Consider the following 113,150-nt stretch of genomic DNA (forward strand, 5'->3'; position numbering starts at 1 on the left):
ACAGTAACCACTCACGACGTGCCCCTGACTGCCGGAGGAAGCGCTTGGGTGTTGGAATATGCCGGCGCAAAGCTAGGCTTATTCAGAAAGCAAATTTTGAAGCGATTTCTCAGAAAAGAAGTGCTTTCATTCGTGCATAGCCAGTGCTTATTGCGAAACGATGTTCCCGCCTTCTTTTACGTGAAAGTTTGTTTTCGTTGCGAAATTATTTAAAACGAAACAAGCGCGTCAAATGTGTGTACAATAACGGTGCGTTAAACAAAGGGTGGTTTTAAATACAAATAATATGTGTGTGTGTAGGTTGCTTATTCCCAGAATCCCGGATCGCTTCTCCCGCCTCTTCACTCCAGCTGACAGCCACACTCGAGGAAACGAAGGTGTCGCTATGGTCTGGCGCCTCGCCACTCGTGATGGGAAAATCAACAGCGGCGTTCGCCCTGTCAACGAAGCAGTCGGCCCCACATTTCCTTTGGTTGGACAACACGACGTAGGAAAAGAGGTGAGTGGCACCCAAGCAAACGAGCCTAAACCAATTTCGTTTGTTGTTTAAAAGAGGCTCGCATCGTCTTGTGATGCAAGTTTGTCGCCAAGTGACGTGTTACAAGAGCTACTATTGGCAAGTTCTGTTTTACACTTAGCGGCAAAAAACTTGGTTCCTTACCATGCCTGTTTGCATTTGTTGTTTTGTTGTGAGCCTTCATTATGTCTGTGTAAATCACTTATTGTGTAGGTTTTGCAAACTCTTGCTGCAATTCCGTTTTCTCATCATGATATCACGCTCTGCTTTTCAGGCAACACTTTTTGTGGCTGCTCACGCTGAACAGGAGCGACAACATAGCAATTCACAAGTCTGATGCCTCCACCGTCCCCACTTTTTGATCTATTCATAATGATAAGGAATAAATATAGAAACATTCTGCCGATTTCTGCAGTTTATTTTGCATCATATGACACTATGCACATCACTGTCACACATTTTAGTTGGCTATACTTATACAAGCATGTAAATAAGGAATACCTCAACGGCTTAATTGGAGATCACAGACCAATTTTTCGTGCTTTCTAGATTACTCTGCTGGAATAGGTGTGTTGTTTGACGAGTTTCACTAATCTAATGCTAAAATTGAACTATTATTTTTTTATTGCAGTAGCTGGGCACAACGGCAAGCATTATTGGAGTTGCTTAAAATGAACACTCCACTATTTTCAACAGTAGTCGCGCAAAAGTAGAGAATGGGTCAACTGGGTAACTTAAAATAGTTGTGGAGTCGCTTGACTCTTCGGTTTGTGTCATTTGACCCCCGTAGGAGTGTTACCGGCAAGAGTCGTCTAACTCCCTCATAAGTGGTAATGTGATCCTTCGGATAAGAGTCCTTCCATTCTTCCTAGAGGGTCAGGGTACTCTCCTAGAGCGCGCCGACTCTGACCCACCAAGAGAGTCACCGTGACTCTTTAAAGAGAATCGTATACGTGGCAAGTCAGAACTCTTGGAAAAGAGTCACCTATGCTCTTTTTTTTTCTTAGAGTGTTCTTCATTTCACTAGTGTTTTTTTTTCTGCAATATTAGGCTAGAACACAGCGCATTTAGGTGATGACACGAACTGTTTCTTAAGCCCAGCTTTAAGTCCCTTATACTTATTCGCAAATCGCATAGACGCAAAATTTAAACAAGAAACGTAAACTGCTACCTCAAGAGAACGATATGTAAATCTACCATACCTGCACGGGTCATTTCGGTTAGAAACAGCACTGATGCCGCTATGCCCGCTAGCGAGCAAAGAGGAGGTCTTACACTTGAAACACCAAACAGTGTGAGAAGATACGCTTAAAGAATCGTCGAAGTCGTGCTTGAGCCTTGATCAGTACCTCGAGCACCCCTACCCGGGCTTATTTCTTCAAATCTGTGCGCGGGTGCCGCTGAATTTTTTCAAGCTTGAGCCATATGCCCCCAGTGACAAATGTTATCATGAAGGCCGAGCTTAGCTTGATAGGTTCCTATATAGGAGTAGACAAAAAACGAAAAAGAAAAAACGAACTGAGTACAACAAAGAAGTTTCGTTTCACATTGATATAGTAGGTTTTTTAGCCCACGGAATGATGAGGACACAAGGACAAATGAAACACACACACGCGCGCTGACAGGGAAGAAACTCGGAAAGGGCAAAATATTAGAGCCCGATATGTTTTAGAAAAATTGCAGCGGACAGCTTATCATGACTGCCGCCGAGCAGACATTGGGATGGGAGCTGCTTCAAGAAAGAAGAAGAGAATTATGACCTATGTTTTTCCACAACATTTATCATTCTACAACAGGCATATACCGCGGTAGGTAAATTTTACGACCTCATTATGCATGTCGAAGCGAAGCGCGAGGAAAACAGGATACAGTAAGGAACACACAGGACAGGCGCTAACTGGGAACTACAATTTATTGGGAAGAAAATCCGCATCTTATTGTTGGCAATGACAACACCGATCTGACATCACGTAAACGTCCTTGAAAAACGGGGACATTCAGTGAGGACGCTCACGTTCATCGGTTTCCTCGCGCTTCGCTTCGACACGAATCTATACCAACTCGCCCAGTACTCTACGTTCCTTCAGCTCATTATGCATCTAGCCGTTCCGACCGTGCGCACAAGGGGCGCGCGTAAAAGTGCCGAATTGAACTACTCAGCCATTAATATTCCCCCCAAATGATCCGTGAATGGAATCGTCTACAATATGCCGTTGTGCGTATTGCTGACAACATCAGCTTCGCTGCGGCGCATTGAATGTGTATGTTCGCTTGTTTTGCATTGAAAACTAGTACAACCCATTTACTTGAATGCCATGATCAAAGATTTCCTGTATCCTGCTTCCATTTTTGTTATTATATGTCTGTATCTCCCACTGTAATACCACTCAGGAGCTGCTAGTAATATGAACAAAGTAAATTAATATTTTACGAAATGGTAAACAAGTGAACGGAAGTTCCAACTCCCCACTCGCATTTGGAAGTTGTTTTCCGCAGTTTACGTAGACGCTGTAACTTTGCTGAAATGGAATGCATTATCAAGTTACTTGAGAAACTGGACGGCAAAAAAAGTGAACATAGCAGCATTTGATCTATAGTTTGATATGCTGACACCTGAACGCAGAAGGAATTCAGGAAAGCGAGAGGAATGGACAGAGGAGATGAGCGAATCCTATACAGGCTCGTCAAAGAAAGTTAGTGGTTAAGTCAAACCGATCACCAATGTTCGCACGTTTGGCAGATTGAAGAAAACTTGTTTTTTTTTTTTTCAAGACTTAAGGAAGCTTCTGTAGAGCAAGAAAACTTACTTCAGTTCCTCCCAGTGTGAAATCTGCAGAAACAGCGTAGCTTCGCTTCTGCTTTGTTCCCTTGTGGTTTTCTGTGATGTTTTGTGATTTTGGGTGTGCGTCTGATGATTACGTTGATTGCATAGCAGAGATGCATGGGAAAGGACGTGAGGAAGCCCCTGCTACACCTACCCTTGCTACAGTGACTTTATATAGACGTCAGACTCTGGAGTTTCCAAGACGTGTGGCGCCACCTGTCGGATAAGTATTGAGTAGTGCATAGACCGGCTCCCTCGCACAGTTTGCTATGGGACCAGGTGCAACTAGCGAGTGCGAAACAACGATTGAGCTTAATATCGCGTGTGTTTGCGCATTTAACACACAGAACGAAAGCTGTGAATTGCTCTCCGCTAGTCGGACGCGCCACCGTACCGTCGTGAAGTGCTTGCTGGATCACTCGCCAGAACGACGGCGAAAACAGCAGCAGACGAGACCCCTCCGCACGCTACGAAGAAACGCCGCAAAAGACGCACTGTTGCGTTGTGAATTGCCACGGACGTAAAAGACTGAATAACAACGTTCAGTTTTACCGATTTCCATAGTTGTCGTACGAAGAAGAAAGGCGAGAGCGCTGGATATGGGATGTTGCGAGCGTGTTCGGTAAGCGAAGTACCCGTGTTCTCCACAGCCGGTCGCATGAGAAAGTGTGATAATGTTGCTCTCCTGTTGTTTTGCGTAGCCCTGATGGAGAACCGTGGTAACCTTGACTATGAAGCTCAGCGGAGGCTCTGACCGCGGTGCATGTCGTGTAACACGAAGTGAGCAGCTAGAGGCAGTCTGAAGACGCGTGATACGCACACCGCAACGAGTTGGTCGTCACAACACATCATCGAGGACGTACGTTTTGAAGGCTCAGAGTTCTGGTTCTAACTAGCTAACACGTGCGCCATACAAGTAAATCGCTGAATGTTGGTCGTGACCATCTTCAGGTTTGTTTCGCCCGTGTCCTCCGCGGTTGCCGTAGCTATCTCGGAGGATGCGTAATAAAACAGTACAATGCACAGGAAGCGATAGATGAATTAACGGAGAATGCAACTGCAAAGGCGAAAATCGCCGGGCCCATTCGTCCCTGATCAACGCTCCGTACCACTGATCGTAAAATGCATAGCTAAGTAAATTGATCGTGTATGTACTTTATCGCTGTGGCATTACGTATATACCCGATTTTAACGCATTTAGGCGCTAGAGAACGGATGTCGGAGGGCTTGCCTCGAATTCGATGTCGTGTGATGCTCGCTCGTACTTGCGAGTTTCAGCGCGCGGGAGTAACTAAAACTTATTTTGCATTGTACTCGCAGTTCGCTTTGATCAGTTTCCTTTGTTTCTGAAGCGTGGATTGGCGGAAGAAGCTTTCCAGGTCCTTGATTTTCAGGAAACGGCGCCTCGACACCAACGAAAGAGGAGGGATGTATTGTGGCCTATGCACATCGCTTGCGGACGGCTCTCTTTGCACTACCCAGTTAGTGCCAGGGCTGCGATGAGGGCGCTGGTGGCGGTGTTTTTCGCAGCGCCGCCTGGGCAGAGTCTGACGTCTATACGCCCTATGCACGCTAAAGCCGCCCTTCCCCGTTTCACTATGCAGCTACCGCTGCGTACGCGACCGAGGCAGTTACGCCACCTATTGGTGTATCTGCGAACCGGAGCGTGACCACCTTGAACCTGCCGTCCGGCCCAGCCCTAGCACAACTCTGCTGTTAGGACGAGTGCGATTACCAACTTCTAAGCATCGATAATACAACATGACCAGGATTGGGGGACATGTGCGCGTAGTGCCATCTCTGGTCGATGACAGTGGTGGCCTGACGTAACTAAATGGGCAATAGGCGAAAAAAAATCATATCTTACGAATGAAGCTAGTTATCAAAAATGACTCTCGGTTCTATGCAGCAGAGACTTATTTGAATATTTTGGTAAAATTACAGTGTCGCACTACAAACCGGGTGGCTTCCCAGAGTGTTTAATATTTAACAATGGGGCCCCATGTGTTTCTAATGGGCGGTGTTCCATTGTCGTGGGAAGCCACACGCTTTGCAGTGCGATACTGCAATTTCGCCAGAATGTTCCAGTAGGCCTCTGCTGTATGGAAGCCGGAGTGGCTTTTGACAACTAGCTTTTTTCAAGAGATATGACTTTTTTTTTTCGCCTATTTCCCATTCAGTTATGGCAGGACGCCGTTGCTACCGCCGAGAGATGGCACTACGTAGAGATGTTCCCTAGAGTTATTGTATATGCTACCTTTAGGTAGCAGAGTTGCGCTATAGTGCCGAGAATATAGTTGCGCATAGGTCCGGCTAGCAACCACAGCTATGCGGTGAAATCGCGCTTCGTTTTTGCAGGCGACATGCCTACCGTGTAGCCGATGAACATGTCAGGCGTGTCGAAGACCGGCGATAAACATTGGCTGCCGATGACAAGTGTTAATTCAGTTCGCTGCCGCGGCGGCGTCGAGAAATACAAAAATTAGCCCGAGCGTCAGCTTCTCCGCAATGCATGGTTGCTAGCGGCGTTTGGAAGACAGATGCGCAACTCTGCTATTTAAAGGTAGCAGATACAGTAACTCTAATGTCCCCAAATCCTGGGAATGCTCTTTCGATTTACGTGTTATAGCACACGCGCCGACGGACTGCCCCGCACTCACCTTGTGATGCTGTTCGTCGACGGTCACTCTAAAATTGGCGAGGAGTTTGGACAGCATCAGCTTCATCTCGACGAGAGCGAACTTTTTCCCCAGGCATTCTCGGGGTCCTTTGCCAAATGGCTGGAAGCTGACCGGGTGGATGTGTGACTTGTTTTCTGGGCTGAATCTGCAAGTTTTGAGAAAAAGTATAGAATGTGTGTAGTTGTTAAGTCTGAATCAAAAGCGGTAAGATATTCTATATTCATCGAGGATTGAAAAAAGCGAGCCCAATCAGCGAATTGTCGGCTCCTGTTTACCACCCTCCCTACCTTTTAAACCTTCGATAAGCGATTATCCCCGAATAAGTGAATAATAGAAGTTGCTCCTATCTGTCCTCATTCACATCGAAAATTATAAGTGTATCTGATGTTGTTAGGACGCCAACAGTCAGTAAACCTCCTTGCTTTTCAGTTATGCTTCCCATAATAATGTTGCATTTTCCAGCACCCAAATACACATGGACGGAGTAGAGAAGGACACCAAGAAAACTGGTGTTAATCCTCGGTGTCCTTTCCTGCTCCAAGGACACCAAAAGCGCCAGCATTCTTTGGTGTCCTTCTGTACTCCGTCCATGTGTATCTCTGCCCTAGAAGATTTATTATAACGCAGTTCACAGCTAACAAGCCCAGATGCCTACGCTTCCCTTAACAGGGTATCTAAGCCTTTGTTCCCATTTTCGCAAATACTTAGGTTGTAGAAAATGTGGTAGTGCTTCTCCTCACCTTTCTGGATCAAATTTTTCCGGTTCGTGCCAGACTTCCGGATCGTGATGGAGATAAGGGACTGGCACCATGACGCTGAGACCTTCAGGAATGGTGGTGCCCTTGAACTCAAAGTCTCTTGCGGCACGCCGTGTGACAAATCTGCGCAGATTTTGCTCCAAGTTGTCATGTACTTCGACGGTTACATAATCTGCTCTGGCCTTCTGCGCATAATGGAACTTGGTCATAAGGCAAACGCGCCATTCGCACTAGCTTAGACTTGGTCACTGTTGGGAAGCTTCAATAACTTCTCAAACGCCAAGCCAAAGCTAGCCTTAATGGCGGAATGCAATACAGTGAAACTTCACTTGAAAGGGGTCATGAAGCACCCCTTGGGCTGATTGAAAAAACACATCCTGCGGAAAGCTGACACGGCTATGAACTGCTCTGCCAAATATTACAGTCGTGCGCGCCGCGTAATGGCCACAAGCGGAGCGCGAAGTTGCCGTTTCCCCAGGCACCCTCTTTTCAAACAGAGGCCGGTTCTCACTCTCGTCGGTGGGCGGGGCGTCTGTCCGCTGTACGTCGCAAGAGACATAGCATGCTTATTGGCCGATAGCCGCTGTAAATCGAGAGCGGCGTTCGGATCAGATGCGCTTCTTGCCGCGGGGTGCCGCCACTTGCCGGCGCCGCACTCCTCAGTACACGGTAGCCGCACTCGCGCAAGCGAATCACAGCGGGAGAGCGATCGCGTTTCATGACGCGCGCTGGCGTAACTTCTTTCCCCCATGCCATCCCTCCCTGTCTAGCTTCCAGTGCGCTCGCCGGCACGAGAAAAGAGAGAAAGCGCTGGGAGCGTGCGCCAAACCCCCGTAACTCCGTTGATTCTTGACGGATTCGAGAAATTTTTGCGGCAATCGATTCGGGAGGCAGTACGCTCCGATAATGACGCCATTAGATCATTACTTGGAAAAGTGGTTCATGACCCCTTGAACGCTAAGAGGCTTTTGGGCTTTTGGGCTAGTTGGAACACTTTTGGGCTAGTTGGTTTGTTACGTTCATTGAAGCCATAGCACGTCCCGTCCTCTTTCTGTGATCTTTGTCTTATCAGCGCTATGGCTTCAATAAACATCAATTGAACGAACTTAAAGGGAGCCCAGGAAAAAGCTCGTTAACTTGAAAGTCCGCTGAACTGAAATAGCTATGTTGCAGCTCGTTATGAGAATGATTATCAGGAGCTAAAGAAAACGTCAGTTGTTTAAATAAAATTTGCACCCTTTTATTTGCAATGCTGCTTATTTGAATGTGAATTCACGCTAACTTAGCATGTTTTCAAGAATGTAGTAATCCTTTGCTGCACTTGTGCACTTAGCACTGCCGCGGTCGTGAATTGAGTCACTGTGTCCAAACTCTCATGAACCTTCTCCGGCACAACACTCTGCTGTGCAGCGAAGGACTTCACTTTTTCGAAGTACATTCTTCAGCTGAAATTCCTGGTGCTTCCTCTACAGGGGTTACTTCTTCTTCCTCCTCCTCTTCTAACTGAGGCAGGACGCACGCTTTAATATCATCTGTAGACAGAGGGGCGCATGTCTGAACGCGAGAGTCACAAGTGACATAATCCTCAAAACGCAAAGCGCTGTGTGTGCCCAGTCTTTCAGACACTTTCTGATTAATATGACGTGAGAGGCATTGGATCGTGTCACAATATATGTTCGTTGAACTGAAATGCGCTCTGCACTAATTTCGTTAAACTGAAATGCGTAAGCATTCGGTCCAATGGCACTTCGGCGGGGGAATCAAGAAGAATGAGTACAACTGAATAGTTCGTTTAACTGACGTTCGTTCAAGTGGTATTTTACTGTATACATAAAATACCTAGCATAGTTCGCTAAGGGAATCGCTAAGGACGTTTACACGACACAAAACTAGGCTTGCATGAGTTGTCTGTGTATACCAGTTTACTGATATCTGCTTTCTCAAAACAAAAGCTTGAGCCTACCTGAATGGCGACTTGAATTTGAAGTCAGAATAGTTTATTTAATGACAACACCCTGAGCAGTTGCAACCTTGAAGACAACTCTGTTATCGAAATGTTGGCGCTAGCGATCCCCTGTTTTCAAAAATTTTTCAACCTTGAACAGCTCATTTGTGTTATTAACCCATATTCAAGATAATCATAATAAGTACTAAACTATACGAATTAGTTAGAAAGTATCGAATTTAAGGGAATGCATTGATTCAGCAAGAACTACATGCTTTGACCATCTAGACATACTCTCCGGTAAATACTCACCCAGTGTTGTACGGAACGGCGTTCCAAGGAACGACGTTCCAGGAACTAGTTCCTTTTTGGAGGAACGGAGGAACGCCACCGTTCCATTGAGGATCGGTGGAACTGTAACGGTAACTCGTTACGTTCACGAAGGAGCGTCAGAGGGAACGGCGTTCCATCGACAAACGTTCCACTGCATTGAAGAGGCGCATGCACGCAGCACATCATGCAGAGCAGGGCGGTTGGGCGAGCGCGTGAGGTGCGAGAAACCACTGTTCGCCTGTGACATGACTATGTTGTATAATGGTTTTCAAGTCAAGGCGCCCGACGGGGGAGGGGGGGGGGGGGGGGGCAGGGAAGCGTGCGGCGCCTTGACGGACCACGTGCGGAGAAAATAGCCGATTTTTTTTTTTCGTTTTGTCTCAGCCAGTCTGACAGCAACCAATTGGCCGTGCTAGAGTCTAGACACACCGCGGAGAGATTTTACTTCAAATTCAAACTTCATCGTGAGGCCGCCGCAATGAAAGGGCACGCTTTTTCTTGCCGTTTTACCTTAATGGATAAGCGGTCCACTTGCATATTTTAGACGACTTGTTGTTTTTGCGGACTAGATTGTGCTACGACGCGCCTTTTCCTAAAGTTCGTCACGTGAAGTTCCGGTCTGACGTAACAGAGCAGCGGCATTTCCCGCGCGCCCGGCGCGCAGTTTCGATATAGCCTGGATCGGCGCTTTCAATTTCGATGATTAACACCTCAAATTACGTATGCTTCTTGTATTTCTAAAAACTGGGGATGCAACTTTATTATATTAACAACTGTCCCGAAATTTATAATTAAAGAGCTAATTAACAAGGTATTGCTCATTGCTTATTTGAATGCAACTTTAAGTGCGGCAATGTATTTCCGCTTCGAAGTAAAGTTCACGTGCGAAAACGACAGCAGCCTTACTGTCGTAGCGTTTTTATTAAAAACCTGCATTGTTAAAAAAAAAAAAAGCATGATCGTCTGTCCGACACCGGCACTGAGATGCACCTCTGGCTGAATTCAAACAGGGACGTTATTAGGTTGCGAATATGCACCCTGGACATTATTTTCTGCTAATACTGGAACATTGAATCACTAATCGTTGAACGCCTACGTGTTGCCCCTTTCGATGCGATTTCATGCCCAAGAATTTTAAATATACTAGTGCATGTGAGGAAATTTCTTTGAACACATGAAGCGTAGTATCTTGACTCTCCACTTGAAGAACGATGTGAAAAGTGCCACATGTGTTGCACTTGTAATAGGCGAGCACCAGAGTTGCCGTTAGACATGTCCTAAGTATGTACGGTGATCTCTAAAAAAATCGTCTTGGAGTGTTTCTTTAGAATTTTTTTATTTCCATATAACCTGCTGCCGGCGATGTTCAAAATCGTATATATGTAGTTCAATGCAGGCACGTAGCCAGGATATTTTTCCGGGAGGGGCCCAAGGCCTAATTGTTCGAAAGAAAGTCTTTCCATGGCAAAAAGAAAAAAAAAAAGTTGCCTGGGAGTATAGAAAGCTGGACGAATTTCGGGGCGGGCTCGCCCCCCCCCCCTCCCTTGCCTACGTGCCTGGTTCAATGCGAGCTTTTAATTGCTCACTCATTTCACCTTATTATTATCCGGTACTATGTCTTAATTTAAAAAAAAAATCAAATGTAACGTAAAAGTAACGACACGTTCCAATGTTCGAAATGTAACTGGAACGCGTTCCTTTCGCATTAAGGGAACTTGCAACGGGAACTCGTTTCTAATATGGGAAGGAACGGGGAACGAGCTTTCGTTCCTGTTTTTGAGGAACGTGTACAACACTGTACTCACCCGGCCACTCCAGTGTAGAAGCGCATAGACTCGTTCAAAACCATGTCCATGTAGGGCATCTCCATCACGTTCTTATACGTAAACTTGCCCTTTAAAATTGAGAGCACATGTTGTCACGTGAGCAGACAGCAATTTTGTGTATTTATTAGCAGTAGCCTCGCACTATTTTCTAAGGATGACGTTGTACCTATCAAGAGAGACTGCCAATTTCTTTTGCTAATGCTTCGTCGTTAAGAGAAGCCAAAACCAGCAACCACGCGACGTCTAAATAGTTTCACTTTAACATGGAAATTAAGCTCCTCAATTGAAAGTGGCCAGTCTCAGTGCCCTGAAAGTTGACAAAAATGTCTGTCGATAGCCTGAATCTCTCTCGCGGAGAGCAACTCTGTTCAACTTGAAAATAAACGTTGCAGAGAAAACTCATCAGTGAGAGTAGACAACCGGAACAATTACTTCCTGTGTTCTGATGAAAGACTTGAAGCACTTAGCTTGTTCTGTATTCTTGTGTCCCATATTTGTAGCCTTTAGTTCAAGTGCAGTTGGCGTGATATAAAAGAAAAAAATGGCCGCGTATCTGCATGCTTCGCTGCAAATGTCGTCGAAAGACGATAGTCTTCTGCTGGCCGTACTACATTAGTCCTCTTCCATGTTGAGCCGCGCATCTGGCTCATAGCGTTGCATTTGCAGCGCAGCCCAAAAAACACTAGCATTTTCAGCCAAGCCGAAGAAACACTAGGTTCTTTAGAATTACGTATCTATGTATTTTCTACTAAAGGAACACCCCACCTAATACTTACGTATTGATATTGTGCCTCAGATATGCGTAACATTAGCTTTTTAATCGACAGTGTTCACAAGTATGAACGGCGCTACCAGTTCAAGATGGCTGGGCATTGAGAATGTGGTTAAACTTTGGCCGGGTGGGTTAATCGGGTGACAGACAGACAAACAGAAAGACAGAGAGACAGACCAATATTTCTGCGTTTAAGTTCCCCAAGAAAGACTATCGTCTTTAAAATATTGAAGCAGTGGTACGAAGACTGAGGAAGCTCCTCCTCACCCTCATTTCCCTTTCCCACCCTTTGCTAATTTATAGAATACAAAATTGTGCTTTACTTTACTCTCTCACAGCCCCTTTCCAGCCTCGTCACCATCACATCTCCTTCCCACCCCTTGCTACATTATATACTATACGTGGCTATGCTTGCTGGCTCTTTTTTCTGCCTCATTTTGTGTATGTTTCTTTGTATTTTTGCTTACCTTCAATTTCTGTAACAATTGTATAATGCTAATAACTATCGCTTGTATGCCCCGTTGTTCCTAATCTTATATGCACGTTGTTTTTTGCCCTATTATCCCTCTTATGCCATGAACTACAACCATGTAACGCGTTCAGTTTGTTTTGCTGTCTGCCAGGCTCTGCCACTCAAGCCACCAATTGGCTTTGGCAGGCCTAGCCACATGTACTGCTTTATTTAAAGAAATAAAAGGCATTATTATTTTTTCTTTTTCTTCTTTTTCTTGTTCTTTAATATTATTATTATTATTATTATTATTATTATTATTATTATTATTAGTAGTAGTAGTAGTAGTAGTAGTAGTAGTAGTAGTAGTAGTAGTAGTAGTAGTATCTTCTTTGTGTTTTCCCTTTCTTTCTATCTATTCCTCTCATTCTCTCTCTCTTTGCACGCGTTCTTACGTCTTCTATCTTTTTCTCTATTCCTTCTCTTTCTTTCTCTCTATTTCTTCCTTTCTCTTTCTGTATATCTTTTTCTTTCACTCTCTCTCTGTACTCGTTCTGTCGCCCGTCAAAGTAATTGCATTCCCCGTAGAAAAAATCGGTGCACGTGTTCTAGGAGCGAAGCAGAGAATGAAGAGGAGGATGAAGAGAGTGCGTGCCGTTTCATGAGGATGATAGTTTTCGGGTTCAGCAGAAACACTGAGCCCGGCTCAAAGTGGCCCTGCAACATTTTTCCAAGTAACCATCGAATGGCTTCACTAAAGCAGCTTATCGCCTCACGAATAGACCGCCGCAAAAATGTTTAGAATACGTCAAGTACGAGCGGAGATTTGAGATTTGTCGCACGCCGTAATTGCTTTCTCTCTTCTCTCGTCCCGACGAGCGCGCTGGAAGCTAAGCAGGGAGGGATGGCACGGGGGAAAGAAGTCACGTCCCACGTGCGTCCTGACTCTGAGCATTTTTTTTTTTTTTTAGAGCGCAGCTCTTAAGGCGCGTTCACATTGAGACATTCGGCGGCCAGAGCGCGCGGAATCCGCTTCGGCGGCAGCGAGATCCGCCGGAAAAGCCCATTCCGCGTCGATCGATCCTGGACCGATTTTTGCGGCAGCTGCCGCCGGATTCCTTCACTGCGAACCAATCGGAACGCGAGTCGAACATTCGAAAAATGGCGGCGCGCTTGTGATATCGCAGTCGTCGAAGCCCGCAGCAACAGCGAAGTCTTTCCTAATGATCCTGTAGCTCTGGACAACTGCCAAGTGTTGTCGCGATTAGCATCTTTGCAATACATCATCGCGATCTCGCAAAACAGGTAGCATTACCTCGGCTCGACCAAACTTCTCGCGTCTTGCAAATCAGGACGAACCAACTACAAGTGCTTGCGTCGTTTCTTTTGTTCGGCGAATGCATGTTTATCCTCGTCAGACATCGCCAGAAAGTTGCTTTGCAGCAGGCCCAGCAGTTCCACGACCCTGCCCCTGTTTATGCGCTTCGGCATAACGAAACGCGTACACAACGCAGAGCGCGTCGATGCCAGCGTTCCTTCGTGCGAAGGGACGATGACAACTAGACGCCCTAGTTTCGGCGGTGCGGTTGCTAAGCGGTGTGAACAATGTTGACTTTCGGCGGCGCGCGAATTCCGGTCGCTGTGGCCGGCGGATTCCCCAGTGTGAATGAGCCATTAGGCGCCGGGTCCTGCGTTGAGCGGCGTCGCCGCTGGCGTCGTCGTCGGCGTAACCGATAGAGCGAACGAGTACGAAAGAGAGCGAGCGCAGAATCTGTCGATATCACGAGCCACTGGACTCTAACCTCGCTTTCTTCCTCCTTCACGCGCACTGGCCCCTCGGTCGGTTCTCGTGCGCATGCAGCGCTGGCACGTGCACCGCGACTGGCTTCGCTTGTCGTACGGGGCTGTCGGCGTTTCGCTTGGTAACCGACACCTGCGATGCACAGAGTGGTGTGCGTAGCACTCGAGCGCTGGCAGTTCCATTGCTGCAAGTGCGGATAGCCAAAACTTCAAACACAGTTAGCGTTGCTCCAACACGAAGCTGCGCTCAGAATTCACGTTAAGGAGTATCGTAATCGTCTGTGAAGTTTATCGCTGCTTACTTTCAGTGTGATCGCGAGCGGGCACGTGGCGGCCTCCCGCGGTGGCTGCGGTAACCAGGAGCGTAGCCAGAAATTTTTTTCGGGGGGGGGGGGGTCAACCATACATTATGTATGTTCGTGCGTGCATTTGTATGTGTGCGTGTAAATATGCGCAAGCAAAATTGAAAAATTTCGGGGGGGGGGGGGGGGGTTGAACCCCCCTGTTGTAACTTCGTCTTCACCAACCTAGCAGATGAACGTTTATCATCATAGTGAGTGCTCCTCACGAGCTGCCGCTCGCTCGAGGGCACGAAGCCATCTTTTTTTCTTCATGTTCCATTAAAGTGTTCGTTCGGACGTGCCGTCTATTCTTCTAAACGACAGTCTGGTAGCCGGCGGACCTTGAGGTCCACCACATGGTGCCGAAACCCAGCGGGATCTTCCGAACGACGCCTCATCGATTCAAGGTGTCGCGTTGCGACCCCTGAGCCTTTGGCGAAGAGTTCCTGGCTGCCTACTGACCCATGGAACGGCTACTCCGACGACGCAAGTGCCTGCGCTCGCAACTGGATGGCATCGTCCAAGAAGCGGAAGGCCTCCTACGAGAACCAGAGCTGTCATCATCACAGGTCAGCGTTTCAATTGACCGAATCAACGCGATCTACGCACAGATAACGAAGATTGATGAAAGCCTAATAGACGAGACGCCTGACGAGCTGATCGAGGCAGAGATCACAGACGCGAGCAAATATGGCGACAAGATTGTCACATTGACGGCAAAGCTTCGCTTTGCGATTCTGGACAACCAGGCGTCTCAAGCCTCGCGCCCGACGACGAGCCAAGCTTCCGTCAGTTTCAGGTCGAGACTGCCGCAACTAGAACTGCAGAAATTCGACGGCAACCGACAAAAATGGCATCGATTTTCGATGCAGTTCTCGACGGCAGTGCACAACAACGACGACCTCAGCGCTGCCGAGAAATTCAACTACTTGAGCACGCTTGTCACTGGAACTGCCGCTGCAGCCATTTCCGGACTCCAGGCAACGGGGGAGTGCTATGAAGACGCGATAGATATCCTCAAGAAACGCTTCGGGGACGAGAGGATTATCGTTCAGGAACATCTTCGAAGCCTCTTAGATCTCAGGCCAGTCTTCTCGTCTTCTAGCACCACCGAACTTCGAGACCTCTACGACGAAGTGCAAGTACATGTCAGGAGTCTCAAAGCGCTTGGAACAAGCCCCAATACATACTGCTCCATGCTACGGGAGATTCTCTTGCGAGTCATACCATCCGACTTGGTGCTCAAGTATCATGAACTTCACAAGCCGACGACAACCGCGGTATCAACGATGCAAGCGCAAAGGGACCCACAGGACAGGACGACAGAAATCGAGAAAGAGCTGCAAGATCTTCTGGAGTTCCTCGAACATCAGCTTCTTTGCAGAGAAACTCTGGCGGCGTGTGCGTCCCCAAGACCTGAAATCCCTCAACCAACTGGAGAGATGCCGCGACGAGTAAGGCATCGTACTATGTCGTCAGCAGCGTCTCTGCAATGTGTGCTGGGGAAGCCTGATACATGTCTATTTTGTAAGTCGACGAAGCATCGTGCCGAAGTCTGCGACGACGAAACGAATTTGGCGGTCAAGAAGCAGATTCTCGCCAAGGCCGGGCGATGCTTTCGTTGTCTCAAGCAAGGTCACCTGGCACGAGACTGCAGGGGGAGACAAAAATGCGACAGATGCTCTCGACGACATGTAACATCCATGTGTGACCCGGACTTCCGGAAGAAGGCAAACGACGCTTCTGCGACAGCAGTCAACCTCCTCTCGGAACAAGCGAGCCCTGTTATATTATTACAGTCCTTGACAGCCAAGATAGCAGGCACGATGTCTTCAAGGTACTACAGGGTACTCTTCGATGGAGGGAGTCAGCGGAGCTTCATCACCATCGAAGAATCTCGCCAACTTGGCTGCCAGCTGTTACAAGAAGAAACGGTGACAGTCGGAGTTTTTGGAGGTCCCAAGACGCAAAAAACAATGAGAAGAGTCCGTGTGAGCATTTTCGAAAAAGCCACAAAGGAACAGATTATAATCGACGCTTTAGAAGTAGAGGACATCTGTAGCGAGCACATCCCAATTCCAGGCGAACAAGTTATAAAGAAAATGGAAGAGAGTGGAATGGATACACGAGCACTTTCTCTAGAGGGAGACAACGGAAATTCCGTTGCGCTATTAATAGGCTCCGACTACTACTGGAATTTTGTGACTGGCGACGTGAAAACCGTGTGCAACAAATGGAAGAACCTAAAAGCTGTGCAGACTAAACTAGGATGGACTGTGCAAGGGCCAATTCCTTTCTCAAGCAACAGCGCTGACTGTTCCACAGTCCTTGTACTGCGGACATGCGTAGAAGAGGACTGTGCTTCTGACGCTGTCACAGATATTTGGGATCCGCAAAGATTACTCGGTGGAGATGATGAAGAAACTGCGTCGGGCAACGAAATGAGGCTACAAAAGTTCACTATAAATCAGACGAAAGAGGACGGCCGCTATAATCGTCGAGGCCTTACAAGTTTGATGCGAAGGTTTGACAACGACCGCTGTCACTTGGAAAATAAGAACAAGATCATTCGTATGTACCTGGATGAAGGACCAGCTGACAGATTTCACGCCTACAGGACACCTCGAGCACTGAACAAGAAAGACCTTCGTCGGGAACCGGGTGGCCAAAATCCACAAGCCAACGGAGCCTTCGTGCGGCGCTTCCACCGAGGCGAAGAAAATCCGACAGACTTACAGGCAAGACAAATATCAGCAGAGAATCTAAAGCAGAGAAGACTGTGGTGGCATGAACCAAAATGGATGTGGGATTCTTCAAGGTGGCCAGAAGACGTTGGTCAAGACGTACGAGAAAAACATCCAGAATGCGCCGCCACGACGTTTTCTCATGCTGTCAGCACGAAAACACCATTGAAACGAATAATTCAGATGGAGTGGTTCAGTTCTCGTATGGACGCTCTACGAAGCACCTCGTGCTTAATGAGATGCAAGAGAAAGCTGACAAGAGAGCCGACTTCATCACATGGACTTTTGACTGAACTTCAAGAGACTGAATGCTACCAGATACATCTCCGACTAAGGACATCTCGTCGACAACCTGACGTGCCTTCAAGAAAGCCCATTCATATGATGACCCAGGTTAAGTTCATCTCTCAAGGGCAGACAAGTGTGTGTAAAAGGTCTGCTCCTGTTCTATTCGTCTGCCGGGCGAAGCCATAGTCAACCGCCCTGTTCAAATGCTCTACCCACTGGAAGTCGAGTGACGCCATCTGTTGGGCGCGGGAAGATGTTGTAACTTCGTCTTCACCAACCTAGCAGATGAACGTTTATCATCATAGTGAGTGCTCCTCACGAGCTGCCGCTCGCTCGAGGGCACGAAGCCATCTTTTTTTCTTCATGTTCCATTAAAGTGTTCGTTCGGACGTGCCGTCTATTCTTCTAAACGACAGTCTGGTAGCCGGCGGACCTTGAGGTCCACCACACCCCCAACCCCCCCCCCCCCCTTCGCTACGCCCCTGGCGGTAACTATGCAGCTAACGATGCTCAAATGAGGCAATGGCCGTGAAATTTGGTATATGGCGCTGTCATTTGGGTACATGGCATCATTTGTCAAGAGAAGAGGGAACAATTTCTAGCTGACTTTGAGAATTAAGTGTAAATTCAAGGTCGCGTGCTGCGCTATAATGTTTGGACCGTGTGTTCTCAGGACACTCGAGTACCGATCAGCAGCGTTTTCTGATATGTTGAAAAAGTGTTGGAGAGCCCCTATAAACAGCTCCGTGTTAAAACTGAAATAATATGGACGAAAAAAAGAACTTTCTGCCTGTGGCAAGTTTCGTTTTCCGAAATTTATTTTTCGACGGCGGTAGTCGGCTGTTCCCCCGGGGAAATGACTGCCGCCGAGGTTGAAATCATAGAGCATCACACGCGCAATTCAGGAGGTTGTGAATTCGGTCCTCACCGGCGGGGAGTTCTTTTTTTTTTGTCGACTTTAATTCATTGACATGTCTGTATCTCTTGACTACAGCACATAAATTAGAAAGCACAAATAACGCCCCCTGTGCTTCCCTGAGCTACATTATCTGTTGGGTTTATTTAATTCGAGCAGGTTTGTAGATTTTCGAAAGAGCCGCTCTCGAAACAAACTGACGCAGTACGCAGCGTAGCACAACGAACACGTGGACATTTATTAACATTTTACAGATCAGCGAGCTCGCCAGCCGAATCTTAGAAATGACTGCAGTCACATAACGAAATAACCGAGTAGAATGCCAATATAAACGACACAAAGAACACAACACACACAATGTACCGCGTATGCGGCGTCTCCGACGTTCGACTAACTACGGGAGCCGGTGAAAACGAGCCGCGGTATCGTCTCTACGGACCTCCCTCGATAGCCGAATGTCCACGGCTGCGCCAACCATCAAAAATGTAGGAGCTCCACTCCCCATAGTCCCGTGTAACCTCTCTGTGTGCTGTTGGATGGATGGATGGATGCTATGAGCGTCCCCTTTATAACGGGGCGGTGACATGTCTGCCACCATGCTCGAAGAAAAAAGAAAAAACTTCCTTGTTTCATGCTGGCCTAATACCTTGTCTACATTGATTAAATCTATCTTATTATACCAAAAAAATTATAAATTCACGGTCTATCTCTCTGCCTCTTAAGGCAGAATTACCTTATTTTTTTCCCCGTTATTTATTTTTGTACTTTATCTCTACTCTTCTGCCACCAATACTCTAACCGTCTCTTACTTATTTCTATCGCGGACGTGTTCAGCTTTCCATTGTTGTCCCTAAAACCCAAGGCTTCCTGTAGACTCGTGCCCACAAGTATACCTGGGTGAATATCGCCACATTCAATCAGTACATGTTCCATCGTTTCCTTAGTTCCCCCGTAGCATGTACAGTGTTCGTCTTCGTTACTGAATCTCGCTTTATAACTTCGCGTTCTAAGGCAGCCCGACCTTGCTTCAAACAGTAAAGCGCTTCCCTTTGAATTATCATAAAACCTTTCCCTCCTTATTTCGTTTTTTCCCTTTCGGTAGTTACTCAGAGCCGGCTTCTTTTCCATCGCTGTCATCCAATAAGTCCTCTCCACCTCCCTGACCTTCCGCTTAATGCTTCCTGTTGCCGTATCGCCCGCACTGCTAGCCGTATATTTACTGGTGAGCCTCCTAGTTCTCTTTCTCCACTGCGTGTCAACGCTTTTTCTATACAAATACCTGAAAACCTTCTCTGCCCATCTACTCTTCTTCATTTTCCTCAGCCTCTCTTCGAATCTCATTTTGCTCTGAGCTTCCCTCACTTCAAAGCCTGTCCATCCCATATCACCCTTTACAGCCTCATTTGTCGTCTTCCCGTGAGCGCCCAACGCGAGGCGGCCCACCGTCCTTTGATTTACATCCATTCCTGATTGTACCTCTGACTTCATGCAAACCACTGAGTTCCCAAATGTAAGCCCCGGGACCATCACACCCTTCCACAGCCCTCGAAGCACCTCGTACCTATTGTATCCCCATAAAGCTCTGTGCTTCATAATTGCAGCATTCCTCTTTCCCTTTGCTACCGCTGCTTTCTCTTGTACCTCCATATATCTATCCCCCTCCTTTACCCATACTCCGAGGTACTTGTATTCGCTTACCCTCGGTATTTTTTGGCCCTGTATGAAGACCGCATGGTCTTCGTGATCATTGAATACCATCAATCCACATTTTGTTGCACTAAATCCTAGTCCTAGAGCCTCACATTCCCTTCCGCATATATCTGCCAGTCGCTGTATATCATCTTGACTGTCCGCAAATAAGACAATATCATCAGCATAAAATAGACCTGGAAGCTTCTGCTCAACCATCGTGCCGACCTGTTTGTGTGACAAATTAAATCCAATGTTGCTACCTTCTAGCGCTTTTTCCATCCTCACATATTCACAGACAGGGATGTCCTTTGTCCCCGCTGTTATTCATGCTGCAGCATGAATAACAGCGGGGACAAAGGACATCCCTGTCTCAGCCCCTTGCTAATTTCAACGCTGTCCTTGCTACTTATTCCTTCCCATTCTATACAAACTGTATTTTCTCGGTATATTTCCCTCAAAAGCTGTATACATTCGTCCCCTATGCCCACTTTCAATATATCCCACAAAATTTCCTGCTTAACGTTGTCATAGGCTCCGGTGATATCTAGATAAGCTATGTATAAGGGCCTGTTTTCTATTTTCGATATTTCTATACACTGGGTAAAAACAAACAGATTATCGTCTAACCGCCTGTCGATTCGAAATCCATTCTGAAGTTCTCCCAAAATATCATTTTGTTCTACCCACGCTTCTATTTTTAATTTTACTGCCTGCATCGCCAACCTGTATAGCACCGATGTAATGGTTAGCGGTCTATACGAGCGAAATTTATCCTTTTCTCCCCTGCCTTTATAGATTAAGTTCATTCTACTTTTTCGCCAACTGTCTGGTATTTCCCGCTCCTGTAAGCACTTTTCTACGGCTTTCAGCAGTGCTTCTTTAGTGTTATGTCCGAGTTCGTTAATGAGGCTGACGGGAACCCCATCTAAGCCCGGAGTAGTGCGCTTAGGAATTTTTCCTTCGGCCTTCTTCCAATTGAAATTCTCTAGTACTACATCTTCGTCAGTTGCACTCCTTTGCGTACTATTACCTACCGGGGGAATCCCCTGGGTGACCTTTTTAAACGAATCGGCTGTTATCTTTCGGATGTAACCTAGCGCTTCATGCCCTTCCAATTGATTTCCTCCTTCATCTACCAAACGTTGTTGCTTTGTGACAGACTTCCTACCTAGCGCTTTTAGGTGGCTCCAAAATATCCTAGGCGCGGCCTTCTTCTTTTCGCGAATCTCTCTCATCCAGCGTTCACTTTCACCTTTAATTTTTGCCTCGACTAATTTCTGCACGATGGATTTTTGCTCTAAATATATTTCCCATATTTGGTTGACTTCGTCCTGTGGCCGCTTCTCCTTTTTTGCCGTTCTGTGCTCCCGTGATGCCTCACGTCGCTTCTCGATCGCCTCCTGGATTTCTTTGTTCCACCAACTTTTTGGCTTTCTCTTTCCTTTCCAACAAATAGTTTTCTTCTCTTTCTCCATTTCTTTCGTGATTACATGTAGCAGCTCACTATACTTCCAGTCTTTGCCTGGCAGTTCGTCTACTTTTTCTTCGACTCTTGCGGCTACATTCGTTATTTGTTTGTCATTTAGATACAAGCTGCCAAATTTTGATTCTATGTTCTTATTTTCAGTTTTATATCCCATTTGTAATATTATGCGTTTATGATCACTACCCAAGCTGTTAATGCCTTCCTCGTCTATTCTCATCTCTCTAAGTTTGTCATATATTCCTTCTGTCATGAGACAATAATCAATGCTCGATTGCCTGTTTCCGACTTCCCACGTGATCTGCCCCTCACACTTCGGCCCCACATTAACTATCTCAAGACTATGTTGCTCGCAGAGATCTACCAATAACTTGCCATTGGTGTCTGAATATCCGTCAAGGTCACGAATGTGAGCGTTCATGTCCCCTAGAAGGATTATTTCGGCATCATGACCAAATTCTTTAATATCGGTGCTGATGCATTTCACTATCTCCAGATTCTTTTCTCTGCAGTTATTCCCCGTCCACAAGTAAGCTACACCTAGCCACGTTTTCTTTCCACCTACTGTGCCGGAAACCCAAAGGTGCTCTGAACACGTCGGCTTCACTCTATCCCATTTTGTGCTGCTATGAATTAGCATTCCAACACCCCCACCTCTCCTTTCTGATGTGATCCTGTTACATCCTTCCCAAATATAATTGTCAATATGTGGTGGCTCTTCCAAGTCTCTAAGGTGTGTTTCTGTAACCGCATAAACACCTATCTGTTCCTTGTTTAACTGTCCCTCAATCTCTAACCATTTTTCCTTTTTTCTGCCACCCTGCATGTTAATGTAACTAATTGCAACACGCGCCTTCTCCCTTCTTTTACCTTTTCTCTGGTTTTTCGCTATACTGCCTGTCAAAGAGTCCCCCTGGTTGTTTTCCTCATTACAAGCTACCCTGGGCACCGAAGGGCCCGCGTGCCCCCCAAAAAAGCTACTGCGCGTCCCGCAAGTCGCCAACCCACCTCATGACCAAGCCTCCTATCGAAGTGTATTCCGTCTCTTTGAAAACCACCCCACCTGTGCACCTCTCTGTTTATTTCCACTACCTCGATGCCTTTCTCTCGACTCATCTGCCATATCTCTTTGTTTGCGTCGACAACCGCTCTTTTGCAGGTTGACGTCACGCACCGGTACCTCCGGTATTGTGCATACCACTATCTGCACCTGAGGGGAAATGGCGCGCATATCATCTACCCCTTTCGCTAATGTGGTCGCTAGTTCGGCTGATTCTTCATTCAAGACGTCGTTTAGACCTCCCGCGATTATCACGAGGTTACGTCCATTAGCCTTAGTTGCGAGTTTTGCGCTAGCTTGTCTCATCACTGATCCCAGCCCATGTCCCGGGAACTTCCCTATTAAAACCCGTTTGTCGCCTCTCACCCTTTGCTTGACTGCTTCTGCGCATCTAACTAAATTCGAGTCCCCGGCGATTATCACGTGTTCCGACTTTTCTGCTAGACTCTCCCGCACCTGGCCACTGCCCCGGTTACTAGCGCGTGCCACTGCTGCTGTATTGTCCCCTCCCCTTCCCAAAACTACTTCGCGGAAGCTGGGTCCTGTGACCCTTGCACCTGTCTTTTCCAAACCTGTTTCCCCCTTCGCGTCTACCACTGTGGGGGTCGATGCCCCTCTGTTCCCGCTGTCTCTTGCTTCCTTGTTCGCCATGACTACCTTTGCTAACCCCTCCTCGGCTGACTTAAGCCTTTCCCCCATAGCCATCGTTTTTTCCCGCTCTGTCGCCAACGCATTTTCCAGCTCGGCGATTCTTACCATGAGCTCATTCTGGGCAGCCATCATTATTTCCATTTTCGCCTCTAACTCGCATTGCTTACACTTGGCGTCAGCTCCCTCTGTCTTCTCATCCGTACAAACCTCTATTTTCCATCCCATTCCGCACCCTGAACACTTTACGGTCTTTTTGACCATGGCTAGATCGTTCACACGGCGGATTAAATACGCTTAAAGCCAAATGATATCACTAAACTCCGCAAGTATGCTGCACTGCAAATCACATGTGTACCTTTCAGCCACGTGGTGTCCGAACAAACAAATAATAATAATAATAATAAAAAACAGGCAACTGTCACACAGGAAACAGTACAAAGTTGTAAGCCCTATTAACCTTCAATCTAGTGGCTTATGTACTCATATAACTAAAAAAAACAAGCTCGAATCATGCAAAAAAAAAGAAACTTATCTGACGCTGTCATTCCGGAGCCCACGAAAAACACGTCCGTTCTCTAGCAGTCCGCGCCCGCGAGTTGGCGCTGTGCTCCCGTGTTTCCAAGGGAGCACAGCGCCAACTCACGCTCGGTGGTGAGAAGGCTAACTATGCTAACTACGACGTGCGGGCGCCACGAGGCGAAAACGACTTTACAGGGAGTGTTAGTACCCTTACGAGTTACTTGAACGAAAGTCACGTGTCTCACATCTCTCTGAAGAACGTCGGATATCTCAGCCTGTAGCCTGTCTTGAACCTCGGGGTGCAAGGCGACGAGGTGCAGAGTGAGGCCCATAGTGTTCGGCGTCGCTTCCAGCCTACGAACAGTAAAAGTAGGGCGTGCTGTAGAAAACAATTTGATCAGAACTATAGTCTGATAACAAGGGCGGTAACGAAGCTGTTCTGTACAGCCATTGGCCAACAGCAGATATACTGCAGTATTTAAAGGAACACTAAAGTGAAACAATGAATTGATTTAGATTGATAAATTGTACTCTGAGAACTCGAATGTCGTTAATTTCGCCACCATAGGTTTTTTAAAGGAGGAGAAAACCAAGGTCAAAGTTGCATTTTTAAATTTCGCGCTGAAATCGCCGCACGTGACGTCACTGATTTCAATGTGCATTTTTCGTATGTTGGCGACATTGGGTCAACTAAATTTTCTGAAACTTGGTATACTCAGTCGCGGCCCCCGTTCCCCCTTCATCCCCCCCCCCCCGCCCCAAAGAACGATGTACTTAAATTTTACCGATTGAGAACTACGTAGAACCTAGTAGATGCCGTCAAAATCTATGACGTCGTGACGCTTGGTGCAGTAACTTCAAGGTGGCGTCGTCACCCACGTTTTCTTTTCTTTTTCTGTGTGTGTGCGTTTTCTCGCTCAAGGGTCTTCTCGCGGCGAAAGTGGTGTTTTTGGTATCGTGAAAGAGTAATATACTAATATAGGAAAATTCGTTTTTTTTTGTTAGTGTCCCTTTAATCGCGGTTATAATATTCTTGTTACTTCACTTCATTCCTCTTGCAGTCAGAGACCCAATATGTAATATCAGCTGCGATTGCGGCTGCAACACAAGCAGCTTTGAAAATATGACAACAGAAATAGAACATATGACGATAAGCTTAGGGATTCGTTCGCCCGTCAGTCTGACCCTTTTTTTAGGCGCGAAGCTCCTTAGGCCCATATCCCGCCGTCGCCGTTGAAGCTTCCTTCTCTTAGCATCGCTCTAGGTTGCAGTGGCCGGTGATTTAAGAGGAAATGTTTAGGCCTTGAGCGGTTTGATTCTAGCGCACCAGAAATTCGAGGTTAAAAGAAATAGGCTCTGTGCACAACTGGTTATAATGGTCGTCTTCACTTTCACCACCTTTATCGTAGATTGTCAAATGACAACCATCATTCTAGCGCACTACGGGCGCTTTGTCGAAGTATAGTAGGAGACTCTTTCCCCACCCGGCGCCTGCGCAAAAACACAATAAGCGCGCGCGGCGTTCCGTCGCCGCTGTCGAAGGTCCCCGCCGCACTCAATCGCTCAGTCGTTCCCGCCACCGAGCGCAGCAGACGCTCTCCCCACCCGCTCCCCACCCTACCGCCTTCATGAAAGCCAGCAGCTAGATCAGGTGCATAGTCGTTATGCGTCCCATTTCTAAGGAGCTTCGCTCATCGGTTGTATTCGTTCACGAAACAACTGCTAGTTTTTACAAGCGTGCTTGCACGCTGTGAATGTTGTAAATGCTGAAGATAAGTTGAATGCGAATCACGCTAACGGTGTATTTTTGGGATGAAATCTCTTTTTTTATTACGTTGTGGATGCGAATACAGTAGAATAAATGCACGAAATAAGTTTGTTGAGAATTTCCTTTAACGCATGAAAATATTACTCACCCCGCAATTAGAAAGAGTGCCGAGTTCGCGATCACTTCTTCCCTCGTCAGGGCCAGCTTTGTTTTTCCATCGAATCCTGTTTCAGAGATGACATATAAAAAGTCGTACCGACGAATTGCAATTCTTGATATGTTGAGATTGAGGGCATTTGATACCTTGCTTCGTGCTATGAGTCCAGCGGGTACGGATCAGGTGGTTATTTAACAAATTTACTTGATTGTAAGACAAATTGACACCATAGGTGTCGCTCTGAACCAGGTAACTCTGAATGACGCTGCATGTAACTATAACACACGTATTGTATGTGTGCGTGGCTTGATGGCGTCTTGGCGTCTTCAGTAGGTTTCCTTGTAATGCCAATAATTAGAGACAGGTGGGTTCCTTGCTCACCATTGTAATCAGCTTCGATGTTCCCCTCTCTTTCAGTCCACCAAAATAACAGGTAGTAGAAAATGTGAACCAACAAGACTTATAATAGAAGCTGAACAGATTGCCGAGCTCGGAGATATGTGTATCTGCAAGCCCTCGTTGGCACTGTCAGACAAAGAATTGGAATATGTGCGCATGTCGTGAGGCACTGTATCTTTTCGCTTTGTTCACCATGATCTCGTGGCTGCGACTCGTGAGGCGAGTGCATGACTGTACAGTGGTTTCCGAAAATAAACAATCGTTGGAAGCTAGCGCCCTGTGCGTTTGTGTGTGCCTACATTTGTCCTGCTGTTTTTATTATTTGCGCTACAAGGAATCTACTGAATAGCGAAGCTTTTGAAGCTTCCCTTTCCGCACATGGCCAATTTGAGGATGAAGACTCTGCAGGCCTGGCGAAGGCAACATGATGACGTAGCGATGACGTAGCGGGCCAATGGACGGGCTCAGCACTCTCGGTTTGACACTGAATGATGTCACAATGAAGACCTTCTGCCCCTCGATGTGGCGCCATTTGCTGCAGTAATCATCGACTGGGCGCTGGCATGATCAGTTAGGCAAGGTAAATAGCATAGCGCTGATAAGGTATCGCACTTTAAATGGCTAAGCACCACCATCTGCTGTGAGATTAAAACATCGAGAGCTTGATTATTTACAGGAGTTAATTCATCATTGTAAAACTACTTCCCTATATGCAAGACATTGCGACTTCTCAAGAACAAGTTTTCCGGAAAGACGAAGAGTAAAATCTTACCATTTGCGTCGTTCTTGAAAAGCTGCCCGGTGCTTTCTTTGTTCAGGAGAAGCTGCAGAACATCAGCTTTCTCACGCTGCAAGAAAAATTTCCCAGAAATAAAACATTACGAAAACGCGCTCCCAAGGCAGATGCCGTGCGCCATTACAGTTCTCTAATAGCTTCGTGTATTAGTGTCAACGCCAAATTGTTCGTTTGCAATTCTCTGCGAATTAATTCCGAGCACCATAAAGCATGGAGTGAACTTTGTTATAGATCGAACATCTAAAAGACCAATAGCTTCTTATAACACGACCTTTTATTTTTCTCCCAGAAGCTGCACCAGGACTTAATGACATTCGTCACCTGCAGAGCTTTACGGAGTATCCGTGGGCAGCAAGGGCCTTGCCGCATAGACAAACGGTGCATTTTCTAGAACTGGTCAAACCTATCTTATTTTATTCCTCGTTGCATGAACTCCTACCTTCGTCACTGCTTACTGCTTTAAGTACGAAGTCCCCTTCTTAACCTTTATAACTGCGGCAGTGAATTAACAGGAGTGATCTCAGCCGTACCGATTCAACAGTAGTGGTAGAGACCGGGCTCTGAATTTAAGTATTAGCCGTAATTACAAAGTCAGGAGTTACTCCTCGACAGCAGGAAGCAATAACTCGATGGGTCAATTTCGTAGTAAAGAAATACCCTCCACTGGCGTAAACGCATGATCACATTGCTTTTCTGTTCTAGACGAATGTGCTGGAGCCTGTGCTTAGGTAACACAATACTTTCGATCCCAACACAAAAGCGAACATATATCAAGAACCAATCGGAGGTAAACGGAATATTTTATAAAAATGCGTACGCCGTGCCCATTCGGGTGGAGCATGATCTCTAATGAAGTGAAACACTGGGCACGAAATAATTAGAAGGCTAACGTTTAGGCTCCCGAGCTGCAGCCTTTTAAGTTCATCTCCCAATGCCGGCCACCTACCTTCAAGTGACCTTGAAACAAAAGCCAGAGTTGTTATCCGGGCATTCCTACGTGTTATCCGGGCATTCATACCATTGAGAGGACAAACCCAACGAATTTGATTGGGCACTGATGACAACGGTCCACATAACCGTAACCGTATGAGGTTACAAACATTGTCCAAAGGACAAGTATGCATACGCGAAGACACAGGTATAATCTCTCCTACTGCACTCTATCTCCAAAAAAAAAAAAAGAAACGAGATCATCCGAGCAACCAGTGAAAAGTTAAGAAAATGCGGTCTCTGGCCCCCAACCCTTTGTACAGAATCACATTATATACGCTATAGTCGTATACAGCTTAAGAAGTTCGGAGAGGCCCACCCAGATGACCGAAGTGTGGCAGCCGATCGCCTCCGTGACCAGCAAATATTCCCGCTCATGCACTCAGCAATGTTCTCCGAGGGGGAAGTCACCGGCCGTCTGGCTCATGACGTCAGTCTGCAGTGCGCGCCCATTGGTGCAGGCTTGTGTGCATCCGCCTTTGAGGGGGAAATGCCGCGGACTTCTAAAGCTGTGTCCGACTATAGTTGCTACCTAAACGCGTTATATAAAATATTGCTTCCGAGTCGTTCTTACTGTTTGTTCGTAATATCACTGAAGCTGTAACATTCTAGAGTGCGGGAAGTTTGATTTGTCATTTCCAGTATCAACGTTCCAAAGGCCGACAAGGGGCTCCATACAGTTGAGTGTCATTTTCCAGCGCAGGATTGTCTGTGCTCTTTTCAACGCCAGAGGTCCGCGAGGTTGGCGGCGCGGGTTTGAGATTTATTAAAGACGATAGTCTTTCTTAGGGAACTTAAACGCAGAAATTTTGGTCTGTCTTTCTGTCTGTCTGTCTTTCTGTTTGTCGGCACGTCCCTCGATTCAGCCACTCGGCCAAAGTTGAACCACTTGCCCAAGGGCCAGCCATCGTGAACTGCTGACTAGGTTCATACTTGTGTACATTGTTGATCAAAAAGCAAACATTACGCATATCTGAGGCGCCACATCACTAGGTAAGTATTAGGTGATGTGTTCATTTAATAGAAAATACATAGATACGTAATTCTAGAGACCCTAGTTTCTTAAGCTGCGCTGAAAATGCGACTGCGCCGAAACTTGGCTTCCTCCGTGCCCTCTGCACGAGCTCATTGTTGTGTTTCGGTTTCGGTTCAGTATTGCACTGTACGAATGCCATGGGGCGCCGCTCTGGCATTCCTGCTTTACCCAGGCGACGTGAATATAAAAGAGTGTGTGGAGAGTACTCGTTGAGCGCGGAGGTTTATTCTGCTTCGGCGCGTCGCGCCAAACCGCGTGTTCGGGCTGGCTGGCGTCCCCGCCGGTCGCGTAGGTCACCGGCGGTCTTCGCCTGCTGCTGCGCCGGGACTACCAGCCCGCAACACAGCATTCACGTTCCCCGACGTATTGCCAGATGGCGTTCATATCTCACGCAGCGCCTCTTCTATCGTGTTTAGACGACATTTGCAGCGAAGCACGCAGATACGCGGCCAATTTTTTATTTTTTTATTTATACGAGTACCCTAAGGGCCCAAGAGGGCATTACATGGGGGGGGGGGGGTGATACAAGTGTGAGTACAAAAGGTGTGTGAACATATACAAGTGAAAAAGAACATAGAAACCGCAAAATAATTTAAATGACATATCTATATAGCGCGACGCTGCGTGACCAAGCTGGCAGCGTCGGACGCGTATTGCAGTACAATAAACTGAGAAAAATAATCCAGCTTTCACCTTCGAGTCGTCTTAGGCGGATGCATAAGGGACCGTGCGACCTTTTTCAATTAGCCACCTGCAGCGGAAATTATTAAAGGCGCGAGTCGTCAAGCGCGAAAATTGACCGACGGACATGACGGCGACGGCAACGGCGACGGCAAAAGCCAGCCGATATTGTCCATATAATTGCTATCGCAATAAAAAAAAAACACACACAGGCACCGAGAAGCGCAGTAGCGCGACCACCGCGAACCAGCAGCAGAAATGCGTTTGTCTAATGATGATGATAGTACTTGCAGCGCCATCTCGCCTCGCTCTATTGCAGTTCAGTACGCCGCCGCTACCCTTATTTTTGTACTACAGCCAAAGGTACACTTTCTGTTCTCTAAAGTGGTATAGACCTCCTCACAGGAGCAGCCTCGAACCAGTGAGCTGCAGGGGTAGAGGGTATGCTCTCAGTGTTGCCATCGTGCTTTGGGCTGTCCCATTTCTCTGTGTTGCTTCGGTACGCGTTTGTGTGAGTGTGATATGCGCCTGTCTCCGATACGATGTCACTATCATGGCAGAAAATTTACTGCATTCGCATAGCAAGTCATCTGGCCATCCCTGTCGTGTACGGGTGAACGAACAAGCAGCGGAAGAGAAATATTTTAGGTGCAATCGTGTGTCCGCAGCATAGTACGCCACGCGATGAGTGAAAGTATGGCATTTTCACGCTGCATCGTTTTCCTTTGTCGCCTGAATTGCGGTAGCAGTAGGTGGCTTTAGTAAATCGGAAGAACTTCCGCGTGTCGCCATCGTCACGCCTCTAATCCCGGTATTTCGTTGGCGGCAAGAAAACCGACGAGAGCATTCCCATGCAGCATCCTGGATACGAAAGAATGGTATGCAAGCCACTGATGACTCACCTAGTAACTCGTAAGAATGTTGCGGATTCGTACTTTATATCGTCCATAACACAGCGGCCTACACGGCTGTAAACTCCGCCTTGTCCGGTTACGCATGTGCAGCCTGCTCGCGCCGTACTTCACCGGAGGGCCTCGCGGAAACTTATGCTTTGTGTTTTGACAATGCTTGATCTATGGGGAGGGGTGGATGACACGGCATCGTCGCTTGGTCAAAGGTAGTCGATAGTGCAGAAAGCTTCAGCGGTTCTATAACTTAATGCCTTATCAAGTGCGCGTGCAACGGGCCTTCGCCTACAAGTGTTACAGAATGGAATATCCTGCCCAACCTTTGTTAGCTGCGGATCAGTTTAAGGGACCGACCTGTCGTCGTCTGATGTCTCGCGTTGGCATCACGCAGATCCCACGTTCGATACGCATCAGCCGAGCTGGCTGTACGTTTTGAACGCCAGCGCTTGCTTGCCCGTGAACGCCAGCGTCGCCGAAGTGCTAATTCATCTGAGTCAGCGAAGCGATCGCGAAACGCCAGCGCCGGGAGTTGTCCTACGGACGCTGGTCTACTGAAGAGGCAAGCGCAGGCGAAGCGCCAGCGAATGCGAGGTAACCCTCAGCTTCGGAAGGCTCAGACGAAAGCCGAGCGCGAACAAAAACAGACGAAACCGCAGCTTCGACTCATACAAACACAAGCCAAGCGTCGACAGAGGCAGGCGAATCCTCCACAGTTTGTAGCTCTCACAATGTGCAATTGGTACGATTTATTTAACAGCGGGGCTATTTAAGCTCGGAGAAGCTCCGTTAGTTGTGTACAAAAACTATCATTATCATGGACGCAATAAGTCGACCGGCACGCGCTGGCTTCGACATCTTCATCTTCTGCTTTGCTCCCGGAACACGTGCGCCGATTTGACCGGCGTGAGATGCAATAACTCTGATGGGCGAGAGAACGAGTACAGAGAGAGAGAGAGAGAGAGAGAAGAGAGAGAGAAGGAAATATAAAGGAAGATAAAGAAAGGAATGGTAGAGGCCCGTGTACTTAGATATAGGTGCACGTTAAAGAACACCAGATGGTCGAAATTTCCGGAGCCCTCCACAATGGCGTCTCTCATAACCATATCGTGGTTTTGGGACGTAAAACCCCAGGTAGTGGTATTATTAAGCTAAAGAAATAAACAGAGGGAAAGGAAGGGAGGAAAGACAGAGAAAGAAATAGACATGGAGTGAAAGAGTGAAACAGACACAAAATAGAGACAGAAAGAACAGTGTGACCAAGACAGAAAGAGAAAGAATCAAAGAAAAAGAGAGAGCGAAATAGAGAGAGAGAGAGAGAGATAGTAAGAAAGAGGAAGCAAGAGATAGAGAAAGAAGGACAGAGCGAGGAAGAGAAAGAATTAGAAATAGAGAAAGAAAGATAAAAAGAACAGAGAGAAATAGAGGAAGATAGAAAGAGAAAAATAAAGAGAAACAAGGAAGGTCACCCAGGTTGTCTGTTCCTTCAGGCTTGGCCCCACTAGTGCGAAGCTGCTTTAATTGCTTTGAGGAGCGGTGTTGAAATGGAAGCGGTGTCGTCTCGTCATTCAAGAGTTCGCGTTCCGTCTTCTGAAGAAATATACAAATCGCGCTCACCAGTGCCTTCGAGCGTCTCTCGGACAGAACCGGCTGGATGAGCTTCGTGGTGAGCGTAAAGTAAGGGATCACCAGCCATGACGTCACCCAGGTGAGAAGGAACCAGATGCGATGCAGCTCCGGGAAGCAATCTGGAAAACAACCAGAACAATCCTTAGTGCCAGAGAGTATATGACAGGTCGCTATCATAGGTTTCTTGCCCGTTAACGAAGTCTCGTCCGTAGTTCCAATCACGTCAGTAAGGGTGCATTGGTGGGCTTGTGGGATTGTTGGCAGTGAATCCATGCCCCCCCCCCCCCTTCCGAATTTGTGATAGAGGGGGGTGTTTCACCGAAAATAAATAATGAAAATACGTGTTTTTCTAAAATAGTCAAGGCCTTCGGCAAGGCCGTACGTGGAAAGCGGGCGCGGAAAATGAACAAGCCGCTGTTGAGCCTTTCTGCTATAGCTGCAGCTGCAGTGCAAGACCATGAAGAAGTAGGTTACCCATCACACATTGGGGACGAGTGCCGTTAAACGTGTGCATACACATCTGGTGATTCCATTTCCCTACCACGCGTCTCTCTACACGAGAGCAGGGATGAGAGAGAATAAATTCAGTCTGTTTTCCTGTTATGCAAAGCATTCGATAAGCAACTAAACCATGGTCTTAGAGAGGATTTATCGAGGGCTCGTTTCTTTTGTTCGACACAACCTAATGAAAGTGTAATATCTTCATGACTCAAGAGTCTACTCGCCAACGCACATGTTTATTGCAACTTGCAATACAACGGAATGACCAGCAAGGCACACATGTGGCGGTCTTATAAGCTAACAGAGAAACTAAACCGTGACGTCGGTGAGCCAGACACTTACATTAGCGTCTTATCTTAGGTACGACAATCAAAGCATACAGGGACGTCAGAGCATCACTAATACGCGTTCTATCCTAGGTGGAATGACACGACAGAAACCAGCAGACAATGAAGCTAAGGAAGTTATAGGGGACATTACTTGTGTGTTTTAATTGTAGTATAGTAATTATGGCATAAATGGAAAGGAATTAAAGTGGACGAAAAATCAACTTGCCGCAGGTAGGGACCGAACTTACAACCTTCGGAACCGCGGTCTTGAAAAAGTCACAGTTTCGCCTCAATAACGAAGTAATCAATGCAATAGCAACGAATTGGAATGTTATTCGATGTAAGGCTAACAGCTAACTCCTTTAGGAGCCGGTATAGCAACCCTTTCAGCCCTGGATGTTTTATTTTGACTGACGGTATTTTTGTGTGTGTTTTCCTAATAGTTGCGACCTTGGAAGACGACAAACGAAAAATTGAGCCGGTGGTGCAGTTATTTATGGATTTACGTACATGGTGTCAAATTAGGTAATCAGAGTCCCGTGGATCTGAAATTAGAAAAATGGCTTCGTTATTCCTGCTAATCATTAGAGAACGCAAAATCTGAACCAATGTCTCATTCATCATCAGCCTGTCTACGCCCACTGCAGGGCAAAGGCTTCTCTCATGTTCCGCCAATGTCTTATTCGGCAGTGTGCAAGTTCTTGAAACAACTTCGGGTTGCCCACCTCGGCGTCAGCTTTGGTCAGGCGTCTTTTTCCTTATGGCTCCCAGCTCCGCAAAAATGCCGCAATGGTGGTGTCGATCGCAGTGGGGATCATTGAAGAATACTCCCCCAAGAGTTAACAGTTTTGGTTTCGTTGCCGAGTTGATAGGGGAAATATGTGATGGTGTCAAATGACACCGCCAGGGCTGAAAGAGTTAACTCTACAAAATAGTGGCACAAGGGAATACGATCGCTCCAGGGTGCGAAGCGATTTTCGTGCTGTCTGTCACCTCAACGCGAAAAAAGCGGGGAAAGCGCAGCACGTACAAGGGTATGAACCTTCTACTGATCTGAGTCGTCATAGCGCGCGTGGCCGCACCCTTTTGATCAAAGATCACAGATCCCAGAGGGCACAGGACGGGAAAGGCGCTCTTTCCTCTGCAATTTCTTCTGAACCGCTTCGGATCTCCCGTATGCAAGATGCTGAACAAACCAGCCCAATAGTTCACTATTTTGAAGCATATTCTCTCCATGCTCCTTCATCCAACGGAGCCGGACGTTTAGCAAAGCGAAAGACATACAAAACGAGTGAAAGCATGACTGTACACGTATATAATAAATCACAATATGTGAGTGAACTAGAAAAGGTTAATTAGGGAAAGGTACGTTGAAGCGTAGTCAATGTTACTTCACTGATCATTATACACGTAGGAAATTAATTAGTTATTGTTAATTAGCGAACGTTGGACGTCGATATAAGTGCACGGTGACATAGCCGCACGGCTGATGGTCTTCGCCTACGAACCATCTTAGTCTACTGCATAGGCGACCCGGAGAGTTTTTTTTCTTTTTTTTTTTTGGACAGCAACATTCCATATAACTGACTTTAAGGCCCCTATTCACAAACCAAACTTATCATTATCTCATGTTTTCCTTAGGTTTCTGTACTCTCTAAGTGCGATACAAGGGCGCGAAAATGGTAACAGGGTAAAACATAACAAGACTGATTTGTGAATACTGGCCTACTGTGAGATGAAAGACGGTCAATGACCAAGTCTGATGAAGTTATCTGACGTTTCGGAACCGCATATGGGTTCCGAAACGTCAGATAACTTCAGCAGACTTAGTCAGTGACCCTGTTTTCATCTCATCCAATGCCTGACCAGACGAACGTTCGTCGAACTCTTGACTATACTGGCCTACTTTGTTTATCCAGCGCACTAAAAGCACAAAACCTATAAGAAAAACGTGAGGTAAGGATGGGGTTGGTTTGTGAATACAGGCCTTAGTCTACTACAGCCGATCGCTTACTCACTCGAAAAGAAGCTGATTCCTTGCAGGGGCAGCCGTCGCAGCAGCGCCCCAGCGCCGTCACCCATCTGGTCCAGGGGTCCTCCGGGAACACTTCCTTGCACATTGAGGTCGACGCCGTAGCCAGCCTTGAACATAGTGTCCATGGTGGTCCTCCTGAAGCACTTCGACACCTCAACGGCCTCGCTCGCCTCCGCCTTCCGGTGGAGTAGCTCGATCATGGTGTCGCTACACTCATCCATGATGACAAAGATCTGTGTGGCGTGTGTAGTGCGCAGCCGTAGAGTAAAAGTTAAAGTTAAGCAAAATTCTGAAGCTATGAGCTGGAGGGGTATATCAAAGGGAATTTCGATAAGAGAGAAATAAAACGTGGGCAGCTTGCACTTGAGGTGCAAGGCTGGACTAACAGCTGAGCTTGTGGCTGACCTAGCTTCTGCAGGCTTTTACAAGATCGACCAAGTCGTTGCTAGGCATGGCTAGGCACTGCAAGGCTCGGCTATGTGGAGCGTAGAATTATATTGCTTCGCGAAGTGTCATCATGGCTACTTGAAGTGAATGATTACTTAGTATGTTCTTAATCACCTTGGTCTTAATTGCATTCGCTTAATTAGTAATGCCTCAATTATCATGAATATAGCTAGCAATGTTTTTATCAGTAAGGACTTAATTAGCAAGATACAGACGGGAAGGTCTCAGTTAGCATTGTCTTAATTAGCAAGACCTTAATTAGTATGATCTTAATTAGATATGTATAAAGAAGATGAATGGGACGAGAAAGAGCACGCCGTTCGAGCAACGCGCTAGAAGGTATGCGCGCTTACCTCTCTTCCTCCTCGCACGGCGAGGAGGAGCCCTCGGCCAGGAGGAGAGACGAGCCGATAAACGGAGCTTAGCGAAGGAAAGAGCGAAGCGAATGGGGGCCGCTTTTAGATCATCAAACCGTTTCGAAAAATTCTCGCGGCTACATGTTCGTTGTAGACTGGTGCACAACTGCTACACCACAAGTAAATTTCGACCTCTGGGTGGTACAGGGGCCCTTTAACATGAGGAGAACCAATATCGATCTTAGTAACGAAGAAAACACTTTCTAGTAGCAGTAGAACGACAAACACTTGGCGTTTAATGCCTACCTGCGACAACTTCTTGGTGGTGAACGCCGGACTGAGTACGGCCCGCATTTCGCGCCATCGGTTCACCGGTGCACTGACGATGAGCGTCTGTCGGATGTTGGGCACAGACTGGACCTCGATGATATTCTGGATAGGAACGGCAGTAAGCGACCAAAGAGTTTCTCCTAAGCGTATGGAATTTTAGATGCGAAGCATCTTATGGCGGAGATGAATCCGGTGGTGGTGTGCGGCGTGACCACCCTTACTGCGCATGCGCAAACCCTCTCCACACACCTCCTCTCCACTCCCCCTCTCCCCTCCCCCTCTGAAACGCGGGCTCGACATGCCGAAACACTGCTTCGCATCGCCTCATGGACCCCTTTAGCGGGGAATGGTGTAATTTTTTTTCAGAATCAGTAGGTTAAAAAAATTCGAATGCCTGATATGTCTTGATGACAAAACGCACTGCCTAGTATCCTGACCGGCAGTGTCCTGACCGGCAGTGTGTGTCTGTGTGTGCGCGCGCGTCTGTGTGTGTGTCTGTCTGAGTGAGTGAGTGAGTGAGTGAGTGAGTGAGTGAGTGAGTGAGTGAGTGAGTGAGTGAGTGAGTGAGTGAGTGAGTGAGTGAGTGAGTGAGTGAGTGAGTGAGTGAGTGAGTGAGTGAGTGAGTGAGTGAGTGAGTGAATGAGTGAGTGAGTGAGTGAGTGAGTGAGTGAGTGAGTGAGTGAGTGAGTGAGTGAGTGAGTGAGTGAGTGAGTGAGTGGGAGTGTGTGTGTGTGTGTGTGTGTGTGTGTGCGCGCGCGCGTACGAGCGTGCGTGCGTGCTTGCGTGTTTCAAGTTAGATTACCTTTTCTATTGTTGACGCAGAAACACGAAAAATACGTGGAACCCTAGCCATATGTAGTTTCGTTGTAATATGCACTAGGATGCTGAATGCTACAAAATGAATTGGCTAGACGAGTCTATTTCCCGCTTATGGAATCTGCTTCATCGTCTTTTCAATTCTTCAAATTCGTCTATAATGTACCAAAGCGCTACACTCACCCCTCGCTCGGCGAAATTATGGAAATCTTCGATTTCTACTCTCTTCAGCAGCTCGCGGTCATTCACGAGGAGAAAAGGAATGGCGCCGTTGTAGAACCTGCAAGTCGGCAGAGATGACACGGACGGTTGCTAGTATAGCTAAGTACTGTGTTGATTTGCACGAAGAAACGAACAGTAAAGAAAATAAAACTTGGGGTTAAATAATGTTTCATCTTAGAGGAATGAATAAGCCCCTTTAATTTCTAAGTTGCCTGAATGGTCTGCGAAAATATTTCATACGAATAATTGCAAGCATTTCGCGCTGCATATTGAACTACAGTGACAAATATAGTGAAATATGGTTGACATGTTGTCAACTTGTAAGAGCTCACATTTAGGGACAAGAAGAGCGGAGTGGCTCAGGGAACAAACACGTGTTACTAACATCTCAATAGAAATGAAGAAGAAGAAATGGGCATGGGGAGGGCATGTACAGCGAGAAGGCAAAATAACCACTGGTCACTGAGAGTCGCAAGCTCAACAAGCGGCGAAAGGCGGGCTAGTTGGTACGTGCCTGAAAGAAGTGACAGACTGGGCGGTGCATCATTGAGCCACTTCGAGAACATGCTAATTCATTAAACACTGGTGCTTGCAGCAATCTCGTCGCCCATTGTGTGTTGATACATCTGCAGATTGTATCACGTCAGCCTCCTAAAACGCTATCGTGATAGGCCCGCTCGAGATATCATGAGGCCTTTGTTACCACCCAAAGGGGCGAGCAATGTGTAAGCATGCCGTCTTTGAAACTACTAGGCAAGAAATTCCGCTACCTGACGTCACTTACCTGATTGAAATGTTACTGAATCTTTGTACATGCTTGATTTATCTTTATTTTTCGTATGTCTATGCACCCGGTTTCTTCCGATAAACAATCAGTTGGCAGTCAGTTCCCGTCCTCGTGTTTTCTGTTTTTTGACGCGTGTTTGCGCTGTTAATCCCTTCTGTGAGTCATTAAGAGCAACAGATTAGGTGGAGGTAGAGAGTTAGGTGGGCAGATGAGATGAGATTAGAAACTTGACAGAGCGCTGACTTGGGCATGCTGGTAATTCATTTCATTATGTTAGCATACAGTAAAAACAAGACGGAGGACATAACACACGGGCACAGCAAGAACACAGAGAATAGAAGATATTAGGAAGTTCAAGAAGATAACGCGGCCGCAGCAAGCATAGCAATGGTTTAAATGGAGAAATATGGGAGATGGCTTTGCTCTGCAATGGACGTAGTTAACGCTGATGATGATCATAAGAGCTCGAAGTGTATGTGAGCTTATAGAGTTATTCGAGCACATTTGAACGTATGGTCACGTGTCAACATACCCGACAATGTTTCCGTACTTCTTTATCCATTCAGCAAACATCGTCGCACAACCCTGTGAAATAAAATGCAGACAAACGAAGTGTGAATATTGCGCGATTTGCTAAATGTGCGTAGTGATAGGCGCTAGTGATAACACTTTACCTGGCATTCCCGCACATGAGTCTATAGCATTGCACAAGAAATACTGTGAAAGGCGCAAAAAAAAAATGCTTGAGCTATGTCGTAAAAGTGATTGCATATCGTTTTCGTTAACCCAGGAAGTTCAGTTTCCTTGCGTAGTTCCCAAGTAGTGCTTTCTTTAAGTGATTCATAAAAATTAGAGCCACTTTTCGGCCAAATAGACAAAACTTTATCATAAGTATGTTTTCCATTGCTCAGCCGGCTTCTCTAATGACATGTCCTACATCCTTTCTTTCTTTCCTTCCTCCTCCTCCCGCATCGTGATTGGCTGAAATATTCTCTTACGAAAGTTTTTAACGTAGGATGGTTTTGTGAATACTGGTCCAGATTGGTTTCCTGAAGACCGGCGAGTTGAATACCAAGATAAATCAAGCAGCCGATAACATCGCTATGTCCATGACTCCCATCCAATTAAATCTTATGCATCAATTCTGCAAAATAGTGTTTTTTTTTTCAAAATCCTACTTTCCTTCATTTATGGTTATAAAGCATTTACGCTATAAACCTGGTTTTTTATGCATAGTAGAGACACGATTTGACGCTCTCCCGGCATGCCTGCGTGTATCTCTGTGTGTGTGCGTGTGTATGTATGTATCTATGTATGTCTCACTGGCTTACTGAATCTATCTATCTATCTATCTATCTATCTATCTATCTATCTATCTATCTATCTATCTATCTATCTATCTATCTATCTATCTATCTATCTATCTATCTATCTATCTATCTATCTATCTATCTATCTATCTATCTATCTATCTATCTATCTATCTATCACTGCGTGTGTGTGCGCGCAAGATATCTATTTACAGGGAATCCAATTCCATCATTTATGACTTTCCTATGCATGTGCGCATGTGTTTGCACGAATTCATTTAGCCATCCTTCACCTATAAGCCGCGACTGGGGACAAAGCGAGTTGTGAATGTGCTTTCTCAGCCCGGTTGTTCACCGGCCGCTCCGGTTAACGGCGTAGGCTGCAGTAGCTTTCACATACGTGTAGCTGAAGGTTTTCCTTGACGCAAAGCCAGGGCCTTTTAAAGCGGCCGTGCTACAGCTACTGAAGAGGTCGACGCCATGTAAGGAGGTCAGGATGTTTTTTTTTTTATTGTTGTTTTCATTGCATGCCTAATTCAAGGTACTGAGTCATATGCACAACAGGCGCTTCTCTTTGTCGGTACTTTATTTTTATTCCCGCTAGAGCTTAACTTCAGTGTTTCACAACGAATAATAATTGTTGGGTTTTCACGTCCCAGAAGTATGATCATTACGAGGGACGCCGTAGTGGAGGGCTCCGGCAATTTTAACTCCCTGCACTCTAAGAAAAAATCGAGTATTTTGAGAGTATTTCTGCCAATTTAAAACACGTTCACACCGAGCGCGGATCCGGAAAGCGGACAGGCGGATCCGGAAAGCGGACACTGATTATCCGCAAAAGCGGAAAACCCGCGGCCGCTTGCCCGGATCGCTCCCGGACCGATTTTCTCCGTGCCGAAAAGTTGGCCGCTTTGGCCGCAGCCAACCAGGGACCGAGAAGCGCGCGCGAAGTATTGCGTAGTGCCGTAAGATGGTAACACGTCCGTCGTGGATTGGTGAATTGCTCCATCCCCGCGGCGGACCGGGCAGACGGTAACGTGGTCGGTCTGAACAGCCGCGCGGCCTCGCTGCCTCTCCGCCTTGAAAATCCGCTTGCCCGCCTGCGTGCTCCGCGTTCGGTGTGAAAGTGCCTTAAGCGTCATCCACCTCGCGTGCTTTCCTCGCGTTATCACCGCGGTCCCGGCACTTCCCGGTCACGAACGGCGCGCGCGTTATCAGCGCGACATATCATTCTTGATAGGAAAGTGTCCAGAGCCGGCTTTTCAAGAAAGGAAACGCGAGCAAACCGGATGACGATTACTGTTGTGTGGCAGAAATACTCCCGATATGCTCGATTTTTTCTTAGCGTGTGGGGTTCATTTACGTGCACCTAAATCTAAGTGGACGGGCCTTGTGCATTTCGCCTCTATCGAAATACGGCCGACGCGGCCTCGATTCGACCCCGCGACCTTCGGGTCAGCATTCGAGCGCCATAATCACGAGACCGCCGCGGCAGCTATCAACGTACAATGAAGTACAAGTCGGGCCCCTAAAGGGCTATGCACTTACAACGAGACACTACAACGCTTAAACGCACCAGTGAAAAATGCGTGAAATGGTTATCCACCGTGTGAACATACTCTTTGCTCACCCGTCGCTTTATCTCCATCAGATTTCCAAATATCAGGCTTGGTTCTGGCCCAGGTACACCCAGGTCCTTGAAGTAAGAAAACTTCCTTCTGCGCCATCTACGAATAGAAAGGAATGCAATTTTAAAAGCGGCATTATTAAGGCAAGCGCTTTATATGCCTCGTGCGAAAAGCCAGCGTGTGGTACAAAAAGTCACATGACCGTGAGTCGGTGAGTGAGTGAATAAACGTTTATTAGGTCCATCAAAACGCGATGGAACGCACACCCGGCTAATCCCACGACGGGACCGACGGTTTCAGCCGTTCCTCTCGGACAGATATATATATATATATATATATATATATATATATATATATATATATATATATATATATATATATATATATATATATATATATGCACTCTCGAACCCGCAGATATCGAACTGGTTAAAAAACTCGAATTAGTTACATATATCGCATAATTCGACATAAATCTTTTGAACAGTTTACTGTATTTTCGGTGCAAATTTCGGTGCGCAGATTGGCTTCCCGGCACTGCTTCACACTAGGCATGGAATCGACATATCTGCACAGCGCAAAATCAGGGCTGGGCAGTATCACGATAGAAGTTCAGAGATACTTCTGAGTATCTGTATTTCTGGATCGAGATACATTTGAAACGTGTATTTGTATCTCAGTAGCGAAATACATTTACGATGTATTTCCGATGTAAACACATTTACGATGTGGTGTCCTGACTTCTTTCTTGTGTCCTTGTTTGCACGCCCTGTCTTTTTAGAATGAATACTTACCAACTAGCTCAGCTCTCTGTTATTCTGTACGATGTTTCGTTTGTATCGCGATACTATGCAGAACACGAGTATCTCGTTACATTTTTTGTCGGAATTAATTTAGGCGTGTTTCCAAGGGGGGAATGACGGTCTCTTTTTTGTTTTTGTGCCAAGACAAGCAAAGGCGCGCCGCCGGTCGCCGACAAAGGGCGGCGATGGTTTCCCCTCATCACAGAATGGCCCATGTGGTAAAGCGCGCGACGCCACAGACAGCAGAATCGCGGAGGCACTGTTGTCGGCCTCTGCCGACGAAAGTCGCTGTCTCTCAAGGCCATGGAGTGCAGCACGCCTAATATTTTTCGGGTGGCAAGCCATTACTTCGTGACCCCCCACGCGGATACCGCCTTGGAAGGCTTTGCAGTGCTTCGCGTGCGTTCAGTTCTCAAAGCGGCGGCACTTCGAAAAGCAGTTCCCGTTGTCGCGGCGGAAGTGACTAGAAGATGGCTAATTTTATGGGACTTTCAGCCACCTCTCCAGCATGTCGGGCTGCGTTCCTAATTGATCACAAGCGTGAAACGGGTCTTTTGTGGCACCAGCTCCCTCACCGTCGGAGCCGACTTCGCCTTTTGCGACTTGCTGAAATGGGTGCTGGTAACGTCGGTGGTGGTGACAGCTTTATTGAAGAGTGACCCTTTCGGCTCAGGTGACCAGTGCTTGCTGTAGTTTCTGATGGGTCGCTCTGAGCAGTTATGCCTGTTTCCACGTCTGTTTAGAGTGCTGGATGGAGCGACTTGGGAGGGCTTACACCCTCTCAACCCCAAACAGCGTGATTTTAGGAAGCCAATGTTTGAATTGTGCAGTGTTTACGTATTGGGTTCCATTGCGCGTAGGCAGTGTTGTATGCGTCACCTAAAAAAAGTAACTAAATACGTTACTCGTTACGCTAAAGAAAAAGGAACGCGTTATACCGCCCTGCTTTACCAATAAACAAAGTTAACGCGTTACCGTTACCGTTACCGCTAAAAAAGTAACGGACGTTACTTCCGCCGTTACTCCATAGTCAGAAATCGTAAACAATGCGTCTACGCCTCAAGAACCTACAGTAACTACTTTACAAAACTCATATATCACATTAAAGTTGCCGCCCAAACAAAAATTTAGCCCCAATTACTGATTAAACGAGTATAATATGCACAAATGTGCCGTATCATCGTAGTACTATAGTGGTCTAAAGTTGCCTCTATGGCATATATGTATAGGCGTGCGTGGTGGCCAAAAGGCGAAACGCATCGCAGGTTCGAATACCCAGTTCCACTCAAACCGAAGATTCTTTATTACTTCTTTATTTGTATATACGTCGACTATTCGCTCACGGACAACGCTGATTTTTCGCTGACAACCAACGACGCCGACGCCGACACGTTAAGTTCTGCGAAAGAGCACTTTAACGTTATCGCATTAATACAGCGCACAGATTTATACGCACGTGTACACAACGCATAGGGCGGTAGCAACCAAGACGACAGACACCCAAGCGGCCATGATTTTTTGCTGCAGCGGCCGACTCGTCAGGAAACTGTGACCGCCGAGAACGCCAACTTAACTGCATGCGACCACGCAGTCGAGTATGAAGTGAGAGCAATTCACCCTGGTTTGCATTGGAACCACTTCATCCGAATTGTGGAGTAAAACAGCTGCGCTTTAGCCAGACGTACGCGTAAACATGCGAAGGAATGAAGGAACCAAAGAAAAAAAAATGAAAGAATACGCGACTGTTTAATGTGTGTCATTCCCGTGTATGGGACGAGTGATAAGATATGAATGACACACAACGATGAGTGAAGGAAGAGAATTTTGAGGGTTCGTTTCTTAATAAAAAAAAGATAACGAAGCCAAGGAAAGTATAGTGGACGGTAATTGTACTGTTTTTTTAAGTGCATTGTAGTAATTGAGATAAAGATGTGGAGAAAGTAAAGTGGACGAAAACAGAACTTGCCGCCGGCAGGGATTGAACCTGCAACGTTCGGATTATGCGCCCGACGCTGTTGCCAATTTAGCTACGGCAGCGCCAGCTGGCAAAGAAAAGATTGTTCTACACTCACCGCCAGGGCTACGAGCGGCGCTGACTAACACTCCCAAGTTTGCATGCACATGAATACCCGATAAAGTGGACGAGGAGACGACCACCGCCGTAGCTGAATTGGTAAGACCATCAGGCGCGTAATCCGAAGGTTGCGTTACCTGCCAGCGGCAAGTTGTCTTTTCGTCCACTTTACTTTGTTTACATTTTTATCTCAATTACCACAATACACTTAAAAGTGGAATGAGTGGCCGCGATCATTGATAAGCTTATAGATACACTAAGGAAAATAGTTATACGGGTATCGGAGTGAAAAAAAAAACACGGCAATCGAAACCTTGTTTCAGGTTTTGATTGCCGTGTTTTCAATCAAAGCCACAAGTTCGTTCTAAGCCGCAAGCACGAAGATGATGAGGCAGATCCGTGTACTGCCCATCATTCCCATGGTGGCTGGACAATCGCAGTGCCAGAGTTCCTTCTAGTTAATATCGGAAAGCTCCATGGAGGGGGGGAGGGGGGCTCTGACCCCTCCCCTCTTCGGGATAGGCCACTGGAGAATGAAAGGCAGGGACAGTAGCGCCGTGTCCGTGTCGTTCTTTTGTCCTCTCTTTTGTTAGCAAGTACGCTAAAATAATAAAAAGGTACAGGGAGGTTAGCCAGTGCTCAGATCGGCTGGCCACTCTGTGCTGGAAAAAGCGGTAAAGGGTATAAAAGTTGACAGCGAAAGAGAAAATAAACTTTGAAGGACTCCTAGGCCACCTAGAGGTCCAAATTTAGTTGTGGTGTTGCAGATGCGCACGAGTCTGCAACGAATACGTAGCCGCGATGATTTTTCCAGCTGCAGGCATTGTAGCGCGCCCGGGCAGCGTTGGAAAGGCTATGCGTCGCCGCACGCAATGTCCGGGTGGCCTGAGCCCGGGACGGCAATCTTGCAGGTGCTTCTCTGAATAAAGTGTATTTTTCCGTACGTCCGTCGAACTGGCGCCGTAAAGGGGGATTTCAAACTCTCCCCCTCCCCCCACCGAAATTTTTCCATTTTGCATGCGTATATACGCACGCACGAGCATACATTAAGTAATAATTATTTAATATTTGGGGTTTAACGTCCCAAAACCACGATATGATTATGAGAGACGCCGTAGTGGAGGGCTCCGGAAATTTCGACCACCTGGGGTTCTTTAATGTGCACCTAAATCTAAGTACACGGGCCTCAACATTTTCGCCTCCATCGAATATGCAGCCGCCGCGGCCGGGATTCGATCCCGCGACCTTCGGGTCAGCAGTCGAGTACCATAACCACTAGACCACCGTGGCGGGGCTCACATGAAGTATGAACCCCCTCGAAAAAACTTCTGGCCACGCTACTGCGTGTGAGGATCTAAAAAACATGCACAAGCAAAAATTTGACCATCACAACTCGTATTAAGGCGAGAGCCTCATATGCCGCATCGGTCGGGATACCTTGAAGATACTCCGTCGGCGTTTGCCATTCAAAAGTGGTTTACAGACGTTATTCTGGAGATGAAAGTACAATCGAAAGTCGTCTTGCATTCGTTTTGTAATACCCGCCGCGGTGGTCTAGTAGTTATGGTGCTTGACTGCTGACCCGAAGGTCGCGGAATCGAATCCCGGCCGCGGCGGCTGCATTTTCGGTGGAGGCGAAAATGTTTGAGGCCCGTGTACTTGGACTTAGGTGCACGTTAAAGAACGCCAGGTGGTAGAAATTCCAGGAGCCCTCCACAACGGCGTCACTCATAATCATATCGTGGTTTTGGGACGTTAAACCCCAATAATTGTTATATTCGTTTTGTAATGGACTACCAGCAGGACGGAACTTACACGTTCAATTATACGTCCGAATTACGCAAGTGCGGAAAAACCCTACTGCGACCAACACGCTTTGCATACTGGTTTTACTGCCATCGTCCCCAATGCTATCGCGGTGTCAGGTTCAGGTTGCTTAAGGCGCGACATATCGGCACGATATTGCCATTACCTTGACACGTGCCTGCGGAAAACCAGACAAAGGATCGCGCACGCGCGCTTCCTGCTTATCTAAAAGAAATTGAACGACAGGCGAATTCTCCTCCGCGGTGTAAACAAGTCGCCGAGGCGAGAGAGAGAAGCGATACCGTAGAGTCCTTTCGGCCATCACCGACAAGTAGTCGAAGGTTAGCTAGGTAGTCCCCAGAACGTGAGTTCGTGACGCTCGACTCATTTCATTCATACGGGTGACACTATGGTGAACAGCTTAGTGCCAACTTTATTACTACTTCTGGGTGAGTTCTGCATCGCTTATTATTATTTATTATTGAAAAATAGCTTAAACGAACCCATCTGAACGCTTCTTTACGCTCCTTGAGGTTGTCCGCCGCGGTGGTGTAGCGGTTACGGTGCTCGGCTGTTGACCCGAAGGTCGCGGGTTCGACCCCGGCTACGGCGGTCCCATTTCAAAGAAGGCGAAAAGCTAGAGGCCCACGTGCTGTGCGGTGTCACTCCACGTTAAAGAATACCAGATGGTCCGGAGCCCTCCACTACGGTGTCTCATAATCACATCATAGTTTTGGGGACGTAAAACCTCAGATATTATTATTACTCCTTGAGGCGCACAGAACTTTGGCATGTGCCACGATCGCGCGCAAACTACAATTATTAGGCGATGCAGTCTAGTGTCCCTCAGTTTTTAAATAAATTTCAACTGACGATTGAGACCTTACTTTCGAGCAATGACTTGTACGCGCTTTTTGTATAATGCTTGTCATCATCTGGTGTTTTGCTTCATTTGGTTACATAATGTATGTAGTTTTCATCTGATATGCATTATTCAACAAATACTACTGTTGTTAGTTTCTGTGTGCATGACTTATTTACTTTTCCTAAAGTGTCGGCTATTCTTTAAAAACCTTGTATTGCAACTCAATCTTTGTGTACATGCTGTAGTTGCTTCTGCTAAAGTGTCCGCTGCTGGATACTGGGAGGCAGAGTTGCCAGATGCTAACAAGCGAATAATCATCACAAAAGAAGCCCCCCCCCCCCCACAAAAAAACAAAAAGCGGCGCGACTTTCACGAAGAATCCCAAAAAAGCGGAGATTTAATTAATTTTCCCATTCTTGAAAATATTTATCATTATGATAAAGAAATGTCCCTCAAATACGAAGGGTAGTTATCACTAGTTATCTTCTACAGCGAAAATATGCGCAACTATGAAGGAAAGCACATATTTACTTTTTAACATTGTCTGCAGGGTAGTCTCCATTCGGTTGAATGCACGTTTGCCAGTGCATGATTAACGCTCTTGTTGATTCCCCCAACGTACGTTTGACTTCAACACTCAACTACGCAGTCATCGGCAAACGCGCTATTGATGAACGTGACGATCTCTAAGATAAGTATATTTTCTGGCAAAATGCAAATAAGCCCAAAAAAAACGCGACAAGCGACTCGGCGAAAAAAGAAACCCAAGTCCGCTTATTATAAGCGGAACTGGTAACGGAACTCTGCTGGGAGGTCGGGCCAATCAAGCTACATGTATGTAGCTTTTTTTCCCATCTTCCCCACCACAGCTCACGTGCATTTTTTGTACTTTGTGTGGTAAATAAACCAACTTCAACGTCAACTAAAGAGAAAAAAGATTTTTCCCATATCAGTAAGTTACTCCTCCACATTCCAAAGTCACCACGCTTGGCGCCCGAAGACGCTTGGTAAGCGAGAAAACGCGTAAAAAAAGAAAATGCGGGTGGCGACGCCCCTTGAGATTCCCACACGAAATGTCGTGACGTCATAGATTTTGACGGCATGTCGATTCTAAATCACCAACTAGCCAAAGCTACCGTTCTATCAATGAAGAAGAGAACATACGGGCAGCAAACACCAATTAGGATTTTTTGGACAGACGCAAATAATTGAGAAAGATTTAATAAACCGTCGAGATTCAACCAGTGACAAACACTGAGGCCGCACGTTTCCGCTTCGACCCATCTGTAGGCAGTGCTTTTTTTTTTTTTTTGAGGGGCGATATTTAAAAAAATTTCATTCCTACTTCAAATTAAAGTTAAGATTGCCTTTTCTAATAACGTAGGTAAAGTTTGTCAGAAGTAACATGTACAATTGTGTGTTATGATGTACCTTAATCGTTTTTAGTGCGTCCTGAAAAAAATATACCAACTGCTTTTTGCAGGCGGAAGTAGTGATATTTTTCCGAGTGCACCGCTGGCCTGATAAAAGTATGCATATTTTATGTAATTGTTAGGGGGATACCGGGCGTTTCTCGGAACACTGTTTCGACAATAAACGTTTATTTCTCTCTCTCTCTCTCTCTCTCTCTCTCTCTACTTCTATGGGAATATTATAATCACTCAAAGCATTTATTATTGTGCATTCTCTATGGGTGCAGCCAATTTTCTGTGAACCGTTCTTTATTGCGACTAGTCACCATGTTTCAAGATACAATTCCCTGTTATAATTAAGTCGATATAGACATCATGTCTATAACTGTGCACTGCTCAGTAAACCACTTCACGCCCTAAGGGGTTTTTACCGCGGCTTTAACTAGAATCCTTACACCCTAGAATAAAAGCATTTTCACGAATCCAAACACCCATATCAAGTGGCGCTTCCTATCGTGTAAACCCCCTCATTACTGAAAAACAAGGGCCACCAGACACGTAACATCCAGTGACATGACCAACACACAACCATACCTACAAACATAGCGAATTAAAACACCACACAGACAGACCGCGAGCGCTACACAGCTATACGGCCATACACTGACCAACTGGTATATACGCCCTGAGATCTTGATCTGCCATTCAACGCCGGTGGGAAAATTTCCGTTCTGCTTAATTAAACAATAAACATTGGCAGAATACGAGTTAATTTGTGATAAGATTGTATGTAGCTTTAAAATTGACATATGTGTTAATCTAAACTCGCCTAATATTCAACTTTATTTTTAATTAGCAACTTCCAATCATCACCAACATTCAGTCGTATTGGCCACCGACGTTTCGACGACTCATAACACCTTCGCCTCCTGAAGGGCGTTTTAGGTAGAACGTTAACCCTTACGCAAACCAAAAGCGTACTTGAAGAAGCAAGACACCCTTAAATCCCTTTTTTTCCACATTCTTGTTTGGCAAAAGGGTGTTTCAGGTGCTTGAAACCGTTTTAAAGTTACAAAGTGGTTTACAGTGTGCCGTTGACCCTCCGGCTTTTGCTCCCAGCATATTCAGGAACGCAAGCTGCCTGGAGTGGCCAGTCTGAGGCAAATTACTTCCTGGACGACATGCTGACCTATCCAGAGGACAATTATACACTGCCAGACTTTGGTCTCGATGTAGATATCCTGGTAAGTTCAGCTCAAGTGCATCATGTGCTGTGGCGCTGACAATTTTGACGTGTAATTCTAGATTGGTTCTATATGGTTCAAACGAGGTTAAGGTGTAATGAAGAAAAGGGAAAGGAAAGGCAAAAGGAAATCTATAGCTTCGGCTACAAATTTGCAAACCAATTTGCAAAGCAAATTGCAAAGCAAAAGTGATCAGTTTTGTGTGCGCGTGTGCGTGATATCTGGCATAGGTATTCGTTAGCAATTCTTCGTTCAGCGATATAAGCATGCGCGTTACAGAATTTTCGAACGATGCTGCCGAGAACGATTATAAACGCCGATATCAGTGCTGTATTTGTCGAGAATTGCTTGAACCTTGATTAATCCACCAAATTCTGGTAAACAAATGGCAGAATCCCTTCTTTGCACACAGGTCGATGACTTCCTCGACTACGTCCAGTTCGAGTTTTCAAACGGGACTGCCAGCCGCTTCCGGAGGCGGGTTCAGCGCCAGGGAGATTGCCACAACCCGTACGGACAGCGGGTAGCCTGCAACCTCAACCTGCCGGGTCTCTACGTCCGCTACGGCGTCGTCCGCGCCGTCAGTTCTAGCGGCGACAAGTTCACTACAGCCGAACTTTTCCTCAGCTCCGGCTCTGCTGTAATCGAGATGAGCTTCCCGAGAGGTACGTTCAACGCAAGAAGTTGTTAGTGCACGTGTCCCAAAGAAATGATCATTCGAAGAAAAAAAAAGTCCGAGAAATAAGCTGTCGCACGGGTGTTTTCGCTCATTATTTTTGCTTTTACTCTTCGTGAATGGAATAAGTTGCTTGCGTGTGTTGTCGATGTTCCCGCAGATGCATTTTATTCTTCATTACGCGATGTGTGACTTGGGTGAATGCAGGGGAACAGATGCGCGAACGTACTTCGCTGTTTCGATTGCACAACTGTCTGATATTTTTTTCTACCCCCCTTTGCAATAATGCCTACTTGGGCGATGTAGGCTAAATAAATAAATAAAATAAATAAATAAATAAATAGTTGTACCGTGAAAACCTCAGTCGCTCATGCCTTTGCCTAAGACGAATCGAAGGCGAGAGCCATTTTCTTCTTATTTTTGTGCTCAGCCTATGTGTTGATCCGTAGGATATATAAATGGGTTACGTTAGTTAAAGGGGCCCTGCAACACTTTTCGAGCATGCTCAAAAAGCGCTGCCGATCGGTAGTCGAGGCTCCCGAGAACACGCGAGCCAAATATTATAGCGATGCGCACGGCCTGGAATTTACAATAAATTCTCAAAGTCAGCTGAAAATCGCTCCCTCTTCTCTCGACAAATGATGTATTAGTCCGCAAAATATGACGCGATTGTCGGCAGTTCCACCATTGGCTGATGTTATAACGATAACGATGATCACGATAACACCCTCATTATTATTTTCGTTGTTAATTTTGAGTTCAATAAGTAGATAATATGTATGTTTATATTCTGTTATCGCGTTAAAAACACCGAACAAACATTAATATTAGCACTTCCGGTCTCACCGACAGCTCGTCTGCTCGTAGTTGCGTGGTTCCGTTTTCTTCGCCATGCGCAGTGCCGAAAACGTGAATATTTCTGTGCTTTTGACCATCGCCGGTTGCTGTTGAGAGTGGCAGCCGTTCGAGTGTTGCCTCGTCAGCTGGGAACTGCATCGTCGGCACGTTCTCACGACCGACCGAGGCAGCCGTGCAGCATGTCTCCGATAACAATGCTGGCGTCCGGTAATGGCGGCGCTTCGGGGTCGTCTGCCAGTGCCGTCTTACGAGGCGGTGTATCGGAGTATGGGCCGAAACCGATCTCAGCTGTCATTCATTCCAAACGAGCGCGCAGGTTTGCTTCCATGGTTGGCAAAGCGATGAAAACACTACGGCGTTCGAGGTGCACACCCAACATTACCAAACCGACGCGCAGTTTTCAAGCACGCGCGATACGGCTCCGCTCGACGAGAACGACGCAAGCCGACCGGAAGTGGCGGCACAGACCACGTGATTGCGCCCAGCTGTCAGAGAGAAAAAAATGAAGAAAAAATTTCCGCCGGCGCTCTTGGGCGGAGCCTCGCTCGTCTGCGCTCCCTCCCTCGACTCGCTGCCTAGCTCTCCGCGCGCTCGCTGCGTTGAGTTGAGGGAGAAAGCTGCGGAACGTGATCTCTATAATTTGGTAACACCACTTAGACTTGACGGATTCGAAAAATTTTTGCGGCATATGACTCGTGAAGAGTCATACGTCTATAATAAGACTATTCCAATATAACTAAGAAAGGTGTTGCAGGGCCCCTTTAAGGCAAGGATAGATTAGGTATATAAAACAAAGATGATAACGCGAACGTAAATAAAAGCAAATTATTTACATTTAAGCAATTCAAAAATTCTAATTGGAAGTGATGTGCAGACCTTAGGCAGGATGTCCAGACCGAGGCAACTGTAATCCTTAAGTCGTCTTAAGCAGGGGCGTAGCCAGAAATTTTTTTCGGAGGGGGGGGGGGGGGGGGTCAACCATACATTATGTATGTTCGTGCGTGCGTTTGTATGTGTGCGTGTATATATGCGCAAGCAAAATTAAAAAATGGGGGGGGGGTTGAACCCCCCAACCCCCCCCCCTTTCGCTTCGCCGCTGGTCTTAAGAGCTATAAGGATTACACAACCCGCTATAAGGATTACACAATTACATAACCCCTAAGTGGTTTCAAGGGTTATATGCGCTATTTTAAGAGCATCAAGTGGACGAAAAGTTACCTTGCACTGGGGAACGAGAAACATCATGCAAGGCAATGCAGGGCATCGGGGAATCTGGTTAAAGGAATGGTAGCCTGTATTGCAGCATTTGATAGCTGTGGATTGAAGTGACAGCAAGTAACATCTGATGTTAACTATATATCTTCGTGCTTGCGGCTTCGTGCTCTTTGGTTACCGTTGAGTTTTGTCTTTTGTTTCGGATAAGAGAGCGGCTCGTTGGGAACCTCGTGAGCTGATATGAATGGCCAGCCTAAAAGAGTCAAGGCGGTGAAGTGGGACTGCTGAACTTTTGCTGAACTTCGTCTTGCGACAAGGCGGCTGCAGACCACACGGAGCCGAAAGAACGAAGCTTAACCAAATCCATCCCCTACCCACCATTCTCATGCTGGCTGAAGTGCCATGCGTTGCAGCTCCCGTACACAATAGCGCCACATCTAACTCTGGTGTACTGTTATCGAACTCCGCACACACACGCTTGCACATGAATGCTTAATCGCTGCCGTTTTTTTCTTCGGTTCCAGGTGGAAAGAGCAAGGTGGAGTCGTTCCGGGTTAAGGATATCAAAATGAGCATGCGAAACCTTCCAGAGGTGCTCGTCAGTGCAGAAACGGACAAGGTTTTCGTAGAAAAGACGATCGAGAACTGCGAGAGGATACTGTGGCGATGCCTACAGAACGATTACGCAGCCTTTTTAGCAGCTTTAATTGCGAGAAGAGATTCCATTGGCATATAAAAGCATAATGCAGTGTTCCAACTATATGAGTGTGTCATCGGGTGGTGGAAAAAAAAAACTCACAGGACCCCATATGCATTCGCCTCGAAAGCGACAACCATCTTCTTCTTTACCTAGTCAGTCGATGTATTGACTCTCCCCTGACACTCTCCGAGATATTTCTGCAGTTAACGTGGTTGTCCACTGCCTCCATGATCGGAGGCATTGCAAGCTTTCTGCTAGGGGTATGCGAATATTCGAGTTTCGAATTCGAATCGAATAGTGCGTAATCGAATAATTCGATTCGACTTTCGAATAGCTAGTATTCGAAGTTTCGAATAATTCGACAGTACGAATATTTAAACGTGACAAAAGCCAATGGTGCAACTTGGTTAGGGTGGGGTGGCAAAAACTAAAGCTAACATCGTCACAGTAGGCCTTTTGTTAAAGCTTTCACTGACATCCTGGTTCAAAAGGGAGCGCATGCTGATCTTAAAGGAGATTATGTCATTTCCGCACCTAGAAAAACACATGAGAAAACTGTCAAGCCCTTCACAACTTCGTTCGCGAAACGAAGGCACATACCTCTTGCGTAGTTCGGTCGCGTATGTCGCAAGCGCCGTAAAACGTCCTGACTTTGGCCTGCGATACCCTCGGTCATTGGCTTTGCATGTTAAAATTTGTTCACGCTGGGCAGCCGCCACTGCCGCACCGAACGAGTCGTTCAGAAACTTCCATCGTTTCGGCACGCAAGTAAAACGCTGCTGTGAACGGGCGCCCGAAGATTCTTGGGCCCGGAGCACCGGTGGCGATGAAGCAGGACATTACCGTTGTCCGATGAGCCGTATTGCGCGACCATGAGGAAAGAAAATAGGCCCCCGTACCTCCCTCTGTGAGGAGTTTAGGAGTGGCGCTGCTGACCGGAACGGCGGCTCTTCTATCAACATGCTTGCGCACCCATAAAAACTGAAACAAAAGCCACACTCGAAGAAGTGCGTAATATAACTGTCGGCACGCCGTAGCGTCCCTGATTTTTCCTTTGTCTTGCCGTAACTGGCGATATACATTTCGTGTAAATATACTATTCGATATTCGATTCGATATTCGATATTTTTGGCCACTGTTCGGCACTATTCGATTGGAATTCGATTCGAGGTAAAATTTCACTATTCGCACACCCCTACTTTCTGCACTTCACCTTGATTTACACTGCCTCCGTGATCGGCTCACCCCTGAACAAGCGACGACGTCATGTGACGTCACATAACGTCGTAACGATGACGTGACATTACATGACGTGATAGTGGCATCATCATGACGTCACACATTTTGGCAATCTGTGGCGTCATCATGGCGTCATATTGTGGTGTCTTCACACGTACAGATGTAATAGACCTAGCCCACCTGCACTAACTGGTCTGAATAGATTGTCTCTCTTTCTCTGTTCGTTTTTTAACAGTTAGGTTTTTAAATGAATATTTGAACTGTGTTTCACGCAAACATCTTTACAAAGATTAGCGATGCTGTTTCCGCCACCACTTTATCGCGCAAAATACTTGGGACTGCCAGGACATGATGTCTTAGATCGAGTACGTAGAATGCCGCTGACACCATCGACAAAAACGCTATTTTTTAAAATTACATTCAGAGACCTTGCCTGTGAAGACTTGGCTTCGTTCAAGAGACATTTTTGTGTCGTCCGTTGATTGTCCTCTGCGTGATGTGCCAGAAACAATTGAACATTGTTTTATAAGCTGCAGAGATGCAATCTTATTTTGGGATGTGCTCCAACGAACTCTTCAAAAAGACTTTGTGCTAAATCCACATTCCGTGCGCTATCTCTTGCCAGCGAGTTGTAATGACGTAGCATTCGACATGCTTCTTCTCATTGGAATGCATAGCCTGTGGAAGACGCGCATGTTGCAGAGAAACGCAGAGCCGATAATTTCCTCAACAGCCCACTTCATTAAGATGGTCACATCAGCTAAGAGATGTATAGTACGAGCAAACCAAAGTCAGCAAGAATGGTATACGGCATTAGTGAGGTGCTTATCCTTACCGCTGTTCTAGCATATAATTGGAAAAGGCCGTTACTATAGCGTTACTTGATGTATTCGCTATAGAGATGATTGCGAATTCTATAGTGCCGTCTGTTAGTCATTGTGTCACGATAAGAGCATAATAAACATATTAGTTCTTTGTCTGTATTGAATTGCGTTGAAGTGCCATGTGTATGTTGAATAAATACCATGAAAGAAAAAAAAAAAGAGTGGATAGCCGAGTTGTTAGGACGCTCGCCTTCGGATCGAGGGTATGCGGATTCCAATCCCGCCTCGTGGACAATTTTTTTTTTTTTGCAGAAATTTTTCTCTTTCTCATTCTTTATATCTTTCTTGAAGTCTCTCTATTTGTTTATCTCTCTCTGTACTCGTTCTCAGATAGCCGCACAGTGGCACATACACGTTAAGATTATGATAGTTTTCTGCGATCGACTCACAAGGAACGATTTGCTAAACAACTCCGCTGTTAAATAGAAACACGGTTCCTTACACATCCGCCTAATGCGACTCCAAGGCGAGAGCCAACTCCTTCATCTACTTTCTTTCATTCGTCTATTGTATTGACTCTCCCCCCCCCCCCCCCCCCCCCCCCCCACCCTCGAGGCTACCTACACCTCACGTTGCACTGCCTCCGGGATAGGCCACATTTAACCAAGCGATGATCTCAGTAAGGTAAAAAGTTGGGCGAGTTGGTGTTGGTTCATGATAAACGGAAGGGCGCGATAATACGGTACACAATGAAGAAGATGGACACGGGACGACGCGCGTCGTCCCGTGTCCATCTTCTTCATTGTGTACCGTATTATCGCGCCCTTCCGTTTATCAAGCGATGATGTAACGAATACGTCACTAGGTGACGTCGTGATACCATGTCATATCACAACACCTTCATATGACGTCATGATATCTTCGTGTGACATTTGGTCATGTATCGTTTGGTGCACCGACGGACGCTCTCATTTACTTAAGCAGCACGTGTTTTTCAAGGCGAAAGTCTTACCCCCGTATTCAGAAATGCTCCTTCACTTGAACTTGACTTGCAACCGCCTTCAAAATTGACCGTCGGAGTCGGCGGCGTCAACGCGCTGCTCAAGGCGGTGGCAAGTCAAGTTCAAGTCGAGCAGCGTTTCTGAATACGGGGGTTAGATTCCTCATCAAACGCCAAAATTGACCGTCGGAGTCGGCGGCGTCAACACAAGTGATGCAGAAAATCATGACGCGATGACGTCACCATAAGCGTCATCATGATGTCACAAATCACCAAAATTTGTAACGCCATCGTGACGTCACGTAACGGGACGTCACATGGTGAAGTCATAACACGATATCGTCCCTTGGTCAAAGGTGGGCCGATACCGGAGGCAGAGCAAAAGCTGGTTAAGTGCAGAAAGGCTGCAATGCCTTCGATCCTGAAGGCAGTGAAAAAAAACACGGCTGATCCCTCCGTCATAGGAATCGGTATAACACGAAAGTGAAACGTGTCTTCACAGAAGTAGTGCTTTTTGCGTAGTGATATATGACATCTTGTACAATAATGTCTATTGGTGTTTGGCAGCTATAGCACCGTTTGGCGTGGATGCATCCACGCTGACGCCTAGTGGCATATCTCCATCGCGACGACTAACGACCATGATCATGATTTAAACGTTGTCGTAGCTGAAGTTCTTAGTATATACCTGGACACAGCGTGTCGTGAATCCCGCGCAAAGATGAGATCAACAAGCACATAAGAACACTGGTACACGTTATGCACTTCTTCAAAGCGTCGTCAATTAAGGAGAGAAACGTCATGGTGTGCGCTCCCGAGTAATAGGGTAACCTACGCCTGTGCTCATGCACACACTACCACACTGCGCTTCAGCAACACGGGAGGCAGAAGTCCGCAGCTTGAGCCGTGAATGCGCGCAGGCGTTTCACGTCCCGCTGGCCTTTGTCTCGCTCCACCAAGGCACGAAATTCACCAGTCGACAACGTTGTCTTTACGTAGCGCTTACTGCAGCAGTTTTATTAGTCGGTGCTATCGCACTGGAAGCAGTCGGCGGCGGCGAAACACCGTTGGTGCATGTGGAAGCTGCACTACTACAACGAGCCGTCACACGCTAACACGAAGCGAAAGGCAAAGAAAGTAACTGCGTCTAGGGCGACTCCCCGATGCTAGCGCGGCCATTGTTTTTCGCTGGCATCGAGACGCTTTAACAATGGCATTGCTTGCTGGCGCGCAACCTCCGAAGCTATGCTTTAACTGCGTCGTCACCGAATCGTACTCTACATCGGCGCTAGTAAGTGTCATGCCACATTACTTCACTTCCCCGCTCACAGACGGCGGCACCACCCCGCCCCGCCTAGCCGCGCCAACAGAGAACACCATGCGAGAGAGAATGTCTGAGAGACACAAGGCGCGTTTGTGGAGATGCGTGCATCTGCATCGGTAGCTTTGTTGGCAAAGCGCCGGGCGCTTATCGTAGCCGCCAAGAAGTCGTAGGTTCGATTCCGGCGGGGAACTATTTCTTAGTTTTTCTTTCTCATCTGTTAAAGCAACTTATCAACGTCATATCCGCGACGGAAGTACGTCACTAAAGTCTTGGTGCACCCCGGAATAAAACACTTTCTCGTTAAAATCACGTTAGGTATAGAAATCTTTCGGAGCTGGGTAAGGTCATGCAGGATTAGCACATCGACTGAGAAGAAGAAAAAGGAAGATGGCTTTCGCTTCTTGTCGCCTTAAGTGAATACAAAAGGGACCCTGTGAGTTTTGACACACGTGTTTCTTGCTGACACCACCGCTGACAAGGTCTCGCCAAATATCGTGGGTCTCGCCAAATCTGGCAGAGCCTCTTCACTCACGCGACATATAAAGCTTTGGTTTTAACAAATGTCCGAATCCCTTCTTTATGCACAGGATGACGACGGCTTCCTGGACTACGCTCAGTACGCGTTTTCCAACGGGAGCGCCAGCCGCTTCCAGAGGCGGGTTCAACGCCAGGGAAGCTGTCGCAACCCGTTCGGACGGTCGTTCGTCTGCGACGTCAACCTGGCTGGTCTCTACGTCCGCTACAGCGTCGTCAGGCTCGTTAAGCCTAGCAGCGACAAATTCATTACCGCCGAACTTTTCGTCAACAACGGCTCGGCCGTAGTCAGGATGAGCTTCCTGCAAGGTACGTCCTACCCAACGTGTTGTTCATGCATAAGACCTTTCACTGCTTACAAATATAGGCCCTGGACGGCTTCCGTCACTGACCTTTCTATTATAGAGTTTTAGTGCCGTGTATCCTAAACCGTTTGCGTACGCACGCTCCCGCGTTCCCTTGTACTTCCAGCCGCACCCAAGGAGAATACAAATTAATTCAAGGGCGTACGTCCGTAAGCCGATTTAGGGCCCCGGCACTAAATCTCTCGATTGTTATAGCAGGAAGATTTAACCCTTTGTATGCCACAGCCAATCTAGTTGCGCAAGTAAATATTTTTTTGCGTTTATAAACCGAAAACCTGTAAAATTTAGCTTTAGTTCTAGATGAAAACAAGTGTCCACATATGTGGACGCTGGGAACACCAGTTACTCTAGGTCCATCATCCTTCTTCATCGAAGATGGGAAGTTTGCTTGCCGACGACTGTTTCAACGCATTAATCATTATCACCATTACTACTTGCCATAACCAACGCCTTCATCATCAGTTCAATGCGTTCATCATTATCATCATCATAATCAACAACGTTCACGTGGCCGCTCTCTAACGGCTCTGATTCAACACTTCCATCGTCGTTCATTAGCGCCATAATCAACGCGTTAATCATCATCTTCAACGCTTTCATCATCTATCGCCATTCAGGACCCATTTGCTTGCCCACAGCTCTAATTAAACGTGTTCGTCATCATCTTTATTGTTGTTGATCATCATTACAAATGCGTTCATAGTTACGCTCGAACTGAATGCTTTCGTCATCAGCAGTAGCATTGTTGAAGAGGCCTTTGCTTGTTGATGGTTCTGATTCAATGCGTTAATTATTGGTGCTCGCCAAATCGGAACATTCGCTTCTGCTAGTCAGCTCTAAAATTACGGCATGTACGTCTTCATCACTTAACCCACGTCCCGAATAAAGCAAATAAATTTTAAACATAACTTCTATAATAATAATATAATATCTGGGGTTTAATGTCCCAGAACTACGATATGATTATGAGAGACGCCGTAGTGGAGGGCTTCGGAAATTTCGACTACCTGGGGTTCTTTAAAGTGCACCTAAATCTAAGTACACGGGCCTCAAACATCTTCGCCCCCATCGAAAATGCAGCCGCCGCGGCCGAGATTCCATCCCGCGACCTTAATTAAACATAACTTCTAAAAGGCGCATTTAGCTATATTACAGATAATGTTTTGTGTAGAGCCGCACGGCAACGAAGCGGGTCTTACTACCATGCGGCATTCAATCCGCTTCTTACACGAACTCGGTATGCATGGCGTCCACAAACGTGGATGCCGCAGCGACAACTCAGCTTACAAAACTTTGGTCGCTCACAGTGCAACGATACTCACACAAAAACAAGATAAACCCTTCTTTTTTCGGATAAAGCCGAATAATTTAAAAACTCTTACAAATTTAGAGCGAACTTATCAAAAAGATGTAGGCATACATCTCTATAGGCGACTTGAGAACACCATTGTTCTGTGCGCACTTACCGCTGTTTGTTCACAGAAATGGACCCAGATATTTTTATGAAATTCTGAAGTAATGCCAACATTTCAAATCAATTTTTAAGGCAATGCGTTGGCTAGTCTGATCCCACTTCACTTATATGTTTTGTCCACGTATGTGAACGCTGGGATGCGTAGCCAGAAATATTACTCGCAGAGGAGGAGGAGGAGGAGGAGGAGGAGAGGGCGAGGAGGGGGGGGGGGGAGAGTTGCATGTGCGCGCGTAAATTGCCACGCGGGCTTTTTCAGTTAATTTTATGCAACTGGTTCGTTACACGCTTAACCACTGCCTTGCGCAAACCGCTAGCGAATCTCTGGGAAAATGTTAGATTATTTCAAAATCTTCTAATAGGCTTGAGCGCGCAAACACGAACAGTTGAGTTTATCCTGGAACTAACGCGGCCACCAGCGATAAGGCTTGAATGTTCGATGCCGCATGTATAAATACTGACGCGCCTAACCGCAGATCGGATTATCGAAGGCCGTCGCTCTGTTCGCCGTTATCAGTGTACAGCGTGCATTGCTTGTACTTTGACTTCTCGTTTCCCGGGCGCAAGTTCGCCAAAATAAAAAGTTTCGTGTTGAGCACACCGACTGCTGCCTATGTCAACGTCACGACAACGTGACAATATGCATGTATATACATACAAACCGGAAAAATTTCGAGGGTGGTTTAGTGGCGTAGCTAGGGTGTGCTTTGCAAGCACCCTCCCTAGCTACGCGACTGCTTGCTTGCCTCGTGTTTACACTTGGGAGGTTGAATATGGTGTTATCCACTATACACTATGGTACACACAAGAGCGCTTAATCACTCCCTTTGACTTTTTTATCCAGGTGAGAAGAGCAAGTTGGAATCGTTCCGGGTTGATGATCTCAAGATGACCATGCGCAGGCTTCCAGAAGTACTCGTCAGCGCCGACGTGGACAAGGTTTTCGCGGAAAAGACGACCTCGAAGTGCGAGCAGATACTGCGGCGACTCTTAGAGGGCGATTACGCAAGCCTTCTAGGAACTATAATTGGGAACAAGACCTCCATTTCCATATAAGGGCGTAATCAGTGTCCCAACCCTCCGAGCGTTTCATCGGGCTGTACAAAATAAGAAAAAAAAGCCCGCAGGGTCTCTTATGCATTCGCCTAAGACAACACGAAGGCGAAAGCCATCTTTTTTTTTTTTTCTTCTCAGTCGACGTATTGATCCTGCCCCGCCACCCTCCGAAAGCTGTCTGCACGTAGCGTGGTTTTGCACTGCATCCATGGTCGTCGCACCTTTGACCAAGCGACGATATAACGTGATAATGTGATCCTGTGACGTCACGTTATGTGAAGTCACAACCACGTCATAGTGATCTCATTACAACGTCACAAATTTTGACGATATTTTGACCGGGCTACAGTCCTCCCCTCTCGAAATTTTTTCGTGCTGTCATGTACCGCCGACCAAACCAGGCACCTGCGCTGGAAAACATCTGGATTTTTTCCTGAATTCCTTTCCACAGTCGAAAAGACCCTTCGGCGCGAACGTTGCTGATTTGGGCTGGCTGTCCTCGCAATGCACATGGCGGCCCTGTAACTGGCTGCGCAATGCATGATCACCAGAAATAATCTGCAAACAGAGTCGTAGTGCCATGGATTGCCATGTTGCGATGCAGCGACTCGCTCATTAACGGGCTCCGCTCTCCCACGCACAGACGTGACACCGCGAATGAGTAACTGTTGTTGACTATCCGGACGCTAAGCTATAGAGACGGTACTGTGAATACACCGTTGCGGCGGCGACGTCTTGAACAATGAAAGGACTACATCGTGCTAGCGGAGGGCCCGAAAAGGGGGGGTAATCTTCGACAGTTGGCCAGGGACGTTTCGTTCTCTTGCTCCTGTACGGACAGCGGGGAGTCGTTTTCGACAGAGTCTTCGTCTTTTTACCTAATACCCCTCACACGGGGGTAAAAAGTACAATACTTCACAGTAAGCCCATTTCGTTGCTCTGAAGGACACATTGAAGAAATGTTGCGCCGATAACACACGGCATCGCCCTATGTTCCCTAGGTGATTCGTGGCCTCCGCGATTAGCTGCGGTTTCTCAAGTGAGCACCACAAAAAAGAGAGTGAGAGAAGAAAAAAAAGAGGGGCTGCTCGTTAAATAAGCAGGAGATGATGATGATGATGATCATGATGATGATGATGATGATGATTAATTGGTTTTTGTAGCGCAAGGGCCAGGGTTGGCCAAAGAGCGCCATATCTTTTGGTATGGTGTTAGCAGTGACCAATGACTTTTTTTTTTTTTTTATGATGGGGTGTAACATGGCTGTATAGAGGCCCTAAAATCACGCGCTATATCGAAGCGTTATATATATTTATATATACATATATATAGTGATCTATGGGTGTCGAATGAATGACAAGCGATGATGGTTTCAGCAAATGAAAAAAAAATGTAATGAGCTAAGCTGCCTTTCAAGGCCTTTGAGCCCAAAGGCCGCGAGACAGGCGCTTCCTTGATACAACTACCGCAGCAGCCACCTCTGTTGTGAGGTCGCGCTACGGTTTCCCAGGGAATATAGCGTGAAAATTATCTATGTCTTTTAAAAATCCAAAAAGTGACTCGCACTTAAAGAGAGGTTCCCTGCCTATAAACATGGCAGGATGGAGTGGGATTTAATGTCGATATGATAATTGAAAATGCTTTCTACTCTTATTGTCTAGTTCTGGACATTGCAGCAGGATATGAAGCACAGTAAGAGTCTCGCCACATTTATCACATAAGGGAGGGTCACTACAGGACAAGAGGTATGAGTGTGTGCTGTGTGTGTGTGTCCTATCCTAAGTCAGCAGAGTGTTGCTTCTGTGTGACGTACTTCAGATACCGCCGGCCAGTTACCAAGATGTGGCTTGATGAAATGCAGTTTATCTTGTGTTTCCCTATCCCATTGGCGCTGCCAGTAAGCCCTGAGCTTGTTTCTTACGAAGGGCTTCAGGTCCATTGCAAGGACAGTCATTACTGAGTTGACAGCGCTTGTGTGGATGGATGCGGCAAGTTGGTCAGCCATCACATTTCCTTCGATCTCAACACCCCCGCTCTGCCCCACCTATCTACACCGCCAACAGATAGATTTAGGTGCACGTTAAAGAACCCCAGGTGGTCGAAATTTCCGGAGCCCTCCACTACGGCGTCGACGGCGTCTCTCATAATCATATCCTGGTTTTGGGACGTTAAACCCAGATATTATTATTACACCGCCAATAGAGAGCACCGTGCGAGAGAGAATGTGTGAAAGATATAAGGCGCGTTCGTGAGGTGTCCAGCATCTGACAAGCTTGCTTAGTTCAATAAAGAAAAAAAAAAGACAAGCTTGCTTAGTTGGTTTAGCGTCGGGCGCTTGCCGTCGCGGCCGCGGTGTTGTGGGTTCGATTCCCAGCGGCGGGTCTTTTTCTCGTTTTTTTAAAGACGATAGTCTTTCTTCGGGAACTTAAACGCAGAAATTTTGGTCTGTCTGTCTGTCTGTCTTTCTGTTTGTCTGTCTGTCAGCTGGTTCAGCCACCCGGCCAAAGTTTAACAACTTGCCCAAGGCCCAGCCATCTTGAACTGCTGGCTAGGTTCATACTTGTGTACATTGTCGATCAAAAAGCAAACATTACGCATATCTGAGGCGCAACATCACTAGGTAAGTATTAGGTGGTGTGTTCCTTTATTAGAAAATACATAGATACGTAATTTTAAAGACCCTATTTTCTTAAGCTGCGCTGAAAATGCGGCTGCGCTGAAAATACCACGCTATGCATAGCTATGCATAGTCACTGGAAAATCAGAGTACTGCAAAGGTAGGCTGCACGCGGGCAACATTAGGCGGCAGCGGCCATTTCCCTTCCAGACCGTCCGGCGCGTTGCTAGCGTGTGTTGAGAAATGACCGATCTTTTCGCCTCGGTGCCGTGTTACGCTCGGCGGAACGGCATTATATGCGTGTGTTTATTCAAGAGGATATTAGAAGTGATTTCGAGTCATCGACACTCATGGATCGACTGCGCGGTTAGCGGTGTAACTAATGAAACGTGTGGCGAATGCTGCCATGTGCTCCCGAACTCGCTTCATGGCTTCGTGGGTCTCTTTTCGTGTCACGCCCGGGTGTGTTCGCTAGGTCCGGAGCTGAAAACATAGTTGCATTAGCGCAGTGACATCGTGCGAGACGCCATTTACTTCGACATTTGGCGAATCTTGACTGTTTGCGCTAGCTTTGCAGTCGGTGTTCAGGTTCACTGCACTCGAGAACGTTATCGAACAACATCGAGAACATTCAACATTGCGTCCTTCGACTGATCGCTGACGCATACCTTGCTTGCGCACCATGCTTGCTGTTCAGCTGGTTGTTATGTGTAATAGAAGTTGTGTGTGTACGGTTATTGGAAGTGGTGCGCGACGCATTTATGTCTTGCTTCGGAACGCGAGCAGCCAAACGCATGGGCGAATCGGCGTGCGGTAGGTAACGTCATAGGCGTGCGCACAGGGGGGGGGGGGGGGGGGGGGGCGGGGGGGGGCGCCCCCCTAATCACCTAAAAGGGGGCGCAAGATCCGTCCTATACATTGACTTAGTAGGGTGGGGGGCGCTGCGATGAACCTTCGCCCCCCCCCCCCCCCCCTGACGGGGAACCCTGCGCACGCCTATGGGTAACGTGCGTCTTAGCTTGCGATATACGTAGAAAATAGGTCATCGAAAATTATTGACATCACTACTTAATTGTTTAATTTACTATTTCTTTTCCCCTTAATATTTTCAACGTTGCAGTGCATTTGCAAATATTTTGCTGTGTTCCGACAAACAGTTTTTTCTTTTTTTTGCGTTGCCAGCGCGTAAACAGCTGAGGTTCGGTTTCTGCACTGCTGCACCTTTCTTTTTTTTTTTCATAATGAACTTTTATTAAAACTTCATCGGCACGGTGCTTTACATTTCTTTTCGTCAGAAATAGCACATCCGGGGAAATTTTAAAGCTTCTGCAACACAGTGCGTATATAGACATAGGGCTCGCATAAAATCGACTCCCGCAATGCGTGGGATCTGCTTTTTTTTTTTTTTTTTTTTGCTGTGACCATTTCTCACCCACTAAACAGTATTTTAGGGGTACGCTCGGCGCAATGCAGCATTGGCAACATTTTTTTTTTGGCAATTAATTTTAAAATGCGATTAATAACATTGCCTTATACCAAGTTTATCAACAGAGTTCCACGCTTCTGTTTTGCGCAATGGCAAATGATCATGCCACAATTGCCTTCAAGGTATACCAATAAACAGTTATTATTTTAATAAATCTTCAATTTCCCTCTCGTACGTGACACGCTTGTGACTCGAATAGCATACGTAATCTGTTCAACAGATCGAGATATAAACAGCCGAGCAAATAGAAAGGTATATATTGTTTTCAATATCGCTGACCATAGCGAACCGAAAAGGTGAAGTATCCTGTCGCATGAGATCTTTTCCAGCAAAGTTTGTGTAGTTCACTGCAGGAAGGTCACGGTGTGTTCTTCGAGGGGGGCGAATTCATTCCGAACAACTATATGCAGCCACGTAGAACGGCGCTCTTTGACATTAATTTTTCCCACACGGCATGCAAAAATTAACGAGATTCTCAGAGTAGCTCACCAGTAACGTTCAATTGCTGGTGAGCTACTCTCTGGAATCTGCATGCAGTGGCGTAGCCAGGGGGTGGCACACCGGGGATCGTGCCCCCCCCCCCCCCCCCAATTTTTTTCCTGTGGCATACATAGCACGAAATGCCACTCGACCACATCTGCCTGCCAGGCCCCCACTTCAGATCAAGGAGGTGCCCCCCCCCCCTCCCGAAAAAAATGTCTTACGCCCTGTCTGCACGACGCGTTTAAAAATGCGGCGAAGTACTTCTAGGGACCGTGGTGCTGCTAAATGTCCGGCCCCGCTCTGCATTGAACGCGCCTGCACCCAAATCGCTTGGAAGGGATATGGCGGCGAGAGGTCACGTGATGCGAGTAAGCCAATCGCGTCGGCGGCGACGCACGGAAAACAAATGCGATACTCTGAAATTTTTCCAGTGACTCTAGCTATGCACGCCGACGAACGCCCTCTGCCACGGAGGAAGGAAACCTTCTGCACAAGCTCATGCTTCCCGACGTATTGCCAGATGGCGTCCATATCTCACGTAGCGCCTCCTCTATCGTCTTTAGACGGCATTTGCAGCGGAGCACGCAGATACGCGGCCAATTTTTTTTCTTTCTCACCCGTTGGTGTCCCTTTTATGAACGTCATATCCGGTAACGGAAGTACTTGGTGGACCCCGGCATAAAACACTTGCGTGTTTAAAAAAATGGCGGACGCGCCCGTTGTTGCTGGAGCACAAAGCCTTATGTGTGTTTAGAAAAAAAAAGCTGACTGTTTAGAGCAGGGGACTAAAAACGTGACCCACGGGCCGCATGCGGCCCGCGGCTTTACAATGAATAAAGTATTTGTTGCTTTGTTAAATGGTGCTCGCATTATTTACTCGCCTATTGCGATTAATAACGCTTCGTTCTGGTAACCTACAGCTATGTGACTGGTCTCAAGCATATTTTTTTCCGTATGGCACCCCATGGGGTCATCATGTGTTGAGACCTAGCCGTGGAAGAAAATCCATATATTTCAGAATCGGTGTCCAGATTTGATTCATTCTGGATATCAGCACCTACATGTTTTTCGAATCCTGACGCCTAAACCCTTCAGAAATCATCCGTGTACAATATATTGGAAATATGGAAAACGCGTTCTGTTCGAATGACAGGTTTAGGTACCATTTTGTTCAACCCCCCTCCCCCCGCTCCAATTTCCTTCACTGTTCTGGCCCTTGCGGGAACAAGTTTCGTGACTGGGGTGAGTTTGAGACCTCTGATTGAAAGTAAGGCCTAGTCAACTCTGAGAACGCATCATTAAGCCGTCCCGACTAGTGCAACATGCAGACAGAAAGTGGAGCCAGGTCACTACGGCCTACTGTTATGTCCCATTTCTTATTGCTTTAAATGTACACAAAAGCTGCTAACATACTACCAGGTGTATTGTCGAGATGTACGTCGGTTTACCCTGGGAGATTGCAGTGGTTGTGGCACTCGGTTCTTGCGAATCTCATCGTGCCAGGCGCGAACTGTCGTCGGTAGAAATTGCCTCCCATGTTGGTACGAAGAAAGCACGTAGCGAATATTCAGCCAGGTAAGATTCCGAGGTGGTTCTTTAGGGCCGGGAAGGGCATTGATTTGCCCGTGTAAGAATGATCCTTCCAAAGAGGGACGTAGTGATACCTTAAGCTTCGAATTCACGAAGCGTTCCTAAAGCGTAGCTATTCGCAGAAGTAGACTCCAGCAAGACCAGGTGATGGATGTGCCCTGAGCGTTGGTAACTGCGCTTAAAATGTGAATTTGGGATAACCTCTTTGGCAAGGATATAGGGTATACGGCGAGATCCTTTCAACATCGCGGAGAGATGCTGGACCTGAGAAATTGGGAGGCATAGCAAGCTTCTTCTATCTATTCGGTAATCTCTGCAGCTTGAGACGTAACCGCCTGTAATGGAAGGCCGCACGTGAGTTTCCGGGCAATTTCACTTCAACAAGATTGGTCTATACGTAGCTCTGTTAAAGCAGGTGGTGTGTACGGTATTCTACTGATCGAAAAGCGCGCACAAAATATTAATCTGCACCAGATATGTTGCTCATATACCTAGACGGTCATTTATGCAGCTACGCTTACCATACAGCATGAGCCGTACGGGAAATATACGAACGAACACGATTACATAACTAGGGCTCCATGGGAAATCTTCTTTTCCGGATTAACTTCTTTTTTCCCTAAAATGGGTCTTCAGCACTTACGCGGGTAATCGTCGAATGACCTTTCATTCAGAGTCTGCTGCCCCACAAATCACTCGCCGCAGTTTGGGATACGTCGAGCATTTGGCGAGGGTACGTCGGGTGCTTCTTCCGTTCATGCGTCCCGTCGAGTGCGCTGCAAGCTACACAGGGCGGATGACAAAGGGCCAAGAAGGCACGTAGGCCCGCCTTTTGACCTCGAGCATTTTCTTTTATTGATTCCTTCCATCACGTTCACACAGTTCCGGTGTGATGACGAAATCGCAACGGTGCAGTTCTACCACAATGTAGAGCACGCCGCCGACCCGTGACGACACCGCGTGACTGCCGCCGTAACTATGCGGCACAATGCTTGTGCGGACGTCTGGCCGACCTCGGCGAGCATAGGCGGCGTGCCTTACGAGGGCGGCAAGGGTGGCGTCAGCGACCCTTGTCCGCAATAAGATCGACGTTGCTTTTCAAACTAGTGGTGTAATATGGCGTCTGTAGTATTTCAAAGACTTGCAATCATGAAGTCCCGGTACCTTAGAGTTCAACCTGAAAAAAAAAAATGTATATGGAGTGCGAAGAATTTCGCCTGCCTTCGAATAAAAATATCGATGGCGCGAGAGAACGGACTCTCAGGTAAAGAAGAACTCAGAGTCATAAAATAAAAACCCGAAAGCTGCGAGTATTGACCACTGTTCGAGTAAAAGTATTTTACTATTTCCATTAATCGTATCGAACCCGAGATGGTATCTTTGCGCCGCATTTAAAGTGTGAGATCACTTTACCAGTTCAAGACTAGAAAAAAAAAAGAAGTACAAGTTTTACATTGGATGGATGGTTCGTGACACCAGGAAGTGCAACGAACCTTTATACAGCCCAAAACATGCGCGAAAATAGTCTCCACAGTGGAACAACATGCATTTGTGATTTCCATGCCACTTGAATGAAGCAATAACCCTCCCCACCTTATATGACTGCCCAATAGTGACTGCAAGATGCCTTGCAGTAATCTGCTAGAACAATACCACCGCGACTTCTAGAAAGCCACGGAATGGCGAGAGTGCCAACTGACGGTAACGGAAGTCGATGCAGACGGGCGTCGTAGCCCGCAATCCAGTGCAAGGAAGAGAGGGGAAATGGAGAGGGAGAGGGTTGAGGGGAGTGGAGAGGTGTGTGGAGAGGGTTTGCGCATGCGCAGTAAGGGTGGTCACGCCGCACACCACCACCGGTTTGAACTCCGCCACAAGATGCTTCGCATCTAATAAACTTATTGGTAAGGTTGGCTACGAACGCGAGTACCCGCGGTCTGAAGACGAGAGTCGTAATCACTCGGCTATCCAGGCTTTTTCTTTTTTTTTTTAATTTCCGGCTGTGCGTCACACAAACGGGGACAACACAACCATATTACAAGACACAACAAAAATTGCAAGCACACAACTGACCGCAGTCAATCACTAAGTGAATGACATTGTCATTTAAAATTCCTTAATAGTAAGCAGTGGTTCTGCCCTAGCCAACCACGAAGGAACGCATTCTTTTGTTGTTTTTACTTCGGAAAAACGGGCGATACCTTCTTGAAGATACAGTCCTGCGGGTCTTCTATTAGGGTCACACTAAAACACAGCCATTCATGCGCGCCATATACTGCGCAAGCCAAAAGGTCGCTCAAGGGACGCCGAGCAGCGCAGAGCAGCTCGCTTCGTGCTCCGAAAACTCGGATGTTTTTTGATGGTTCGTCTTTCGCAATCCTTCGGCAAGAGACACCGTTGGATCTGCGAAGACGCAAGATTTCCGAGAACGCCACTTTCACGGACCTGGGTTACTTCTGCAAGGAACAACGCCTCTAATCTAGTCAGCTCAAATTAACGGACTCGATCGCGAGCCCTAACGCCAGTTTGGCGTCGTAACAGCAGCTTCGTCAGCGGCGCGGGCTTCGATTCCGTGGATGGGCCCCACTATGGCAACGCGCAAGACGCCCGACAACCTATGCCCTGACACTTATGCCAGCAAGACACCTGACACCTATGACAACGTTCTCTATATCTCCGTACTAACAAGCCGCCAAGCACGCAGTGACGGCACAATGGACCTAACTGGGCCCGGTGCGTCGGCGGACTCCAAGACCATCTGGGGGTGAGAGCTGCATTCCTCTGCCATCAAGAAGAAGGTCGACAAAGAGTTCTTAGCCTGCGCCAACAGAAACAACAAGCTTTAGAATGCAAGCGCAGCTGTCGAAGATGCTTCGAAGACAGACTCGCGCAGTCTAATAAAAAAGAAGAAATCCTACAAACTTCCGCCACTGCCAAAGGACGACCTTAAAATAATCATACGACCGCACCAGGGCTTGCTTCTGAGAAACATAGTATCACCAGCACTGGCGGCTGCGATCGTAGCAGCTTGCAACTACCAGATGTCTGAGGAGAAATAATGCCTGTTGCGAAACATACGTGGCTTCAACACAGCCATCCCCTGCACGTCGCACCGAGAGGTGGCTGCAAGAGCAAGGGGGATTCAACTTCTGAGGATCAATGGCCATTCACACGCAGTCAAAAAGTATACGCAACCGCCGGAGAAGAGGCACTAAGAGGAGCGGTGCACGGACTACCGCAGCACACCCCAGCAGAAACCCTTCTTACAGACATGCAGGTACGCACGAATGCGTCGAACTCATACAAACACGTATGATTGGAGATACGGAGAGTGCCACCTTGACCTTCAGCGGACCGGTTCTACCCAAGGTAGTTTATTACTACAGATAAGAACTTGTCTGCCATCGTTTCTGTACCGCCGTTCAAGTTTGCGAGCTGTTTACGGTGTGAGAACATCGCACGGACGTCTGCGCTCATCCCTACCGACAAGTCTGTAGGATGTGTGGACCACGACCTCCTCTGGTGTGGACTAAGCAACCCGATTCCCGAGCCCCCCTGTGAACCGTACTGTGCCTCGTGCGGGGGACACACGTGACCGGTGACCGCAGCTGTGCCAAGCGGCTAAAAAAAGGCCCACAGCACCGTGTACACCTCCGCCGTCTCAACCGCAAGCAGCCCGACAGCCACGTTGGTTTCCCGCCGAGGACGAGGAAGAAGCTTACGGGAGAACCACAAGCATGGAGCTGCGGGCCACGTCTCGCAGCAGGTCCCGATCGATGTCCTACTCCGAATCAGCACAGCGCTCTCCTCCAGTCCCCGCGGGAGGGTCATCGACACCCGCGCTGACGCCTCCCCGACCACGGCTTCCAGAGAGAAGGAAGGAGACGCCAGCCGAACACCACAGTCCGGAGGCTCCGAGCAGAGCTATGCCAGAACTGAGCGCGGTGGGGGTCGCGTCTGGCAGGACCAGCCATGATATATCGAAAACACAGCTCGCAGAATACAAAGAAGTCATTGCTGAAAATAAACGGCTTTGCGAAACGTTTGATAACATGAAAAGCGAACTTGCGCTGATTCGCCAGAAAATGGCAACGCTAACGCAACAACGAGCACGGAAAGAGGCATCGAACGCTCCACAAATCGAGAGCTCATCGCAGTCGCTGGAGAGACTACACACCAGGCCCGTAGTCAGGGTGGGGGGTGCTGGCCTACCCCCCCCCCCCCATCGCGTAATTTTGGTGAAGTGGATTTTTTAACCAAAAATAAATAGTGAAAATAGATTTTTTTCTCATATAATCAAGGTTTCCAGTAAGTGCCCCCCCCCCCCCCCTCACGAAAAGAATTCCTGGCTACGGGCTTGCAACACACCAAAAAATTACACCATCTCCCGCTAAAGGGGACCATGAGGCGATGCGAAGCCGGAGCACTTGCACGATCGCGTTCCGTTGGCGTTCGTTGGGCATGCTACCGACCTCGCGTCGTGGAACGCGAAGAGGGACGCTACTTGGACGCTACGCGCGTCGTATCTTCCATCTAGCCTCGCCGTTAATTCTCACAGGGCGAGCGGGGAACGCGGCCTACAGGCGGGCGAGAGGGGGGCAGCGTAGGAGAGGAGAGAGAAGGGGAGGGGACGCGCATGCGCTCGAGCTCATCGCGGCGTTGAGCAGGGGAGAATTTCGGCATGTCTAGCCCGCGTTTCAGAGGAAGAGTGGAAAGGGGGAGGGGAGAAGGGGAGAGGGAAAGTGGAGAGGGGAAGGGGAGAGGGAAAGTGGAGAGGGGAAGGGGAGAGGGAAAGTGGAGAGGAGGTGTGGAGAGGGGAGAGGATGTGTGTGGAGAGGGTATGCGCATGCGCAGTAAGGGTGGTCAGAACGCACACCACCACCACCACCACCACCACCACCACCACCACCGGATTGAGCTCCGCCTTAAGATACTTCGCATCTAATAAACACACTTACCATGTAACGTGAATCAGAAACTTCAGCTCTTTGCTCTCAACGTTCAGCGCCTCAAACGTATGGTAGAGGCAAGCAGAGTAGGCTAAAGCCCTCGCCCCAGATAAAAACGCTTCGCGGGCCACCACTCTGATGAAAGGGAACCAAAGGTAGCCCTCATGACAGGCACAGAAGACGCCTTTAACTCTACCTTCTCTGGCTAACCGAACCGCGAGATATCTATGGAGTCATGATATGGCAGTGGTACTGCCGGACCCTTTCTAACAAACATGCAACACACGCAATCCATGCAGTAAGCGTTAGTTCCTGCGGACATCCTATGCCTGCAGGAACTCGGAAAACAAGAGCGATACCCTCCAAGATATGCGCGCTACACCACCGAAATCCATCCCACGGGGGAACTACGAAAAAAAAGGATCTTGCGACTTGCGATCACTGCTAGCGAAATTCCTGGGGTAAATATTTCCTACCAATTCATCCCTATTTGGCCCGCCAAGAAAAGTAGACCAAATGCATCCTGATATATGTTTGCAGTCCACCGAGGTACACAGAGGAATATTTTTATGGCCTTGTGCACGGGGCCTTGGCCACGGCCTCACACCGGGACTCGCTCATCCTCCTAGGAGACTTCAATGCGGCACAGACCGAATGGGGTACCTGAAGGATGCCGCTAAAAGAAAATGTCTTCTTTATGCCACAGAGCAACACACCTTGACTCATGAAACTCCCGAACTCTCCCCTTAAAATCTGGAACAGTGTCGAACGTGATATGACACCGCATCTTGCCTTCACTAACGCTGACCAACAGACCAGCTGGCAAAAATCTTCAAGAGACCCTCGGAAGCGACCATCATTTAATCAGCATCGGAATTTGTACGAGCTAGATGCGCAGACTGCTGGGCAAAGCAAGAATCACGGATTACAGTCAGTTCAGGGAGCGGCAACTAGGAATGGTCGGTTCACAAAGCCGCATCCACCAGCGCGACTGATCAGGAGCAAGCTATAAAATGCATCTATGAGGGAGTAACCAAGACACAGGGCCAAACGACACTGGGGGCACCGGCAGTCGACCGACATCTATGCGAGTACACTACATACGAATAACTGGCATTGCTTTTGCGATTCGCTGCGGGATACCCTCAAAACCAAGAAGACACGGAGTACTTCATGCGGCATGTTCGACCCCATGCGAACGCACACAGCGACGGCAAATACCCTAACCAAACTGGTGGGAGAGTAGGACGGTTCGAAGGAAGACGCTTACGCGGTTAAAACGAGGCTACACTGGTACCAACGATGTGGCAGGCGTCCGTATAAAATCAGACTATCAGTATGGAGCTCCTTCCCACCCTGCCTTGCACGCCAAAAATAGTATTTCGGAACTTTATGCCGCTGCACAAGCTTTCCGGAAAAACACAGCCCTATAACTGGATGATATAACTAACGCAGTGTTGCGAAATTTCATCAATCAAGCTCTCCAACAGAAGTGTAGTCACCAGAAGGCACAATACCGCAACGCTGGAAGGAGGGAACAGAGAGAGAGAGAGAATTAAACTTTATTGTCTGACCAGGTGCGCGTTCTCTTCGCCCAGAGGTGGGTGACTTCCCTATTCCAGGTAGTCATGGCTTGCAGCTGATGCCAGAGCCCTGTCCACCAGTCGGAGCTGGTCCTCAGGAATTGTTCCCATTCTGAAACTAGGCCATCCCCGGGACCTGAAGAATCTAAGACCGATATCCTTTACCTCGTGTCTAGGAAAGCTCTACGAGAGGGTCATCTTCACGCGCCTGGAGCAGCATAGAGAGCGACGCGACCACCTGCCAGACTATATGGTGGGTTTTCGGAAAGGCATGTCCACCTAAGATGTCTTCGTCACGCTTCGAGTGGACATCCTAAATCTCCCACCCGACAGTCTGGACTGTACCCGACTAGTGCTAGACATTATTAAGGCTTTTGGCAGTCTCCTATGAAGCAGTCCTGAAAGGCCTTCAAGATATTGGATGCGGTGACTTGGAGTTACAAATACATACGAGCCTTTTCTGACTGGCCGCATTGCAAGCATCGGTTTGGGCACAACACGCTCCCCACTATACAGTTTTCCCCATAAAGGAACGCCGCAAGGCCCAGTCCTTTCCCTTCTTCTCCTTAATCTTGCTGTGAGAAGAATGGTCTTTGACTTATAAGAGGATCCTGAGTTGAGCCTGGCCATCTGCGCAGATGACATTAGATACTGGGCAAGTAAGGGCTCGTACGTAAACAGGTGAGACGTACTGGAAAGGGCTATCGATATTATAGACAGTCACATGAAGATGAACATGGCTTGTTCACCGGAGGAATCGGCATACATCCATGTGAGGCCAGAGTACAGCCGGGCTTACCCAGAGCTCCAACTAATACTAGCAGGCAAGACGATCACGAGAGTAGCGCACCTTAGAATTCTGGGCCTGCCCGTCCGGGAAAACTATGCACTGCCCTGTCAAGCAACCCGTAGAAAAGACATCGAGCAAGCGGACCGACTCCTTCGAAGCACCTTCAAGGCAGCCCTAGTGCAGCCGCAAAATGCCAGCACCGCAGCTCTTCCACAGCGCGGGATGCTCAACACGCATGCAACAGCCACCCTCCTCGCGCAGCGGGAATGACTAAACCCTACACCACAAGGATGGGCGATACTAAATGGGCTGGAGTGCTTAATACAGGCATTCCAAAATCATGACAGGATATTCACCGCTATCCGTAAAGTGAGAAGTACACAACAATTGCCTATTACCTGTAGTAACATACGGGGCTCAAAACTTGGAGGACAACAAGGAAACTCGAGAAAAGGTGAAGTATCGCGCCGTGTGTGACGGAAGAAAAAAAAATGATGGTGGTGGTAGTGGTTTGAAGAGGAAAAGGCGCCTAATTTCTGCAGCCCGGTCGGGAGCACGGCGCAGCGCCTAAAGAAAAATAAATAAAAATGACCCTCATTAAGACACCCAATGATCAGCAAAGGGAATACGAGAACAAACAGGCGACATCGTAGTGAACATCACGCGAAAAAAGGGGACTACAGGGCAGGTCACTAATGCGAAGGACAGATAACTGATGGGCCGCTGGTGCGATGGAATGGATACCAAGAGAAGAGAAACGAAGTCGATGATGGCAGAATGTCAGGTCGGGGTGATGAAACTAAGAAGGTCGCAGGAATAAGGTGCACTCAGCTGTCGCCGTATAGGGGGAATTGGAGATCGGCAGGGAAAACCTTAGTTTGGAAGTGATCATTGAATAGGCTGAAGATGATGATAGTTACGTTTATGAGGCTCGCAGAGGCGTTTGTTGTACTGACCGAAAGAGAGCTTAATCACCGCTGAATGAAAAGAGTGCCTCAGCGGTTGAATATGCAAGTTATCTGAATTTTACGCAACCTAGCGTTCTAGGCTCTAAGCCCTGATGAAATACGTCAACTCGGTCAAAACGGTCGATTTTTAATTGTTAACTCACGAAACACTTAATGTGGTCGTTTACACTTAATTGCATAGGCAAAATATAAAAGCTCAGAAGCTTTCCGCTGAAGCTGGTTCAACATGGTCTCCTCGGTGCACCGGTGTAAGGAAAATCAGCTACACAAGTATTAAGCATCTAATCATGCTGTGATTTCCCAACCTATGGTGAGGAAGAAAAAGAAATCACGCCATATCCACGAAGTGAATGATGATGAGTGGGCGAAGCTCTGGAGGTAATCTGGTAAACCGTCAGTCCCCGTAAATTTTGCCCACACGATCATCATACAAAGACCTGACACACAAACGCGGGGGTCCTCATATATGACGTTAAGCTCAGGGGAACGTTTGCTGTCGGCGTTGCCGTTTTGCCTTTCGAGGGCGAGAGCGCGTTCACGATCGTTTTCACCCATGGCAGAAAGAGAATGTGTGGTCTGGAACGCGCTTACACTTCATGGTCATCAGCGTCATCGTCATCACGTGTAGTGGGTATATTCCACTACACTGGAACGCGCTTATTCTTCATGGTCATCAGTCGTCATGGTCATATCTTTATCACATGGAGTGGATACATCCCACTATGCGTGGCTACCTACTACTACATACTACAAAGGAGGGACAGGCCCACACCCTGAGGAGCTTCGCCCCTAAAAGAACACTGATACCATGAGAATAAATTGCTTGAGTCGTTTCTCTTGAAGTAAAAATGCACTGCATTGAAACATTTCACGTGCAATAGCAGCGCCAGAAGCAGGGGCGTAGCCAGGGGGGGGGGGAGGTTCAACCCCCCCCCCGAAATTTTTCAGTTTTGCTTGCGTATATATACACGCGCACATACAAACGCACGCACGAACATACACAAAGTATGGTTGAAACCCCCCCCCCCCGAAAAAAATTTCTGGCTACGCCCCTGGCCAGAAGACAGCCTAGGAAGCAGAAGCAAAAGGGGAGGGGCGGGATAAATATCCGCCGTGATAACTGGAATACCCCAACGCATAACAATAGCGTCCGTAATCTGGGAAAGTTCACATGCGCATGCTATGTGCATGACTACCTTATGCTTGTCATAGAACATTCCCAAGCTTAAAGGGGTCATGAAGCACCTATTGGGCTTGTTGAAAAAGCACATCCTGCGGAAATTCTGACACGGCTATGAACTGCTCTGCCAAATATTACAGTCGTGCGCGCCGCGTAAAGGCCACAAGCGGAGCGCGAAGTTGCCGTTTCCTCAGGCGCCCTCTTTTCAAACAGAGGCCGGTTCTCACTCGCGTCGGCGGGCGGGGCGTCTGCACGTTGACGTAGCGGATCTGCCAGTTTACGTCGCAAGAGACATAGCATGCTTATTGGCCGATAGCCGACGTAAATCGAGAGCGGCGTTCGGATCAGATGCGCTTCTTGCCGCGGGGTGCCGCCACTTACCGGCGCCGCACTCCTCAGTACAAGGTAGCCGCAATCGCGCAAGCGAATCGCAGCGGGAGAGCGATCGCGTTTCATGACGCGCGCTGACGTAACTTCATTCCCCCGTGCCATCCCTCCCTGTCTAGCTTCCAGTGCGCTCGTCGGCACGAGAAAAGAGAGAAAGCGCTGGGAGCGTGCGCCAAACCCCCGTAACTCCGCTGATTCTTGACGGATTCGAGAAATTTTTGTGGCAATCGATTTGGGAGGCAGTAAACTCCGATACTGAGGTCATTAGATCATTACTTCGAAAAGTGGTTCATGACCCCTTTAATAATAATATCTGGGGTTTAACGTCCCAAAACCACGATATGATTATGAGAGACGCCGTAGTAGAGGACTCCGGAAATTTCGACCACCTGGGGTTCTTTAACGTGCACCCAAGTCTAAGTACACGGGCCTCAAACATTTTCGCCTCCATCGAAAATGCAGCCGCCGCGGCCGAGATTCGATCCCGCGACCTCCGGGTCAGCAGTCGAGCGCCATAACCACTAGACCACCGTGGCGGGGCAACATTCCCAAGCTTAACTTCGGCGAAGCTTAGTGCGTGACACCCCCGCATGAATGACAAAGCATATATGCATGGTTGTGTTCAACGGGTCGTACCTTTTATCCCCCAGTTACCCATGTCGGAGGCTTCGGATTACTACTCTCTGAATTTTGGGAAGTGCCTATTGACAATATCGCATGATTGAATTTGTTACAATGAGGGACACCGTGTAGTCGAAGGCACTGAATAGGTGTGCTGTAGACGTTGTCTGAACAGGCAAAACTCAGAGGGTCCCTTATGCAATCGCCTAAGACGACACGAAGGCGAAAGCCATTTTCTTGTTTTTCTTCTCAGTCGACGTGTTGATCTTCCCCTCCCCCGCCACTTTCAAAAGCTTTCCGAACTTAACGTGGATTTGCATTGCCTCCCGGATCGGAGGCATTACAAGCTTTCTGCTTCTCACATAGCGCAGAGCCTCCGTCATCGGCCCACCTTTGACCAAGCGACGATGTCCTTCGATAAGCCACTACGACGCCTGAAGTTCTGGCGTTCTGTGACGTCATGATGACGTCATTAATGGTGTCATGTTACACTGAGGTCATGTGACTTGGCACGCCGACTGCACACTCATACATTCAACTGAGTATCACGTGACTCTGAACCCACTTTTATATTGACAGGTCGTACGAAATCTCGAAGACGTCGACGGCCAATTCTCGTGTTTTATGAGCCATCTAATGCTTTGTAGTAAGGACCTCATACCGGTTGGCTGATGTTTCAATGGGTGGTATATTCGTCAAAGGCGCCTTATGTTTGAAAGGGTTGGTCATTGACGCCTTTGACCATGATAGGTCCACCTACGAAAACGTCGGCTACCCTGCCTTATGCCCTCATTTCTCCCATGCATTTTGGATTTTCTCACTATGATTGCGCACTACAAAGAAATGGGCAGTGGACATCATTCTGTAGTGATCGTGTCTACAAAACACGAAAGGCTGCCTCGCAGAAAGGCGGCCACAATTTCATACAGAAGGCCATGTCTTTCTGAGTGAGCCGGGCATTCTGCGAATGTGAGCCACGTACTGTAGCACAGTGATTTTAGAGTCACTGACTATGACACGCCACTTCAGCTAACCCTATAATCTGAGACGGTCAGTGCCGCCACTAGAATGGCGCCGTGATGCAAAATAGCGATAAAAAATGCGGGACTCATCACGTGAACATTACAAACTACTAAGGCTACGGTATCCACGAGAAAGCGGGGGAAAAACTCCGTTTGCGGACCCTTGTCGAGGCAAAGACACAGAGTGCTTGAATTGTCTGTGGTGCTCATCTTCTGCAAATGCGGTAACAGGACAGTTCTTGCAACTCTTCCTGCAATTAACTGATTTACAAAAAAAAATATTCTTAAAATCTTACCTAGATGGCATCTACAACTTTAGGTGTAATCGAAACAACGTCTTGCAAAGAACACGCATTTTATTTACGGTAAGCAAACATTGATCAGAGAGAACAATAACAAATGCATTTAGAGACCCTTGCAGTTTCCTTGTTTACATAACCAGCCAGAAAACTTTCAAAATGTAATAAAAGTTTTCAATGGTTCTGGTGAAGGACCTGTTAACGTACTTTATCACGTAAAGGGTCACGTTTTTTTTTTTTTTTTAGGGGCGAAGCTCCTTAAGGCGGCACCCGTTCGTCCCTCGTAGTCGTAGTCGTAGTAGTCGTAGTGCGTAACCAGTCTTACGCTTTGACCTCCAAGGTGGTGCCGGTGGGAGATTTTTCCTGTGCGTTGTTGAACAATAAAAAATTCGCAGCGTTAGCTAAAAGCCGACTTCTTCTGTCTCTCATTCCCATTAGCAGCCATTCTTTACCTCCAAGGTAGTGCCTGGTGAGATTTCTCCTGTGCGTGATTAAACAATAAAAATTTTGTTCAAAACGCCGTTGATTGATGAAATAAACCAACGAAAGACGCCAGATGTTTTGTAAAAGCAAAACGAAAAGACGACAGCTGCTTAACGAAAGACGCCAGATTTTTCTAAAGCAATGGTTTTCTAAACAATGAAAATTCACAGCGTACATGTAAAATTAAAGTGAGCTGCAAGTCGTCATAACTCATCGAACCTTTAGTATAAACGCGCTCGATCTCACGTCGGTGATGATGTACTGGGCAGAATTCACGGAAGATTCACGGTTTACCGATGAACCTCCGCAGCTTCGCCCACTCATCATCATTCACGCCGTGGATATGCTGTGATTTTTAGGGGCGAAGCTCCTTAAGGCGGCACCCGTTCGTCCCTCGTAGTCGTAGTCGTAGTCCGTAACCAGTCTTACGCTTTGAACTCCAAGGTGGTGCCGGTGGGAGATTTTTCCTGTGCGTTGTTGAACAATAAAAAATTCGCAGCGGTAGCTAAAAGCCGACTTCTTCTGTCTCTCATTCCCATTAGCAGCCATTCTTTACCTCCAAGGTAGTGCCTGGTGAGATTTCTCCTGTGCGTGATTAAACAATAAAAATTTTGTTCAAAACGCCGTTGATTGATGAAATAAACCAACGAAAGACGCCAGATGTTTTGTAAAAGCAAAACGGAAGAACGCCAGATGTTTCTAAAGCAAAAGGAAAAGACGCCAGCTGCTTAACGAAAGACGCCAGATGTTTTCTAAAGCAATGGTTTTCTAAACAATGAAAATTCACAGCGTACATGTAAAATTAAAGTGAGCTGCAAGTCGTCATAACTCATCGAACCTTTAGTATAAACGCGCCCTATCTCACGTCGGTGATGACGTACTGGGCAGAATTCACGGAAGATTCACGGTTTACCGATGAACCTCCGCAGCTTCGCCCACTCATCATCATTCACTCCGTGGATATGCTGTGATTTTTTTTTCCCTTCTCTAAACAGACTGCAATAGGCACAGTACACTGACCAGAGGGGGCTGCGTTCTTCGCACTGGTAGGGAGCCTAAGTGTGCACGCCTCCTCTCCGTAAGCAGACGCGCGCACGCGTTCCCCGTGTAACCCAGCCCAACGCCCAGCAACAATCCGCTCACTCATGCAGGGAGGGAGACGCGCGCTTCGCGTTCTATTTTGACCGACCACCGTCTTATTGTTGCTTCTTTTTTTATCCGCTAAGCTTTGCGTCGTGGCGCTGCAGTCGCACTGAAAAAACTCGACTCTGCGTTGCCTGTAAAGTTTTTTTCCAGTCCAGACGCGTTATCCACACTGACCATGCAGCGACGACCACGCATGGTAGGAACGCGCGAGTCGCGTTCGCTTTCACAGTCGGGCCCAATGGTGCTGCTTCTGCTCGCTAGGCTGTCGGTTTTCGGCGTGTGCCAGAAATGTGCACGCACATCATCGCCTCTTACGGCACGCCAACACGAGCAGCACGCGCGCAGAAGGCGACCTGTCTGACCATGGCGAAGGTCGGTAAGTGACTACCGCTTGGAGCTCGTGCACAGGGCGGTGCCTTATCTTTATATCTTCTTATTTACGCCCATTTAGACCATGTGGTGTCATTATTCTCACCCTAGACCGCTTTAATCGACTACGAACTGTGTGTCCCCGCTACCGTGTCGCGCATTTAACCAGTACAGTAGGCCTAACTATAGGCGTCTCCCGTTTGAGCCGCCTAAGGTTGTGATCAAATTGACAGTTCTGTAGATTATGCATCGGCAAGTGTGCAAGTGTATACTGTATTGACCACAAAAGAAAGTCCTCCATTTGGTGTTCAACAGCCAGTACATATCTTCGTTAAATATTCATCGGCGACTCTTCCAATTCTTTCATAAGGCCTATAACGTTCATTCACTAATAGTCTCGGGCGTCTCACGTCCCGGTGGTGGTATATAGGTGAAATTTGGTATATAGGTGAAAACCATGATGGAGCGGTGAAGCAAATGTCTACATCATGACCGTGGCCTCCACGATTAGCTCTGGAAACGCGCCATTCCTCAGGCCGTTCCATTAGCTCGGGGAGGGCGTTATCAGAGAAAGAGTCGTGACAGCTAGAAAAGCGTCGCTTATTGGACGCAGATCTTGGACTAAGGTCGCCATCCCGCGGCATGTTAAAGAGTTAAACAACAAAAAAATTTCGTGGCCTCAGCGATTAGCTCTGACAACGGGCCGTTGCCGCGGCGAGTTGCCAGAGCTAATCGCGGAGGCCACGATATGATCACACCACGGCCCGGCTAGATGAAAACGCGACACGCGTCGTGTCTCTCCTCTAGCGCAGTCGTGATTTCTCACGGGACGAGCGTAAGCGGGGAACGCGGTCTTACAGCCAGGTGAGGCAGGCGAGCGTCACACGGCTATATTTTAAATGGATGGATGGTATGAGCGAGGCTTTGGCTGATGTCGCAACCTGGTGGTGTGTAAGGCATTGACAGGTATGAGCGAGGCTTGGGCTAAGGTCCCCACCTGTTGGTGTGTTGAGGCGTTGACAAAATTACACGTTTCATCTTGGAAACGTACCGAATGGGACGGACTTACCCTAACTTACCACTGTCACTCGTTGCTCTATTTCTTCCTCATTCCCCGGCTTAGAGCAGCATACCAGAGCACACTATCACTCAGACCTACCTCTCTGCCTTTCTATAAAATAAACCTCTGTCTGTGCCGCTATGCAATATACGTTATGGCATACGCACACGTTTATACAGAAATGCTTAATCGCTGTCTTACATTGTTTTACGAGAAGAACGATTGAAATCGTTCCGGATTGAGATCTGGAGATGATCATGCGCAGGCTTTCAGAAGTGCTCGTTAGCGCCGAAGTGGACAGGGTTTTTATGCAAAAGACGAGCTCGACGTGCAAGCAGATGCTGAGCCGAATCTTAGAGCGTGATTACGCGAGCCGTCTAGGAGCTTTAATTAGGAACAAGACGTCCACTTAGATGTAAGGGCGTAACGTTCCAACCCTCGGAGTGGGTCATCGGGTGGTATAAAATAATCAAAAAAACATCCGGAGCCCTCGCAATATATGAAAAATGGGGGCCAGCGCAGCTTGGTGTGCACGTGCCTGACATAATACATTTCTTTTTCTATCTATCATATTGCGCACTGCTCCCCCCCTAACTTCTTCCTCCATGCCGGCAGTTTCCTGCATGGAGGAAGAAGTTAGGGGGAAGTGGCATGGAGGAAAACCCATCCCCCTTTGTGGGTAAGCGCCACTAGTAAGAGGTCATCATCATCATCAACTTCTTCCTCCATGCCGGCAATTTCATCCGCGGGCTTCGCAGCGCAGCATATTAGTTGCTACGGGCAACAACAGCGGCCATGCGTTCATATCCAGGCAACAATGACGTGCGGCAACGCGAAACGACGAGTCACCTCGATAAAAGATCGAATAGCCATATCAGAAGCTGCGGACTGCCAACAAGCCGACGATCGATTTCGACGAAATGAACTCCAAGTTCCTATCGGCTGCGCTGCGGAGGAACCGCACAGTGACCGACTTGTCCGTGCGCAGCAGCATTCTGAACTCCCGGAACTCCAAGGGCGTACCCTCGTTCTCCCGTTACCTCAAGGAACGCACGGCGCTGTCTTCTCTCACCTTAGAGGGCACGATTGCGGAGCCGGAAGATACTCTTACGGAGCTAGCTAGTGTATTATTTCCTCTAATTGTGCCCGGTACCCTTCAGAAGCTCAAGCTTTCCGGTTTCCTCTTACACTGCCGCTGCGCGTGGCTGCTCTCTCGATTCGTGGCTCAACAGGGCGGCTCGCTGAAACATCTCGACATCAGCGGCTGCAGGTGGGCATTGGACGGTTCGCCGAAGAGCCTAGACGCTCCAACGGACGACGGCCAACCGTCTGAACCGACCTGTGCGTGGCTGGAGCCATTCGACGAAACTGAGCAAGTAGGGCTGTCGCACCTCTCAGTCAGCGTAAGGGGCTTGAAGCCAGACGCATCGCAGGCCTCTTTGTCAAAGACTACACGCGAAACTTGCAAAAACAAAACAACGTCACGGGAAATCCATGGTCACCAGTTATTGGGAAACGGCGCATACATGCAGATACGCATGTGAAAGGCGCACCTTCGAGGGCCGCAATTCTGTACGCTCGTCGGAGCTGCGTTCTTCGCGTATACGATGCCGAAATGTGCGAGTTGAAAAAAGCTTCGCTGAGTACTATAAAACTCACGACGGGGTCCCTTATGCATTATCTTAAGATGACCCGAAGGTGAAAGTCGTCCGTTGGATATCCGTTGTGGCTACTTTAACATGCATGCACTTTGCAAACGGGCCCACCGATTTCTCTGACCGATCTCCCGTAGAGCCAGCCACATCACGCTTACGCATGAAAGGTTAAAGGGACACTAAAGTGAAACATGAAGTCAATTTAGACAGATAAATTATTTCAGATATCTACTGCCATTAATTTCGCCACTATAGGTCAATTAGAAGAGGAAATTTAAGTTTCATTTTTGAATCTCGCGCCGAAATTTCAGCACGCGAACGTCAGTGTGACGTCATGAATGACAGTCTTCTTGCGCACTTTGGCCACATGGGTTCAATGAAGTTTTCTTAAACTTCCCAAGTCTCGTCGGGTGCCTCAGAATACAATGTGAATAACATTTAGCGACAAGCGATTGTACAGGCCCTAGCAGACGCCGTCAGAATCTATGACGTCATGGCGAACTGCATGGCGCGGGAGCTTCAAGGAGGCGTCGCCGCACGTATTTCGCTTTTGTGAGTTTTCTCGCTTACCAAGCATATTCTCGCGGTAAAAGTGGCGCTTTCAGTATTGTTAAACTGATTTGTTGATGCGCAAAATCCTTATTTTTAGTGTCCCTTTAATCTGACCAAGTCAACGAACATTGCTCGTGAACACGAAGTTTTCATAAGATTGCACAATGCAGTAAACATTCCATGTTCTTTAAGTCTGTCTTTTTTATTCTGATAGAGAAACTAAAGTAGAGCAAGACAGCTTCACATCAACAACGTCTGCCGCACTGCTTCTAACAGTATTCACGTAGACCGAAGGACTCGCGGCTGCATTCTGGTTATTGATTTTTTTTCAATAGATTACGAACTATAGCCCACTCACACACATTCCTTACAATGAGGTCGAGAAACGAACGTCAAGCGCAGTCTTTCAACAGTCAAAATTTATGGTACACAAATTGCGTACCCTTCAAAGGTGTGTTTCGCATGAAAAGAAACATCACAGTAAGGCTTGCTTGTGTATTGAATGCATTTATTTCACGTACTAAAAAACTGCGCCATCGTCAAAGCTAAAAGAGGTCACGTTATGAGCGAACTAAGGCGCGCAGTAGCGATGAAGTTAGGTGACACAGCAGATAACATATACGCAAGAGATTAAAGCGTGACTGCAGGCAGTTCTTCTCAAACTTTGAACTTGTAAAGCAGAGTAGATTCGCAAAGTTGAAACTTCGAAACATTTCCGAATAGAGCAAGCGCAGGGTTGCTTAGATTTCGCGTCGTTGGAGCACTGCGCACGCAGGTATGAACACGCCTAGAACAACACAGTGATGATGTTTACCAGTGATGTTTACAACAGCCGAGCATCGTAGGCCTCTTTGTCAAAGACTACACGCGAAACTTGCAAAAACAAAACAACGTCACGGGAAGTCCATGGTCACCAGAGCTTCAACTAAGCTCGTCGCATCAGCCTCGTCCACGGCGACTAGTTCCTGGACTTTGTCGATCAAAGCCCGGCTTCTCGGGATGGAAGCTAAGGCTTCCATGCAGCGATTGGCGTCCGTGAATCTCGCCACGTAGTGGGACGCGCACGTGACGAAACCCACGTTGCGACTGAGAAAGGCATTGATTATGGCCCTTCCTTCGTCTTCCATTTCGTCGCAGGAAGTGTTGGAAACCCGAAAACGCAGTAGCGTCGCGTTCATGTCGAAATCGGCGGCAAGTAACCGAAGCAGACGGTCGTTCTCGGAAGTGTCCCAAGACATAAAGTCAAGTTCGGTCATGGTATCATTAGAAAAGACTGCATCGACCAGAAAGTTCAGGTTTGCTTCACCCAACCGAATCTGGCTCAGTCTCAATGTTCGCAGGCTAGCGTTGGAGAAGATGACATCCAGGAGAAGGCTGTGGTTGATGGTTACTACGCCGAGGCAGTGACTCAGGTCTGGCCGGTCGCAACCTGCCAGTTCGAGCTCCTTCAGCGCGGCAGCCTCATTCACGAAACAGCACAGAGACCACATCATGAAGACGTCGCCCATGGCTTCCTTGGAAAGTACGAGTCGCAGCGTAGTCACGTGGTTCCAGGAACGCACCAGATGTACGGTCTTACAGAACGCACTCACGCTCGTCGCTTCGAGACAACTGACAGCGACGCGACGCACTGCTTCGCGAAACTCTTCGAGTTCGGAAAGGGCCACCCAGTCGACCAGGTATTCGCTCGTTATGCGGACTCTGTCGCCGATTTCGGCCTGACGAATAGTCCGAAAGACTTCGGGGAGTACGTCTAGCGCCACGTCATCGATCGATATGGTCCTGAGCGATTCGACGGAGGTGGCCACGAAGAAGAGAGTCTTGAAGTCATCTGGCTTCAAGTCCCTTACGCTGACTGAGAGGTGCGACAGCCCGACTTGCTCAGTTTCGTCGAATGGCTTCAGCCACGCACAGGTCGGTTCAGACGGTTGGCCGTCGTCCGTTGGAGCGTCTAGGCTCTTCGGCGAACCGTCCAATGCCCACCTGCAGCCGCTGATGTCGAGGTGTTTCAGCGAGCCGCCCTGTTGAGCCACGAATCGAGAGAGCAGCCACGCGCAGCGGCAGTGTAAGAGGAAACCGGAAAGCTTGAGCTTCTGAAGGGTACTGGACACAATTAGAGGAATTAATACACTAGCTAGCTCCGTAAGAGTATCTTCCGGCTCCGCAATCGTGCCCTCTAAGGTGAGAGCAGACAACGTAGTGCTACCCTTGAGGTAACGGGAGAACGAGGGTACGCCCTTGGAGTTCCGGGAGTTCAGAATACTGCTGTGCACGGACAAGTCGGTCACTGTGCCGTTCCTCCGCAGCGCAGCCGATAGGAACTTGGCGTTCATTTCGTCGAAACGTAGCCCCGAGATTGACAGGGTTGACAGACTCGCCGTGTGCAGCAAAGAGCAAACAAGGTCCACTAGGCAGGAGATCGCTTCGCCGGTCGCCGATATGACCAGCTCTCGCAGCTGAGTCATTGAGCCGATGTCTGCGAATAAGTCCTCCTGAATGAACCTGGAGAGAGACGGCAGCCCGGGTTAGGTTAGCGTGAACGAATCAGTTCAACGCATAAGACAATGAGACATACCAAGTCCCCGGATAGCGAATCTAAGAAAAATATGTTCGTTCCCTCGATGAAAAAAAAAAGTGTCACCCATGTGAAATCTGCAGAAACAGCGGTTTTCCTGTGTTTAGCTCGTGATTTTCTGCGATTGCGCTATTTGTAGAGAAGAGATGCACGGGAAAGGACGTGTGGGTTGCCACTCCCGCGTTTGCTACAGTGAGTTTAGGCCCTACGCACGCTCGAACTACCCTTCCCCGTCTCACTGTGCGGACAAGGTACATGTAAACCGGCAGCGAAACTTCCATAGAAGCCCATGTGTCAAGTAGTTGGCTCGTTGCCATCGTGGCCGCGTGTACGTATCGCGGGGACAACTAACAGCAGGCAATAAATAAAAATTAAAATATGACGTCACAACCGGAAGCGGTACGTAGCAACACTGCGCTTTTGCACTACATGGCACGAAACTTTTTTTTAATTGCTGACCTTTTGATAACTACGAGACTTTATTGCTCGCCAATTGCGTGGGCGAGAGAAAAGGAAGATCAACAGGAAAGCTTGGGGAACCAAGCTTGTTTTATTAGCCAAATAGTGGACATGCAATATACAACAAAATGCCTTGCAGATGAAGAAATTATGATACAGCGGCTCACGAGCACCATAGGTCGAAAACTCACATTGCCTAATCGAGGGAAGCCACTGGAGCGAGACAGCAGCTCTGAAAGTATCTCTTTGGCAACCTACGGAATAACCTACTGAAGAAGGCTACAGCAATGCGCTTGTGCTGTAGCCTTCTTCGTCTTGTCATACGTTTTTTCGCGCTATTTGCTTTCATCAACCTTACAGTAAAGCGTTTCTTCGCTTAGCGTGCCGCATTCACCTTAACGAAAGGCGAGGTCACGCCAGCTGTGCGCCAGCGAAAACAATGTGCAGTCACAGGAACGCTTATCTACGCATTCTGTGAGCTAGTTCAGCTTCTCCGAAGTGTCAGGCCAGTAAACACGTCAACAAATAAATAACCTACGGAAGATACGCAAGAAACCACCGCACAAAATTGAGCGATGCATCGTTGACCCGACAATGCGCAGAACACAAGCCCACATATAGCAGACTGTCTGCATACGCCCCCCCCCCCCCCCCCCCCCCCATTTATGGCGCTCGACCAAAAAACTGAGCCAGTCAATTTAGTCAAGTGTCAGATAAACCGTAAATTTCTAGTTTGCTTTGGCATATATAAAATAGAGTATTCGAAAAAGAATGCCATTGAGTTTTGGTTTTCGTTACTTGTCGCCTCCTCACCTATAGTCGCGCTTCAATCGTACGACGTGCTTGCATGTCTGTCGCAACAGGTTTCTGGCCACTTTGCTTTCCAAGTTCCGGGACGGACATAATTTGACCTGAGTGCGGCTACCTATTCGCCCGCGACCGAGGCTGTTACGCCATCTGGGTTATGTGGGAACCGGAGCATGACGACGCGTACACTCATCTATCGTCAAGCCCAGCCCTAGAACAGCTCTGCTGTTAAAACAGCGCGAAACGGAACAGATGGCAAAAAGCACACAACACAAGCTCTGTGTAGTGTGCTTCTTCCACTAGGTTCCATTTTCGAAGTTACATGTAGCAACTCGCCCTTCCAGACACACTTATGCAATTTAATTATGCGTAAGTTATGAAATAACACGTTAGTGAAGTAGCCAGATGGGTAGGTTTACGTCGGTCAAAGCACATGCGTACCTGTAGTCACCGAAAAGGCTGACGAGGTTCAGCGACAGCAGGCTCGTGTTGTTCCGAAGCGCCGACAAGACGCGAACTCTGGCTTCCCTGAGTCCACTTCCTTCGACAAGAACTTCGTCGAGCTCCACGCTCACGACGCATCGATGGCACTCCAAGAGGACGTGAAAGAGAAGGCGGCCGTCCCGGCCGTGCTGTTCCTGTCGTCTGCCTCCGTCGTGGGCTACGCGTACCAGGGACAGTTGTCCGGGCGCCGTGAGCTCACGCAGCTGAAAGCCGGCGCGCCAGAGGATGCGGTTCCAGAAGCCCAGCCTATCGATGATGTGACAGTAGGACGCGGGACTCGAGCTGCCGTCCACTTCCGCGGTGCAAGGAAGGGGAAGCCCTAATCCTGGGAAAAGCGCATCGATGTCCTCTTCGCGTAGCCATACCTGGTCGTACATATTGCCGTTGGCCGTCGGTGTGGTGTTTCGCCTTGACAGGACGATGGTGTAATGAAACGCTTTCCACCTTATCAAGACATTAGGTATCGAAAGAGCCCGCCCATACGCTATCTGCTTATCAATAGTCAAGAGTTCGACGATCGAAAGCTCGTCTGGTCAGGTAGCACGTTGCATGTAACGAAAGTTACGCTCACTGACCAAGTCAAAAAGAGAAACAGACGACACCAGATACCGTTAACAGGACAGACGGAGATATGCCCCGCATTTACGGCCGTTCATTACGTCATATACAGCGTGCATAACTGGAAAACGGCGCAATGTCCATAGGTGCGCGCACAGGCGGGGGGGGGGGGCGCCTCCCCTGCGCTGATATTATCTAAAGGGGGCGCCAATACTGCTCCATACCTTTACTCACTCGGACCTTTCACGTCATTTTTTTAATGCGCAGGGTTACGGCTACGCGTGTTTTTTAGGCAATAATGACAACCAAGGACCCCTTATGTTGCATTCAAAGATCTGTTCACTTCCCGCCTTTGCCCCGGAGGAGACCAATGGCAGGCCTTTGTAAGAAGCACGTCACAGCTTCGTTTTTTCATCTTTGTATACATTGCCGAGCTCGTTTTCTTCTGTCTAAACCGAAGGAGGAGGGGCTGCGGTGAAGCTTGCCCCTCCCCCCTAATGGAGAACTCGGCGCACGCCTATGGCTACGTCCGCTGCACAGTGGACAAGGAAGCTGTACAGCCCCGCCACGGTGGTCCAGTGGTTATGGCGCCCGACTGCTGACCCGAAGGTCGCGGGATCGAATCCCGGCTGCGGCGGCTGCATTTTCGATGGAGGCGAAAATGTTTGAGGCCCGTGTACTTAGATTTAGGTGCACGTTAAAGAACCCCAAGTGGTCGAAATTTCCGGAGCCCTCCACTACGGCGTCTCTCATAATCATATCGTGGTTTTGGGACGTTAAACCCCAGATATTATTAAGGAACCTGTACAGGTTCCGAAACGTTGAAAGCTGTTCTTTTCTCTACTTTTGTCAGCGACCGTAATTTTCGTTATGTGCAACAGCTTATCAACTGTAAATGCCGTTCTTGTTGGAAGTACACGAGCGAAACGTAACGTCAAACGTCCTGTGTCGCCATAACTTGTCGAGTCATTTTCTCTGTGGCCTTGTGCGTCTCTCCTTGCTACGTGAAATGCGTGTAAATCCGATAAAACAAATGATGCGATCGATGTTGGCGGGTTCGATGTCGAAACATCCGCGCATGCGCTCCATGGTGAAAATGGTGGAAACCATGTAATTTAAACCGGACACTGGTCCAGCTGATGTACCAAACATGTAGATAGGTTCGTTGCAAAGTTTCGTTAGCGTCTATTTTGATAACTGCGCTTCACTCTGTGAAGCTCACCACACCGAGCTCGAGGGCAATGTAAGTGGATTCTTTCTCACCTTCGCTTATAGCCTTGATGCGGGCGCTATCCCTTTCTTCTTACCCTTGTATTTACGCTTAACCTGCCTGCCGACGTGGACAGCCGACGTGGACCGTTGAAATGGCTTTCCAGAAACCTCGTAGTGTATATTTGGTGCCAAGGAAATGCTTATAGTGCGATAGAGAATCACTTTTTAGTTGGCCGCATACCGTTAGAACATTTCAAACCGCCCGCCTGCGAGAACGGCCCTCTGACGTAGCATTCAGCGAAGCAGAGGGCTTTAGCAAAGCTCAGGCCGGCGAAGACAGAACTCGCGTCGCTCTCCATAGGTAACGTCAAGTTCTCTTTGCATGAATCAGACTGAAACGCAAGGATTTCGTTTTATACCCCCCCCCCCCCCCCGAAAATAATTTCTGGCGACGTTCCTGACACACTGGTCTGCAGAAGTGCCGAATTTCTTCCTCTGAAACTCAGCACTTGTTCCCTCTTCAGGTGTTTGTTTATTGTCTAAAGATGAGTTAACATAACCGCATGTTTATTTTGTACGCGTGCAACGACTGCGATGCCCGCGGCAGAACTGGGCAAATCTGTCCACGCTCAAGCACTGTTCCAACACAACATGTAGGCTTCACTCCAGCACTATCGCTAAGTACAGACACAGCTCCGAGAGCAGCCCGTCAGGTAACTTCCATAGCCATTCAAAATATTACTACGACATTCGCTAATGCAGATGGCCTTGATGCAAGCCTACTATGCCACAGATCACGACCCGCGTGCCGAGGCTGTTGGATAAACGAGCCACGCACACCTACATAGTCATTAGGCAACGTTCTACCTATCGCATCCGTTTGTGAGCGCTACACCGGAACCCAAGGAAATCCGAACACAACGCAGCTGCCGTATCTTACCGCACAGACGCGCGAATGAGCATGAAGGCGCCGTCGTTGATTTCACAATAACCGACTCGAGCGCCTTGTATATACCATCACAAGTTGGCACAGGACCCAACGTAACCAAGTTTCAATATCTATAATTCACTCACGACTTACCAATATCTATCTATCTATCTATCTATCTATCTATCTATCTATCTATCTATCTATCTATCTATCTATCTATCTATCTATCTATCTATCTATCTATCTATCTATCTATCTATCTATCTATCTATCTATCTATCTATCTATCTATCTATCTATCTATCTATCTATCTATCTATCTATCTATCTATCTATCTATCTATCTATCAAGCGCTCCTTTTTTGTCAGCGTAACGAGTAACGTATACAGTTACTTTTTTTTCGGTAACGCCTACAAAACTGCTCTTCATGCATAGCCAACATGTAGCACCTCATTTTACGCTGTCCTGCCCTACGCCCTCATCGAAGGAACAACGGCATTTTTCCACATCCCGATTTGAAAGCGGCACAAAAGGACGTACTCGAGCATCCTCATCAGCTTGTCACGTTAGCCCACTTCGCAGTTAGTAGCGGCTTGGCGTGCGTGACTTGGTGTGTGACTCCCCTACTACTCCCACAATATTGTCATCAGTGACCTTCCGGCCTCCCTTTCCCTAATAAAAGAATCTATCTATCTATCTATCTATCTATCTATCTATCTATCTATCTATCTATCTATCTATCTATCTATCTATCTATCTATCTATCTATCTATCTATCTATCTATCTATCTATCTATCTATCTATCTATCTATCTATCTATCTATCTATCTATCTATCTATGTGTGTCAAGCGCGGGACCTGCGCGACACCAACGCGAGGCATGAGGCGACGACACTAAAGAGAAACAATGAATCGGTTTAGATCGATGAATTGCGCTCTGAGAACTCTAATGTCGCTAATTTCGCCATCGTAGGTGTATTAATACAGGAGAAAATCGAGTTCAAAGTTTCATTTTTAATTTTCGAGCTGAAATCTCCCCGCGTGGCGTCACGAATTTCAAAGGGTATTTATCGTATTTTGGCGCCATTGGCTCAACAAAATTACCCCAAACTTGGTATGTTAAGTCTATGGCCCCCTCAGAAGACAAGGTACTTCATTTTTACCGATTAGGAACTACGAAGACCATAGTATAGGCGCCGTCATAACATGTGACGTCACGGCGAATGGTGCGGAAACTTCCAGGTGGCGTCGCCACCCACATTTTGTTTTTGCGCGTTTTCCTGCTTACTGAGCGTCTTCTCGCAGCAAGCGTGGTGTTTTTGGTATCGTGAAAGAGTACTTAACTTATATGAGAAAAATCGTTTTGCTCTTTAGTGTCCTTTTAAGCTGCGCCCTAGTCTTTTTTTTTTTAAACGATGTCGCGTTTCAATCCACGTCTACCGTACGTCATGAATTGTTGAACAACCTTGGGCTTCGTCCGCCTTTATAAGACACACATTCTCAAGCAGCGTGCCTTAATCAAGCAACGTGCCTTCAAAACAGGCGTTAAGAAACGTCTGTTTCCTTGGATAAGGCGTAGTACGACTTTGCATATTGTTTAGGGAGTCACCCGCAACTCCCACTTATCACACATCCGCCCTCTTTCGCTTTCCCCGATTCAAAATACAACTGCGCATGCTCCATCGGTGTAGTAGTTCTTGTGACGTCACTCGTAGGGATCTTTGTGGATGCAGTGACTATAGGTCGACCCGCATTCCTTCGGATAGCTACCGTCGCTTAGCCGTCGTCCAAAAACTACCTGAGTAAGTTTCCATGTCGACATTTCGAGTGTGTGTGGCCTACAATACAACTGTTAACTCTTGCTCTATTTGTACATTAATTCAGTTAGTGTTATTAGCCTACTAACATCATTTTTGTATAGTTCTGGCGTGGAACTTACGCGTTGTTGAAATAGTTAATAATAGTAATTGTGGTGCTTTACGTCCCAAAACCGTCATATGATTATGAGGGACGCTGTATAGTTGAGGGCTCCGGAAATATCGACCGTCTGGGGTTATTCAACGTGCGCCTGAATCTAAGCACACGGGCCTATCGCATTTGTCCGCCACCGAAATGCGGCCGCCGCGACCGGGATTCGATCCCGCGACCTTTGGAGGCCTTCTGGCGCCGCGCCTAAGAGAGAGTCTGTATGTTCCATGATTACCGCAAGAGATATGCGTAATTTGTCCCATATTAAAGGTCCTGTACTGCTTTCTTCGAAAAACAACTTGCATGGTTTTGACTATAGGTTTTGATAGCACGCCAAGCATGGTGCGCACTATATCGAATGCTCCTGTGAGTCTCAGCTGCGAACTGTACTGCACGACGGAAAGGATGGGCGTCGAGAGGTGACGGCAGTCCCACAGAAGATCTTGAAGGCCATTAGGCAAGCAGTCGTAAAGAGCAAAACTTGAATGCAAAAGCATCGATCCGCCACATCAGAATATGCACTTGACGGTCTTTTTAGTGCGTAATGCGCGAATTAAAAATAAAGGTTCTCATGTTTGAAACTACAGTGTAGAAGTTTACGTGTATTGATGCATTTTTTTATCATTGGGTATAGAAACTCGCACAGCAACATTGCAAACAACCGTGCACATAAGTGTGCGTTCTCCCACTGACTTGTTGTCAGGCCATAAATGTGGTGGTAACAGGGTATCAGCTTTCTGTCAATACTTTCTCGCGCATTTACTGCATACTGGGCAGAGGTGGTGAAATTGCTCCTAAAAATGAAAGCCAGTTCCACCGGTGGCTCCCCGAATGAAAGTTGTACGAACTACGAAGCAGTGGTTCGCCCTTATTTAACTTACGTTTGTTATTATTTGCTTCTTTGTGTTCTTTTATTTCGTTTATCTACTCTTTTCTGTTGTTTTCGTGCGATTATGCGATATTTTATATCCTTTTCTGTGCTTTTCTTGTGGTTATCTGATTTATTTTGCTTATTTTCCGTTCTATCCATGGTCTCCTTTCTACTCTTTCATGCTCCGAACGCGCTTTGCGTCCAACTCCCGGCGCTGGCGTTTCGCTGCCTCGGAAAGGCGAATTAGCCATTCGGCGACGCTGCTGTTCAGGGACAAGCAATGGGCTGGCGTTCCAAACGTGCAGCCTGCTAGCCTTACGTGTTTCAAACGTGAGACCTGCGTGACGCTAACGTAAGACATGAGACGACGACAGAGCGGTCCTCTGAATTGCTCCGCAGTTAAAAAAAATATTGAGGAGCCGCTCCACTCCGTTAAGATGGATTATCAGTTGAACGACACAGAGGTGACACAGAATTTCGTACCACAGCCGCTCACACAACCTGCAACTAAATCTATCCGAAGGACGTGGGGTCGAATCCCAGCCCCGGCGCTCGCATTTAGATGGAGTCAAAATGCTAGAGGCCCGTGTGCTCAGATTTAGGTGCACGTTAAGGAACCCCAGGTGGTCGAAATTTCCGGAGCCCTCCACTACGGCGTCTCTCATAATCGTATCACGGTTCTGCGACGTAAAATCCCAACAATTATTGTTGTTATTGTTATGTAACTAATGAACTGTCTGCCCAGAAAGTTTATTTTAATTTTAGCGTACGCTTGCTTGCTTGCTTGTTTGACCCTTGAATCTTGGCTCTTACCCACTATGGTGGATTAGCCATGAAACCGGCGATTAATGTAAGGGGCAAAATTTAGAACTGAGACCAAGAATGAGAAATTAATCGGTCGTCTAGGCTATAAAGAAAACAGCCAAGAATTATTAGTTTATGCAGCAATAAAGATAAAAAATAGTACAATAATATGGAAAACAATAAACTAGTGAGAAGAATTTCGAAGTACCAAATCTTGATTGGGAATAAACTAACAAGGAATTCTTGTGTGACAAAGAAAATCGCATATGGCTAAGCAGATGTTCCGGATGCTTTGGCCCAGAGAGGGCGGCCCAAGGGAAACAGTATTTTGAGAATTCAGAGTTATTATAATAATAATAATAATAATAATAATAATAATAATAATAATATTATTATTATTATTATTATTATTATTATTAATAATAATAATATTAATATTAATAATTAATAATTAATATATATTAATATTAATATTAATATTAATAATAATAATAATAACAGTAATATCTGGGGCTGAAGTTTGTATGACCTAAATAATTCGGTGGCGGCGACATAATTCGCACACGAATAGGTTCCCGAAGGTGCGCCGTTTTCCGAGAATTGATGCTCTCTCGATCGGTGAGCTTGTCGGCGATCAGCCATTTCTGATACGGCAATCTCTGACCTTTTGTAGCGGTCACTTGTCCCTTCACGTTGCCACATTTCATTGTTGCCTGGATGTGAACGCATGACCGTCGTTGTTTCCTGTGGCGACTGAAGTGTTGCGCTGCTCAGCACGTGGGTGAAGTTCCCGGCATAGAAGAAGGAAAAGGTTAGGAGGGAGCATTGCGCAGTGCGGTACAAAGAAAGAAAGAAAGAAAGAAGGAAGGAAGGAAAGAAAGAGAAAAGGAAGGGAGGAAAGAAACAGAAAGAAGGAATGAAAGAAGGAAGGAATGAAAGAAGAAATGAAGGAAGGAATGAAGAAATGAAGGAATGAAAGAAAGAAAGAAGGAAGGAAGGAAAGAAAGAAAGAAGGAATGAAAGAAAGAAGCAAGGAATGAAAGAAAGAAGTAAGGAATGAAAGAAGCAGCAAGAAAGAAAGAAAGAAAGAAAGAAAGAAAGAAAGAAAGAAAGAAAGAAAGAAAGAAAGAAAGAAAGAAAGAAAGAAAGAAAGAAAGAAAGAAAGAAAGAAAGAAAGAAAGAAAGACATGTGGTAGTCAGGCACGCACACGCCAGGTGCTCCCATTTTTTCGATTACGGAAGGGCTCCCAATTTTTGTTCTTGTTTTTGTTTTTTTTCATGCTTGCATGTTTATCGGGACGGCTTAATGCTATCTCCCGTATCGCAGAGTACGTTGCACTCTAGGTCGTCAACCACTTTTCTAAGCACACAGTTGGCCGTAATCGCTGACTCGTTACAATAAGGGGCGGCTATAGCGGCTACTCAACTGATAAACGTATGGCGAACTCGGCCGATCAGATTAACATTGTGCTGATGGTATAGAAAATGCCACTGTCTTGGAATGCTTTTATCGAAACACGAGCGGCGCACGAGAGTATGATCTGTTTCCTCTTATCTTAATCGACTTCTTGGGTCGCTATTTTCGAGTGCCTCGGGGCCTTAAAGAGCCACACGCCCACGCATTTGTTCGAAAACTCGACGACTGACGTTCCAAGTCAAGGACTGCATTTGAGAGCTACTAGAGGTAAGTAGCACCCGCCATGATGGTCTTGTGGTTGTGGTGCCTGACAAGTGACCCGAAGGTCACGGGATCGAATCCTGGCCGTGGCGGCTGCATTTCGATGCATGGCGAAATGCCAGAGGCCCGTGTGCTTAGATTTAGGCCCCAGGTGGCCGAAATTTCCGGAGCCCTCTATAGTTGACTATACGGCGTCTATCATAATGGTAGTGTGGTTTTTTGACGTAGAACCCCAACAATTATTATATTAGAGGTAAGTCTTGCGAAAATTACCGTTGTCCGTGCCTGTGATTAATCGACCACCCCTGCATTGCTCAGGTGTCCTGTTATCAGTCCTTCAGGGTTCGCCAACTACAGTTAAAACTCGATCTAACCAAAGCCGATTTTCCGAATTTCCCGATCTAACGAAGAAACCTCCATTCCCTGGCCGGTGCCCATTGGGTTCAATGTCATCGACTCAAATTAACGAAGCTACTTTGACACTAAACCCGACTTAACGAAGTTTCTTCGGGGATAAATGAGTAAAAAATGCAGTGATTGCTTTCTAATTTTGAAAGACACAAGTTTTCCTTCGGGCGTGCGCGGTAACGCTATATCTCGTTAAGACATGACATAGCCGCTCTAGCGACGACCCTAGTTTTATTTTTAATAATATCTGGGGTTTAACGTCCCAAAACCACGATATGATTATGAGGGACGCCGTAGTGAAGGGCTCCGGAAATTTCGACCACCTGGGGTTCTTTAACGTGCACCTAAATCTAAGTACACGGGCCTCAAACATTTTCGCCTCCATTGAAAATGCAGCCGCCGAGGCCGGGATTCGGTGCCGTGACCTTCGGCTCAGCAGTCGAGCGCCATAATCACTAGACCACCGTGGCGGGGCGTCGTTTTATTTTTACGAGGCTAACACTAATACCATGGCTAACACTGCATAAATATACCCTACAAAGTAGACGAGCGAGCGCCCTTCGTTGTATAGCTCGACTGGTAAAGCATCGGACGCACAATTCGAAGGTTGTGTGTTCAGATTCCCCGAAGGAAAGGGTGATTTCTCTTCCACTCTAATTCCTTTCAATTTAGGTCAACAGCAATTAAAATACAGTTAAAAAACTAATAACGTTGACCATGCTTTCCTTGGTTCAATTGTATCAGATCTGTTGGGCGAGTAGGTGTGCTTCCATCTTGAACGATATAAACAGCGCGAAAAACGAGGGCGAGCAAGATACAACAAACACGGGCGCTGAAACAACGCTCTATTACAATTTCATAACACCGAGGAACACTGAAGCGAAACAATAGATCCGCTTAGGCGGATAAATTGTACTCTGAGAACTCTAATGTCGTCACATCATATATGTTTATTAAAGGCTCATTACAAGTGAAACGTCCTAACCCAAAATTCCACCACCATAATCTTTTGTTCGCATAGGTTGAAATAATTTTAGCTGATACTATAGTATATATATGTTGACTGGTAAAAGAGCTAAAAATTTTTGCGGCCGAAACATTGCCGCCGTTCTTACGAAAATTGTCTGAATTTGCATGTTTTCTTGCTTCTTTGTTAAGCCTATTTAAGCCGGAAAATTAATATGGTTTTACTTGTGACATCACATGAAACAGTAGCATTATTTGAAATACAATGTGCCGTTGTACCCATTTTCAAGGTTGTATACGCATAATTTACCCCCCCCCCCCCCCACCTAACTTTTCCTTCTCGCGGGTGCATTCGAGGGGCTGGCACGTGACGAGGTAATTTTTTTGAGCGAAAATACTTTACTAAAATTGCTCCGACATAGTTACCCTCTAGATCTTTTTTTTTTTTTCATTTGAAATCGCTGGTGGTCGAATCTTGGGCTGGGACGTTTCTTTGGAATGACCCTAATACAGAAAATCAAGGCCTAAGTTTCATTTTAAAATTTCACGCCGCATTGTAATGTTGGCACCATATAAGAATACCACGTAACGTTCAAAACACGATTCGTACTTATAAGCTTCGTTCATAGGCGAGCGCACAACGAGGAGGGGGAGGAGGATCAGCAGCCGGGCACCGTGACCAGTATACATCACCGCGATACAAACGTGTTTGCGCTGTCTTGCTCTCTTGTGTCCGTGTTTGCACGTGTATACCTTCATTTACGATACAGGGATGTACAGGGTCGACCACATCTAAGCTGAACACCTCATTAGTATTCAAACTGGTAAAACTAGTACGCTTCTTATACTTCACGAGTGCGATGCCCGTTATAGAGTGTCTAACCATGGTGTCGACAAACACAGTAATGATTTTCCGAATTATGTAGTAAACAATAGCTTCAATGAGGTCTTGAATACTAATGAGGTGTTCAGCTTAGATGTGGTCGACCCTGTACATATACATGTTCGTGCTTTTCAATTACGTAACACGGCTTTTGAAAGCTTGTTTGCACTGATTTATGCGCGTGCATGGGAGGGGTCAAGGAGGGGCACGCACCCCCCGGAGAGAGATAAGGGACGCACGAGAAGGCACTCGACTGGCGCCTCGCCAGAAGAAATAATCGATACACCGGCTCAGTCTAGATCCGGCGCTCGTCCCGCCTGCACTGTTTTCCGTCCTGACTGGCTCGCCTTGCCCCCATCCCGCTTCGTGTTAGCGGACATCGCAACGCATCCGTCGTCTGGATATACGGTCGCGGCGCGAAGGCAGTGAACGTAAGTGCACGAAAGTCCATTCTATTCGTCAATCGTATCGGTGGTACAGTGGTTACGACGCTCGACAGCTAACCCATAAGTGACGGGTTCGATCCCGGCCGAGGCGGTCGCATTTCAATGGAGGTGAAATACTATAAGGCCCTTGTACTGTGCGATGTCATTGCCAGTTAAAGGGACTCTAAAACAATGAATCGGTTTAGATCGAATGTCGTTAATTTCGACATCATAGGTTCATTATTAGAGGATAAGGTCAATGTTTCATTTTTAAATTTCGCGCTGAAATCTCCACACGTGACGTCACGGATTTCAAAGTGCATTTTTTCGTAACTTGGCGACATTGGCTCAATGAAATTTCCTGAAGCTTGGTATGTTTAAGTCTACGGCCCCCTTGAAAGGACAATCTACTTCATTTTTAACGTTTAGGAACTACGTATGATTTAGTAGACGCCGTCAAAAATCTAGGACGTCACGACGTTTTCTGCGGGAATATGAAGGTGGTGTCGCTACCCGTATTTTCTTTTGGTGCGTTTTCTCGCTTACCAATCGTCTTCTCGCGGTAAGAGCGGAGTTTTTGTTATTGTGAATTTGTAATGTACTCTTACGTGAAAAGTCGTTTTTTTATTTAGCGTTCCTTTAAAGGATGCCAGATGGCCGATATTTCCGGAGCCTTTCACTACGGCGTACCTCATATATCACATCGCGGTTTTGGATTATCATTATTCTATTCACCAATGCGCTTGCTGACGTCACTAGTTGTAGAAAACAATTTCGACAGTTGCTGTCGAAATCGGGTTTTGTTCGGCTAAATATAGTGCATAAAGTTAGGCGTCAGTGCACGTCACACTGACATTGTGAGTTAGCGATTTGACAGACTGTGTGCAATGCACCCAGACAGAAAGGTCCGTACTGTTCGTTCTTAATAATATCTGGGGTTTAACGTCCCAAAACAGCCATATGATTATGAGAGACGCCGTAGTGGAGGGCTCCGGAAATTTCGACCATCTGGTGTTCTTTAACGTGCACCTAAATCTAAGTACACGGGCCTCCACCATTTCGCCTCCATCGAAATGCGACCGCCGCGGCCGGGATCGAACCCGCGACCTTCGGGTCAGCAGCCGAGCACCGTAACCGCTATACCACCGCGGCGGACACTGTTCGTTCATGCAATGACTTCCAGGGTCGTAGCCAGAAATTCATTGGGGTATGCGGGGGGGGGGGGGGGGGTAATTTTTCTTTATACGTGTTTGTGCCTTTGTTTGTATGTGTGCGCGTGTGCATACATACAGAGAGTCCCTGCTAGCTATAGCCAGAGTTTAAAAATATGCTGACGCAGTCTATGACGAAGCGACCAAATGCATGCTGCTGACTATTGCATGTATTAAGTCACAATTTTTTGTGTTCTGCTTAACTGCATTAGTCAGGATTAAGTAACCAAGTTTTGAAGCAACGAGTTGGGCAAAAAGATCCGAATAAGAAGTTAGAGATCGGTTTGCAAAACGTCGGATTAGACTGTTTCCGTCTTTTAAGTATTAGTGCTTATAAGTGCGCAGCACTTTAGGGGCCTTGCTTGTCCATCCACGCATCTCATGTGGCGCAGTTAGAGCCAGTAAAACTAGGTGTGCCGCAGGGTTCTATACTGGGCCCCCTATTTTTTATTATATACATAAATGACATCGTCCATGTGCCGGTAGCTTCTTCTATAGTCATGTATGCCGACGATACTAGCCTGTTTTTCTCTGGCAGCTCTTTAAAAGATCTAGAGAAGAAAGCGAACGAGTGCTTGATCTCTCTTTCATACTGGCTTGATTCAAATCAAATACAACTGAACATTAGTAAAACTAAATTTATCTTATTTAAGAGCAAAAACAAGTGTGAAGATTATAAAATTTCTCTCTGGGGGTTTAAAAATAACGAGATTCAACGTGTCCCTTTGTTTAATTTTTTAGGTGTACTTTTCAATGAGTACCTAAGCTGGACACCACAAATAAACAAAATACATGCAAATATGTCTAGATCGATTTCTGTTTTATACAAACTTAGGTCCCTAGCCCCAAACTGGTTGAAGATCCAGCTATATTATTCTTTAGCTCATTCATATCTACATTACTGTCTTTTAATTTGGGGCACTACTTCAAAAACCAACCTAGACAGGCTATTAGTTCTACAAAAAAGGACTTTACGCTTTATAGAAAATCTGCAACCTATGGAACACATTCCTCCATTTTTCGGCAAGCTTCAGATACTTACTGTCTGCCAATTATACAATCTTAAACTCACCTTATATATCAGTAAAGAGATAGGAAACAACATTGGCAGTTACATGGAGTATTGCTACCCAAGAGAAAGTCCTTATGATCTACGCTTTGACCGTTTTCGATTACCTTTATTTAGGACAACGTACGGAAAGCAAACCTTATCTTATCAAATACCTCATCTAATACACAACAACAGCTATATCCGTGAACTTCTAGAACAAAGTAATGCTAAAAACAGTCTGAAGAAAAAAGTTAAGGTGTACTTCCTTTCTTGTACCGTGCCCAAAATATTATCTATTACAAATATTTCTTTTAGTGTTTTTTGTGCATTTGTAATATTGTGTAAAATCTCTTTTCTTTCAAATGTGTATTTCTGTATAGCACTTTGTCTTCTGACTTATCAATATTCTCATGGTGTCAGTTTTTTTACATATTTTTTTGTCGTGCTAGGGGCAAATTGGTGTTGGCTTTCGCGTGATATTTTAAATTGTATGTCTTCGGGTATGCTTTCTAGTTTTCGAATTTGGCTTTTATGTTCCCCCGACAAAAATGGAAAATTGTATTTTTTGTTGCACTGCTTCTGAGCAAATGTATGGGTGGAGGGACCCTAGTCAAGCAGAGGTAATCTGCCTTTAGTCCCTTCAACCCAGGCAAACTTTCCTTTTGTCTAAATAAACTGAATGAATGAATCACGCTCACAGTAAACCGCTCAATACAGGCCATAACAAGGCTAGCAATGCTGAAACCCGGGCTAAAATGAACGAGCAAGGTCTAAAATAATATAATTAAAAGAAATAACCAAGTAATTGCAATAATTAACTAAAAATTGCTAAACACGTTTCGGGAACCTGCGGCTGACTCCGGGGCCGCACAAGAAAGGGCACCACCGCCACGCCGAACGAGAGAATACCCCTCGCCCTACGGCTTTGCCGGCGCTGCGTCGCTGCATCTGATAGGGGAAACAATCTGACGGAGCTCGCTGCAGACGACGCATATCTCAACTGCCGCAACAAGCAGGAAGCCGATAAGGCGCTGCAAAAAGTAGCGCACGCGTGTCGCACAGAGAGTTCGCGAGTCTTCCTAACAAGATTCTACTCCTGCCGGAGAAACCCCCCATGCTTACCTCAGACATTGGCGTCATCGACGCTTTGGTAAACGGAGCAGTGGGAGCTCTATGAACGGGAATCGCTGGGCGTCCGTGCTACGCACTTCTTCAGATTTCACAGTAATGGAGCTGCCGTACGTTTTTTTTTCTGCTTGCCACATATGCCCGCGATATACTGCGATGTACTTGTATGTGCACACAATATTCAGCAATTTTCAAACTTTCTTTCTCCCTTAATTCCTTACCTTTCCTGCCTCTCTGTGAATAGTTCATAACTTCCTTACTTCTCCAGTAGAGACAAGGCAACCGGAAATACTCTGGTTATACTTCCAGACCATGCACTTTCCTTTACATGCCCTTATTTTTCGTTACTAGGTCGAGTTGAGATTGCTGCGCTAGCCGACAAAAGTGACGAGCAAAGACGACATGGCGGCCGAAACGACTGAACTCTGCCTGGTGAACCTTCACATGACGCCACTTCAGGCGAGCCGCGGTGCTCAGAAACTGGCCGAGGCCGGTGTCGAGCTGCCGAGCTGGATCCAGCACTGGGCCATCATATTCCTGTGGCAGAAGCAGGATCGCGCCTTGCGAGTCGAAGGTATTGAGGAAGAAGGCAAGTGCGAGGTCAAGGTCAGGCAGATGAGCTACCAGGAGGGACTGAACCAACCTGGGACCAAGGTACCTCGTAGACCTTTCGTGAATATTCCAACAATACTGGACGAATGCAAGGCAACATTGGTTGCTATCCCGCCGCTATGTTTGAAATTTTTGGGCTGTGGTATTCAAGATCACTCTAGCTGTGGGCCAAGCTCTCTGCTAAATGACTCATTGGGAGCTATTAGAGGGACACTAAGGAGAAAGACGATTTTTCTCATATTAGTAGATTACTCATTCTCGATACCAAAACATCACGCTTGCTGCGACAAGATGCTTGGTAAGCGAGAAAACGCGTAAAAAAAGCAAATGCGGGTGGCGACGCCACATTTCAGTTCCCGCACCAGTCGCCGTGACGTCATAAAAAGTTGACGGCGTCTTCTGGGGCCTACGTTGATCCTAATCGGTAAAAATGAAGCATATTGTCTTCCGAGAGAGCTCTACACTTAGCATACGAATTTTCAGGAAATTTTGTTGAGCCTGGCCGAAATAGGAAAAAAAGCACTTTGAAATCCGCGACGGCACCAACGGCACCACAGATTTCGGTGGGTAATTTATAAGTGACACTTTTGACATAGATTTTTCTCATCTATTAATAAACCTATTGCGGTCAAATTAACTACGCTTCAGTTTTGAAAGTATGATTTATAAATCTAAACCAATTTATTGTTTCACTTTGTGTCCCTTTAATCAGGGTGTCAGAACGAAATGTTTTTCGTTTCGGTCTTAGTTTCGTTCCACCGCAAGAAGTTCCGTTCCGTTTCTGTTCCGGAACGAAAAAAAAATGTTTCGTAACGGTTCTTTTTATGCAAAAATTTGAAGGTAATGTAGTTACTTGCCCTCCTCTATGAAAGTGGGACAAGGGTAAAACAAGTTCTTCAGAGGAGCGGAAGTAACTGTGCCACGAATTCCTACCAACTAGCATAAACCAGCATTAATTTCAAACTCATAGTATTTATTTTCTCGAAAAACAAATACGATTTTTTTAGTGGGCTCAACGCTTTGTGTCAAGGGAGTGAGCACGATCTCAGAAGCAGCACGTCATTCCCTGTACTCTCTGATGTGCGAGACCGCTGTTCTGATAAAAAAATTGTACCATATCCACGAAGTGAATGATGTTAATGGAGCTTGCTCGGAGATAATCGGGTAAACCGTAAATGCTCCGCACAATTCCTCTACCGCCATATAAAGACGTGACACCTTGTTATAGTAGTGATTGTGGTCAGGTTGTTGTCGAACCACAAGCGGTCGCAGACCTTGCAGCTGTAGCCGAACGTGTGGGCGAAGAAATCACACTTGAAACGCGCGTCGGCGCCACCAACTTCAGGTAGCGACCGCTTACGGCGCTTGGCCGCTGCATCCCGCGCCCGTACCTCTTCGAGATTCTCTTGCCGCCGCTTCCGCGCTGCTTCGGCCTCGCGAGCTCTCACCGCTGGGTGTTGGCGGCGAGCCCGCAATGATACTGCCTTGCGAGCCCTCCGCTCCGCCGCCTTGTCTTCTTAGTTCATTATTACCGTATTTACTCGAATCGAGGCCGGCCCCGGCTCTAAGCCGACCCCCGAAATTCGCAAGGCCAGAAAAAAAATTCAATCATTGTACTCGAATCTAAGCCGACACCCCCCCCCCCCACTTTCGCACAGTTTTTTTCGAAAAAGATCATCGGCTCAGATTCGTGTAAATACAGTAGTATCGAAGCGCACTGACTGACTACTGTCGAAAGAGAGAGGAAGCGCGCAGTTGTGGCCCTCTAGCGGTCTCCTATCAAACTAGAGCACGCGCCGGAGTGAAGCGGGCGCCGCATGCTACTGTTGGCTATGCTATATGTGGCTTTGCCTGCGTTAATATCATCATCAAGGCGTTCGAAGAAAAGAGGAAGAAGACTTCTCTTTCGCGCGAGCGTGCGCTGAGATGGTTATACTTTACCTGTGTTACGCTCGGCTACTACGGCGATGGACAAGCCCCGAGCATAAGGAGCAAACTCCTAAAAGATCGCCAGGCCTGCGCGGAACACGCAGCACAGTCACAGCGAAAGCTGAAATAACTGACTTTGTAGAGCCCGTTGTAGAGTCTCTTGGGGCAACCAATACAAGTACACATGCAAGGTACCCACTACGCCATAAATCATCGCAGTGACGTAGCCAAGGAGGGGAGGGCACACCGGGCCCGTGCCCCCCCCCCCCCCCGAAATTTTTTTCTGCCATGCGATACAGAGCACAAAGTGACACTAGACCACACTTCCCTGCCCGGCCCCCATTCAGATCAAGGAGGTGCCCCCCTCCCCCGAAAAAATTTTCTGCCTACGCCCCTGAATCATCGTGATTTTTCTGAAGTAGCGAAGTTCCCACTATGCAATTTTTCGTAAATTTTCGGAGAATCGTGGTACCCGCTACACATCTGTAAGGCATTTTGTAAAAACTCGCCCAACAGTCTGTTCTTCTAAGGTACATCTGTAAGGCATGTGCATTTTGTGCTGTGGCTGATGATGATGAATAATTATGGCTGAGCACTTTGCAGTGGGTGGGAAGCAGTGTTGCGGATTGGAAGCCTCCATTCCAATTCGATTCCGGGAAATTAGAACATACCGCAATTCCATTCCTTTCAATTTCTCGGAATGAAAAAAAACTTAGCCCATTCCCACTCCAGGAATGGCGGGGCACTTCAATTCCATTCCTGTAATTCTTCAACGTAGGAATTGCAGGAATATAGGTAGCTTATGCCATCAGATGTATTAAGAACTGCAAAAGTACGCAAAACACCTTACCAAGGTCGAGGGATAGTAGCTTGGTGACATATCTCGTGCAGTACAACCGCCCTACTAATTTCCACAGGGGCAGTTCTTCCGCTACCTATAGTATTTGCATGGTCAGCATGTTTTAAGGAATTTTGATGTTTTAGTAATGTTTAAGCTTAAATGTGTTAATGCTAAAATAATGACATAGCGTATTTTTATGCTGAAAACATTAGTATTCAAGAAGACTAAGCAGTTTTGCCACGCGTATGGAGCGGTCGTGAATATGGAGAAAACTAAGATTTGGTTAATGGGGAACAAAACCCTCTAGATCTGCTGGTGTTAGTTGGAACCAGGGGCGTAGCCAAGGGGGGGGGGGGAGTTCAAACCCCCCCCGAAATATTTCAATTTTGCTTGCGTATATAGGCACGCACACATACAAATGCACGCACGAACATACATAAAGTATGGTTGCACCCCCCCCCCTTTCGAAAAAAATTTCTGGCTACGCCCCTGGTTGGAACAGTGCACCGCTCGGGCACCTTGTGCCTTTGCATCGAATACGGAACACTAGGCCGCACTGCTCGTCAGCACTGACGCTTGTCAAGCGCGCCTCGCAAGCATGGATGGGGTGAGGAGGACTTTCTGTGTTCGCCTGTGCGCAGGTATGCAGTATCTTCCTTGACGCAAAGGTTATTTATGTGTGTCAGGTACTAAACCGCTCGTGAGATAAATATCAGGGTGTGCATAGAGTATTCGCCACTTTCGTGTGGGGGTATCAATGCGAGTCAACGCGCAGGGGCAGTTTGTTTCTCCCTTCAGTATCTGCTGGGATAATGGATTTGTTTGTACACTAACTTATGCCTCGGTTTGTAGCAGGCGCGTTGCTTTTAAATGTACCGTGCTTGTAATCAGCCAAGCCATTTTAAAAATACTGCCTTATTGTTAAATTCGAGGCTCTTACTTACTAATGTTGGAAGTTTGAAAAACGGCACGTAGACGAAAACGTGCTCTATTTTCGGAAAAAGACACAATTCCATTCCCATCCCATTTCTCCAAGCGTTGTCCCCATTCCATTCCTGGGTCGCGAAAATGTGGAATGATTTCGGAGTCATTCCAATTCTGGAGTGGCAACTCCGCAACACTGGTGAGAAGCATTAAACCACACCCTTTGAGTTATTAGCATAGTGTGAAGACTGGTTGTTATTTTACTCTTCTGCCACGTTATATAACATATGTTAACACGATTCATTGCCCAACATGACGCCTGTATAGAGTATTTTTGCGAAGGAGTTACAAGCACCAACGTGGCACTGTGGTGGAAGGCCCGACTGCCACGCGGAGGGCGCGGGTTAAAATCACATCCGATCATAAAATTTGTTTCTCAATCAGTTTTTTTTTTTATTCACTCGATAGCAGTCACGGACTCTGGCGGCGGCGGACAACTATGGGGCCAAAATCAGCTTCTGTGACGTCATAACAGCTTTCGCTGTGACAAACTTCATCGCCGACAATGTCCTCTCCACTTTGGCCTGCGTGACAGGCGCGCAAAAGTCCACTTGCGTTAATATAAATATCTCTGGATGCCACTGTTTTCGTTTTTCGCACAATTTCAACATTGCTTTGGAATTGCTGCCTGAGGTACGCGTTAATACTGTACCCTGAGATATGCTCACATTGCACAAGCTCACTTCCGGATTGCGAAGTTTTCTCGTGAACCGAAAAATGATTGAAAAGATTTCGGTTTCACTCCGGAACGAAATAATATAGTTTCGGTTACGTTTTCGTTCCGGTCAAAAACATCGCTTTTTTCGTTTTTAGTTTTCGGTTTTCGTTCCGTTCCGACACCCTGCCTTTAATACATTACCAAGTGTACAGCAGGCCTTCGTCAAGTGTTACTGAGAGTGCATACGTTTTGCCGAACAGCACGATACTATCCACCACCGGGGATAGAAGCTTTAGTAATTTTCATCGTGAAACCGGAACTTACAACCTATGAAATGATTTGGCCTAACATAAAGCTGCATGCATGTCGAACGTGATGTCCAGCGGGCAATAATGCTGGTTCTACTGCATGCTTTTCGAAATAAAAGGCACCTGAGTCATTGCACAAAAATGAATGTATTGTATACATTTCAATTGACACCACACGATCGACGCAGCCATCCGGTATAAAAAGCGAATTTTTCGCGGAACCGCAGAAAGTTAGGGCATCCATGTATCAATAGGACGTTGGGTCTAATGAGGCTGTGATTTTGTGACATACGGAGATAACAGGGGCGTAGCCAGAAATTTTTTTCGGGGGGGGGGAGGTTCAGCCATACTTTATGTATGTTCGTGCGTGCGTTTGTATGTGTGTGTGTATACGCAAGCAAAACTGAAAATTTCGGGAGGGGGGGTTGAACCCCCCCCCCCTTTGGCTACGCCCCTGGGAGATAACCTATGTGTTCTTGCAGCGCGTGGCCCTGCAAGCGGATCCGGAAGTTGAAATTGATCGGGACAAGGGCGTAGCTAGCAGGTTTTTGTTCTGGAAGGGCGGGGTTCAACCATACTTTATGTATGTTAGTGCGTGCGTTTTAATGTGTGCGTGCATATGTGTACACATGCAAAACTGAAAATTTTCGGTGGAAAAGTGTACCCCCCCCCCCTGGCAACGCCAGTGGATCCAGAGACCTTATTATGAAGGGCTCCGGATCAATTATGATCCCAAGACTTTTTATGAACTCGCGGTCTTCTATGCACATTCCGATTTCCTTCCTTCACGCAGGTTGAGTGCGGTACTTATCCATTGACTTTCGAGCAAGTAAAAAATGTAGCAGCCGAGAAAGGATCCAATCCACCCGACTACGACCAGCTTACGGCCAGCTGCCAGACTACGGCCAAGCAGGTGAGAAGCCCAATCGCTTGTTTTGCGTTTTTAAGGAAAAAATTCCGACGAATCCCGCGCATTGTGGGAATCGATTACATACGAAGCAGTCAGCGAGTAGCTGCCTATGCCACATTTCTTGGCTTTGAGCCAAGTCTCACTATGTGGACTGAGTAGTTGTGTGCATATCGAGGGGTTAGCAGGCAGATCGACAACACTGGCTCCTAGTAATTTAAACGCACTCGTTGGCATTTTGGATATTGATTATAGCGCATGGCAGCGCACAACAGGTGAAAGGGCGACACGAAGCAAGACATACACAAGCGCTGAATCATTACTTTATTTTTAACGAGGTTGTCTGCATGATGCCATAAACCCAAATCACTGCGCCATAAACACAGTCCATGGCCATTTGCTGATTTGAGCATCGTGAGCTGCATGGTTACCGTGGCCGCCGATCACACTGAAAGTAAGCCGCTCGTTTGACGGAAAAAAGAAAAGTGCTCAAGGTCATGACGCGCGCTGACGAATGCACGCATCTTAATTCTTTCCCTTGTTATCCCCCTGCCTGCATAGCTTTCAGCGCGCTCTCTAGTACGAAAGGAGAGAGACGCGCTTGAAGCGTGCGACCAATTCGTGTAAATCCGCTCGTACTTGACGGATTCTAAAACCTCTTGGAGCAGTCGTTTCGTGAGGCAACCAGCTCTTTTAAGGAAACCATTCGGCGATTACTTAGAAAAGTGTTGCAGGGCCCCTGTGAGTGTGTCATAACCAATTATTCTCTCTCTCTCTATTTTCTTTGCAGATTCTATCAGACCTGGGCGTCACTGTCGGAACGCAGAGTGCGATGGAATCTGCGCTCACTCTGGTGTTGTCCCTGGGAGGAGAAGAGGCGGCCGAAAAGTTGCAGAATGCAGTCAAGGTCATCACGGCGCCATAGCCAGGCCGGGCAAATGTCGGGAGGAACGCCGGCATGTGTATGCCAATACTTAAGCACGCATTTGTTATTAAAGATATCTTCATTGAAATGGCACGATCACTGCATGACTTTCCTCTCTCGCGTGTTTCATTGCGATAGCAGTTATAGCACAATCCAAGCGAAAATTTGCCGTCCGCGTGATGTTCCATGTAAAGTTCACGCGCGACAGTATCCCACCGTGCCCCGAGCACGGCACGGTATCTACCTGTACGGTGCGCCACCTTCGCGCGTCGCACAGGTATACATAGTATATTAATGAGAACTAACAGACAATAATGCCACGGAATGCCTTTCCGTGGCATTATTGTCTGTTAGTTCTCATTAATGTAGTGTCTAACAAAGAAAACGAGCCCTTAAGAGTAATCTTCTTTCCTTCATTCACAGGTATACATAGCACAGAAGTGAGCTCAGTGCGCCGTAGTCTTCTTGTTTCCGTCTTCGTGCGCTTACTGGTTTCATAATGTCACTGTACCAACTAACCAACTAGCTCAGACCCAGCCTCTGATTCAATAAACATTGTATACTGTATGACATACGGAGTGCATTTAGATCGGGCAGACGTTTTAGAATAATATTCACTGAGTGCGCAGACAATATTTGTGAACCTGTGTACGTAGAGACCGTATTTACACGACTAAGTAGATTCGAATGTGTCAGCCCCCTTAAATCGCACGGCAAAAAAATAAATAAATAAAAAAGTGCCAGCGCATTTCATAAAGAAAATTTATGATATCGCTGAAGGAAACCCAACTGCAAAGGTAGCTTCGCGGCAGTGCTTAAACCTATGCAGAAAATCTAGCTTCTCGACAATACGCGGGGATCATTTTTAGAAAATCTTCCGCGAATTGTTGCTGAGGATGCGGGTACGAGAAAATACTGTATATGTTAAAGGTAGAGTTGGAACGTAAATTTTACGTCGTAAACATGCCACAGCGTGCCTGATTTCTCATCTGTTTCAGTTGCAAGTCGACCTTACAACTGAATCTAGTTTCGGTTTCGATTGTAAGTCGATCCCGCAACTTCCTATTTCATATTTTGATAAAATCATGGATAAAATGAGTTGACCTACAATCACGTAGGTCAGCTCATTATTAATCGCGTAGGTCAACTCAAGCACCGTATCTTAGCCTAATACGGTATATGTATATATTATAGGGCTTTTTATGGGCCAATATACTTGAGGTGATAAACAATTTAGCGATTATCTTAGCCTAATCCTACTTAGGAGGCACCGCGCACTGGTCGAGAGGGGCGGCGTCAGAGGAGACTGGCTTGCCGAAGCTAGTGTAATCATGTGACGTTCCCTCCTCGTTCTTCCCTTCCTTCATGCGCGTAAGCAAGCGCCACGTACACTTGCCGTCGTCTCCGGCGAAGAAGGGTGCGCACTCCAGACGATGCGCAAGTAGCGTGGGGGCGCACAGTTGCTTTTTCTGTGCGCCGTAGCGGAGGCGAGGGGGGGACAAAGTGTGCCGTAGAGGGGAAGGCGGCAAGTGCGCGGAAAAGGGGTGCTGCGAAGAGGAGGTTACAGCTGAAGCGTTCGCCTCCTCAGGTTAGCAGGGCGATCAGCCGCAACGGTCGCAAAAAGGCGGCGGTGGGTGAAAATGTGGCGTTTTTTTTTTTAAAGAGCCAAATGCAGAAACCGATACTGTGCCAAATTTCACGGGAGCATAAAGCGCGCCTAAGTATCTTGACCGTCTAAAACACTTGGAATTAAAATGGGGCAATTCCTGATTGTAACGTGAACTCAAGAAGGCAGTTTCTAATCAAAAATGAACCAAATGCTGCATCTGTTTCAATCAAACTGAGCCACATTCATAAAACCAGCGCTTCGTCAACAATCGTGACCAAAACAACCAACATGGTCTCATCCAATCTGTTCCATTTGTGTCCTCGCTGTTTTGCTATCGTGTTTACGTTCCACAATTAGTTATTATAGGGTGAGTTGGCACTTACTGAAGGACATGATGTTGTAGGGCAAGACTCGAATATAAAGAGTAAGAGGCCGAATTTACTGCTTCTTTTTGCTTCCTAGTGTTTCTTTTCGTGTTTAGCGCTACAGTATCACGTCGTTCTTGCGCTCCAAGACGGTATATTTGAAATAAAAGATATATGAAATGAAGATATTGGGCACCGATATATTCCTTGAAGAAGAAGAAATGATTAGAAACGGCACGGAATAAAACGAGCTCAGAAGAAGAAGAACTGGAGCACTTTTCAAGGCCTTAAATAGATGCCAAGAACAAGAAAACGATACCGCCAGTCCAGAATAGGGCGCCTTTTGCCAGGAAGGACCAGTCGCTCTTCAAGTCTAATCATCGCCATTACGCGCATGCGACGAAGGACGGCACCGACGGAAGCACAAGGGGGATGTTAACATTATCGCAAAATATGGCCATATCGTACATTCGAATCGTTTTAGACCTCTTTTACGAGCTAATTCAAGCCTAAATGAAATGTTCCAATCTATAAGAGCCAAATACAAAGTTTCCTCTTGAATACCAACGATAGTGGGTTATATAGATTTTAATCACAATATAGATTTGACTTATTAGGGGACAGGAACACGTTGGAAAAAAATTGTTGGAGCAGGCCCGACCATATTTGCAGTAGCAAAAAAGTGCGTTTTTCTCAGTTTCAGTTAAAGAGCAATTGGCCGGTCACTTCGTGGGCGTAGTCTACGCACACCCCGTGTTGGAGTTCGCGCAAGCAGAGGCGAGGAAATGGTGCAACTGCTCATTGTTTGCGGTCTCGTGAATAGGTGCTGACGTGGGTGCACTTTATTTTAATATTTGGGGTTTTACGCCCCAAAACCAAGGTATGATTATGAGAGGCGTCGTAATGGAGTATCCGGAAATTTCGACCATCTGGTGTTCTTTAACGTGCATTGACATCGCACAGTACACGGGCCTCTACCATTTCGCACCGAAATGCGACCGCCGCTGCCGGGATCGCGCCCGTGACCTTCGGGTCAGCAGCCATGCACCGTAACCACTGATCCACCGTGGCGGACATAGTAGGTGCACGCGAGTGTGTATGCAAATCTCCTACAGTTATGATTCTTTTTTTTTTTCATTTTTAGACACACGTGAGAAAACACGCGTGAGAAGAACTGCAGCACGGAGAACACTATAGCTGATCTCAGAACATGTTCTGGCAGCATTGCGATCGTTCTTGCTAGATGTAAAGCTGCGCCACCTAAAGATGCTGCGAGAGTTGCATGATTAAAAAGTAGTAGATTAACAATGTATACATGTAACAATGTATACATGCCTTGCAGTGACGTCACTGAAACTGCCATATTGGAGTACCAACACGGTGGGACGCCAAGTCTGCGATGACGCATTAATGTTATCAGTGCATCACATGCTCATTCTTTCGTCATTCATGCGCAGATGTCAAAAACGTTCCAGCGGCGTCGTTATCACAATGCAGCAGGTTAATCGCCACGTGATTATCCTGCCTCGACGTCATCAACGCCGCCATGTTAAAGCGCCAGTACGTTAAGAACCTGCGTCCGTGACGTCACTTGCAAGCTATTTTTGACCAACTGTGTGTGTGTGCACGTGCGTGCATGCGTGTGTGTTTTTGACATGCACCCAAACTTAAGTACTCTCTCCTTATATATAGGGATTTTTTTAGAACTGACCTATTTCATTTGGCAGTAGTTTTGTTACAAAGAATCTGATTTTAATGGGATTTGCAGCATAACATTCACAAGGAATAAAAATTAAATGGCCGGTCCTGTTTTTCTTATTTATTTTTTTTTGTGCAACGCCGAAGGAAAAGAATCAATTAGAAATAACGAAAACTGCGGAATGCTATACATGGAGAGGCGGCGCAGCTTTCGCGACAGCCAGCGGCGGCGGAAGTTGGCGACGCCAGGTTCATCACGTTACGCTGACACGAAAACCGAGCACGCCATAATTCCACACACGCGCCACGCCGCGTCGACCTCACGCATGCGCATTTCGGCGCGCCCAGCGTCCCTCTTGCATGCGATTTCGCGGAATATCGCGACTTTCGTCATTTCTTATTCTTTTTATTTCGGTGTTGCACGTCAAACGTCGGGACGGGCCATTA

The 113,150-nt window shown here is 47.1% G+C and overlaps 4 protein-coding genes across 6 annotated transcripts; 2 read left to right on the plus strand and 2 right to left on the minus strand.

The window, feature by feature from the left end:
• Positions 1-1,887: 1,887 nt before the first annotated feature.
• LOC119399209 (cytochrome P450 3A11-like) lies at positions 1,888-38,358 on the minus strand. Its single transcript, XM_037666022.2, has 12 exons — positions 38,318-38,358; positions 36,960-37,056; positions 35,937-36,062; positions 34,811-35,060; positions 31,951-32,081; positions 26,698-26,773; positions 25,518-25,593; positions 23,847-23,955; positions 10,864-10,952; positions 6,763-6,903; positions 6,002-6,167; positions 1,888-1,995 (listed from the first exon to the last, which is right to left on the minus strand). The coding sequence occupies exons 1-12, from the start codon at positions 38,356-38,358 to the stop codon at positions 1,888-1,890; spliced, it is 1,410 nt and encodes a 469-aa protein (XP_037521950.2).
• Positions 38,359-45,680: 7,322 nt separating this feature from the next.
• LOC119400999 (uncharacterized) lies at positions 45,681-60,448 on the plus strand. Of its 2 annotated transcripts, none has more exons than XM_037667856.2 (4): positions 45,681-45,855; positions 48,803-48,927; positions 57,351-57,606; positions 59,978-60,448. In XM_037667856.2, exons 1-4 carry the CDS (start codon positions 45,816-45,818, stop codon positions 60,187-60,189), a joined length of 633 nt encoding a protein of 210 aa, XP_037523784.1. In that variant the 5' UTR covers positions 45,681-45,815; the 3' UTR covers positions 60,190-60,448. The 2 variants fall into 2 exon arrangements, with proteins under 2 accessions (XP_037523784.1, XP_037523785.1); XM_037667857.2 differs by lacking the exons at positions 57,351-57,606; positions 59,978-60,448 and adding exons at positions 49,340-49,592; positions 52,201-52,428.
• A 23,675-nt stretch (positions 60,449-84,123) lies between these two features.
• On the minus strand, positions 84,124-88,208 carry LOC119400372 (uncharacterized). The gene is made up of 2 exons (XM_037667387.2): positions 87,709-88,208; positions 84,124-85,928 (listed from the first exon to the last, which is right to left on the minus strand). Exons 1-2 carry the CDS (start codon positions 88,146-88,148, stop codon positions 84,320-84,322), a joined length of 2,049 nt encoding a protein of 682 aa, XP_037523315.1. The 5' UTR covers positions 88,149-88,208; the 3' UTR covers positions 84,124-84,319.
• A 3,987-nt stretch (positions 88,209-92,195) lies between these two features.
• On the plus strand, positions 92,196-109,127 carry LOC119400373 (uncharacterized). 2 transcript variants are annotated; one of them, XM_037667388.2, is made up of 4 exons: positions 92,196-92,276; positions 102,219-102,521; positions 107,993-108,112; positions 108,897-109,127. In XM_037667388.2, the coding sequence occupies exons 2-4, from the start codon at positions 102,270-102,272 to the stop codon at positions 109,029-109,031; spliced, it is 507 nt and encodes a 168-aa protein (XP_037523316.1). In that variant the 5' UTR covers positions 92,196-92,276; positions 102,219-102,269; the 3' UTR covers positions 109,032-109,127. The 2 variants fall into 2 exon arrangements, with proteins under 2 accessions (XP_037523316.1, XP_037523318.1); XM_037667390.2 differs by lacking the exon at positions 92,196-92,276 and adding an exon at positions 98,311-98,483.
• The last annotated feature ends 4,023 nt before the right edge of the window (positions 109,128-113,150 follow it).

Source organism: Rhipicephalus sanguineus, chromosome 7, assembly GCF_013339695.2.
Source record: "Rhipicephalus sanguineus isolate Rsan-2018 chromosome 7, BIME_Rsan_1.4, whole genome shotgun sequence".
Lineage (NCBI taxonomy): Eukaryota > Metazoa > Arthropoda > Arachnida > Ixodida > Ixodidae > Rhipicephalus > Rhipicephalus sanguineus.

What these genes read in the sequence shown, in the direction of transcription:
- LOC119399209 (XM_037666022.2), bottom strand. Translation starts at nt 38,358, where the DNA reads ATGTTTGCTGAATGGATAAAGAAGTACGGAAACATTGTCGG. An exon ending in ATAATTTCGCCGAGCGAGGG is followed by an intron (nt 36,063 to 36,959) that starts GTGAGTGTAGCG and finishes GTTCCTATCCAG; the next exon opens with AATATCATCGAGGTCCAGTC. An exon ending in TCGACGAACAGCATCACAAG is followed by an intron (nt 1,996 to 6,001) that starts GTGAGTGCGGGG and finishes ACTCCTATATAG; the next exon opens with GAACCTATCAAGCTAAGCTC.
- LOC119400999 (XM_037667856.2), top strand. Translation starts at nt 45,816, where the DNA reads ATGGTGAACAGCTTAGTGCCAACTTTATTACTACTTCTGG. An exon ending in GTCTCGATGTAGATATCCTG is followed by an intron (nt 48,928 to 57,350) that starts GTAAGTTCAGCT and finishes CTTTATGCACAG; the next exon opens with GATGACGACGGCTTCCTGGA. An exon ending in CAGGATGAGCTTCCTGCAAG is followed by an intron (nt 57,607 to 59,977) that starts GTACGTCCTACC and finishes TTTTTTATCCAG; the next exon opens with GTGAGAAGAGCAAGTTGGAA.
- LOC119400372 (XM_037667387.2), bottom strand. Translation starts at nt 88,148, where the DNA reads ATGTACGACCAGGTATGGCTACGCGAAGAGGACATCGATGCGCTTTTC. An exon ending in AGCCTTTTCGGTGACTACAG is followed by an intron (nt 85,929 to 87,708) that starts GTACGCATGTGC and finishes GTCTCTCTCCAG; the next exon opens with GTTCATTCAGGAGGACTTAT.
- LOC119400373 (XM_037667388.2), top strand. Translation starts at nt 102,270, where the DNA reads ATGGCGGCCGAAACGACTGAACTCTGCCTGGTGAACCTTCACATGACG. An exon ending in TGAACCAACCTGGGACCAAG is followed by an intron (nt 102,522 to 107,992) that starts GTACCTCGTAGA and finishes TCCTTCACGCAG; the next exon opens with GTTGAGTGCGGTACTTATCC. An exon ending in GCCAGACTACGGCCAAGCAG is followed by an intron (nt 108,113 to 108,896) that starts GTGAGAAGCCCA and finishes TTTTCTTTGCAG; the next exon opens with ATTCTATCAGACCTGGGCGT.